The sequence below is a fragment of the Lygodium microphyllum genome, chromosome 19 (genome assembly GCF_053477565.2).
Source record: "Lygodium microphyllum isolate KBCC chromosome 19, Lygodium_microphyllum_v1.1.10, whole genome shotgun sequence".
NCBI classification, from domain to species: Eukaryota; Viridiplantae; Streptophyta; class Polypodiopsida; order Schizaeales; family Lygodiaceae; genus Lygodium; species Lygodium microphyllum.
The window spans coordinates 12,310,585-12,454,763 of NC_141153.1; the positions used below are offsets into that span (position 1 = coordinate 12,310,585).

General features: G+C 39.5%; 1 protein-coding gene and 1 pseudogene across 7 annotated transcripts; one reads left to right on the top strand and one right to left on the bottom strand.

Annotated features, from left to right (window-relative positions):
- Positions 1–44,014: 44,014 nt before the first annotated feature.
- LOC148019575 (uncharacterized) lies at positions 44,015–104,534 on the bottom strand. Of its 7 annotated transcripts, none has more exons than XM_087699579.1 (12): positions 104,338–104,534; positions 104,131–104,244; positions 68,334–68,444; positions 68,176–68,228; positions 67,983–68,030; positions 67,673–67,853; positions 67,519–67,596; positions 67,136–67,357; positions 66,972–67,058; positions 56,114–56,233; positions 55,921–56,013; positions 44,015–44,531 (listed from the first exon to the last, which is right to left on the bottom strand). In XM_087699579.1, exons 1-12 carry the CDS (start codon positions 104,497–104,499, stop codon positions 44,463–44,465), a joined length of 1,338 nt encoding a protein of 445 aa, XP_087555705.1. In that variant the 5' UTR covers positions 104,500–104,534; the 3' UTR covers positions 44,015–44,462. The 7 variants fall into 7 exon arrangements, 5 of the variants coding, with proteins under 5 accessions (XP_087555705.1, XP_087555706.1, XP_087555707.1 ...); XM_087699580.1 differs by having other exon boundaries at positions 67,673–67,744; positions 67,927–68,040; positions 68,176–68,238; XM_087699581.1 differs by having other exon boundaries at positions 55,921–56,000; positions 67,673–67,822; positions 67,927–68,040; positions 68,176–68,238.
- On the top strand, positions 50,910–51,402 carry LOC148019576 (uncharacterized; annotated as a pseudogene).
- Positions 104,535–144,179: the final 39,645 nt, after the last annotated feature.

Here is a 144,179-nt window from a genome sequence, read left to right on the forward strand (position 1 = left end):
ACCTAGTGTGTAAGTTGAAGAAAAGTCTTTATGGCTTGAAGCAGGCACCTAGGGAATGGTATCATAAGTTTGATGCCTTTATGCAGTCACAGGGCTACAGCAGGAGTGCTATGGATCTGTGTCTTTACACGAAGAAAGCCCGTGATGGTTCATTGCTTATTTTGGTACTCTATGTGGATGATATGCTGATAGCAGGGAAAGCTCATGATGAGCTAGATGCTCTTAAATCTCAGCTGAAGAAGAGCTTTGAGATGAAGGATTTGGGACAGGCCTCTCACATACTTGGTATGCGCATTAGACGCGACAGGCATCAGGGACTCCTCTACTTGTCACAAAGGGAGTATATTCATAAAGTCCTTGAGCGCTTCCGCATGCAAGACGTAAAGGCTATTGGCTGTCCATTGCCTTCTTATGTGAAGGTATCACAGGTCGATTGTCCGCAGACAGATGAGCAGAGGGCCGAGATGGCCCAGATCCCTTATGCTTCAGCCGTGGGCAGTTTGATGTATGCCATGATAGCCACTCGTCCAGATATTGCCTTTGCAGTTGGTGTTGTGGCACGCTATATGGCTACACCTGGTAGGAAACATTGGGATGCCGTGAAGGGTATCATGAGGTACCTGAAGGGCACAATAGATATGTGTATTTGCTATGGCAGCCAGGATACAGGGGTCGTGGGGTACACTGACTCCGATTATGCAGGACATGCAGATAGTAGGAAGTCCACTTCTGGCTATGTATTCACCTATGTTGGAGGTGCTGTCTCTTGGATGTCCAGGGTTCAGAAGTGTACGGCTTTGTCTACCACTGAGGCCGAGTATGTTGCAGCCACTGAGGCTTGCAAGGAGGCCATATGGCTAGGCCATCTAGTTGATGACCTTGGGATTGATGCTATACCTACACTGCATTCGGATTCTATGAGTGCCATTCAGTTGGCTAAGAATCCGGTCTTCCATGCGAAGACAAAACACATTGAGGTGAGGTATCACTTCATACGTGGTGTCGTGGAGGACAAGTCTGTTGACCTTGTCAAGATCTCCACTGACGAGAATCCTGCAGATCTGCTCACGAAAAGCCTCACTACTGAGCACTTTGCCTTTCTCAGGAGATTGATGGGCATTGGATGAGATGTTGCCTTTCCTCATCCCTTGTATCTATGTACAGTTGTACTGTCTTTTTCTTTTCTTTCTCTCTCACTGGGGCAGATTCGCCTTTAAGTGGGAGGTTGCTGGGGTAAAGGTGCCTCCGCCGTGTCGCCCCGTGTATTACTACACTGACAGTACCCGCCACTGCACACTGCAGGTGGCGGACGCCCGTCACGTCACTTTATTCTTTACATTCATTTTTTAGTGACTAGTAAATAAAGGAAGGCCCGGTCACACATTGTGACTGTTGGAGTTCCCATTTCTTGTCTCTCTCTTTCTTGCTCTTGCTCTCCCGCCATAGCTCGTGTGCAAGCTTCGATCCTTCTCACCTTTCATTTTCATCTACATAGGCAACTTTTGCATGAAGCTCAATCAATTGCAATGGCTGACAACAATAGTGACGTATGTTGACAACTTTGATGGAACCAACTATCCACGTTGGGTTTATATGATGCATCATGTATTATTGCAAAAGGGCTCTAGAACATTATTCAAGGCAAGAGAGAGAGAGAGAGGTTCTCACACCTACAAGCAAATGTATGAAAGTAGAAGAAGAAGAAAAAACATGCTTCTAATCCACAAGTTAAGAGATGTGAGAAGGAGGAAGAAGAAGAGAGGAGGTCACTATATGGAATTACAGGAGATGCATGTACCATTGCTTTGCATCAATATTAGGGTACTTCGCATTCTAGCTATTACAAGTGGTATACATTGAAGGCCCCTCCACCTTCTCTATTTTTCTCTATCTTCACAATCTCTCACTCGTTATCTCTCTTATTGGTTTGTGAGCTCTCTCTCTCTCTCTCTCTCTCTCTCTCTCTCTCTCTCTCTCTCTCTCTCTCTCTCTCTCTCTCTCTCTCTCTCTCTCATGGATTCGTGGGACTTCTATAGGTATTCAAGCTTCGATTGGCATTTGCTTTTTTTGACATCTTCTCTCTTCTTCACATCATGGATTTGTGGAACTTCGATAAGCATTTAGGGTTCCATTGGTCTTCATGCTCCATGTCTTCTTATTCACACACACACACACACACACACACACACATGTTATATGTATATTATACACTAATATATAATACATATCAATATTAAATACTTTATAATTTAAAAGTATTTAAATTTAATAGATTTTAAAGTAATTTATGATTTAATAATTAAAAATGATTTACTTTAGCAATTAAAATATTTTAAGTTTCATTTAAATAATTTATAATTTAATTGATTTTTTGCATTTTAAATAATATTAAATAATTTATGTTTTAATTGTAATTTATGTACTAATTAATGACTAAATATCATTATATAATATTAATATATTATCTATTTTCATTATATATATTGTATTAATATTCTCTCTCTCTCTCTCTCTCTCTCTCTCTCTCTCTCTCTCTCTTTCACAAAAGCATGTAGGCATGGGGATTGACGACTGTGGGTGTGGGCAATCATCGCAAGTCCATGGGTAGGTTGTTGGGGTCATCGTGCAGGCAGGTTGGGGAGGGGTCTCACTAGGCTCCGTAGTTAGTATATAATTGGTTTTGTCACAAATTGTATTTAAAAGGTTTCAAATCCTTCTCTAGGCTTTTCCAAAGCTTTACCACAAGTTTTTAGAATCTTTGGACACTTTATAGAATTGCTATCACTCATGCAGTATTCCATTTACTGGTCACAAATTTAGAGAATTTTTAGTGTGCTTCTTTACCTCTCAATGTTTTTCAATAAATTTTTTCACTTATAATTTTATGTGTGGACTAAGATATGCTCAATGTTATTCTAGAATATAACACATAGAATCATGTGTACTAAGATATTATATGATGCAACTTGATTATGACAATCAAATTTTCATGTGTTAGACTTTATCCAAGTTAATATTCATGAGGAAAAAAATAAACTCACAAATGGGCATTTTAGCCCCCCTCTCTCTCCTCCTTAAAACAAGGAAAAGAGGAGAGAAGAATAGCAAAATAATCCTCTTCGCTCTCCACTTTTGCAATGTCATTTTGCATTTTTTATATTATCTACAAAGATATACTCATATTTTTTCTCTCTCCTCATTTAAGAAGTCTTCTTCAACCAAATGTTATATTAAAAAAGGAGCTAGTTATGAGAGTATGGTGCTTTGTTTTCAATGCAAAATTATTAGTAGATACGAGGTAATTGATTTTTAAATCAAGAACAAGGAAAATGAAAATTTGAAAGTTCCTTTTAAGATATTTTGGGGATTTTTTATATTCTAGCTTTTGGTCAAAAAACGAACCAACTGGTGAAATATCGTGTTTTTTGGAAATGTTTTTGGAGGTAAAATAGAAATGTCTAAAATACAAAAAGTCTTGGATATCCCTACCCTCTGAGCTATTTTTTCCCATATCTATACTCTCTCATGGCTCTATTGTGACCTCTTCTCTGTGTTTATGTAACCTTCATTAACAAAGTGAATTATTTACACCCTCCTTTCCCTTGGCACATTTGTGTGCCTCTCTGTACATCTCCACTCTACCTCCTGTGACAACCAAGTAGGCTCCCTATTTTTATTAATAGTAAAATGAATACAAGAAAGAAAGAGTTGCATATTGAGGTAGAGATTGAATACGCCCCATTATTCAAAAGAACCCAACGTACCAGTGTCAATCCTTAGGTTTTGTAGAGTTACAGGCAAATGGGATTGAAACATGTGGACTTATGGGTTGATGGGGGAATCTACTCAATTGACCCCTTAGACAATAGACCTCCAACTTTCTTAGGAATCACACTAGGTGGCTCAATGACCAAGCGTTTAAAGTATTTAAAACTTGCCAGGCAACCATAAAAAATTGTCATGATATGATAACTACACATCAACTTCATGTACAACAGCTCATAGAACAAGTGGTACAGTTGAACAACACTATAATTCAATAAAATAATTAAATTATTTCAATGCAAGACACTATCCATGACATTGGTATCTCATATGAGGAGGCAAAGGCACAATTGGACGACTTGAGAAATATCAACATCAAGCTAAGATAGGACCGCAAAAAGAAGAAGAAGCCAATCAATGAGTTAATTGTGAATAACGGCTAGTGAAAGTGACGTATCAAAGCATGTAAGATAGCTCAAAATGAGAACCTAGGTGAGGGTGAGGTTGGATCATGTATTAGTAGATTGCTAAAGGCAAGTACATTGGAAAATGCTTTGAGCAATTCTAGAAGGAAAAGGGGATTGAGTGCACATTAAAAGATGTATCAAATGAGTTCTCAGCTGTGGATGTACAATCCATTTGTGACACGGCCAGTATTAGCACAATGACTTACTCAAGGATATTCAAAGGTGTGAAGGCTGGGTTTGGTCGTGTGCTGAAGAGAAATAGAATCGTGCCTCTACCTTAACCTTCAAAGTTAATAGAGGCCTGACGGAAACTTAATACAAAGGTTTTGGAGCTAATACGAGATCCCATGCATGTTCAATGCATGGAAACACTAAAGGTTGGGACCAAAAATGCATATGAGGTGAAGTTCAGCGAACTCAACAATTACTATTTAGATTTGTACAAGGTGCAGTCAGCAATGGTAAGTCAACAATGGTAATGTACTACAATGTGTCTGTTGAGGAATGTAATGGTAAATTGCAGTTTGTTATAAAACTAGATGAAAGTGAGGTCATCAAAGGAGTAAAGCTTGAAAGAGTTAGTGTAACTCTGATAAATAGAGCTTTACAATTCGATAAGAACAACCTAGGAAACTTTAGTATTCATTTTGAGAGCCATATGTGGTGGCTCACTACATTTGAAGTTTCTAAGGAAACGTTTGAGGTGATGTAGCTGTTTTTTATGCACACAAGCATTCCAAGCATCATTGATAATCATGAACATGGTGAGATGCTCTCGGGTGAAGGGTATGGTCAATACTTGGTTGAATGGTATCTTGCAGGAGACTTGAAAACTTTATAATGCATGTGTGGAATCTCCAATGGTGCAAATACAAAGAATCCATGCCTATATTGCTTAACAGAGAGGGTGGAAGGAAAGGATGGAAAGATAAACTGGCAAAGGGTGACAAGTGCTGTACCAATGCACAATAGAGAAGATCCCACTTGGAAGCCCGTCTTCAACATTCCATTGGATTGTATTCACATTTGTTCATTGCATGATTTTGTCAGAATCATAGAGAAACTTGTATATGAATATATTTTCTTTGCTTATAGGATGCAAGCAGAAAAAGAAGCCATTGCAACACTTGTAGGAATGTGGAGCGAGTGCTATCAGAAATTGGGCTACACAAGCATCAAGGGACAATTGAAAAATATGAGAAGAGATCAAGAAAATCTAGTAACTTACCAAAAAAGCCTTGCTTTGGAGGAGCAAAGGCTAGGAAGTTTCTCTCAACACCCATCAATGAGGAAGGGAATGTCATGGTTTGTAGACTGTAGGACTACAATGTGTGGAAAAAGTTACATTTTGCAATTCCTGATCGAAGTAATGGAGGAAAAACAAGGTTGGCCAAAGCTAAGGTTTGGATAAGTCTTAACAAATTGGCTCCCTTACTTCACAAGATGGTGTTTAACAATGAAAATATGCAAGAATTTATCGATGATGTGCATAGCTTCTACAAAAACATGGTGCAAGTGTGGGGTAAAAGCTCTATCACACATTACATGGTGCACACTAAGTTAATATTTTAAAATTGTATGAATTGTATAAACTATTGAGCATAGTTTTACTCATGTGTGATATGTGTCTTTGTAGCATATCCTTGAGGCACATGGGCCATACTTTGCAGAAAAGGGAAGCATCGAAGTTTGATCCACACAAGGGATATAAAATTCACATTGGATAGTGCGTGGTGCATACCAAAGAAAAACTGATCATGGTGGAAGGGCGAATGGTAGCAATTCAATGATCCAATTGCTATCTTGGTGGTATAGGATTATAATAGTGGATGAAGCTAAACTCTCACAAAAGAGAGCAAATGAAGGTGCTGATGAATCGGCTGCAGACAAGATGGAATCACATCATTTCACTAAAAGAGTGTGTTATGAAGCCTCAAGTGCCAAAGAAAACCATGCCAAGTGGCTAGAAACAAGGCTTCAACAAGGCAACAAATGGGTTTGAAGAGAGCTAAGATAGTAAGATGAACAATATGTCCAGTGTGAATGCAATTCATAGTTTAAGAGAGAAAGAGAGAGTGTACATCTATGTGAATGAGTCTTACAATTTAGGGTTATATAAAAGAGGGTTTCACTTTCTATCTTATTTATTGAGTTCTCATATCTCTTATGCAAAAAAAATGGCTAGGCCTATGGTAGTTGCAAATAAGCTTTCGCTTAGAGCCCCATATCATGTTTAGCACCTTGGAGCATCTACTAGCTCATATGCACCCCCTTCTCAACCTAACCTAGCTTCCTCAAGCCGCCCCACAAGGGTCCTCCTCAACATCCCCACAAGAAATGCAAGTGGAACCTACGTATAATGGCCTTGAGAGAAATTAGGAGGTATCAACCCTCTTTTGATCTCATCATTCCGAAGGCGAGCTTCTCGAGACTTATTTGTGAGATTGTGCAAGACCTCTACGCACAGAAAGTAGGAGGTGGTTTTTGGCACAAGGTCAGGATAGACTTGATTGCTTCACAAAAGAGTGTCTTCATGCTCTACAGTGTGCTGCAAAGGCCTTTTTAGTTGACTTGATGACTAATGCTCAACGTTGTGCAATACATGCAAAGCGCATCATTGTAACTCCCAAGGACTTTCAACTTGTAAGAAATCTTCAAGTAGTGAAGGATGCATTCGTTCCAATGGAATGAACACAGTTGGTAATGTTATCTTTTTTGGCATAGTGTTCTCGTCATGCATTGGATATATAATTATATCCTAGTGCAAAACTATTGTACGCGCCCTTAAAATACGAATTGCATTTTTACTCTTGTCATTCACTCTCAACTTTGACTATGTATCTTTGCTGTATTTTCAACTCTTACTTATAGTTTTTGCTAGTATTGTTAATTTCAATAGGAAAAACATGCAAAAATTGCAATTTCTTGTTGCAAACTTTACTCCTAATGCCTCTGTATAGTCTATGTGGTGCGAAGTTTCTAAGGGCCAGTAGTCACAATGTTGATTTCTCAATTATCAATCCATCCATAATTTTGGTGTGGGAGCCACTTTTCAGGGGATTGCAAGCATTTTTTTCCAAAAAAAAAGGCTCTTGGCCACCTAATGAGTTGCCATGTGAAGTTTCATCGCATTCTGATACAAGGTTATGGATTTACAATCACACGATGGACAGTGTGTATGAAGCTGCGTTAACCTAGTTTTGGGGTTTAAATGGATTAAAAGTTCATTCTTCTTCTCATTTTCACATCTTGCTTTCTTTGCTTCCTCCATTATCACACCTCCAACCTCTGTCTCTTCTCCATCTTGGCCTCCTCAAGCTTGCATGCATGGACCAAGCAATCATGTCACCGTTTTGGCCACGGGAAGGCCTCACACCAAGACCCACCACCTAGAGCACAAGGTGGAGCCTCCTCTAGTACAGTAGCAGGTGCTCCCCATAGAGCACAACGACCACCACAGAAGAAGAGGAGATGGAAACCGGGCACTGTCCTCCTTCGGGAGATAAGGAGCATCCAGCGTGGATACAAGCTTCTCATCCCGAAAAGATCTTTTCATAAGGTTGTTCGGGAAGTCATGCAAGGCTTGGAGCTGAAAGGGATGGGAGGATTTTGGGCGTGAGTGCGAGATGGCCCACCAACAGGAAGGTGGACTGTTGCAACTATGGAGGCCCTGCAAACGGCTACAAAGGGGTTTCTCATCGACTTGTTTGATGATATACAGCTAGCGGTGATCCATGCAAAGCGTGTCACAATCACAGATAAAGACATGAACTTTATCGTTCAACTTCGACACGGCAAGGTGACTTCTCTATAGCTTATGAGATAAATGATGCAAGGTTTTGTAATGAGTGTTATAGCACCATAGCATCTTGGAAAGCCAAAAAAATTTGTATGCTCTGTCACATTGATACACACACACACACACACACACACACACACACACACACACACACACACACACACACACACACATAATATCTCATGCGATGTGTACTGAATTTAAATAATTGAGTAAAGTTGTTTTGTTTTGTTTCTTGAAATGCACGACTCTTAATTTTTGTTTAACGTATATACGATTGCTTATGCACAATCGCAAGTGCAGTACTACGGGTTGACATAATTACGTTGGATTATGTTAATGTATACGAATGCATCATTCACGTACCACACATTATCGTCACACTTACACGAACCACACATTTATTCAATAAATATTTATTTATAAGAACAAAGTAAAATATCTTATATTCATCAATAAAAATACATGTGATGGCTAATAGTGTGGAAGATACAAAAAACCGATAGCCAACAAGAACCCTTATTCGTTCCTTGGCTTTTTTATCGGTGGAGAGGAGAGGCCAACTTTTGATGAAAATAGAAGTTCCTTCTTTGCTTCAAAAATGACACGCTCCCTCTTCAGCTCTTTCTTGAGGAGAAGCGGATCTGACACTTTAGCAAGGTCGCCTAATGTAGCAAGCACACACATTGCTCCACCACATGTTTGGTCAAACAAGTAAACAAGCTTTGATCGCTTAATTAGCACCGCCTTCTCCAAGCTAGATGTCATAGGTATCGCTTGAAAAGATCCAAACTTGGTCAAAGCTTAGATTTTCATGATTATTTCTTGCCCTCGTGGTGAGCACTTCTTATGGAAGACCACCAAATCTGCAACAAGGTTGCCAATGTACTTCTTCAAAGCTGAATCCTTTTGTCGTCTGCATGCCGAGCTCCTCTTTGCCTTGATGCAAACTCATTTATATACAGTATGTCCTGAATGACAAAGTATCAAACAATATATTTAGCAACTAACCTAGAGTTATTAGAAAGTGACGAAACTTGACGGTAGGGTGCATTGGGTCCCGTAGAGTCCACTGGCAAAATCTTGGCAAAAAATGATGCTTGGAGTTGCATCTAAGGTCACTTTCTGGGCCTGAAATGGCCCCAGACGTAAGACTTCGAACAGGGTAGCTACAGAGGCATCATTTTTTGCCAAGATTTCGACGGTGGACTTTTGGGACCCGAGATACCCTATCATCAAGTTTCGTCGCATAAAAATATAGGATAGTTAGAAATCTCACCTTCTCTAGATCATCTTGTATCTTCATTTCCTCGTGTGTTAGCGAGGCACCTCTTTGGGCAAAGGGATCTACAAACTCCTTGGTAGGAAGCTAGGGCCTTGGTCCGAATAGATCATGTTGTAGTGCTTTAAATTCAACATTCGACACAAGGTAAACTTCTTCAACCGAGGTAATATGCTCATGTGCTGCTATGATGGCACTCACTATATCTAAGCCTGTACTATCATATCTCCCAATCTCCGCCATTGTCGGATGCACATCCATGTAGTCATAATCGATCAGGTCTTCCATCGAATCCCTGACTACGATGGAAAACAACTCTTCTTTCTTCATTTCCAAGTATTGTAGTATATCTGATAGAAACAAGTATTGTACACCATCTATTTTAATGGGCGCTAAGGAGGCAAGGTTGGGTTTTTTGACTTGTGGCCATTCTGAAGAAGATGGCACCATGAGAGCCAACCCTTGCTCTGCCACCACTCAATATTCCTCTTTAACATTTATGAGCTCTTCAATCGGTTCTTCTCCTGTGTATGTGATAGCAATAACCTGTGGAGTTGTATCTTCATTGCTCTCCTCCTCTAGGGGTGTATCAAATGCAAGGAGGTAAATTGCCAATGCACAATCACAATCCATGAGATCCAAAGGTGTTGTACCTAGTGCACTACCCAGGGGAACAATGCATACTCTGTGCAAAGGATCCACATGGGCCAGACACCTATTTACCACTTTTTGGTGATTCTTCCCTGCCTAAAATACCATGAGCTATTCTAGATGCACCCAAGTCATGTCGGATCCCTCGATGGAGTACATGTAGGTAGCAATGGTGCTCACAAAGTCTTCCAAAACCTAAAGGGGGGGGGGGGGGATCCAGCAATGAGAGCATGCTTTCAAGGTTGAAGTTCTTAGAGAAAACTTGGAGTAGATAGTCTCATGGATCCACTCGTCAAAGTGTGCGCGAGCATCCATTGTAGCAGGTAGGAGGGATGTGGTGGATATAAAGAGATGAAGAGAGAAAGTATGAAATAAAACAATGAAACAAGAACTAAACTAGTTCTACCTTAAAAACCTTACATTTTAAACCATTAAGGGCTGTTCGCATACGATATTTAGTTATGGCTTTACTTACGTCTTTGTGAAGTTTACATGCATATGTAAATGTGTTGATGTAGAAAGTGTATAGTAAGTGTATGATTTTGCATAAATGCCATAATTTTTAAATATTACAAGTTTGCAAGCGACAATATTCTATTGGCCAAAAAAATCCAAAAATTTACAAGTGTTGGATATTATAACTTGTGGTTTTGGGATTTTTAGGGAGACTCTACAATTTCTAAAATATGTGGAGCCACATACTTTCCACTGGTAACAGTATCCTCAGCTTAGCTTCAAATTTTACTATCATCTAGTTTAAAATAGAAGCTAATAGGTGGATTCTCCATTAACATTGTAATTTCCTGGTGCATTATACTCAAGGGCCAATCATCCTCCATTTGCAACACTTGGAGCTTGCGACCCTCACAAATGACAGTAACATCCACAGCTGCACTTTCATGCGTGTCTTAATCAAGGCACAACCATTTACCCTTGAGCATCCTCCATCTATGATACTTGAACACTACACATAAAGTCTGTCGAATGACAAAGTACCTGTAATTGGAAAGGAAAGTTAGCCTATTCATTCCAAAGTAAGATAATAGTCAACTAAGAGAAAAAAAAATTACCTGAAAGCCATGTCCCTTGCTGTGACTCGGCACTCCACTGTGTCGGGAATGTGAATCATTTTTTATGTCTAAGTTTTCCTAGAATCCTTGTTACATGATCCTCTGAAAAAAGTGTCTTAGAGGATGAAATAACAAGAATACTAGGCAAGGATATTAAAAATCACTCATAGTGCTAACACTGTAGAATGTTGAGTCACAACAAGAGACATGGATTTCGAGTAAAATTTTACAATCTAAGCTATATATTTTTAGTTTGGGATTGCTTAGCTAACTTTTCTTTTCAATTATAGGCACTTTGTCGTGTGAGCCAGCAAAGCACATTTTTGGGCAGAGGGATCCACAAACTCCTTGGTAGGAAGTTGGTGCCTTAGTCCAAATAGATTGTGATGTAGACTTCAAACTCACCACATCCGATACAAGGTAATCTTCATTAGCCAAGGAAATATGCTTCTGTGCTGCTATGATGGTAGTCACTGTATCTAAGCTTGTGCCATTATACCTTTCAGCCTCTGCCATTGTTGGATATATATCCACATAAACATAATTTATGAGGCCTTCTATTGAATCCCTGACTAGGATGGAGAACAACTCTTTTTCCTTCATTTCCAAGTATTATAGCACATTTGAGAGAAGCTAGTACTACATGCCATCTACTTCAATGGGTGTGAAGGAGGTGAGGTTGGGTTTGTCGACTTGTGGCTCTTTTAAAGGGGATGGCACTGTGAGAGCCAACTCTTGCTTTGTTAGGACACCTAACATTCCTCTTGAACATTTATTGGCTCTTCAATTGGCTATTCTTCCCTATATGTGATAGCAATAACATGTGGAGTTCTATCTTTATCGCTCTCCTCCTCTAAGGGTGTGGGTGTATCCGGTGAAAGGAGATAAATTGCCAATGCGCAATCACACTCCATGAGTTCTAAAGGTGTAGTTGGTGCATTACCCATGGGAATAATGTATATTCTGTACGAAGGATCGCACGACTGGGCCAAAGACCTATTCACCACTTTTTGGTGGTTCTTCCTTGCTTGAAATACTATGAGCTGTTTTAGAGGCACCCAAGTCATGTCAAATCCCTTGATGGAGTATGCCTAGGTAGCAACTATGATCACAAAGTCTTCCAAGACCTAAAGAAGGAGATCCGACAATGAGAGCACGCGTTCAAGGTTGAAGTTCTTTGAGAATACCTCAAAGATCTTGTCACCTTGGCTAGCAAAGAGAGTCTTATGCATCCATGTGTCAAAGTGTTTGCAAGCATCCATTGTAGTAGCAAGGAGGAGGGATGTGGTGGTGGATGTAGAGAGATGAAGAGAGAATGTGTGAGTTAAAACAAAGAGACAAGAATAAAAGTAGTTCCACTTTAAAAACCCTAAGTTTTAAATCATTAAAGGATTGTTCACATCTGATGTTTAGTTATGGCTTTACTTAATGTATTTGTAAAGTTTACATGTATGTGTACATGTGTTGATGTGGCAATTGCATGTTGTATCAACTATGATCTATGAGGAGCCCCTCCCCCCCTTGTTACATAGGTGTGTGCATATATATCAAATGTCAATAAAAAGATGTTATATATGTTCAAAACTTTTATTATAAATTGCAAGAATATACATGCACTCTATAAAGTGGAAAGGAAGGCTCTTTCTCCCCATCGTCAGGTGGATGCTTGGATATATGCATCTTATCTTAATTTTATATGTATGTATGTATGTATGTATGTATGTATGTATGTATGTATGTATGTATGTATGTATGTATGTATGTATGTATGTATGTATGTATGTATGTATGTATGGCTACTTTTGACAGATCCAAGCAACTCGTAGAGGACCTTTTTTTCACAATTCCAAGCACTTGCTTGAATAATGCATACCTAAGTTAGTGTATACCAATTCCAATTTTTGCACACATGGTGAATAAATGTGAGGGTTTGAGATGTACTAAAAACACATACATTGTAAAAAGTGTATTAGAGGATTATATAACAAGAATATTAGGCAAAGACATTAAAAATCACTCATAGTGCTAACACTATAGAATGTTGAGTCACAACAAGGGACATGGCTTTCGGGAAAAATTTTACAATCTAAGCTATATATTTTTAGTTTGGGATTGCTTGGCTAACTTTTCTTTTCAATTATAGGCAGTTTTCCCTATGAGTCAGCCAAGCACCTTTTTGGGAAGAGGGATCCACAAACTCCTTGGTAGAAAGTTGGTGCCTTAGTCCAAATAGATTGTGTTGTAGACTTCAAACTCAGCACATCTGACACAAGGTAATCTTCATTAGCCCAGGAAATATGCTTTTGTGCTGCTATGATGGCACTCATTGTATCTAAGCTTGTGCCATCATACCTCTCAGCCTCTGCCATTGTTGGATATATATCCACATAAACATAATTTATGAGGTCTTCTATTGAATCCCTGACTAGGATGGAGAACAACTCTTTTTCCTTCATTTCCAAGTATTATAACACATCTGAGAGAATCTAGTACTACATGCCAACTACTACAATGGGCGTGAAGGAGGTGAGGTTGGGTTTGTCGACTTGTGGCTCTTTTAAAGGGGATGGCACCATGAGAGCCATCTTTTGCTTTGTCAGCACACCTGACATTCCTCTTGAACATTTATTGGCTCTTCAATCGGCTATTCTTCCCTACAATAACATGTGGAGTTCTATCTTTATCGCTCTCCTCCTCTATGGGTGTGGACGTATCCAATGAAAGGAGATAAATTGCCAATGCACAATCACACTCCATGAGTTTTAAAGGTGTACTTGGTGCATTACCAATAGGAATAATGTATATTCTGTACGAAGGATCGCACAATTGGGCGAAAGACCTATTCACCACTTTTTGGTGGTTCTTCCCTGCTTGAAATACTATGAGTTGTTCTCGAGGCACCCAAGTCATGTTAGATCCCTCGATGGAGTACGTATAGGTAGCAACCGTGGTCAGAATGTCTTCCAAGACCTGAAGAAGGAGATTCGACAGTGAGAGCACATGTTCAAGTTTGAAAATCTTTGAGAATACCTCAAAGATCTTGTCACCTTGGCTAGCAAAGAGAGTCTTATGCATCCATGTGTCAAAGTGTTTGTGAGCATCCATTGTAGTAGCAAGGATGAGGGATGTGGTGGTGGATTTAGTGAGATGAAGAAAGAATGTGTGAATTAAAAGGAAGACACAATAATAAAAGCAGTTCCACTTTAAAAACCCTAAGTTTTAAAACATTAAAGGATTGCTCACATCTTATGTTTAGTTATGGCTTTACTTAATGTATTTGTAAAGTTTACATGCATATGTAAATGTGTTGATGTGGCAACTGCATGTTGTATCAACTATTATCTATAAGGAGCCCCTCCCCCCCTTGTTACATAGGTGTGTGCATATATATCAAATGCCAATAAAAAGATGTTATATATGCTCAAAATTTTTATTATAAATTGTAAGAATATACATGCACTCTATAAAGTAGAAAGGAAGGCTCCCTCTCCCCATCATCAAGTGGATGCTTGGATATGTACATCTTATCTTGATTTTATATGTATGGATGTATGTATGTATGTATGTGCGTATGGCTACTTTTTGACAGATCCAAGCAACTCGTAGAGGACCTTTTTTTTACAATTCCAAGCACTTGCTTGAATAATGCATACCTAAGTTAGTGTATACTAATTGCAATTTTTACACACAGTGAAGAAATGTGAGGGTTTTAGATGATGTACTAAAAACACATACATTGTAAAAAGTGTATTAGAGGATTATATAACAAGAATACTAGGCAAGGACATTAAAAATCACTCATAGTGCTAACACTATGGAATGTTGAGTCACAACAAGGGACATGGCTTTCGGGAAAAATTTTACAATCTAAGCTATATATTTTTAGTTTGGGAATGCTTGGCTAACTTTTCTTTTCAATTATAGGCACTTTGCCCTGTGAGTCAGCCAAGCACCTTTTTGGGCAGAGAGATCCACAATCTCCTTGGTAGGAAGTTGGTGCCTTAGTCCAAATAGATTGTCATGTAGACTTCAAATTCAACACATCCGACACAAGGTAATCTTCATTAGCCAAGGAAATATGCGTCTGTGCTGCTATGATGGCACTCACTGTATCTAAGCTTGTGCCATCATACCTTTCAGCCTTTTGCCATTGTTGGATATATATCCACATAGACATAATTGATGAGGTCTTCTATTGAATCCCTAACTAGGATGGAGAACAACTCTTTTTCCTTCATTTCCAAGTATTATAGCACATCTGAGAGAATCTAGTACTACATGCCATCTACTTCAATGGGCGTGAAGGAGCTAAGGTTGGGTTTGTCGACTTATGGCTCTTTTAAAGGGGATGGCACCGTGAAAGCCAAATCTTGCTTTGTCAGCACACCTGACGTTCCTCTTGAGCATTTATTAACTCTTCAATCAGCTATTCTTCCCTATATGTGATAGCAATAACATGTGGAGTGCTGTCTTTATCGCTCTCCTCCTCTATGGGTGTGGGTGTATCCAATGCAAGGAGATAAATTGCCAATGCACAATCAGACTCCATGAGTTCTAAAGGTGTACTTGGTGCATTACCCATGGGAATAATGTATATTCTGTACGAAGGATCGCACGACTGGGCCAAAGACCTATTCACCACTTTTTGGTGATTCTTCCCTGCTTGAAATACTATGAGTTGTTCTAGAGGCACCCAAGTCATGTCAGATCCCTTGATGGATTATGTGTAGGTAGCAACCGTGGTCACAAAGTCTTCCAAGACTTAAAGAAGGAGATCCGACAGTGAGAGTGCACGTTCAAGGTTGAATTTCTTTGATAATATCTAAAATGTATTGTCACCTTGGCTAGCAAAGAGAGTCTTATGCATCCACGTGTCAAAGTGTTTGTGAGCATCCATTGTAGTAGCAAGGAGGAGGGATGTGGTGGTGGATGTAGAGAGATGAAGAGAGAATGTGTGAGTTAAAACAAAGAGACAAGAATAAAAGTAGTTCCACTTTAAAAACCCTAAGTTTTAAATCATTAAAGTATTGTTCACATCTGATGTTTAGTTATGGATTTACTTAATATTTTTGTAAAGTTTACATGCATAGTTGTAACATCCATAGTTGTACTTTCAAGTGTGCCTTGATCGAGGCATAACCATTTATCCTTGAGCATCCTCCATCTATGATACTTAAACAATAGGCATAAAGTTTATTGTGCAACAAAGTACCTGCGATTGGGAAGGAAAGTTAGTAGATCCATCCCAAAGTAAGAAAATAGTCAAGCAAGAGAGTAAAATTTTACTTGAAAGCCATGTCCTTTATTGTGACTCGACACTCTACCGTATCAAGACTATGAGTAATTTTTTACATCTCAGTTTTGCCTAGAATTCTTGTTATGTAATCCTATGATGCACTTTTCATGATGTATATGCTTTTGGTACATCGCATACCTTCACATTCCTTAGATATATGCATAAAAATTGCAATTGGTAGGAACTAACTTAGGTTTACATCCTTTGAGCTAGTGCTTGGCTTCATAGATCTCATTATGTCTGTCGAATTTTTTGTGCTACACATGTACAATATGACTGCTGAAATTTTTGTGCTACACATGTACAAAATAATGCTACTACACAATGACTATTCTATGCTATTGACATTTGGTAAGTGTATAGAATCAATGGTTCCATATTCTTGACTCCACTTGGAAAATATGTCCTTGGAGTTATAGAAAAATACAAGGTTCTTTATGAGTTGCTTGGCTATATGCCCCTCAAGAAGCAGTCTACTAATTTCAAGGTGGTAACACTTAAAAGAACCTATGAAACTCTCAACATTTTGCCACTTATAGCAATCCAAAGGGTATACTTTTGTAAATACAAGACAATTAGTTACATAAATATAATAAAATTGCTCATTCTCAATGTGTTGCAAAGACTAAATGTTTGCAATTGTTTTTTTAAACGGTTACGGTGGGTGCAATATGTATTTTCATTTGCATGAATAGATGTTGTACCAATGCCTTCATTACAAGGTGAGAATTAACCTTCCTTTGTTTGAGAGCTAAAAATTTTACCCTTCCACTACTTTGATATATTTGCAATTATAGATGTTTTTGTTGGGGGTAAAGGCGCCTCTGCCTAGCCGCCCGTGTATTACTACACTGACAGTCACCACCACTGCACATTGCAGGTGGTGGGTGCCCGTCATTGTCACTTTATTCTTTATTCTTTTAGTGATAGTTTGAAGAAAGGAAGGCCCGATCACACATTGTGACTGTTGGAGTTCCCATTTCTAGTCTCTCTCTTTCTTGCTCTTGCTCTCTCGCCATAGCTCTCGAGTCCAACCTTCGATCCATCGCTCCCTTTTAACTGGTATCAGAGCTTTGCTTTCTGACTCTTGAGCTTGGTTTGTGGCATTCTCAGCATCCCATTGACTCCCTACTTGCATTGGGTCTCCTTCCCGGTAGCCATAGCTCATTCTCTTGAGCTCCCGTCACTCCCCGGCTTCTCAAACTTCTTCCCGGCCTATTGAGGCACCATCAGGGCATTGACATTGAGGTATTGCTTCATTATTTCAGAGTTTTACTTCAGTTCTTAGGTCTCACAGGTTGTAAACAAGTTGTGGGCAACCATAGCTCACACCTCTTGGAGCTTCCTTCACCTGGATCTTGCTTCCAGCCTATCAAGGCTTGCTGAGGCTTGGTGTAGGCCTTCTTTGGCCCTCATTTGTGCCCCCTTTGGGCCCCATTGTTGACAGGTGGGACAACAGACCCCCCCCAGCCAGCTCACATTTTTTTTGTGCCCATTTCAAAATTTGGCCCAAAAATCACTCTTTTTGTCATATCTCGGACATTTGGAACTCGATTCAGGCAAGGTAAGAGTCTAAGTTGGGATTTTGGCATGCTCTAGACACGATGGTGATGTTGGATTTGCCAAATTTTGATTACAAAATCTTTTGCAATAGATTTTAGGTCTGAGACAGCATGTATTTGTATGCCTATACTTGTTTGGACATGACTACATAACCAATTTGATGCCTATTGCATCCCGATTGATTGGGGGATTGAAGCTACATGTAATGCTATGATTTTGGCTTGATTTTGGGACTGGAAATACACAGTTTAGAACATAAATGCATGTTGAATACTCTTGGGCTGAAGCTATCTTTCATGCTTTGACATATGCCTATTGGTTTTGGATGTATGTCTGGGGTTATGCTATGATGTATTGATCATCGAGGGACGACTTTGAGCTTGTCATTGAATCGGGATGTTTTTTGGAAGCTTAAGCTTATTTCAGCCCACACTTATTGACATTGGTATATGCTTTGATAGTGATGCTTCTTGGGTTTATGCATACCCGTTGCCTACGGCTTGATGCTCATGTCACGATTGATTACCCTATGCATACGTTGAGCTTGAGTGCTCATTGAAGCTCCACCTTGGATGCATTTTGGATTATTTGGAGTAGTCTTGGATGTTACTTGGCTTGTCAGATTTTGGATTGGATGTATTTGATATCTTACATGCTTATGGATGCTACATACGGATGCTCTACTGCCTACATGTTCGGGATGTACTATTGATGTATTGTCTTGGACTTATGTCATTGGCATTGTGTCTTGCCTTGGCTTGATCTCTTGAGCTCATACATACGGCTTTTGTACTAGTGGGAGCATTCTTGAATGCTTATTAGACATTGAGTAGGTGGTACCTTTATGCATTGAGTCGTTACATGCTATTGAGCAGTTAGAGACACTTGAGACTTTGGGACTTCTTACCTTTTGGGATGATACATCATATGTCTTGGTTCACTGTATGCTTATGAGCTAAGTCTCAGTTTTGGATCCGTATCTTTGTAAACTGACACCTACTTGTGTCAAGTTCTGGTAGTGGGCAGGAACACTTTGTCCTGTTGCCTGGGGGTGTGCCTACTCACTGGTAGATGTTTGTATGACATACTTGGGTGTTGGATTCATGTTTATCGACCGTCATATGCTTATGCTATGCCCACATGATGCCAGCTTTGGTCTTGGCAGTATCTGATTGCCTTGGGATCCAATTTTGGCACTGTTAGCTCTCTTTTACTCAAATTTGAAATTTATTACAGTAAGCATATATGTATGGACTGACATGGATTATTCATGCTGAAATACTCTAAAATGATGTACTTTCACTAGTACTTGGTGGGCAACAGCTTTGATTCCACTTTCCTTGCCATTTTCCCTCGATTTTGGTGATTTTTGTTAGAAATCAAGCTCACCGTCAGTGTGTCTTTATCTATGACCGACATCTATGACAGCTAGAGTGTGCAACTGTCTACATGTGACTACATTAAATAAGTCGAGCTAGTAGTCAGTTAGTGACCTGACTAGAGTTAGTCTGTCTAGTCTACACTTATACTAGGTCACTTTATCTTTGTTGAGTGTGTTTTTCAGTGTGGTGAGTGGAACATGAAGAAATGACTTTGAGAGTCTGAAGGCTCATGGATATGGTGTTTCCCTGTCTCTCTCTCCTCTTTGAACATGGTATCAGAGCTTTGCCTGGTTGAGCTCTCTAGAGCAGGAGGGAGTCAAGAAGACTTGAAGAAGCTAAAGAACAAGGGTTTTTTGAAAACAAAACAGGCTGCCATTACTCTGTCAAGGTATGCATTTGCTCATTTTGAACTCTATGCTTTATCACAGTGGTTGAGGCCTCTCTGGGAGCCTTGGTGGGCATCTTTGAGCACATGTAAGTGATCATTGAGCCTCATGATGAGGAGGACCAACTGTCAACCAGATTTGGAAATCAGTGTGAACTGCGCCTGTTGAGCTGGGTGGACTGCAACCTGTCAAACTTCAATGGGGCACTTGGACAAGATTCATAGGGCATGTATGCTCACTCTTGAAGGTATCTGAAGTGTAAAAGAGGTAAATGCTTGTGTAGGAGCTCTGTTATGAGCTAGAGTAACAGACACAGATCTGTAATCAGTTCTAAACTACTGTAAACATGAATGGACAGCATGCATTCAGTCATTATTGACATACAGGAGCCTTGTACTACACTCAGAAGGCATCTTTTAAGCACAAGAATGTGTCAAAGCATGTATACATTGGATCAAATGTCTTAGAGCTGAGATTTCTTGCTCAGAATACTCCGATTTGAAAATCATTGACAAGCTGAAAACTATCATACATAGTCAATGACGAGCATTGTGTATTACTGAAGCAATACAGGTCATCTTGGGGGTTCCATCATCTATATGAACTGACCGATACATGCTGAATGTATGGAGGATTGAAGCAAGCAATGAGCATCATTGAAAGCTAAATTCTGAAGCTGAAGCAAATGCAGTCACACTGTCTTGGTTAATTACAAACAGTTCATGAAGTTTATGCCATTGGTCAACGAAGACAGGTTGTCTATGCCTACTCAAATGCTCATGTATTGAACTTGCCACTACAAAGTAAATGTATGACATGATTGGAAGACATTTTTGAGCTGCTTGGAGCTTGTTATGCTGAATTTTTGTTGACTACAACCTGCAAACAAAACTGTTGACACTTGTACTTGCTGATTATGCACTGGTTCGTGCTTCTATGCTCATGTTTGGAGTGACATATGTACTTGCAGTCATCTGAGAAGACTTGGGACATATATGACGTGTGTGCATGTTGTTTTTGGCATTGAAAGTGCTGCTGTTAGTCACAGTTTACAGGTCTAGACTGCATGTTTTTGAACCCTGGCAGTGGATTTGCAGGAGTTCAATCTGAAGCAAGTACACTGCATATGTATTGACAGTTATTTCTACGAGCTGGACCACTTGATTGTGGACTATTTTGGGCTGAAATTTACTGGTTTTTTACTGCAATTAATTGCAGAAAATTGTCATAAACTGTTGCGGACTAAACTTGGTCAGTGATACTTATCGACTTGCAAGGAGTCAGGCACTTGATAGACAGTCTATTGCATCATGGCTAATGCACATGGGACTGACAATATCACTCAGATAGTTGGAGAAAAGTTAGACAACAAGAACTTTGCATTATGGAAATTTAGGATGAAAAACTTTCTGGTTGGCAGAGGTTATTGGGATCTATGTACAGGAGATGAAGCTGCTCCTGAGTTGCCTGCACACAATCCAACAAATGAATAGAAAAGAGCTTATAGGCTATGGAATGAAAGAGCATGCAAGGTGCTGCATTGGTTTTCTTTATGTATATCTGATGCTATGGTAATTCAAATCACTGGATGTGAGACTCCGAAGGATGCTTGGGACATACTGATGAAAAATTATGGAACCATGACACATGCAAGGAAGATCCAGTTGAAACAGCAGTTCAACAACATGTCTAGGAATGGCAAGAGCATCCAGGTGTGTATACCACGGAGATTAAGACCATAGCTGATCAACTTGCTACCATTGGCTCAAGTGTATCAGAAGATGATATGATTGCTGTTGCCTTGAATGGCTTAGGCAAAGAGTACAAATCTTTTGACACTTCCATTTCTGTCAAAGAAGAGCCCCCTAGCTGGGAAGAGCTAGTTGTCTTGTTGCTGCATGAGGAAGTTAAACTTGGTTTGAATACAGGTTCCCGTGCATCTCAGAGTAGAGACATTGTGTTATACTCTAGCCAGCGTGGCAAAGGATCTAGAGGTCGTGGTTCATTTCGAGGTCGTGGTGACACTCGTAATGCTTATGGACAGCAGCAGCAGCAGAGTAATTGGCATGGTGCAAATACACAGGGCCAGCGAGGATCGGAGGTTTTAGAGTCAGGGGGAGATCACCTCGAGGAAGAGGAGGTGGATCTGGATCATGGCAATCATCTGATCAGTCCAACAGGGACAAGGATTGCCATTATTGTGGCCGGTATGGGCATATTGCAAAGGATTGTTACAAGAAGCAGGGAGATATGAAGGCAAAGGGCAGACAGCATGGACACTATGCATCTTCCAATGGTGCTCATGATGAGCTAGTCGATAGACTCTTTGCCATGCAGCATGTATCCAGAAATGCATCGAGACATGATAGAGATGACAGATGGTACATTGACTCTAGAGCGTCAAACCACATGACACCGCATGGAGAGTGGTTTGATGAGATGGTTGCAGGTACACATGGTCATGTATGTAATGGGGATGACACCCAACATGACATAAAGCATAAAGGGATTGTTCCTCTTATGATGCCTGATGGCAAGAAGAAAGGCCTGCATGATGTATTACATGTACCGATCATAACAAAGAATCTGTTGTATATGGGTCAAATGGCAGAAAGAATTTGCAAGTGAGGTTTAACAAAGATGGGTGTTTCATTGAAGAGTATGGAAATGGCTGCAAGTTAATTGCCAAGGGCAGAAGGGATGGCAGGATGTTTACATTGGATGCGACCATTCCGGGACTTAAGGCATCCATGTTTGCTCATGATGAGAGTGCCATTCGGGATGTAGAGATTTGGCACAAGCGGATTGGACATGTCAATGTACAAAAGCTGAAATCTATGCAGCAGAAGGAAGTAGTGCTTGGATTACCTAAATTCAAGTATAATGATTTTGGTCATGTATGCCCTGCATGTCAGTTTGGGAAGCAGGCACAGTTTCCTTTCATGAGACATGTAAAAAACAGCACTAGGCCTTTACAGTTGGTGCACTCTAATGTCTGGGGTCCTTCACATAATGCTTCTTTTGGCGGTGCATGGTATTATGTCTCATTCATTGATGATTTCAGCAAGTACACTTGGCTTTATATTTTAAAGCATAAGGATGATGTGTTTGATGCATTCAAAGACTTCAAGAAGCATGCCGAAAATGAATTGGGATGTTACATATCATGCTTGAGATCAGATGGAGGAGGTGAATATGTCTCAAATTACTTTGACAGGTATCTTGCTAAATATGGGATCAGGAGACAGCTCACATGTAGTTATATACCGCAGCAAAACGGTGTTGCAGAGAGGAAAAATAGGGTTTTGATGGAGTCAGCTAGAGCTATGCTGAATGAAAAATGTATGCCAAATGGTTATTGGGCTGAAGCAATGATGACTGCTGTCTATGTGCTAAATCGAACCCCTATAGTAGGGATTCATGATGTCACTCCGTATGAACGGCTGTATGGTCATAAACCTGATATTTCACACTTGAAGGTATTTGGCAGCATTGCATATGTGCATATACCAGATGAGAAGAGGAAGAAATTGGATCCTAAGGCAGTGAAAAGTGTGTTTATAGGATATGCATAGGAATAGAAAGCTTATAAGTGTTATGCACCTTCTTCGCATGAGACACTCATAAGCAGAGATGTGGTATTTGATGAGTTAGCATCCTGGTATGGGAATCCTGTTGCAGTGCCTACTGATGGCTCACCCATATGAGTCATGTTGAAAACACTCCTGCAGAGAGTACTTCCATGAGTGGTCAGACAAGTGATGTATCATCTACAGTGAGTCCTTGGACAGGACGATTGCGAAGTCACACTACTGCATCCACTGACACGGATATGTCAGTGAGGGGGAGAACAGATAAGGGAAAGGAAAAGGTTTTTGAAGATGTAACAGGTTCACTCACTGCAGATTATGATTCATCTAGCAGTAATAGCTTAGACAGTGAATTGGGGATTCCGTCTGTTATGACGCCAGGTGCTAGGCAGAGCCGATATGTACCGCCTCATGAGAGGCAAGCTCACAGTGAGCCACAACTCAGGAGATCAAAGAGGGTCAGACTATCTATTGATAGATACACTTACACTGGATATTCAACCCGTCATTATGCTTATATGACAAAAGTAATAGGTTTTAGAGAACTAAGTAAGTTTGATGAGGCATTGCAAATGAGAATTGGCGTGCTGCTATGGATGAGGAATATTCAGCTTTGGCTGAAAATGGTACATGGGATTTGGTACAGTTGCCTGAGGGCAAAACACCTATTGGATGCAAGTGGGTGTATAAGGTAAAATGTAAATCAAATGGATCATTGGAAAGATATAAGGCCAGGCTGGTTGCAAAAGGATATGTGCAGCAGTATGGTCTTGATTATGAGGAGACTTTCAGCCCTGTAGCAAAGATGGCTACAGTTAGAACTGTGATTGCTTTGGCAGCAACTAGAGGCTGGAAACTATGGCAGATGGATGTAAAGAATGCATTTCTCAATGGAGAATTACAGGAAGAGGTTTACATGGAACAACTTGAAGGCTATGTACATCCAGAATTTCCAGCACATGTATGTCGACTGAAAAATGCATTATATGGGTTGAAATAGGCACCCAGAGCATGGAATGCTCGCATCAGCAGTTATTTGCAGCAACATGGTTTCCGATTGGGTGATGCTGATCATAGTCTGTTTTTGTGAAGAAGCCAGATAGTGGCTATGTTTTCCTAGTTGTCTATGTTGATGACTTAATCATTACAGGAGATGATGAAAATGGGATTGCTGAAATAAAGACATGGTTACAGGCTGAGTTTAAGGTCAACGACCTTGGAGAGCTGAAATATTTTTTGGGGATTGAGGTTGTCTCTACACCTCAAGGCATATGGCTGCTACAGAAGAAGTATGTTCATGACATGTTACAGAAATATGGTATGGTTGATTGCAAGCCTATGGATACACCTTCAGAGCAGAATGTCAAGCTACAGATTGATGTTGGGACAGAGATTGAGAATGTTACGATGTACAGACAGATGGTAGATAGCTTGATCTATCTCACGATCACTAGACCTGACTTGAGTTATAATGTGGGGCTGATCAGTCAGTTCATGCAGAAGCCTCGCAAACCACACTTGGATGCAGTTAGGAGAATTCTAAGATATGTAAAGAGTACCACAGATCATGGGCTGTTTTATGCATATGGGAAACCCCTTGATTTGATGGGGTACACTGATGCTGACTGGGCTGGTTGCACGTATGACAGGAGGTCAACCAGCGGCTATGCATTTGGATTGGGTAGTAGCATGATTAATTGGCAGAGTAAGAAACATCCTACAGTTGCATTGTCCAGTACGGAAGCAGAGTATCATGGTGCTGCCTTAGCGGCATGTGAAGCTAAGTGGTTATAGAAGTTGCTGAATGACTTGGGAGTACAGTTGGATAGCAAAGTCAAGCTGTACTATGACAATTTGAGCAGTGTCATGTTAGCAAGAAATCTTGTTTATCATGCAAGATCGAAACACATTGAGGTTCACTACCATTTCATCAGGGAAATGGTTTTAGCATATTAGATTGACTTGGAGCATGTGAAGACTGAAGACCAGGTAGCAGACATCTTTACCAAATCACTTGGTAAAGATAAGTTCATTCACTTTAGACAGCTACTTGGAGTGATACAGATGATTTGAGTTTTGTTTTGAGCTTGAGGGGGAGTGTTAGAAATCAAGCTCACCGTCAGTGTGCCTTTATCTATGACCGACATCTATGAGACAACTAGAGTGTGCAGTTGTCTACATGTGACTACATTAAATAAGTCGGGCTAGTAGTCAGTTAGTGACCTGACTAGAGTTAGTCTGTCTAGTCTACACTTACACTAGGTCACTTTATCTTTGTTGAGTGTGCTTTTCAGTGTGGTGAGTGGAACATGAAGAAATGACTTTGAGAGTCTGAAGGCTCATGGATATGGTGTTTCCCTGTCTCTCTCTCCTCTTTGAACAATTTTTTGGTCATTTTCTGTAGTAAACAACAAGCAGTTTTGAACTGTCTATGGTCTTCCAACCTACATTATGGCGAGTTCGTCCACTGATCATGCTATTTTCAACATCACTAAGCTTGATGGTACGAATTACTCTTATTGGAACAGCCAGATTTGGCAAGTGTTGGTGCAGAAATCGCAGATCAAACCTTTGAGGTTAAGCAGGCATCTGCTTGCAACTATGCCAGATGAGGAATGGCTTGAGCTTGATGAGTTATGCAAGTCCACTATTGTATTGTCTCTCATAGAACAGGTTCACTATAATGTCTTTGAGGAATAACAGAGTGCATGGCAGTTGTGGAAAAAGATAAAAAATCTCTATGACAAGAAAAGTCCAGCGAGTCAGATGTATTGGCTGAAGTAGCTTATGGATCTGCGCATGAAGGAGAATGTGACTATGTCTGCTCACTTGAGCCAGTTCCATGCTATACTCAAGAACTTGACTTCACAGGACATCACTTTTACAGAGGATGTCACTCCTTCTTTCTTGCTTGGTACTCTTAATGAGTCATGGGATGTATTCCACACTACATTATGTGCCTCTACTGCTACCTTGAAATTATCTGATGTTGAGAGTGCACTTCTGTAGGAAGAGGTTAACTGTAAGAATTTGGATGCCTCTCGTATGTCTCATGCTATGACAGTTAGAGGCAGGAATGATGGATATGGAAAGCATGGCAGTGGTAGTGGCTGTGGACGAGATTCTCAAAAATCTCGGTCCAAGTCTCGTGGGAAGTTACGTAGCAAATCCTGTGGCAGGAATGCAGATGTTACTTGTCATCATTGTGGGAAAAAGGGCCATATTAGGCCACAATGCCATGAATTGCGCAATGAAAGGCGCAAAGATAAGGGGAAAGACAAAGTGCAGGATAAGTCTTCTGATCGCAGCATAGTACTTGCAAAGTCCAGTGTTAAAATTGAAGAGATCAATGTTATGCAGCCTGAGAATGTTGATGATAATGATTATATCCTAGCAGCTTCTTCTAGTGCTTCGCAAATGACAGAGATACACTCTATGTATGCACAATATTGGCCCTTGGATTGAGGTGCATCCTTTCATGTGACACCTTGCTAAGAGTGGTTTTATTCATACCGTACTGTTTCAGGTATTGTGCGCTTAGGTGATGACAGCTCTCTTGATATTGTGGGCATTGGTGATGTTAGGTTGCAGTTTCCTTCTGGCAGTATTTTTATTATGCAGGATGTACGTCATGTACCTGCTTTGACACACAGTCTCATGTCAGCTGGATAGCTTGATGACGTAGGTTATCATGTATCTTTTGGAGACTCTACATGGAAGATCATTCATGGCAGACTTGTGATTGCGAGAGGTGCCAAGGCTGGTAGTCTCTACCCCTTGATTGTATTAGCCTCTTTCCTTGATCATATTTTGTCTGTGGGTTCTATCCCACATGTATCTCTTTGGCATGCCCGTTTGGGCCATATGTCTTTGAAGAGAATGAAAATGCTTTCTGGTTTGCAGTACTTACCACCCCTTGATTATGTATGTTTTGATTCATGTGAGCATTGTCTTTATGGCAGGCAGACCAGGTCTACGCATAAGAAGTCTAGTAGGCCACGCATGAGTGAGCCCTTGGCATTGGTACATTCGGATGTCTGTGGGCCCATGCCTTGTCAATCTATGGGTGGTGCAAAGTATTTTGTTACGTTCATAGATGATTTTTCATGAAAAGTTTGGGCTTGTCCCATTAAGCTGAAATCCGATGTCTTGGCTGTGTTTCACAGATGGCTTGCATTGGTTGAGAACCAATCTGGGTATAGGCTAAAATGCCTAAGGACAGATAATGCAGGTGAGTATGTCTCACGTGCTTTTGAGCAATTATGTGATGAGAGGGGTATTAAGCGTCAGTTGACCGCCCCCTACACCCCCCGAAATGGTTTGGTTGAGTGGATGAATAGAACCATCCAAGATCATGTACTCAGTATGCTTAGTCATGCAAGCCTACCACAGAGCTTTTGGGCTGAGGCAGTTAGTACAGCTATGCATGTCATAAACAGATCACCTTCTAGTGATTTGGATTTCCAAGTTGCAGAGGAGGTATGGAGTGGAAAACCCCCCTCTTATGCGCATCTTCGTGTCTTTGGATGTGAGGCATTTTGCCATGTGCCCAGGGACAAGAGAAGTAAGCTGGATCCCAAGAGTGTCAAATGCATTTTCCTTGGTTATGGGGATGCAGGCAAGATGGGTTACTCTCTCTAGGATCCGCAGGCGCGAAAAGTCATTCGCAGTCATGATGTAGTCTTCCATGAAGACAAGATGCATAGGCAGCTTGAGAGAGTTGAGATCCACAGGGTCATATTTCAGGAGGAGCCGAGAGCTCCTCCACAGCCAGTTGGACAGCCTACAGCTGCAGCAGATGCTCATGGTCAGGGTGTTGGATAGGCAGCAGAGCCTGCCGTGAGACGGTTTACTAGAGATAGATGTCCACCTAATAGATTTCAGCCCTTGATGCATTATTTCTTGGTTACAGATGCAGGAGAGCCTTTCACCTATGATGAGGCTATGTGCAAGGGTGACAGTCACTCCTAGGAGAGGGCTATGCAGTCTGAGATAGACTCCCTATATAAGAATGACACTTGGGATTTGGTTTCCTTGCCTATGGGCAAGAAGGCTTTGCCATGCAAGTGGGTGTACAAGCTGAAAAGTGCCCCTGGACACCCCAATCCGGCATACAAGGCTAGATTGGTAGCAAAGGGTTTTAAGCAAGAGCATGGTGTGGACTTTGATGAGGTCTTTTCTTCTGTGGTTAAGATGACCACATTGTGCTTTGTCTTGGCTTTCATTGCTCAGCTTGACTTGGATTTATACCAGATGGATGTCAAGACAGTTTTCTTACATGGGGACTTGCATGATGAGATTTATATGGAGTAGCCTAAGGGCTTTGCAGAACCTGGCAGGGAGCACCTAGTGTGCAAATTGAGGAAAAGTCTTTATGGCTTGAAATAGGTACCTAGGGAGTGGTATCATAAGCTTGATGCCTTTATGCAGGCACAGGGCTACAGCCGGAGTGCTATGGATAGGTGTCTTTACACGAAGAACCCTATGATGGTTCTTTATTGATTTTGGTACTCTATGTGGATGATATGATGTGCTGATAGTAGCAGAGAAAGCTCATGATGAGCTAGATACTCTTAAGGCTCAGCTCAATAAGAGCTTTGAGATGAAAGATCTAGGACATGCTGCTCACATACTTGGTATGTGCATTAGACGCGACAGGCATCAGGGACTCCTCTACTTGTTACAGAGGGAATACATTCATAAAGTCCTTGAGCGCTTCCACATGCAGGACGTAAAGCCTATTGGTTGTCCATTGCCTTCTTATGTGAAGGTATCACAGGCTGATTGTCCACAGACAGAAGAGCAGAAGGCTAAGATGGCCAAGATTCCTTATGCATTCGTAGTGGGCAGTCTTATGTATGCCATGTAGCCACTCATCCAGATATTGCCTTTGCAGTTGGTGTTGTGGCATGCTATATGGCTACACCTAGCAAGAAGCATTGGGATGCCATGAAGGGTATCATGAGGTACCTAAAGGGCACTATAGATATCTGCATATGCTATGGCAGCCAGGATACAGGAGTCGTGGGGTACACTGATTCTGATTATGTAGGTCATGTAGATAGTAGGAAGTCCACTTCCGGCTATGTATTCACCTATGCTGGAGGTGCTGTTTCTTGGATGTCCAGGGTGCAGAAATGCACGGCCCTTTCTACTATAGAGGCCGAGTATGTTGCAGCCACTGAGGCTTGCAAGGAGGCCATTTGGTTGGGTTGTTTAGTTGTTGACCTTGGTATTGATGCTATCCCTACATTGCATTCGGATTCTATGAGTGCTATTTAGTTAGCCAAGAATCCGGTCTTCCATGCGAAGACGAAACACATTGAGGTGAGGTATCACTTCATACGTGGGGTCGTTAAGGACAAGTCTATTGATCTTGTCAAGATCTCGACTTACCAGAATCGTGCAGATCTACTCACGAAAAGCCTCTCTACAGAGCGCTTTTGCCTTCCTCAGGAGGTTGATGGGCGTGGGATGAGATGACGTCTTTTCTCATCCTGTTGTACATGTGTACATATTGTACTGTCTTTTTTATTTTCTTTTCACTCCTCACTAGGGCAGATTCGTCTTTAAGTGGGAGGTTGTTGGGGGTAAAGGCGCCTCTGCCTAGCCGCCCATGTATTATTACACTGACAGTCACTGCCACTGCACACTGCAGGTGGCGGGTGCCCGTCACCGTCACTTTATTCTTTATTCTATTAGTGACAGTTTGAATAAAGGAAGGCCCGGTCACACATTGTGACTGTTGGAGTTTCCATTTCTAGTCTCTCCCTTTCTTGCTCTTGCTCTCCTGCCATAGCTCTTGAGTCCAACCTTCGATCTGTCGCTCCCTTTCAGTTTTCATCGTGAAAGCTCCCTTCATACTTGGACATATATGTACCCAAGATAAGTCATGATATATATTTGTAATCCAATTCCCTTCTTCATCTTTCATATTATGTATTTCTATTAAGAGAATCCTTGTTTTTCTCTCATGCATTATAACTTAGACAATATATATAAAAAAGTATGTGTTAAGACCTAAAAAGTAAACATCTTAGGTACAGTACAAATCAACATGGCATTAAGGGATGTTTACACTTTTGTAAATATACACAAACATTGGTATCAAAATACATATAGGTATGTACATCAACACAAAGTAAGGATTTAGTTTCAAGGCATTACTTTAATCATACCATTTACATGAAATAGAATGGAAAGAGTAGTACAAGAATACGTTGAGAATTTGTAAAAAAGAAATTACATCATAACGAATAGGAGTGAAATCTAACTCGATATATAGCATAAAGACGTAAGTATTAACGAGTGGTTGATATAGGGATGGCAGTCACATGGCATGCAAATCTGAATAGGCACATTGGATTGACATAAAATATATTTGATGACATAATAAAAGACTTTCATGGATCATAACTAATTGATATGGAGATCTGAGTGGGCATGTAAGATCAACAAATCAAATGATTTTTGAACATTGACTTCTAGCAGATCCATATCATCTAGTACAAAGGAATCACTTACCATAGCAAAATAGTTGATGAAGAATATTGTGCTTCACCTAAACCTTGCATAATAGCTTCATGTCACAAAAACATAGCGCTTCAATAACAACCAAAAGAACTAATTATTCTCATGAATTCTTATAATATAAAGTAGAGAATTTACCTATAAGGTAGAAGATCTACACTACTCTGTTGATTGCAGTAACAATAATAGATTTGAAACTTATGATCATTAAAACCTATTGAAGTCATAGCCATGAGAAAACTGTGACTAGATTGTTTAACTAATGAATTCCTTTTAACAAAAAATATCTAGATAGTTGCATTAATAAAAGTAACACAAAATTAGGCGATTTTACATATAAGCAGATCTACTAAAGATAAGATTGAATTGTTGTTGATCAAAACCTAGAGCTACAGAATCTTTGCTCTACGTTGTGTAAAGTGTTGCAACAACAACTAATTTGAAGGTTAGAACTAGCATCAAATCCTACTCTAAAGATAACAGAAAAGGAAAAACACAGAGAGGAAGAAAGAGAATATGTATGAGTGAATGGGAGAGAGAAAGCAATGAGCACCTATCCAATCTTTCCCAAATTGATCTCTATAAAAAGACAATAGCAAGAGTTAGCATTTACATAAATGTATACTTTAAAAAAATAAAAAAGTGAAATTAAAAAAAAAAACACACACACACACATAGAGATGAGAACTTATGCAAGCTCACCTAAAATTATCTTTGTAATAAAACAATAAGGTTTAGAACAAACATCATGTTGTATTGAAAATATAGCAACAAAGAAAATTCACAGAGAGGGATCAATACCTTTACCTTTTGCTCCAAATGAACTTTGTAAGAAAACAACAACAATTAGAACCAATATCAAGGTCTATTGAAAACACAACAAAAAAAGAAACAACACACACACACACACACACACACACACACACACACACACAAAAATGAGTATTTGTGTTTCTTGCCTAAAACAAGAATAATAGTAAAAAATGACATCAAACCTTACTGAAAAAAGAGCAAACAAGAGAAAATGCAAAGAGAGATGGGTACCTGTGTTTTGCCCAAATTTTGGAGCTTCAAGGAGAAGAAAGTAGAGAGGTAAGCAAAATAATCAAAATCCTAATTACTCTCACCAAAGAGCTTTAATGGAGACAAAAATTTACTGAAATGGAGAAGAGAGGAGAAGTAGTTTGCTGTTAAACTTTTGGGTTAATTTGATTTCGTAAAAGAAAAAGAATCGAAATTGAAAATTTTCCAAAAAAGGGAGAAAAATACGAGGTGAAAGAAAGTTAACTTTTATGTACTATTCATTCAGCCCTTTTTAAAATCTCCCACTACCCCTTTTTAAAATTAAAAACCCAAGATTTAGAGAGAGAAGATTCACCCCTCATGGATATCAACATTTAGCCTTCCTATTAGACAATCCAAAAGGCACACATCTTAAAATATTTTATCTTTAAGGGCCCATTCTTTAGTCCGAATTTTTCTTAATGGACCTTTTAACTTGTTAAAGTCCTAAACTAGCTAAGTATTGTGTCACATGCATGGTTCATTGTGTAATTGTTAAGCCATAATCTTTTATCGGAATGTGATGAAACTTGAAACATACACTCAATGGCCAAGAACACACTAAAATTTTGGGCATTCTTGACTTTTTTTGGCTTTAAAAAATTTGTTGTGCTCTCCTTGTCACAAGAGGAGTGCATGTATATGCATTGTATTTTGATATGGCTAGATATTCACAAAATTATCCTATTCAATATCATGAATGGAACGATAATCAAGAAATTAATGTTGCAATTATTGGTCCTTGAAATTTCACACCATGTAGCACCTCTTACTTTCTATTCCATAGAGATCTTGCAAAATCTTGCAAACAAGTCTCAAGAAACTTGCCTTTGGAAGAATGAGTTCAAAATAGTATTGGTACTTCTTGATTTCTCTCACGGCCATTTTTTCTAGCCTCCACCTATATTTCTTGTAGGGATACTGAGAAGGACCCTTTTGAGGCAACTTGGGAAAGCTAGATTAAGTTGAGAAAAGGCGTTGTCAAATATTACATTTGAGCTAGTAGATGCTTCATTGAGATGAACATGATATAGGGCTTTATGTGAAAGTTTCTTTATAGCCACCTTAGGCCTAGCCATCTCTTCTACATATCAAGAGATTTGAAAGCTCATTAAATAAGATAGAGAGTGAAATCCTAATCTACAATACTTAAACTTTAATACTCATTCACATACATGCACTCATTCTCTTTATTAAATACTAAATTTTTGTTTACAGTGAATGCATTCTTCATCATACTATCTTAGCTCTTTTTGAATCCATGTACTATATTCTCAAATGCTTATTTCTAGCCACATAGTATGGTTCTCTTTAGCACTTATTGATACTTCATAATATACTCTTTTAGTAGCATGATGTGATTCAACTATGTCTATAGCCAATTAATGCCATTCTTGTATGCTTTCCTATGTGGTACTTGAGTTTTGTCTGCCATTATGATCCTATGCCAAGAAGATAGTAATCGGATTATTGGATTTGTGCCATTGACCCCTCCATCACCATTGGTTTTTCTTTGGAATGCATGGTACACTATCTAATGTGAAATTTCAATCCTTTTTTTGGACCAAGCTCCAATGGTTCCTTTTCTACCAAGTATGGTCCATGTGTCTCAAGGATATACTGTAAAGAAACAAAAATATCCAAAATAAGCTTATACATCTTTTATACTTCTTTGTACCATGTAATGTGTGATAGAACTTTTACCTCACACTTGCACCATGTTTTCATAGAAACTATGCACAAGATCAGTAAACTCTTTCTTATCTTCATCATTGAGAACACCATCTTTTGAAGTAAGGGAACCAATTTATTGAGACTAAACTAGAATTTGACTTTTTTTCTCTATTACTTGAATTAAGAACCACAACATGCAAATTTTCCCACCCATCATAGTATTACAACCTGTGAACTGTGACATTCTCTTTCTCATTGATAAGTGCTAAAAGAAACTTCTTAGCTCTAGCTCTATCGAAGTAAGGTTTCTTTGGAAAGTTACTAGCTTTTCCCAATCTCTTCTCATTTTCAATCGTTACTTGATGTTTGTGTAGCTTGATCTCTAATAGCAATGCACTTCACATTCTTACAAGTTGTGAAACTTCTTTCTCCAATTGCACTATATATGCAGAGAAAATATATTCATATTTTTTTTCAATAATTATAATAAAATCATGCAATGAACAAATATGAATACAAGTCAATGAAATATTAAAGATAGACTTTCATGTGGGATGTTCTTTATTGCATGTTAGTGCAACACTTTTCACTCTTTGTCAATTCTTTTTACCATCCTTTCTTTCCACCCTCTCTTCAAGTAATATAAACATGCAAATTTTGCCTTCACAAGATTTGAGATTCCACATATTAGGAAAAATATGGAGTTTTAAAAAGCCCTTCATATTGACATTTAATCACATTTTTACTCACGTAGAATTTGAGGTGGACCAATGAGAGGAGGATTTATGTGCATATTTTATCCGACTCGTCAAGGGTTGGGTGGTTTTATTAACAAGAAAAGTGGTGTTTTCAATATAAAAATGGTTTTTCTCATGCAAGTGGCCTAAAAAATCTACAAATTCCTCTATTAAAAACATTTTTTTTCAACTGTGATTGAATGGTAAGACAACAAGCCAGGAAATGCCAATGCACTCATGTTTCAAATTTCACATAGATTCAAAAATGTTTTTAACACTAAGTAGTAGTATTAGTAGAATGATAGGCCCAAGAGGGCAATTGAGCTAAGTGATCAACATGTGGCAATGTACCCGACAACTGTTTTCAAATGGCCAACCTATGCATATAGGGATTGTCCCCATGACTAGAACTTTTAAATTCAACACCTTACCAATGGCTCTTACCTTACCTCCACTAAGGTAAGATCTAATGGTGTTAGACCACATGGAAAATATTTGGTATATCTAAAAATCATGACCTCTTTTATGAATATTTATTTCTTTTGTGCAAATCCACAATTGGCTAGCATCATGACATTTTAGACCCACCACCCTCCTTGCATTACAAAAAGTAAGCACAAGCTAATCAATTCTTATGATGCCATTTTTGAGTTCAGTCTTCCCCTAATTATACATTTTAAAGTCTTCAAGTCTTCTACAAGGTGCCATTCAACCATGTATCACTCTATTGAGTATCTTGCCATGTTTTTGGTGATCAATGATGATTAGAATACTTGTACATATAAAGAAGATTTGTAGCACCTCAAATGTTTTCTTGGGAACTTCAAATGTAGTAAGGCATTATACATGGTGCTCTAGTTGATGACTTTAGTTCCATATGCTATTTTTGTCAAAATGCAAGGCTTTGTTCATCAAGGTGATACTAACTCTTTAGAGCTTTATTTCTTTAATGACCTCACTTTCATTCAATTTTATGACAAACTACAATTTACCACCACATTCTTCTATAGCCATGTTGTAGTATAGCATCATTGCACACTACATTTTATATACATCCAAGTAGTAATTATTGAGCTATGTGAACATGATATCATAGGCATCTTTTTATCTCCCCACCTTCAAAGTTTCCATGTCTAAAACATGCACATGATCTCCTATGAGCTTTAAAACCTTCATGTTGAGTAGCTTTTGGGTCTCTATTAACTTTGTAGATCTAGCAAGAGGCATAATTATGCTTCTCTCTTGCACATGACAAAACCCCCCTTAATAATATCCTTAAGTAACTTCAAGTAAGTGTATGTGCCATTGTCAAGCTTATTACAAATAGCTTGTGCATCTATAGAGTAGAAAACTCATTTGAGACATCTTTTAATTTGGACTCGATCAAATTGAAAATTCTTACTAAAGCACATGAAAAATTGAAAAAGTGATCAGTTAGGGGTTTGCAAATCTTACAATTCCTTGTTGGGACAACTCATCATATGGATTATTTTTCCCCTCTTCCAATTGATTCACCATTTATACTAATCCGAGATCTCATATCCATGGTTGTAGATAGACTTTAAAGGGCCTCTATAATATCAACTAATGTCATTTCTTGTCTACCAATAGGTTCTTTGGATCATTATCCTCCAAATAGATAGTCAAAGTGAGGTTATCATCACTTTCCTCAAAATCTAAAAATGTCCATGCATCCTTAGTTCTCTTCCATATCTTGTACTAGAAAGCTAGATGTAGTATTTGACTTGGAATGTTGTATGGCAGGGTGAGAGAACTATCTATTGTGTTGTAATAGTTTGATGCATTAATCACATGCACAAAAAGCCTACTTGAGTACCGATACGCATTGCTTGACAATCCAAAAAGGAAAAAATAATTGATTACACACATGAGTACTTACACCAATGTGCATTAATTAGCACACAAAAGTAAAAAGATTGTTTATGTATGGTTGTTTAAGGACTGATTAAAGCCAACAAGGTTCAAGAAACGAGTCACTCAAAAAGAGCTGACAAGGGGAGTTTGTAAAGCTACAAAAAGGACATACAAATAGTATATGTGAGGACTCAAAACTCTAAGGTTAGTATAGATCACAAAACTCAAATATTGAAAAGAGACTCTAGACTAGTCAATAGAAGGAGGAATAATAACCAGAAGACGAAGTAACTACAAGCTCTCAAGAACCATCAAACCACTGGCAAGGGTTGAACTAAAATAGTAGAACACACAAAAGACTTGACATTGCAGGGAAACTGAAGTGATTAGTTTGGCTAATTAGAGTCCAGCACATTAGTTGACGCACTAATGGAATGGGCTAGAGATTCTATTGTTGAGATCTCTTAGTCCCAAATGTTGAGAAGATCAACGAAGAATTGAGAACATCCCCATTCCTCACCTCATCGATGAAGGCTAGCTAAGAAGATCTTGATTGAAAGATTCAAGGAGGACATCCCATAAGACCTCAAGGAGTCCATCCAAAATTTCAAAAATGCCACAAATTTTAACATTAGCCAACTAATGGATGAGCCCATACTTAAGAAATTGTAAAATCTCCAAACCAAGGCAAGGATACTCTCAATAGATTGCTTGAAATGAACATGGCCACCAAAAAAGCATGAGCTAAAATGCAAATAGAAATTGGTGGTATCAAGAGATTGATCCTAAATCAACACCAACTTCTTGATAATTCAAGCATGCTTCAAGTAGGAACACACATTGAAAATAGCTTGCTAGTTGACTAGGTAACACACCTAGGAATTTGAGAGCAAACCCAAATTCCCCTTAGAGATTGATCATAAATCAATGCTGACTTCTTGATAATTCAAGCATGCTCTATGGGAATGCACATTGCAAATACCTTGCTAATAGGACTAGGTAAAACACATAGGACCGAATAGCAAATACAAAATCCCCCTTATCACCAAATAAGTGAAGTATATATTGGGAGATGATCCTTATAGCTTCATGGCAATTTGAGCAGGTATGTGAGAACAACAACCTCACATCATCAGGCTTGAAAAAAGTGCAAGCCTTTGCATTATACTTATAACAGAATGGGTGAATGTGCTTTATGAGCTTGGATATTGTGGAAAAATCTCAATTCTCAACGTTAAAAAACCTCTTACTAATATGCTTTGTTGAGATGGATATAGGGACAACCTCATCATAGAGCTAATGAATGTAGTGCAAGTTTATGTCGCTAATGTTGAAGTCTATTTAAGTGAATTCCACTTATGGAAAGACCAAGTGCAAAGTCCAAAGGTATCTATCATGAGAGGATCTATGAAGCCATGGTTAGCAACTCAACCCTAGACCAATCCAACCTTAATAATGTGTTGAACAAGGCAATTAGAATGCATAATCTCTTCAAAGAGAGGATTAGAGAAAAAAAAGGAAATAGAAACTCAAGAATCCCAATCAAGCTAAAGCTGTGGCAAGATTAATGCAACACAAGAAATTTTTGTCGCCTTCAAACAATAAGAACTTGAGCTCACCAAGCTCATGGAAGCTAATTGTGCCACTTTGAACATGATCTAACCCATTGTCAAGCTCTAAGAAAGCTTTTATACCTTACTTTATATGTACATATTGAATCCTAGTAATTCAATAGAGACTCTTTCTACCCAAGAAAGCCACAATTAGTCTTATCAAGCCTATTTAACCGATCTATAACCCCAAGGTTTGGTGTAAATCCTTCTAGGATATCAAGACCCCCAATGTCTATCATAATGTACCCTCCTAGTAATGCCCATATATGCCTTGTTGAAGACCCATATGAACAGGAATATACAAATCCTTACATTACATACGATAAAGAGGGTAATGTAGTCCTCATGGGCTATTGCGCAATTCCAATTATGATGCTAGGACATGGCAAAGAAAGATCCATGAACCAACCACACAAAATGATTTAGTATTAGAATTTTGGACATTTAGGTCTATAGGGCCTAAAATTGCAATATAAAAGGTTAGAGCCATACATAATGTTTTATGTGCTCCCAAATCAAGAAGATGTAGGAAGAACGGAAGTCCTTCTTAGAAGATATTTCAAGTATGTGACTAAATGTAATATCGATTATGATAGCTTTTAGTAAAGGAAATCTTGCCCATTCTCAAGGGAAGCCCTCCTTAGAAGATATTTCAAGTATGTGACTAAATGTAATATTGATTGTGATAGCTTTTAGTAAAGGAAATCTTGCCCATTCTCGAGGGAAGGGCAGGAGGGACAATCATGAACTTTAGTGACAATGGCGTGAAGATATTAAACTATCACGAACTCTAGTAAGGATGGCGAAGATTCGTAAAAATTTCTCAAAGATAAAAAAGAGGGAAAAAAGCCACTCAACAATATCCCTCCTAACGTAAACCAAGAAAGAGCCAAGGCTGCAATGGTCTCCAAAGCTCAAAAGGTTGCATATGTTAGGAAATTCCATAAAAAAGAGATAGGAGACCAAGGCCTAGGCATTGATGAAAAGTCAATATAATATGAAGTTGTGATGGGTCCCAAAGCTCTACTACATGCTCAAGGTTGCTATGTGGGAAATCAATGGATTTGGTTGGCTAAACCACTACACAAATGCCTCCATTGACCATAACTAAAGCCGCATCTAAAGTGAGGAACAAGATAAGCAAGCATAAATGCACATCAAGGGCATGAGCCAAAATGAATGAAGCATCAAAATGAGCCAAATGAGTGATAGAAAAGCCAACACTTGTCCATGATAGTTACAAGTTTTGCAAGAGGAACCAAGGATGTCTAGAAAACAATTCACTTAAAAGGGAGAACCAAAACAATTGTAGCCTAGTATTGTTGCTCAATTTGAAATGGTAGATATCAAGGGAAAATGACAAAACCATCCAACATAGTCAAGTAACAAAGATAGTTGCAAGTTCATCTCAATGCCGAGAGCATTTGAATATAAACAATCCATATCACTGAAACAAAAATGAGAAATTTAACAGCAACAGGCTTGCAACGTTGCTCAAAACAAGAAACAAAATCCTAAGGGGAAAGCAAAGGACATGATTTTTTGCTTGCACTATTAATCTTTTACTGAAAGAAATAGAACAATGGATTTCAAGAAGATTTGAGCATAAGCACCCACATGCATGATAGAAGTGTACATGAAAATCCATATGGTGATTAAAGCTCAAAAGCACATCGACGTGTGAAGCATGGACCACAAAATTTTTTGTAAGTAGGTCCTTCTGCATCTATCGTTTTGACTAAGATACCATGGAGTTTATCAAGGTGATTTACCATGTGGTCGATACATTTGTAAAGAGAATACAATCTCTCTCTCTCTCTCTCTCTCTCTCTCTCTCTCTCTCTCTCTCTCTCTCTCTCTCTCTCTCTCTCTCTCTCTCTCTCTCTCTCTCTCTCTCTCTCTCTCTCTCTCTCTCTCTCTCTCTCTCTCTCTCTCTCTCTCTCTCTCTCTCTCTCTCTCTCTCTCTCTCTCTCTCTCTCTCTCTCTAGGTAATTGTATTAATTGCCAAAACACAAAACTTAGGAGTACAACATGACTAAAAGTATAACATATTCTATATTGCCAACAAGGGGATCAAAGAAACAAACATCAATCTCATTTTTGTAATGAGTAATTTCATTATATATCGAATGAGAAAAAAGGTACAAAAGTCACACAACAAAGAAGCAACAATCTTTATCACATTTCTCTTCTCCCTCTCATGGCACCTTGAATATGCATATGGAAATTTCAAGGATAAAGGGAATAATTTGAAGAGGATCCTATAGATCCTAATGGTATTTTTAAAGATCTACAATAGATCTATTGTCCATCTCTTGCTTCTATGTTGAATGATGCAGGTCCAATACTACTCAAACACCAAACTTATTTCAACCCTGTCTAAAACCACGTGACTCTACGCTTGAATTGTCTGAATATTTGGAATTGATGTTTCCAAAGTGGTCTGAAAATGACTATCATATTGCTTTTGATTATGTGGATGAATGTATGCTAGACAAAATTCGGCACCAAATGGAAGCTAATAAGATTTTAGATCAAATGCCTCTGTGTATAGATCTGGCAAACATATTTAAGGATGATAGACAACGCAATGTGGAAAATCGTGTGAATTCCAGAGTAATGGGTGAAATATTGAGCAAACACCAACAAATGGTCCTTCTAATAGTCTACCTACTTGGTACTATAGGGATCAAGCTACCTTTCAACATTATACCTCTTACACTTTGTCCTCTTCTGATGAAGATGGAGATAGTGTAATAGATTATGATTTTGTTCCCATCAATCCACATAGATTACCTACTAATACAGGAACAATTCCTCGGGAGACACTCAATGCGCATACTACTATTATAGATATTACTCCTCTCCATTCTGCTACAAAACCACACTTCGGTATCGTAAATGTTATGGCTACTTCTTCATCTTAGACTACTCCCTCATATACCAATTTCTACAAAAAAGATTGGAGTGCTAGAAAAGGTTGGTTCATTTCCCATTTTGTCTATTGATGGCAAGTCTCCAAAAGAAATTAAATTGTTGACATATATGATGTATGCATACGTTGGAAAAAAGATGGTAGACAAACCCCAGACTGACATAAGTACCATCGACAGTGATCGACACCTAGTAGCAGGGTCATGATTCGACATGGTGTCACTTTTCCCTTACTTCTCACTCGCCAATATGGTGGGGGAATCGACCCCCCCAGTTGTGGCAGTCATCATGCAATCTTCTCCCCATTACCTAATTTGATTTTCTTTCTTACTATTCTCTAGAATCGAAGTCTAGTTAATACTCAAGTCATTCGATTCACATGGATGCTAAAATCATGATCCCTTCATCATGCAAGATGAACTCGTAATGTATGTTTCCTCCTTCATGGATTTTGATTATCATGCACTCTAATTTGATCAATGAGCATCTTAAATCTACCTGACATGTATGATGTCCTAATTAGCATGCACAACAAATAGTGCAAGCATGCATTGCAGACTGCATGATGAACTTTGAATATTATTGTACACTCTGATCCAATGAATGTTAAATTTGTAAATTTATCTCCACATATATTGTGCCAAAATCATGACCCCCTCATCATGCATAATGAACTCGTAATATGTCTTTCATTCTTCATGGATTTTGATTATCATGCAATTTGATCAAATCAGCAAGCATGTTAAATCTACCCAACATGCATGGTGTCCTGATTAGCATGCATTGCAAATCATACATACATGCATTGCAAATTACATGGACTCTAAATGTTGTCATGCACTATGATTTGATGAATGTTAAATTTTTTAATTTAGCACCATGCATCTTGTGTCAATCAACATGCATCATACATTGCTAATCTTTTCACCATGCATTCTGTTCTTACGAATATGTTTTTGCCATGCATGATGTGATTCGATTAACATGCATTCTATTTATGGTCATCATGAATTTTAGTTTGCATATTTTCTAACCCATATGCATTGGATTGTGGTTTTCAATACACATCTCATGTCGCAATTATGGAGTACTTGTTGCTACAAGAGTTGGTTGTACTCATCATTTCAATATTTGAAGCACTTCTAGTCATTCGAGGTAGCATACTATTGTGTGCTATGTAGGTATGTATCCAATATTGTGTTAACCCAATTATGTTGGTATTGTGTTAATATAACACCAATGACATTAGCATGCTAATGTCATTGGTGTTTCCATTAAAGTGATGAGATTAAAGTTTTGTGATTAACATAATGCAATTAAAGTGATTGCAAAGTGGGTACTCATAATGTGGTGGTTAACATTGTTGCCAATGTACTAGTATGATCATAATAGCTACAGAAAATGTGATGGCACTAATCTTAAATGCAATGTGTAATGGTTTTTGATGTGATATCTAATGTGGCTCCTAATGTGCTACCTTATGCTATGTGAATCAAATGTGATATGGCCAATTTGATGATAATGTGAACTAATATGGCTACCTAATGTGCTATGGCCAATTCTATGAGAATGTGATGTCTAATGTGAACTAACGTGGCTCCCAATATGCTACCTTAATTTATTGTTGCTTAATGATTGCTAGTGTGCTACCTAATGTGATTGCTAATTTGAATGGTGATGTCTAGTGTGATGATACTATCTACAAAAAATGTGATGGTACTAATCTTAAATGTGATGTGTAATGGGTTTTGATGTGATGTCTAATGTGGCTCCCAATGTGCTACCTTATGTGATTGCTAGTTAATGTGAACTAATGTGATATGTCCAATTCAATGGTAATTCCATGATAATGTGAACTAAGACGGCTACCTAATGTGCTATGGCCAATTCATGAGAATGTGATGTTTAATGTGAACTAGTGTGGCTCCCAATGTGCTACTATAATTGATTGTTGCTTAATGATTGCTAATGTGATTGCTATTGTGAAATAATGTAATGCCTAATGCTAATGTGAGTTAGTGTGCTACCTTATGTGATTGCTACTTAATGTGAACTACTAATATGCTACCTAATGTGATTGCTAATGTGCTACCTTGTGATATCTGATGCAAATGTGAACTAATGCATATCCCAACGCCCATAGCAAGATGACAAAAGACCCTATGTTTGCGAATGAACTTGATGAGTTTGTTTGGGTGATATGTTTAGTGTACCATTGGGCATGATTGTTTGCTTTAGTGGAGGATGTGGTCATCAAGTATTCCCCATGCTTGTGGTAATGCTTTCCAAGGCAAGTCGCCTTTCGGAATATCATACTTTGAAATATTATCGAATATAAGGCTGGATAACCAACAACAATACTTTACATAATATCTAATGTTGCATGGAGCATTTCACGAGCTAAAATATTGGATCAAGCGACACTTGCCATGCTCAAATGAGAAGGCTCTTGTTAGAGACCCCATACAAGCGCATTTAACTTTAGCTTCTAATTTATGGCATCTGGGCATCAAATTTGCTAGGATTATGGCCGAGCTATTTGGCGTAGGGGACTAAACAATCACAAAATATGTTGAGCTAGTTGTGAGCATAGTCTACACTCCAAGAATGTTTGCAACAAACCTAATTACTATTCCAACAAATGAGCATCCCCACAACACTGTGGCCGAGTTCAAGGAGCTAACTTATCTCCCCCTACATAAGTGTGGAGTAATTGGTGGCACACATACGACTGCAAAAAAAGCCAAAGCATAAATGCTTCGCAACACAACACTTTCAAAAAAAAAGTTATTTTGGAACATGGTTTGTGAAACACTTCATGAAAACACGACTCCGCAAACTTCAAGAGCTCATAAACCTTTCAAAACATAAAGTCATGTCAAGTACTCAACAAGCCAATCATGGTTCCGTTCAAAAAGTCACTGATAGAACCATGGTCTTTGGTATGTGGATTCGATAAGTGAGAATGAAAGGTTGTATTTTTTTAAATCTCACATGTAATTAAATTTCACAAAACCTATTTTCTTTGGCTACAAGAAGACTAATGAGGATCATCTCTAGTTTTTGGGATTTGTGATGGGATGGCATGGAGAGGGTGAGGGGGTGAAAGGTGAGAGCATATGTGCACCCTCATAGCATGATGCATTAGCATGTTTAGCTATTTGAAAACTAGCATGAGAGAGGAGGGGAGGAGGGCTTCTTGGATAACAATAGTAAACACATGCTATTGTGCAAGGTTTAATTCCTTGCAAGCTTGTTTATTTGTATTTTTTGTTTGAAAATATACTTCATTCAAAAATGTGTATACCCACCCAATAGTTTCTCACTAGGACTAAAGGTATAGAAATTGATAATTTTTGAACTATTTATAATTGTAGTCGTTTGAATAAAATTGAGCGCCTTAGTTGTTGAAGGTGCCCAAATCGAAGAATTAATTGTAAGGTGTAGACATTGATAGCTTATTTTTGGTTTGTAATTGTTGTGCATGTGCGAAAGGTGCATAAACCGATAAAACAATTGCTTTTACAAGGCCTCTATTGCCTTTGCTCGCAGAGGACACGTGCTCCAAAGGGCCGGCCGGTGGGGCTCGTATCTGCAGCCATTGCGACCATCAAACAACCTGCTTTACTCTTCACACACCTTGTACTTGGGGCCCCCAAAACACAGACCTTTTGGTCTCCTTGACTTCCTCCAAAACACGTGCATGGCATAAGCCTCCAAATTTTGCAGTTATACAACACTAAACTTCTGCCTGCGAAGTCTTGTTATAGAGTGCTAACATTATTTTCAAAAGCTCTTCACAACTTTCATGACTTCACTCAAGACCAAAGCCCAATGAGTCCAATGGCTTCCACCCTGGACATCAGTCATTAACAATACTATTAGTCTCTTAAATGTAGAAACACATGTGAAGTCTGAATACAAATTAACATCTGAACTGCATTGCTTTCAAGAATAGATTCTTCATTAGATCTACAAAGCTGAGAGAAGCCAGAATCCGGAGTATCAGGCTTAATCACCAAAGCATTACTTTTTTGACTAGACAAGTTGTTGTGTGTGTGCAATTACATAAACAGATTCAAATTACTCCATAAGATGCCTGAGTTTTACTCACCTTGGCTTACTTTTTTAACTAGACAAGTTGTTGTGTGTGTTCAATTACATAAACAGATTCAAATTGCTCCATAAGATGCCCGAGTTTTACTCAACTTGGTTGCTACTCTAAACTATGCTACATGCATATGTCAAATGTCGATAAGGCAGCAGCACACTGCATTCCGATACAACACAAATCCTGAGGGTAGAGTTGAATGGGGCCCTCTGCTTGTCAGAATAAGAGCGTTCCGATACAACACAAATCCTGAGGGTAGAGTTGAATGGGGCCCTCTGCTTGTCAGAATAATGCAAACATGCTAAATTTACTACTAGTAGGTTAAAAAGTTATACTTGATTTGGGCTAGAGTTTCTTTGCCAACAAGTCCACTCGAAAACCATGGGGACTCGGGAATACATCATTTCATGTAGTGCTTTCAATTGGAGTACTTGTGTGTTGATGAGTTAGCTGCTATATTTTTCTGTTATAAGTATTCTGGCTGAAGATCACCAAGAGGTTCTGAAAGCAGATACACCAGATATGGTAGCATCCATCAGCTTAGTTGTCTTCAGTTCAACTTAGTTATATGAACTAAAAAAGAGACATTGAAGCTATGCACCTTGCTATTTCAGAAGATTTTGATCCCTCAGTGAGCAAGGATAGGCATTTATCCTAGTGAAATAAACTCAGATCAATGGTTGCACCAAGCACTTCTTAGCAAGACCCACCCATTGTGCATCAGGTCAAATACCCCAGTGCCATTTGCTAAATTTTACCATAGCATCAAAGCTTTGGTAGGGAGTCGAAGTATGATGAATTCCAAATTTGTAATTTCTTCTACTTCACAGCTATAGTACAAGGGTTCCTCCTTCGCTGTGGTAGCTTCCTATGAAGAGTTAGTGATGGGGCTCAGGCAGATCCACATGCAGTTGGCTGATTACTAGATGCCATATGGAAGATTGGATGGGCTGGAGCACTTGGTGCTTCCAAAATCAGCAGAAGACCCTTGCTTTGCCAATGACGGTGTTTTGAGTTTCAGGGCAGCCATTGTGATGCAGGTATCCAATTCAGCACTGAGTTTGGTCCAGACTTCAAAGAGCTGGTCCTCACCCAGCCATCACTAAGCATGGGGGGCCTTATGGAGAGCAAGGGTGCTCTTCCAACACTTCCTATGGTTCACCTCTATTCTCTGACCACTAATATTCCTTCTTTGCCTCCTTTGCCATGAGTAGGCTTAGTTTCTGCTGGGAGAGAGATGGTGAGCTTCACTCCAAGTGGAAGAATTCCAATGGCTTCCAATAACTCCTAGTCGAAGAACTGCAGCAACAAGTTTCCAAGGAGGGCTTTGGCAGGCAACCTCTTGAATTACAAAGCATGTAAGGTTTCCATCTCATGGTTTCTGCTGGGGGAGTGATGGCTAGCTTGATCCCAAGTGGAAGAATTCCAATGGCTTCTAATGACTCCTGGTGGAAAATTTGCAGCAGCAAGTTTCCAAGGGGGGCTTTGGTAGGCAACCTCTAGAATTACAAAGCATGCAAGTGCTTGCTAGAAGTACAAAGCATGCAAGGTTCCATCTGAAAGTTTCTGCTGGGAGACTGATGGCTAGCTTGACTCCAAATGGAAGAATTCCAATGGCTTGCAATGACTCCTAGTGGAAGAATTGCAGCAACAAGTTTCCAAGGGGGGCTTTGGCAGGCGACTCTAGAATTACAAAGCATGTAATGTTTCCATCTCATGGTTGTCGTACATTTTCAAGAGCATTTGATGCCTCACATTCAATGCAATTGGAGGTGCAACCTACGAGTTTAGTGGTCTCCAAACTTCTCCCTAGGAAGGAATGAGCAGCGACGGCTAAGGAACTCACCATGTGCAAGCATCATGGTTGTCACATCCGATGGCGTCCGATAAGTACAGTCCGATGGTAGTACGGTATTAATTGGACTAATAAATCTTGGACCTACGTCCAATGTTACGTCCGATGAAATAAAAAATACATATAAGTCTATGCTTAATGTTTGGACTTACAAGTTTAAACATGAACTTAGAGATTCAAGCCAAAAGTGCACAAGAGAGTTGAAACAAGACTTGAGATTGTATTATGTAAAATGAATAATGAAACCAACAACTTTATTATGAGCCAGATGTGCAATCTCATACAAAAAGTGTACAAAAATGGATCGAGATAAAAGCCATTATCCATGGCTCAATCGGAATTAAGATACATGATTACTCTAGGTGCTCATATCACTCTCAACATCGAAGGTGGAAGCATCCTCGCCATTGCTTGAGGAGCCATCACCCTCCTCAACAAAATCACCCTCACTAATGACATTGCCCTCATGATCATACTCGGGCTCTCTAAGCTCTAGATGAGAGGTAGTGATAGGTATGTCCTCCTGGGCCGAACTAGGAGTACTTCTCGAGACACTCCCATGCCTCGTGTAGCATCTAAGGGCCCCACAAGCATCACGGGCAACCAATGTGGATGCCGAAGTAGAAGTTCCATTGCTACCGGCGCGAGGGTGGATAACAACACGGGCACGCCATGCACGAGTGCAAGAGACCCGCCGGTCTATCTCCTCGAGCTCCAAGTAAAGCTCCCTAAAGATTTGCTCCTCCTCCAAGTCTCTCTCACGAGTCAGACTTTTAAGTGTACTAGCGGAGAGCTTGAGTGAATCCACATTTATCTATACATTTAAAGAATAAGAACTTAGATTAAACAAGTGAAATTTCTTTAAATATATTTCATAATTTCTCATATAGTGGATGTGACCTTCCAGTTCTTCCTTCTCTTGTTGTTCAATTCTTCACTGTGAGTGTGTGAGCGTATGCACATCACCGAACCCTAACCTAATAAAAGTCGAAATGAAGTAGATGCATCATCATTTCAATTTCCTAAAAACGAATTTCCATTCACTCATATATTTTCACCACAATTTCAAATCCCACCCTTTTCACCCACTACATCCGCATCTACATTTATACCATTTTCCACATCATCATTTATCATCCCACCTGTTCAACCGCACACCACACTAAGGGGACCTTCAAACATAGGCACATCCTATCCCTTTAGATCCTCTGCTTTTGCACATCTAGGTGGTGGAGGTGCACCTATCTCTCTCAAGTGGCCACATAGTTTGCCAATATGACAATACTCAACAAGCCATCCTACATCTTTTTAACATGTAGACCATCCACAAGTCAATCTCCTCCTCTGGGGAACACATCTAGAATTTTTGATGCCTCATATTGCATCTAGTTACCCTCTCTATCCTATACCAGCCATCTATCCTAATCCTCATCAAGCTATCCATCCATCTACATTAGCCAAGCATGTGTTTATGGATAAGACTCATTTTAATAGATCTAACTTTACCACTTGGTCAAATTTGATGCGAAAGGTCTTGGATTACCAAGGCTTGTGGAAACTTGTTAAGGGGTAGAAAACCCAGCTGGACCCTTGATGGTTCTCCTACGAGGTAGTTTCTCTTGAAAGAGCAAAAATGCCATAGCGATAGTTGAGTTGATGCAAGGTCTAACACTAGAATTTCATTGCAAACTACAACACTTTGACCTTGTATCTAAGCATTGGGCACATCTAGTGGACCTTGACCAAATGCTCCAAGAGTTTAGAATCACCAAGAGGGATGATTCAATTATCAAGTTGGCTTAGTATTGGCGATTACTCACTGAATTCGCCACCATCAGCTTACCCAAGTTAGTTGATGATCAAGTCACCTTATTCATGGATAAATTGCCATAGAGATATTTTAATTTCATTCAATAAGTTATCTCATGTCCCCAATTATTGCTCTTCTATGCGTTTGGACTTTGAGTGTCACCTACTACATTATGCTCAAATGTTCAATCAATTTCATAAGAAACCCTAATATTTAGAGGGGGCTTTGACTTCCCAAAAGATGAAGCAAGGTGGTGGAAAGAACAATATCGAGTCTAAGTCGAGTAGTGAGGAACAAAGTAACTCCTCTCCAAGATTGAAACCAAGTTGGCAAAATGTCTGCAAAAAGGATAGGTATTGTCAACATCATCAAAATGTTGTGGCCAATTTAACGACAAATGTCACTCAAATGCAAAGGATAGTCCACCCAAGACTATACCCTCGTCCCCTAGAAACTCAAGCACATTAGGTGAGGGAAATTCAGCCTCATCTCCACAGCCGAGACAGGGTCATCCTTCACCTCAGCAAGGTACATCCACTACTCACATGGCAACTAGATCATCTACCCCTACTTCACTAAAGGGGTTATCTGGTTGATCTACAAATGCCACTATTTTGAACTTTGATCCTCAAGCACTCCTTGTCTCCCTCTAGGTAGTCAAGTACGATCTATCCGATCCGTTTAGTCTGTGGACTTAGTACAGCACCAAACGTACACCAAAAAATATCAAATAAAATCTAGTGTCTTAGGCAGTCTTCCACAAGATTTTAATTACTTTAGAGACATTATTATTTGTACAGTGTATCATTATTTGTATGATTAGGATGATCATGATTGTAAAAGGACACTTGGACAAGTGAACAATTCCCCTACAAGGGAATTATCCGAGTAGCACCATTGCATAGTATTTTGCATGAACATGACAGCTTGCATTGTCCTTTGCATTACCCCATGTGTTGACATTTTATTCCTATAAACATGTATCTGTGCACATTTATTCCTTTGGAGTTAGAGAGTGGTTGACTTTGGATCTACCATATTTATAACAACTCATATGGTAGTCTCCTAGTGGACAGTATAATGTATTTCTTATCTGCTTCTACACAAACCCCCCATACTTTATCTTCTTCGCCGACACCCACACGCGGAGGGAATAGCTTGATTGTTTTCTAATATGTTGGATCTCACCATCCCTTTCATTTCCCCCAAGGACACAGCTGCTTGATAGGGTGTAAACAATTGCTCCAAAAAAAAAAAGATCAAAAGGAAAAAAGTTTAAAGTGGTCCCATCCATCTTTGTAGGTCCTAGAAGGCTACTAAGGAATTGACAAACATCCTTTGCCCAATTCCTTCACCTCTCTGGAGTGACCCTTTGGGCTCCCTTGGTAAGCTAACCGTCGCCTTTGAAGTCTTGGTAGGTCACTAGGTAGCCGACAAGCACCCTCAGCCCGGTGCCCTAGCTGCTTTGGGATGGGAGTCCTAACACCTTGGGGTAAAAATGGGCTTGAGCTATCTTGATAGTCTCGTCCTAGTTCTAGTTTTGGGCTTGAGAGGGGGTGTTGAGCTAGAAAATGCATTATAAACTAACTAGCTCTTTATTACTTCCCCAAAACTTAATTATTACCAAAACCTTCATTAAATGGTGTGCATTCCTAGGGAGTGTTGTGTCCCATATGCCAAACACCAATTTGGGGACATCCACTCGTCTATAAATAGAGAAGCTGCCCACCACTCAGCCCATCTTTGTTTTGCAAATTGTTAGTGCCTATTCTCTCATGTCACTCTTGTCTCAAACTAATCCAAACTCACCAGATCTGCATTTGCTGCTGCCGTACACTTTTGGAGGCTATCTACGGTGTTTCACAATATGTACGATACAAACTCCAACTCGTACTCTCTGCCCCAATCCTAGAGACACGCGAGCTCAGGGGTTAGTATTCACTTTGCATAGTGTGTTTGCTGCATTAAGCATCATATATATTCAATATTCATTCATTCAACTCAATGTTCATTGTCTCTAAGTTACCCTAACCCTACTAAGTTCTTTTATCAATCTGTGCTTTGTCCAACAGTTGTGTTTATTATCTATAGACAAGTATTTCTTTATACACAAGATTTGCTTATTCAAAGTAATTGAACATTTTTCCAAGAGATCTTTTCATGGTGGCTGCTTATGGTGATGAAAACTGAATTTTGAAAATGAGGTTAAGGTGATTTTTCTATTGTATTCCTCGCTTGCATCATGGGATACCTTTAGGACAGCCATTAGTGATTCAGCTCTAGATAGTGAGTTGAGCTTTAATTATGTTCTAGGTGGTTTATTGGATTAAGACATACACAGAAAATCCACGGACCAAGCTAGAAATGATCAAGTATTGAAATCTCAAGAAGAAAGAGGGAGAAAATAGTGTAAAGGCAAGAACTAGGACTGTCTGAATTTTGAGAGAGTTCAGGAGGAGGATGAGGGCAGTCATACAAAGAGTGATGTCTGCCAAAGTAGTGGTCGATGGCGAGACCGTCTCATACATCGGGCCAGGTCTGTTAGTGTTCATCAGTCTACTAGATGCAGACACAGAGAGCAATGCAGACCACATCTGCGTGCTGAGCATGCGGCTTTTTCCAAACTAACAAACTCGGAAAGGCTGGGACTTAAGTGTGGTCACCCATTTACTTGAATTACCTTGCAGGTGATGCAAAACAACTATGAGGTGCTGTTAGTTACTCGGTTCACACTATGGAATCATGAAAGGCAACAGAGATGATTTCCACATTGCAATGGCACCTCAGCCTGCAAAGCCTTTCTATGACTCTTTAGTTGAAAGATCAAAAAGACATACAAACCAAACTGATAAAAGACGGAATTTTCGGAACCACGATGCAGGTTCACTTAGTGAATGGTGGACTTGTGACAATGCAGCCAGACTCTGCAAAAATGAATGGCAAAGAGTAATCAAGGCCCTCCAACATCTTCAGATGAGTTAATTCTTCTCAACTGGTTATATGGATAATTTGATATGGCCACTCTGAAAGAAGGGTGTATATTAGGCAAAACAGTGTATTTTATCCGAGTCCAAAACAGAGGACTATTTTATCACTTCCAAAGTGCATTGATTCATTACTAGAAGAGCTAGGACCGTGGGTGGTCAATAGCAAATCCAGCAAGAAAGAAATTAAATGTTTCACTATGGTAACCTAGGAATGAGGATAATTCTAAAGAGAAGTCAGCAAAAAGCAATATAAGGACTGTTTATCATGGCTAGAATGTTGTGGCGATCTTCAAGATACTGTTTTCAGGCAGATGCAAGAGCTGTAATTCTAATGGGAGAGAATGTGATAAATGGAAAGCCACCTAGGCCGATTTGGGCATAGGTGGACATGCATGCATAGTGGGCACAAAGGGAGGCAGGCCAGATCATATAACTGCAATGTGGACGGATCTTCCGTCCTTTTAGGTTGGGTCTTCAAAGAAATGTAGATGGGAAAACATGCGCACATAGATAAAATGGGTAAGGTGATAAAATCAGATGTCAAAAGTCAAAGAAAAACATGTACAAGTAAATGAAATGTTACTTCTTTATCTCTGCAAGTGTAGGCAACACCTCCTCTTGTGAGTGCTAAAAGGTAACTCACAACGCACCTGAATATGTCAAGTTAGGGAGTCAGCATAAACTGTGGGCCAATCAACAACCCTCTGGTTCAAGCCAGCCAGTTTTGTAGTCTATGTAGAGCAACCCTCTGTCAAAAGATAACATACCAACAAGATAGTAAGGTTTGCGGGGAGAAACATAGAGTGAACTCGGCAAACATGGAGAAGAGAAGGGAAGAGAGAAGAAACTCTGATGAATGGAATGATAAAGATCTGAATCATGGAGTGAATGTGATACAAGGGAACAAGGGTGCCGTAGCACAAGGAAGATGATGAAGATAGCCATGAACCATGAACCACAATGTCCTCCTAAAGGGGTGTGAGGGTAGTGGAGAGGCTGGAGAGGAGATGACGGATTGAATGAATCAGCCGTAAAGAATGAATGAGAGAGTGGCCTATGAATAGGCACAATCAGTCTAGGGTGGCATCCCTTTTTGGGGCTGCAGACCCTAAACGCAAAACATAGAAATGCAAAAACGCAAACTATGAGTGAAGGATTTCTCAACACCCCCTCTCAAGCCCAAAAAGGGAAAGAAGAGAAGAGTGAGGTAGAGATGCAATGCTACATGCTAAAGAATGCTCATGCAGAAAATGCCACTTGGACAATGTCTCTCGTGGGAAAATTGTTCACTTGCCCAAGTGCCCTAGTACAAAGATGATGAAAACATGCAATACAGAGGAGGAATGTCGGACTTTGTGTGATGCCAAGAACGATAAGGATATGCCTGTACTCGATCCTCGAGAGTTGGCTCCATGCTGACCAAGTGACTAAGGCTTCTTGAGGAGGAAGATGTAGTGGATCCCTAAGATCCAAGATTTCCACCTGAAAGGTAACCTGCAGTAAAGAACAGTAGACAGAGTGAACTAGGGAACCCGAAACTCAACCTCCGGAGAGAAGTCACTAGCTCCATGCATCCATGCAAGCAAGAATACAAAGGCCTCGTCAGCAAGTCGCAGCTGAACCTCCAAGGCTCCGATCTAGGTAGATCCTCAAGATCCTGGGTATCAATAGGTGAGATGACTCTTGGAAGGAAGCCACCCCATCCAAGGGTAAAAAAAGAAGGTAAAAGGCCTCCGCCAATGTATGAGAAGGATGGAGCGGGGGGTGGGAACCCCCTTTGAAACTGGAGGAATAGGAGCCCCCTCTGAAGTCGCGGTAGATGTAGATGTCCCCTTAGAAGACAAAGAAAGATCATCCCCCTCTGAGATAGATAGGGAATCCAAAAACTCATGGATCACGGACTCCGAAATGTCTGAGGATGAAGGAACTACTGCCAATCATATCGAAGAAGGTATCCGCGGTGGTGAAGAACTCCCAGAGGTGGCCTCTCGAACCTGAGTAGGTGATGGTGAAGGGTGAGACTCAGACTGAGCAATGAGTGGGCAACAGTCGCTACTTCTCAATGGAGCAGACCGGGAAGCCGAAGAAGAGAAAGGATTCGGGCAGCCACTGTCTCTCGAAGGAGCGGACTAACAAGGAAACGGTATCAAACAATCACTGTCTCTCGATGGAGCGGACTGCAGAACCATGGGCTGTGGTAGCCACTGTACTCGAAAATAGGTGGGAGAAGACTGCCACTGGCATTACGACGATCTCCAAGAGGTCGTAGCGCCAATCGATCCTCCATGTGCTCGAAAGGACTTAGTGCGCATCAGATGTGTCTTATTGCCTTGAGCATAGTACTCTGATAGCCGATGCAGAACAATCTCTGTGGCCAAGAAAGGAGAGGTGGCACAAGAAGTGCTTGGTAAAATATGCATATACTCCGAGGGCATGGGGAGCAAAGATCGAAGTCGGCAAGCATCGGTCATGTGTTCGATGATGCCATTGTAGGAGCACCCAATAGTCTGGTCATCTGTTGGTAAAGAAGCCATGGGTACCAATGTGCCTTGCTAAAGAAGGAAGAGGTCAACCACAAACCATGAACTGCAATATCCGCCTCAAGGGCTAGGAGGGTAATGGAAGGGCTGGAAGTAAGCTGCCAGTAGGAGGAGGATGCTACCAGGAGTAAGAGGTTGCAACTAGTAGAAAAATGCAGATGAGGAGAGAGAAAGACTAAAAACGCAGGAAAAACCAGCAGCAGCAGTTAATATGCTAAAATCAGCTCCGAACAGTGTGTGGTAGGCTGGAAACAAGCGCTAGACTATTGTAGACAGCAATGACCAGCTTGGACTGCAATGTCTTCCGCATCTGGGGAGAGGGCAGCAAGCTGAAATACCTGAAATCTGCAAAAACGAGATTGTTTTCTGAATGGAGAGTGATCAGCAACAGTCCCTTTGTTGTAAACAACTGCAAACTGCAGATGGAAGGCTGGAAACACGCGCCAGACTATAGATGACAACAAGGGACAATTGAGACTATGATGTCCTCTGCGAAAGGGGTATGGGCAACAAGCTAAAAACACTTGTAACCTGCAAAAACGAGATTTTGATGCAATGGAAGAAGAAGAGAAGTGGATGCTGAACCTAGCACCATTCTTTGCCATCACTGGAGTGGAGGATCTTTGCCATTGTTTGAGCAGATCCAACTCTGATACCATGTCAAAAGATGAAGTACCAACGAGTCGGTATGGTTTATGAGGAGGAACATGGAGTGAACTCCGCAAACATGGAGAAAAGAAGACAAGAGAGAAGAAACTCTGATGAATGGAATGATAAAGATCTAAATCATGGAGTGAATGTGATACAAGGGAACAAGGGTGCCGTAGCACAAGGAAGATTATGAAAACAGCCACGAACCACGAACCGCAATGTCCTCCTAAAGGGGTGTGAGGGTAGTAGAGAGGCTAAAGAGAAGAGGTGAAGGACTGAATGAATCAGCCGTAAAGAATGAATGAGAGTGGCCTACAAATAGGCACAATCAGTCTAGGGTGGCGTCCCTTTTTGGGGCTGCAAACCCTGAATGCAAAACCCAAAAACGCAAACTGCTGGTGATGGGTGAAGGGTTTCTCAACACCCTCTTCTCCTGTTCTAGAACATCAATCTCTATCATCCTCTCACATGCCACAATGTTAGTTCATGCATCAAGGTATTGCAAGCAGGAATGCTCATGGCTGATTGGAGATCTTTGGCACCATGCATGCTCCATGGATTCAGAGTGCAGGAGTATGCAGAATTGTATACATGCCAGAGTGCAGCATGGATCTGCTATTGACAGCTGCCCGTGTGGTATACAAAATTGTACCGCTGTAATATATTAGGAGCACCATTTCCACCTTTGGATTGTCTTCTCTCTTTTGAGTTGTGTTTTCAAAGGCTAGTACTAGTCTTATACTTGCCATGTTCTCTCTCTTTGCAAGGTGTACAAGCAAATGCAGCTCCACAATGTTGGCAACTTTGGCTCACAAGTGTTGACCAAAAACCAGTGGAGCCCACCATTTGATTTTTGCGCTTACAATTCAACACACACAGCAAAAGTCAAACAGGACAGCAAATTCAACTGTGTCAAAGCTTGATGCTACAATAATGGTATTATATATCTTTGACATAATTAAAACCCATTGCAATCTTTGTCTAATCCCTTTGGAATGCAACTATGCAATTACCAAGCAAAATTAAGAAAGTCCTAGCAATAGCATCTCTAGACATAAAAAGAAGCTGCAGAAGATTTGGGAAACATAGGTCCGTGAAGTTTGTATTTTACAGTACATCACTCTTGAAGTCTCTTTCTCTCTCCCATGAAGGAGAAAGGATGTAATCTAGTTGTGGGTTTTGTGCCACTTAGTCCTACCTCCACCCCTCAGATATGCACATACACAGGAGAAAAAAAGGAAAAAACTTGTACAGGTCCACGTCTTAACATTAAGGAGGCGCAATACTAACCTGGCAAAACACAACGTGAGGTTCCCTTAATGGTCCATCACAAGATAATTCACTGGTACTCCCATCAATGAAAGTGCCATCTGCAAAAATCACCTGTCCAAGCACATCTCTCAAGTGTATAATTTTGTCAATCTCATTTGATAACCAACATCATGGATGAAAAACTTGCACCCGAGCAAAATTTTCATAAAACCTGTGAATCATAGCCTGCGGTTGCACCAGCTGTGGGTCTTACATAGGAGCTCACAGGACAAACTCTTTGTACAGCTCTGCAAAAAGCTGTTAAGCACTCTGCACTGCCCAGCTCCACTGCCTAACAAAAAACTAAATGATGACAATCCTTCGTGTTGGGCAGCCAAAATGACACAAGCAATCAAGACAAAGTCTAGCTATTCACATCTCTGCCTGCTGCTATAAAGATTTGAGTTACAAAAGGTCATAATAACAACAAAGTTGCAAGAATATACAAGCTTGTGGCCAGCGCCCCTTCATGGCATGAAAAGATGATAAGAAGCAAGCTTTTGTGTCTACTTACAGCATGCAAATTTTACCGCGCATAAAACTCCCAATTCAAATGAAGATTGTAACTGCTGAGACTGAGTCTGAACTTACAAAAGAATCTCATTGACAATAAAGTTACAAGAGTATGCAAGCTTGTTGCCAGCACCTCTTAATGGCATGAAAAGATTATAAGAAGCAAAGAGTTCTGTATCTACATAAAGCATGCCAAATTTTACTGGGCATAAAACTCCCAATTCAAATGAAGATTGTGACTGCAGAAACTGTGGCTCAAATTTGAAGATATTCCAACATCTAATCATTACATTATTCATGATTTATTTCCTGATCAAGCAATGCCACCACTTGTGTACCAACCAACCGAAAGCAGGAAAAAACTCTTGGTCATGGGTAAAATATGGAAATGATATTCCATCTCTAATAATTTGATGGCCATGTTGTTGTCAAACTTCTCAAACCTTCACTACTGCTCACATTACAAATGATCAAGAAACAACCTTAATTGATCCACAACCTCAATTGATCTACTACTGCTACCCATTGCTTAGGTCGCCCAAGTTGAATGAGCCACCCTTCATCAATCAAGTACATATACAGCTCAACTCGGTCACTTCAGTAAATGAAATGTCTCAAGACCCACATACTCACCTATAGAACACTGCTGCCCCTCAGAACATGCTCAGCTCATCCAATCCTTGGAAGAACCCTTGCACATAAGAACCTACAGGATATTGTTGCCCCAAGATGCAAATCCTTAGAGAAACCTTACACATAGATAGAGCCTATTGATATGCTTCCTTTCTCATGCCTTATTGGTCAATGCATTCCCTTCTTGGATTGATATTGGGGATATTTTGCTTGTATATGCAACTGCATTTACTAAAATGGTTTTGTCTTTGCACATTATTACTTGTGTGCCTTCTCCTACCAGGGAATTCTAATGAATCCTTATGTTGTCAGATACATCCAAAGGCAAATTGAAGTCTATTGCCTTGAAGTTGAGACATGCTAGGGTTGGAATGCAATTTTCTGAGGTAAAAATGGGAAATTTGCAAGTTCATATTTTGAGTGTGGCTGTTTAAGACATATTTCTACAAGTCACCCAAATAAACCATCCTTTCTCCATTTCCTTTTGCACCTCAGGTAGGGCCGGTGGAGTCTTGGTCCTTTAGGGTTATAGTTCGCAATTTGGGATGCAATTGGAGCTAGGATTAAGATTTTGATATTTTACAGCCTAAAGCACCTCAAAAGTTTGTTTCTCAGTAGGAAAGAGAGAAAGTGGATGACAATGCATGACATTCATGATACGGGGTCTACTCAATGCAAGCTTCATTAGCTAGTATGTCCCAATTAAACGGATCCTACTGCATCAAAATCTGGTGAGCACAGTGATAATGCGAATCACATGTCTCGGGCCAATAACATTTGGAATGGTTTTCAGAAGCATGAGGTGGGAACAAACTTATCCTGATGTGTATGAATATCTGTTGTGCATATCTAGTTGATGCTGATAGTCCCTTGACAATGATATCTTTAAAAGAAGATCGATGTTTGTGGTGGAGTTAATGTATTAGAAAAACCAGTATATGTATGCTGGGAAGCCACATAAGTCTAGTCTGGGTAGCCATATATGTATTAGAAAAAAGCTCTAGAAATCTCCAGCCATAGTAGCAATGGGAATTGCAATACCACACACCCCAACAAAGGATATAAATTAGGCTTCTCTAAGGTTGTAAACCTTATGAAATGGCCTGTGGTTGTGTGAGAAATGTTGGACATGATGCCAAGAAGCACCAAAAGATCAAGACTCAAATGTCTTCCAATAAACTTTTAACTTAGAAGAAGATATGGTATATAAAACTCTTTCCATCCTCAGCCTGAATCTATTCATTATGCAATACATGTAGCTAAAAAGACCTGCAAAGCAAAGACTGCCCATTGTAGAGAGGCTACAACAAGAATGGTTGAGCCACAAAAATAGAAGGAAAACTAAATGCACATAACATGCACCAAACTGGAGAAATGGTGTCCAAACACCTTCCAAACACACATTGCTAAGTCTGTAGCAATCTCCTTGAATTAGATAAAAGGCACAAGTTTCAAGCTCAATCAAGTGTTGAGTCGCCACATGCCACCCTAAATTGGAATCACAATACACTTGATCACACTAGAAGAACAGCAGAATGACATTTAAAAATCCAAAGGCAACATCTTAACATTCTCTTTTGCAACCGGACCACGAGCATGTTGAAGAAGCAAGTTGAAGATAAAAGGAGATGCCACACTAGTACACCAAATATTAAAAAGACTGAGAAATGGATTTGGCCAGCCTCACCCACAAGCCCAAATTGGAGTCTTGAAGAAACCAATTAACCAAAGCAACTCAATGGCATAGGTGTAACAAAAACTCTGCAATCTAGCCTGTAGATATTTAAAGCCAAAAATTACTACGAGACTCGTAATTCAAAAATGTCAAGCAACATAGAATAGAATGACCACAGCCCAAAATGAGTCAAAATGCTGGATTTTAGAGGCTTATATTGACTGTGGGTAGAAGCACGAACTGTCACAAAAATTTGGTTGGTGAGCATTCCCATAGGCATGCAATCAAGTCATCAAGCAGAGAGTCTAAAATCACAATGCGATGTTTCCCAAATATACACCATATCACATAAAATGAGAATTGTGAAAGAACTCCTGATGATTTAGTTAAGCTTCACCTAAGCTTTTTTTAAACTTAAAATAAGCTCTAATTCCAGCACCCCTAGATTTGAGCATCGTGACCAATGCACTGGTAGTGAATAATTTGACACTCGGCATGCAAGCAACAAGCATAGGGGCTATGTGGCATAAGGGTTGGGCAAAAGAAACAAGGTTAAATGCAAAACTTTCATTAACTAAAAGCTTTGAGTTCAAGATAAGTTAAATGGGAAGTTTCTCCATGTGAGCGACTTTTAAATGCCAGGTAGCACCCTTGTGATCTAGCCAGATTCAAGAGAGAGATACTCATTTAGGAAGGCATGTATTGCCATTTGCAACTCTCTCTTCCCTCTTTGCAGCCCACACTAAAACCAACCTTCCTCCTCACATGAGTGGTAAATAACCTCATTAAGAACTAATCAAAGCAACTAAAAATTTCACAAAACTGGAATGCACACTTTACCATACAATCTTGGACATTGGACTGCTTGTTGACCCCAAAACTTATACCCTTATAGTATTTCTTTAACTTTTATTGCAAATGGATAGAATACGACTGATATCCTCTGACCTCTCCCCCCCTAATCCAACTCCTCTTGCTATCAAAATTAACTAGCAAGCCTCCAAACCAATTTTGCCCCTTGGTTTGCTTGGTGATTGGCCTTCACCCTACTCCTTGAAAGAAAAATTCAGCCCCAAATCTAATATTAGCTGATTGACCTCTTTTAGCTACTGGAATTCAAGTCCTAGGCTCTCAATTCTGAGCACGCATCCGGAGTCGTTTGACAAAACCTTAGTTTTTACTATAAATTAAGGTTTACAACAAAGATTGACTGGAATCTCTTTCTCAGATGGCTCAAACTATTGGAAATGCTAAGATAACTTAAGAAATGAATAGGGGATGAGAGAGAATGCTGTGGAGAGAGAATTTTCAGAGTTTCATCACAAGAAACACTGAAATTTTGCTACTACCTTGCTCAAACAGCCATGGAAGCTGCCAGCTATAGCTTAGGAATACCAAAAAGACTACTGACCCCTCATGTATGCTATCATCTGCACCAAAAGTATCTTAGATTGCTTTCACCTACTCTTGGAGAGCTCCAAATTGCTCACTTTTTGCTGTAGAATTGGTCCATGGTGGCTATAAATCATATCAGCAGCATCTTTTTGCTTTCTAAATTCTAACAACCTCCTTCTCTCTTACAATGGCTAGTTTTCCACTTGCATGGGCAAGGTTTGCCAAGTGGCTGCCTTCTAATCCCATTTTGCAACATTATCCAGCTTATTAAATTAATTTTTAGTTAATTTTAAAATTTAATTTAATAATTATTCTAGCGCTCAGAAAATTAATTCCACCGACCAATAATTAAATTGGCTAGGTCAGTTTGTGTTCTAAGTATCCCTTAGCAGTTATTAGCCCTTAGACCGGTATTAATTAATTAATTAATGCCTAGTATCTAATGTCACCGCTGACATTAATCTGACACCAAGTACCACCTAGTACATGTGAGGCATAACTTATCACAACTTTTTCCTTTGGCACCCATTGCATCCTCGAGGTCCTAGGCCTATTACCCCATGAAATAACTGCCATGTGCATCACATGTGCACAACCTTGCACATTCGATAAATAACTTAATCAAATGTTATCGGCAAGATTAAAGTATCTCAAAATTTCACATCCCCATGATACACACCCAATTTCTTGGTTGTGTGAAACCCAAACCCTAGTGTCGCGATACCTAGGACACTTTAACAATTGCATTTAATGACAACTGGATCACGAATCAAAGGGCGTCAACGTATAGGCCATGAGATGGTCTAGAAACCTCCTCCTATGAAATGGATAAACTGATCTAGGAACAATGACAAAATCCTAGAAAATAAAAGAAAATAAAGTACATGGTTGCATGAGTTCATCCTAGTGGATATAGCAACCTATAACAATACACAGTACGACAGATTATGGAATAAATGGAATCAAGTTTAAGACTTGCCGAAAATCCTCGAACTTTGATTAAGAAAGAATTTTTGTAAAAGATCAACCAAGTTGTCTTCACTGGATGCGTAAGATAACTCTATATCTCCACCTAACATCCACTCATAAACATAATGGTAATAAAATTCTATATGCTTTGTGCGAGCATGAAACACTCGGTTCCACATAATAGCCAAAGCACTCTAGCTATCAATATAGATAAGTGTCAAAGCCGTTTGGTGCACATAAAGATCTGCAAGTAACTTGCGAAGCCAAACACACACCATAGTGGCTGTGAACACTACTCTATTCTCAACTTCACAACTAGAAGTAGCGACTAAAGTTTGCTTCTTGATAAACCAAGAAACAAGAGATGTACCTAAGAAGAAGCAATTGCCACTATGAGAGACATGAGAATCTGAACATCCAACCTAATCACTATTTGAATATCCATGCAAAGAGAGTGAAGAATCAATCTTGTAGAAAAGGCTAAGGCCTTGCGCACCTTTAAGATACCGAAAGACATAGTTCATTGCCTACCAATGAAGCACTAAAGGGCTGTGCATAAATCTGCTCAACTAGGAGACAGCAAACTATAGATCAAGCCTCATGTGACATAGATAACTCAAGCATCAATAGCCTACTAATATAAACTAGTATCAAAGAATCCACTACCATCATCACGATTCACAATTGAATATGAAACCACGCTCCAAGGGAGCAAACACCAATTTGCAATTCTCAAACTAAAAGCACTGAAATTGTCCAATATACTTGGACTGTGTCATGACGATGACCCTCTCAGTGGTGGCAAATTGGATACCCAAGTAATAGTGGAGTAGATGAGGATCTCTCATGGCAAAGGTCTGCTGTAAATCAGCCTTAAATGCTGCAATTTGACCAGCATTGATCCCTTTGACAAGCATGTCATCAACATAAAGTACAAGAATAATAAAATCAAATCCTTGATACCGAATGTAAAGAGTAGTCTTAGTAGGGCTATTTTGAAATCCAAGATGCAATGGATGAGAATGTATGCAGGCATACCATGCCCGTGGAACTTGCTTTCAAACATACAAAGCCTTCTTGAGACAACAGACTTTGTGCTCTGAACCTTTGAGTTCAAATCTTGGAGGCTGAAAAACACATACCTCTTTGGTAAGATATCCATGGAGAAACGGCATCTTGATGTCTAGTTGATGCACCTACCAATGAAAGTGGACAGCAAGGGCAATAATACTCTTGATCGTAGTGATGCAAGAGATAGAGGCAAAGGTCTCCTCAAAGCCGATTCCTTGTTGTTGGCATAGCCTAAGCTTAGCAACAAGGCAAGCTTTGTACCTGTCAATAGAGTTATCAGACTTTCTTTTAATTTTATAAACCCATTTGGTATCTATTATACGCTTGCCGTGAGGCAAGTCACATAGCTTCCAAGTGTCATTCTAACAGATGGAATTGATCTCTGCCTTCATTGCTTTCACCCAACGATCATCTCATCTTTATAGCATAGAGGTTCTTTATCGCATGCTATAGCCACCAATGCACATGCAAGAAGATTACCTTGTTCCTTGTGAGCGGAGGCTCGTGTGCAGGTAGCCAAAAGAAGAGGTTGCTTGCTGTCCCAAACAATATCTAGTAGCCAACAAGAGAGACTTAGGGTGCTGAATTTCAGCCCGCTCCAAGTGATCACGAATAGAGGGCAGCTCATCGAACAAGGTATGATGATGTTGTTGTGGCCATAAATCAGGCTGAATAGGCTGTTGTAATGCACCTATGGGTGGTGGAAATGAAGGTTGGGAAGAAGGATCAAGCATGGAACCATTATGGAAAAGTGATAGTAGGCTATCAAAGATCTCTAAAGCATTACTAATAAGCTCTTTTTAACAATCCAAGGGGTAAGAAGCATTTTCAACGAAGATAACATCATGGCTGACAATAATCTTTCTTGTAGACGGTTGACAAAGATGGGACCCTTTGCTTTCAGCACTATATCCAATAAATATGCAATGAACAACCTTATCCTCCAACTTGTGCCTTTTCTCAGAAGACACATGAGCATACACCAATGAACTTAAAAGTCCTCATATACACGAGAGAACTTGTAGCCACTCCATGCCTCATCAAGAGTGATGGTGCATAAAGCTCTTCTTGGACACCTATTCAAAAGATAAGCAACACATAACATAGCATCAAACCAAAAAGATTTAGGTAAATTCTTGCTCTTCAGCATACATCTTGCCATTTCCATGAGTGACATGTTCTTCTATTCCACTACATTTTGCTGTGGAGAGCAAGGAACAGTGCACTAATGATAAATACCTCGAGATGATGCAAGATATTCTAAAAATTGTTTGGAAAGATATTCACCCTTGTTGTCAGTTTGAAGGGTCCGAATATGAAAGCCACTATAATTCTCCACCATGGCAATAAAAGTCTTGAAGCAAGAGAAGACTTCAAACTTAAGACTTTAGCCCATATACCCAAGTGAATCAGGATTTTTCATCAATAAAGGTGACAAAATATAGGAATCCATCAAGAGATTTGGTCCACATAGGACCACAAATATCACTGTGAAGAAGATGCAAAATGGATGGAGAATGAATATGAGAATCCCTAGAAAAGGAAATTCGATGCATCTTACTCGGTAAACAGCCTTCACAAATGTGGTTTGATGGCAAGTGAATTTGTGGAAGATCTCTGACCGTGTCCTCCGGCTAGAGCTTCATCAATGCTCGATAGTTAATGTGGTCAAGCGTATTATGCCATAAATATGTATCTTGGAAAGATTCACTTGTTAACAAGGCACTATCAATAGGATTTTCAGCAAGCTGGTGATCATATGTATCAAGACGACAGAGACCTTTAGTGAGGGTTCCTATCAAGACAATGGAAGAAGAAACTTAATCATCATATATCGCACATTGGGAATCATAAAAAATGATGCAAAACCCTAAAGTTACAATGGCTGAAATGGAAATAAGATCCTTCTTGATACCAGCCACATAGAGAACATCAAACAATGTCAAAGGAGTGCATAAAATAGAGACAACCTGCACATGACTGTGCTAACAATACCTCTAGCTACATAAGAGGTATTGTTAGCACATGATTGTGCCCCCCTTAGATACATGAGAGAGAGAGAGAGAGAGAGAGAGAGAGAGAGAGAGAATGCTTGGCAAGAGGTGATGTGCTTAGATGTGCCACTATCGAAATACCAAGTAGAAGCCATATTAGCAATAGAAAAGCAAGTATCGTGAATAGAAGGATTATACTCACACTAAATGAAAAAAGTATAATCCTTAAACTGAGTATAGTTCGCGGTCTCATGTGTGAGAGCAAGACCGGACTCCTTCTCCAATGCAATGCACTTATGACATTTAATGGCATTGTGCCTTGTCTTTTGACAATACTTGCACCTCTTGGGTTTATTAACTATGCCCTTTGAAGGTTCAAAGAGGATGTACCAGCATGGAAGGATGTCTTTGATGGAAAAGGAGTAAAAGTAGAAGGATGACCGGCATGAAAGTTTGCTGATTTTTTACTAACAAACTTGTTTTTTTATTTTTGGTTTGCCCTTTCAAGTTTCCACAATGATGAGTGGAAAAGCCTTATTCAGTTGCCATGATGGCATTGCGGTTGAAATGGCTTTGTTTCTCCTGAAATAAGAGAGATACAAGTAGGTCAAAACTATACTTGGTTGCCCATAGTTACCAACCGCAAAGTGGTAGCAAAATTTTGATATGACTCCGGTAGGCCATTAAGAGTGATGGAAACAAGCTGATAATCTGGGACCTTTTCATCAATATTAAATAATTGTTCAATAAGATCTTTGATACCAGTGAGATAGACATCAATGTTACCTCCTTCCATGTGAACATCTTCCAATTGCTTACGTAGATAAGCAACGCATGCTTCATTGCACACTTGATACAATGATGCAAGCTTATCCCATGCATCTTTGGTTTTCTTGCATGATCGGATGTGTGGAATGATACCTCTCTTCACCCGCAACATAAGGCACTATTGCGAGCAAGTCTAGATAAGTTTGCACACTGGATGAGGCAACGTTGTTATTCTAAAGGCAATGACTAGGATATTAGGGAATTCTAGAAACTCGAGAGGTTTGTTCCAAGACATACAATTGTAGAGGCTGTAGAGATAGCAGTTATGGCAAGGGGTGAAAATTAAGGCGTGGGGCAAAGTGACTTGTGGCGATTAGAAGCGAGCAAGTGAATATGGCGGCACGAGGTGCAATCGCCAAGAAGACTTGAGCCCACATGGTGGCAATGGCTCATAAGGTAGCTGGCCGAGCGGGAGGAGCTCAATGGCAATGGTTGGTGGCAAATGGTCACGAGCAATGGCGATGGAGGCAAGTAGCTCTAATACCATTGTTAGTCCAAGTGTGAAGTAATTGTATGATTAGTTGATAGGATGAAAGATAATGAATGACTTAATTGATGCACAATAACTCAATCACAAAAATGTGAGCTGATGTATTAATAAATGAGAGAGAGAGAGAGACAATACAACGCTCAAGGCAATCACAATAAATAATTCCACACTTATGTGCTAATAATGCACAAAGTGTCTTCTTATAATAAAATGAAACCCTAACGAACTAACCTTCGTAGGAAACCCCAAGTGAAACCGTAAGCCTAGTATCACTTAGTGCCTAGGACACAATGGACAATAGCTGCATTTAATGACAATTTAAATGCCTAGGGACCCCGGATCATGAATCAAAGGGCATCAACGTGTAGCCTGTGAGATGGCCTACAACAAGGTCTACAGAAGATGGAAAGCAACACATAAATACAATTGATCCTACTGAAAAGGTAAAGTTTCCCATCGTCAATTGGTGAAGTTCAGGAGCTATGCACCATCGGATGCAAAGTGGGAGGAAGGGGGAGACTTAGCAAATTCACCTTAGTCCTTGAGGCTTTTTAGTTAGAGCTCACCTTGGTCATGGCTCAAAGAAATTGATAGAGCATAGATTTGAATCTTTGCCTAATATTGAAAGATGGGGGTAGCACTTCCGCTCCTTCAATAGTAGAGATAGGTTCGAATATTTTAGTGGTCACTTCATGCACTTTACGTTCATCCAAGGTACTTACTGTTTGCTAACAGTATGCTGCTTTGCGACTTCCTACAATCAATGTAATGTAATAGTCCCTATGTTTTCATACATTTGAAGCACTAAGGATCTTACTTTTGGACAACTGTGTACTCGGATATATGCTGTAAGGACATGTTTATAGCAACAACAGGTTCACGTGTTGCTTTAGGTCATTTTTATTACATGTCAATATATTTTGTTTAGTTAATAGTATGCAAAGTGCAATGTATTAAATGCATATTTGTTTACTATGTATACTTTTTTGTGCTTAAGACTTGTCACTAGTGTGAATCTCTCAAAATGGCCATGAGTGTAAGTCTTGTGAAACAATGTGGATCTCTAAGGATGGCTATGGGCGTAATTCTTGTGAAGCAGCCATTATGGGTGATTAAGCCATCTAATGGCATAGTATTTGTGAAATCATTATGGTGTGGCAAGATGATTCATGCATGGTTTTCTCCTTGGTTCTTTAAGAACAAGAAAGAGATGTGAGTCACTTTGATGTGACACTTTTGTCACATGCATTATTTTCCAAGAGAACAACGTGTGACCTTCACAAGCCCAGAGATACTACCCATACACATTTAGTCCACAAATGAGATTCCACAGAGTATCCATATACTAGTTTTTTGCTTCTCAGCATCCTTCACTCCCTAGCATATACAGTTAGGCCTAGCACATGATGAAATACAAAAACATTAAACCGGCCTTTCACCAAATACAAAAATGAAAGCAGACCTGTATGATATCACGGCGCTTCTCTCGGGGGAGTGGCTGAACTTTGAAACCTTCACCTGCCATGACCTCTGCTACTAGAAGACCCCCCTGCCATAGCCAAGTCATTGCTCAAGTGAGAGTATCTTATTTGAGCAAGAAATAGAGCTGTGGAGCTCACACAATACCTTGACTGCCTCTCCAACCATTTGTGGGGACAAAAAAAGTCCTTGAAAGAGTAAACGCATTATATCACCGCTTGTTGCTCCAGCTTCAACACCTAAACCAGGTGCAGAAAGTCGAGCAGCGGCTGCCTGCACATATCGATCCTTCCCAGCCACATAACCACCACCGGGAGCAATTGTGCCACCTGGGTTCTTAATCAAACTTCCAGCCATAAGATCAGCTCCCTATAAGAGACCAATTAACAAACTGTCCATGACAACTCTAGTGATGGTAGAAAGGAGTAAGTACTTCAGCACATCAGTCCTTGAAAGGTTACCACAATCTACACAAGCAAGCCATAAAATGTAAGTGGATGCCCCTCTCAAAGGCATCCTTTTTAACTTACTACAGCAGTTGGCTCAACCAATTCTACAAACTCTCCATAGCAATTATCCACAAAAATCACACACTCCGGATTCTGTGCCTGCATAGGGAAGCGTATGTGAGCAACATGTATACAAGAGTGATGCAGACTGGCAGCTGAAATCAGTATACCTTGCCTTAATTATTTGAACTGCTCGTTCAATCTCTGCAATACTGAGCGTTTTCCGCCAGGAGTAACCACATGAGCGCTGCAAAAAGACACACTGCGTTTCTGGCTTCACAGAGGAAGAAAGAGCATCCCAATCAAGACTGCCACCTTGAGCCAGCTGCAATCCAGGTACGTCAACTTGACTACACCTAAGAATTATCCCAATAGCTTACAATAAACAAAAATGCAAACTTACAGTATAAGTTTTTAAGGTATCCTTACTGGCAATTCTTGATACTTGACACCAAACTCCCTTAAAGAACCATGGCCACTAGTACCTCGTAACCCAATAACTTCCTCTAGTGTGTCGTATGGTCTTCCCATAACTGCCAGAAGCTGAAACAGAGTCAGCAAACATCAGGAAGGCCCCTCAATAACATAGTGTATGTAAATTCATGCAGGTGAAAATGTTCTGTGAAATACCAACAGTTACAACCTACATAAATCATCCTAGAGTTGGGTAATTGTTACCTCTCCTCCTGGCCGCAGCACAGCAAACAAAGCACATGCAATAGCATGGGTTCCTGAGAAAAACTGAAAGTGGTTGAAGTCAAGCAATTGACAGCTCTGAATTTCTTATGTTGAATTCCATTAGCCTGCTCTAAAAGAGCACGATGCAATCCACCTACCTGGGAGCGAACAATTGCACTTTCAGCACCAACAATCTCTGCAAAAGCTTTATCAAGGGCTTCACGTCCACCAGCATCGTTATGACCATATCCAGTGGAGCCACTAAAATGCTGTTAAAACTCGTAAAGGTTAGCTAGAAGACAGACCATGCTGCCTTCCACAAACTTAACATGTCTCCTTGACATTGTGTTTGCCAGGAGAAACCATCTTGACAATACTAAAGAAGACAAGTCGAGAAAAACCTCCAAAAACTTTTTCGAGTTGATCATCAGGAAAAAAGTTAAAACAAATGAACATAAAGAAGGTAAACAAATCCACATCTTTCAGAATCATTCAATAGGTAATTGCATAATGGCAATGACTTGATAAAGCAAATTAAGTTCTACAAGCAGAAGTTTTGTCTTCATTTGGAGCACTCTACACTTACGCTCCCACATCACTTGGTTTATTTCATCTGGTATTGCATATCAATGCTACATACTAAACTGGTGCACACTTGTACCCAACATATGCCATCATGCATATTTGTCCATTGCTCAGCATGGAGTCATTTGTCCCCCATTGTTTTCTTGTGAGTTAAAAATAGAGTGTTATTTTTGTCCACGTCTCACTTTTGTCTATGCCATCAAAGCTTATGCAACTGCATTCCTTTGCAGTTTCAGTATCATCAATTTGTTCATGAGGAGATGAGCTTATCAGAACTAGGAAGACACGTCTCCAACCCCACTGGCTCCACCCCAAGCTGTAATGCTTTCAATCAAAAGACTTAGCTATTCTCTTTTGTTTTGTTATGATGGAATCATTAAACAGCTGATTGAACTGCGATCTCCTCATATTCTTTGATTTTCTGTCTCATTCTTTAGAGCTTTAAGAATATTAGAGCTTTAAGAATGGGTTTTGGGGCTACTTCTTCATGTATTGAGGGGCTCCCTCAAATTTTTTCTTCTTAGAACAAAAGGTTCTCTTGGAGGTTGTCTCCTAGTTCCAGTAATAATCAAGGATTCTCCTTCTCTTTGTATAAAAGTGTAAACATAATCTTTGAAACAATCAGGCATGGTTTGAAAGCTAAAATATCTATCCTGTAAATCACCTTCCTTCTTATAAGAAGAAAGAACCTAAGTTGTAGCAATGAAGCCTAGCAAGTGTTTGAATTACAGTTTAATACTTTTTTTTCAAGAAAAAAATTATATTAATAACACCTTGACGAGAAGCCTTAGGTAAAATACAAAGTACAAGGAGCTCTGTGAAGTGTAACCAAGTACATCACAAATACAATGGTTGTGTGACCAACAAATCCAGTGGGCTGTAATGCCAAACCATATGAGGAGCAGTATGGAAGAAAGTGCCTGAATTCCAAGTCCACAAAAAAGCCTCTCTTCTCTTCCTCATCCTCTTAGAAGGGCCCTACACCCTCTCCCATCTCTAACAAAAAGTGTGAGTGATCTCTATCCAGATCTTTAATAGAATCTCCATTGTGGATACATCCAGAGGGTCAATATTGCGGTTGCATCTCACAAGCCGAATATACTAGGCTATGATACCAGCAGTCCTCCCATCTATGGCAGTGTCCCTAGGCCCACTACATCTGCGAGTAATCTGGAGTCGGGATCCTGCTCGGATGCTATCCAATGATGAGAAAAGAATAGCTCCCCTAAACATCATCATAGCCACACGCTGGGCCTCTATCTATGAACCATGGAACCGCACTACAACCCCACCAAGTTGCCATTGTTGAGCTAAATTACCATTAGCTTTCATTAAACATCCCCAAAACTTAAGTTAATTAATGAATTTTAACACTCTTTCAAACTAGGAGCAATTCAAGACAATTTCAATGTCCCACATATAAATTCTAATTTAGGAGGCACTGAACTTTCTATAAATAGACAGCCTATCCTCCCACTCAGCCCAATCTCATTTTGGCAGTTTGTAGGTGCTAGAGCTTTGCTGTCCACACCCTATTCGTGGAGGACATCTCAATCGAAGCTGCCACAACCTGTCTACCATCCACTGGCTCTTGTTTCTCAGCCTTTCCATGCAGATTTGGACTGTTTCAGCCATCAACTGCGGCTGTCCAGCCTTGATAACTGCTGCTGCACACTCTCCCTGATTTCGTCAACAGCCACATGGCAGCATCTGCATTTGGACCTGCTGGCTGCCACCCTATCCACTGCGACTGCAGCGACTGCTGTGTTTTCGTCTGCTGGCTATCGTACAGCCTGCCATGTTATCATCAACTGCTGCGTTTGCAGCTTTCTCTCTCCTCACTGCTCTGTCTGGACATCTTCTGTTGTGTTTGTTGCTGCCAAACATCTTCGGAGGCTTCCTTGCCTCTTTAGTTCATTACCTCATTTAGGGCATTTCTTCAAATGGTATCAGAGCTAGGATCTCTCTCAAGAAACCTGGCCTTTGACCGAAAGCCCTCTGCAAGAAGTAAGAACAATGGGAGACCAAGCGGACTTCGAGCACTACATCACCGCAACATGCTCCCAAGCCAAATCCATTGAGAAACGATTAGGAGCGGGACTCACAACTTGCTCCGCCAACTTCCAACATGACCATAGAGACAACGGACTACCATGGAATCCAAAGACCCTACAAGATCTCAAGAGCCAAGTACCACCTCTATCCTTACGTATCAAGCTCAACAACAACTTGAAGGTAAATCTGAGTTTTTCCCTTTAGATTCAGTGCACTAGTCTATGATTTTGCAGAAAGAATGAAAGCTCCAAAAAGAACTAGCCATCTTGATGAGGAAACTAGCATGGAGTACAAACCTTTCATCTCTTTATCTCTCTTACAAGTGTATCCAATGCTTGGATGCTAAGTCGAAACGTTAAAGTTGAGAGTGAAACTCAAGTAATAAACCCTGCGTAAGCTCAACAATAGTGAAGGCTTTATGAGCCTTCCATGAGCGGATGACCTTGTATGGAACAAATGCGAGATGAGATTGCGGTTCCGACCCTTGCACTGAATTGACCAGGTAGTGTAGTTTGACCTGTTGAAACGAGTCTTGTCATTAAAAGCATACTTGGCAGATGAGGAACTAGAACCATGAGGTATCTGTGAAGATGAATAGAGGGAATAAGATGGAGAATAAGATTGTGGTGATGGCGGTGGATAAGAAGGAGGAGGAGGTAAAGATAGATAAGTAGAAATAGGTTGTTGATGTCTAATGAGTGCCGATTACTGTGGAGATACCAAAATAGACATAGATTCATATGCTATCGTAGGTGTAGATGGAGGTACTAGGACATGATAGCCTTGTCCAAATGTTGGTTGGGGCACAACTTAATGATCGGATGGTCCACTAGGTAATGCCATAGAGGCGAACTACGATATCAAATGATCCATACTTGAGTATGTTTAGGATGCGCGTCCAGAGGGATAACTCAAAAGTGTGTGTGTGGAAGATCGAGCCTCCATCACAGGTGCACCACCAGGAAACTAAAAGTCCTAAAGGCTGTGTCTAAATGTGAGGAACCCCCCAGTGTGGTGTGTGGTGGATAATGTGGTATACTAAATGAAAGCGGAAAGGAAGATATGGCGCAAGATGAGAGCGGGATGGGTGGAAACCCAAATGGATTTGTGACGAATGTTGTTATGGGAAACATGATTGGTTCCTTTTGTCCATTAAATACAATAGATGAAGATGCACGTACTCATATTGACTATGAGAAATAAAATCATTTGAAGAAAAAGAAAGGGATGAAATACTTACAAGTTTTTCTTTTAACTTCTTATCTAGTTTTGAGTTCATAAAGAAATACGTGTCTTCCTCACTACTTACAAACCAAAGCTTATTTTAAAGAGCCACTTCTTAACCGATCCAACAAAAAATGCAGTTTAAGTTGACATAGAATCTGAAATAATAGGGCTCGTACCTAACATTGGCGAAAAAAAAAATTGTGGAAGTGATGTGTAATTCGAGCCAGGTTCCACTTGTGGATGGCTCGTCCATGGTGGAGATTCCAAAGGTCCTGTAAGATCATTAGTTCTGTGCACCGAATCTAAAGGAGAAAACTCAAGCTTACCTTCAACCTCCTGTTGATCCCTATGGATAAGGATAAAATCATACTCAGAGGCAAAAATTTGATATGGTTTGTGGACTCCGTGATAGTCCAATGGTTCTCCACCCATGTCAGATCAAGCAATAGCAAGCTAAGAGGCCAACTCCTAATAATTTTTGTCCATGTTTAGGTGTGAAGACTAAACCGGTGTTGTGAATATCTTTGAAGTCATCTCATCCTTTTGTTGTTGCTACTTTTACAAATGAGCTTTCCGACCAAAGGCCAAGGTTTCTCAGAGAGTACCCAGCTCTAATACCATGTGAAGAAATGCTCTAAAACACAAAAACACAAAACTAATTGCACAACAATGCACAAACTAATAAACACAAAACACGGTTAGAGTTAGGGTAAGGGTAACTCAAAGACATTGAACACAATGAATAATTAAGTAAATGAATGATGAATGTACAATGTTCATGCAGCAAACACACTATATAGTGAATACTAAACCTCGAACTCTCGTGTCTTTGGGATCAAGGCAAAGGTTATGAGTTGTAGAGTATATCATACTACAAACAAATCTCGAATCGCAACAAAAGGCAGTCTCCAAGTGTCGAACACCAACAAATGTAGCCAAGGAATGCTAGATTTGATGCAGACAACACTATAGGAGAAAGAAAGAAAGAAAGATCTATTAGCGTCTCTAAAAGGCCAGAGTGGCTTATGAGACCATAACCAATACAACTGGTATCATCATCTCTCATCAGATAAAAAGAGATAAAATTTATGTGTAAGTTTACATGGTATATTGAAATGAGATGTATGGAAACTGAAAATTTTGAAAAAGTTGGAAAAAGACCTAAGTTTAAAAAGATCAAGAGTGTAGGGTATCTCCCCCTCAGTCTATGGAATCCACCAAGACTTTGCAAGCTACCTCCGACTGAGTCATCACGCCAATCTGCCTCTGTACCAAGCAATCATGATGTGAATGTGGCGCATATGGGCACGCCTATGTTCCCGTGTAGGTACTCTAGGGCGTTGCGCTCTGCGTAGCGTTGTAGCTCTGTCAACTATGATACCTCCTGATGTTGTATCTCGGCAACACCTATCAGTAGGAGATGTAGTGCCTGGGGTGGTCACAGCTGGGGGTTTAGCTACACTAAAGTAGTTTGTAACTGCTCTCTAGAGGGGTGGATGATGCTCGGGTCGCCTCCTATCCTGTAACAATAATGCTCTGCATCATTGGCGCTCCAGCAAGAAAAGGCCCAAACATTTTTGGTCCTCATAGTCCATCACCTGTCTTAGTGGTCCAAATCCTTCCTTAAAGAGGCAATGATAGCGGCCTCGGATATCATAGTATACAATACATCTACAAATGTAGTGCTCCTCCGTCTCTAACTCCCATCCACAAAGCTTGCACATCCTCTCATCAGCTGCAATATGGCTCCATCGACCTGTCTCAATCGTCAGCTGATGCAATGAGGTGCGGATCTGACCAATAGCAACTCGGAGTCCATGGGACAGTTGAGCATCCATGTATCTAGGCCTCACTATGCAACCGTCGTGAGAAAGCTGCAAGAAATGACTTTGGTATTGTGCCATTTTCGTGCCTAATGGGAAAGGGGGCTTGGACCAAGTCCTTTCTATCTCCACTTTAGTGATGTCTGCCCTAATCACACTATTCAGCTCTGCACAACTAGGTCTCAAAGTAGGGCAGACGAGGCTATAATCAAACGGTGGTAGTCTATCTGTACTTGTGCCATGCAAATTCAGCCATGTGCTCATGTGTGCATACCAACAATGTCTATCTCCCTCTGCTGCAAGCTGTCTTGAAGACTCCAACGCTAGTCTAGGATATCAGTGTTTAGGGAGCTGCCATATCTTCTGAAGGAAAGTAATCGCTTGGAATAATGCCTGAACTACCATGGGTGCAGCGCCTAATTCTGCCCGGATGATCTCCCGTGGTACTGAGGCTTTTGCCCTTATCATACGTGCTATCATCATGACTAACGGTCTTTCCATGTGTTCCCAGACATCATAATGTTGTGCTTCCAATCCATCACAGCCCATAAGTGGCATCCGTCTAGTATGATAAAGGCTTGGGCCCCAAATGGCTGCCCCATAGAGCAGTGTGGGCTTAACTAAAGTGTCAAAAAGCCACAATTTGGTACGAGGCTCTTGAAATTGTACGTGTGCACATTGCCGCTCTAGAGTACCCAAAGCTGCATATGCCCACGCAAGCCTAGCCTCTGAAGTCTCCTTCCATGAAAACTGTGGCTCCTTGAAAGTGACCCCGCGATATACATATTGTCTAACCATTTCCACAGGCTAGCCGTCATACATAAAGTAATGCTCTGAGCGTGTCACGCAAGCTGCTGAGGTGTTAAAGACCATGATTTTAGTCTTTTCAAGATTAACCTTGAGACCTTTCTCTTCACAGAATACATGCAATGCATCCAGATGCCGTTGTAGTCCCTCTGGTGAATTGGAGATAATTACCATATCATCAGCATATAACAAAATTGGTATCAGTACCCCAGCCAAGTTGGCTCCTGTGCCACCCCACCTTTGCATATAATCGGAGATCTTGTCAATGTACAATCCAAACAACAAAGGAGAGAGGGGATAGCATTGCTTTACGCCCACTGTCACAGTTTCATACAATGCATAAATACACCATTGCATATCCTCTAGGACCCTAATGGCCCACAACCTTTGCATGAGTTTTGCACATGGGACAATATCAAGGGCTTTGCAAAGGTCCACAAAACAACACTAGATTCTTTGCCTCCGTGATCGTCCCTCCTCAATCAAGGCCCTTAGCGTGAATATATGGTCTAGCGTATTATATCCCTGGTGGAAACCGGCTTGTCCTATAGACCGTATTTTTTGTTTCAGCCCACCAACTCAACTCATGCTCCACAATAGAGGCGTATATCTTTGCTAGCATATGGCCAATCATAATAGTGCGGTAGTTGTTAGCGACCAATGGATCTCCACTCTTAAAAATCGGCACTATTGTGTGGTCACACCAACTTACTGGAAACCCCTCACGTACGGCTCTACTGAAGAGATTTGCCAAGATAGGGACCAGTGCATAACATGCATGTGCAAAATGCTCTGCCACAGGGCCATCTTGATCATATGCTCTCCCATTCTTCAACCTCCAAAAGGCATATCTCACCATCTTTTCGGTAAAGAAACCGCACTGCGTTGGCCTAGAGTTTGATGGACAAGGTATTTGCTCTTGTGATGGAACATCGTATAGTGCCTTAGCATATTCATGCCAAACCATAGGTGATGTCAACTAGATTGGGGGTTGTCTCCCGTGAAATTTCCTCCATGCCCTCTTGCTGTCCTTGATCAGAAAGAGCTGATACATCTCTGACTCTAGTTTGGCTAAATAATCTCTCTTCTTTTTTCGCACAAGACGACGCAAGACATTCTGTGTCTACTTATGTGTGCATGTCCCTAGAGTAATATCTCTCTATAGGCGGGTCCTAGTCAGTCTGCACTCATCATCATACCAAGCATTTTGAGGGGCAGTACCATTGCGTATTGCAGTAGGGCCCATCTTATATGGGAATGTCTTTGAAGCTCCAGCATGTAAAACCTTCGCTAGAGATCTAGAGGCATCTTCCAATGGTTCATGTTGGTCTAGCTGACTTAAGCCATCTAGTACTGCATCACTATAGATGTGCAACGTTTACTCTAGAAATTCATAATGCGAAAATGTGTGTGACTGTGTACATGTTTCTTGTCTCTAACTACATGCTAGAGTAAATTTTAAGATCGCATGGTCAGCCGCTATACTGATCATCTTATCAGATATCTTGAAATCCTTAATTTCTAGAATTAACGATGGCGAGCCCATTACATAGTCCACCACACTAGCCCCTTTTTTGTTGTTCCAACAAGTGAAAGTATGCACTCCCGGCCATCTTAATAGGCCATTGAATATAGCCAATCCATGAGCACTTCCTAAAGCTAGCAAATGGGATCCATATGCTGTCAACGTCTTATCTTGAGATGTCCTAGCAAGCCCTAGTTCATCAAAAGCCAATTCCTTAAACATTTCATGTTTAAAATCATAAAAGACAGACTGCTCATTTCCTGCTTGAGCATTAAAGTTTCCCACCAATAGTATATCCCCAATACTTGCATATATCATAATATCTTCATGTAGTACTTCAAATGGTGATCCCTCCCCAATAGTAAATGTTGAAGAGGCAGGTGGTAAGTAGCATACTGCAACATATAGATCCCTTGGGTGCCCTATCCTTAGCCTTACCCACAGAGAGAGAGAGAGAGATTAAAAGAGTAGGTACTTAAGGAGAGAGAAAAACTTGCGACTATGGAAAATAAGTAAACGCAAGCTAATTGTAATCTTGCCGACAACATTTGATTAAGTTAATAATCAAATGTGCAAGGTTGTCTAGCACGTGACACACATGGTAGTTATTTCACAATAACAAGCCAAAGACCTCAAGGATGTAGCAGGTGTTAAAGATAAAAGTTGTAATAAGTTATGTCTGACAAGTACTAGGTGATAACCAATGTAAGATTTAGGCCTAGACCAATTTATCGGCCACTAAAGTCAATGGTGACATCAGAGACTAGGCAATAATTAAATTAATTAATACTAGCCTAAGGGTTAATAATTGCTCACGGATACTTGGAAGATAAATTAGCCTAGCCAATTTAGTTATTGACTGGTGAAATTAATGTTTTGAGCACTAGAATAATTATTAACTAATATTCTGAAAAAGCTGGAAAATGGAATTACAAGGTTGTCACTTGGCAAAACTTGCCCATGCAAGTGGAAAAAACGTTTTTTAGAATTGATGGAGTCTATTCTAGCCAATCTGAGAGAGAAGGAGACTGTTAGACAACAAGCAGATGCTGTGATGTGATTTGCAACCACCAAGGATCAGTCTTACATCATGTGGCAGCAGTTTGGAGCCCTCAAGGAGTAGGTGCCAACAACCTAAGGTCCTTTTGGTGTAGATGACAGTATACAAGAAGGGGCAGCAATCTTTCTGGTAGTCTTAAGCTGTAGGTGATAACTTCCATGGCTGTTTTAGCATGGCAACAACAGTTTTTCAATATTTCTTACCATAAAACTCTGAAATTTCTCTCTCCACAATATTCTCTCTCAAACCCAATCCATCTCTCAAGTTATCTCAACATTTTCCAACAAATTGAGCCATTAGAGGAAGAGATTTCAATCAATCTCTCCTATAAATCCTAATTTATAGCAAAAATTATGGTTTTGACAGTTACCTTGGGATACGTGCTCAAAATTGAGGGCCTAGGAATAAAATTCCAATATCTGAAATTGAGGAATTTTAAGGAGATTCAAGAGGCTAGCCAACCACTATCAAATTTGGGGCTGAATTTGTCTTTCAAAGAGCAGGGTAAATGCCAATCCCCAAGCAAACAAAGGGGCAAATTGGTTTGGAGGCATGCTGGTCAATTTTGACAACAAGAGGCACTTGGATTAGTGGAGGAGATCAAAGGATTTCAGTTGTACTCCTTACATTTGCAATATAAGATTAAAAAATATTGCAAGGGGCACCAATTTGGAGCCAACCGGATGTCCAATGTCCAAGATTAAAGCGGTAAAGTGTACATTTTCAGTTTATGTCAATTTTATGCTTGCTATAATTAGTGCTTAATCAGTTATTTACCACCATATCTGAGAAGGAATACTAGTTTCAGTAGTTATATTACCGAAATACCATCAATTCCCTTGACTTGGTGGACCCAAGTCAAGGACCCAAGGCACCTGATTGAAGGTCAACAGGTTTGCTCTAGTGCTAAAATTGCATTCAGCTGAGCATTACAGCAAGAATATCCTCAGATAGTGAGATGGAATCAAGCATGAATGATGCCTCTCAATTTGAAAATTTACAAAGTTTTGGAAAAAATGCAATGCTTGATCTTGGACAAGGCGAGCAATACAGACAGCAAGCTAATAATGGTTGTTTAGACCAAAATGTGGATCCTTCTAGGCCTTTAGAAATTGATGACCAATAAAAGGAAGAGGAATTTGATAACCAATGTAAAGATCCCCTGAGGATAACATCTGAAATGTTAATGCAATTGCAAAATGATCCTTAGTTCATACGGATTTTTAAACCCCTTAGAGGAGGGTAGCAAAGGCAAGAAGTGAATATCATCTTCGAGAGCTTCGAGACAACAAGATGCACCGAAGGAAGAGCCAATACAATAGCATGATGTTTCAATAAGCATAAGCAAGTTATGCCAGTGGGGCAATTGACACATATGCAAGGCCAACTTGAAAGTGCCAATCCAATGCTTTTTGCACAGCAACGCATGCACATAATGATGGGGCAACCATGATACTTTCATAGTGGCCCTAGTTTACATGCTATAGTGGGCCAAGGACCACCTATGGGGGTGTATGAAACAACATCTTATCATATGCAGCAACCAATGCATGGTGTACAAGACCCAATGTATCCGGGTAGGATTGGCAATATGCATAACCTCATGCATAGCAATGTTAGCATGATGATGGGGCACAAAGTAGCAAGTTTGGCAATACACATATGCAACCCACTGTATTTGGGACTCCTGGTATTAATATCGGTCATGCAAATACTCCGTATAGTGCTAGTCATGAGAGAAAATGCACCTAGTAATGCTTGTGTGAGGAAAAATGCAACTAGTCATGCATGCAATATATGGGAAAATGTATCTTGGTATGGCTAGTAGCATACAGATTCCCATGCATAGTCACAAGTATCCAAACAAGGATGTTTCCTTATGCATCTGGTGCTCCTAGCATGTCTGGTACACAAAGGACTAGTCAGTTGGATGCAATAATGCATATTAGTTAAGTTGGAATTGCAGCAATGTAAAAGTATGAAGCATCGCAATGCTTAAGGGGAGAAAAGGCCTACAACCTAGTGGAGGTTTCAAGGCAAGTAAAGTTAGAGGTAAAGTTTCCATATGCTTCTTGGTGAACCTTCAGCATTGTTTTATCAATATATACAAAGTGGATGGAACAGAATGACTTGGCAGACCATCCTCTCTTGTTGCAAGTTTACCTAAATGCCTTTCAATTAGAGCCACTTCAATTCAAGCTCAATCAAGCTTCAACAAAGCAGGGATCTAAAGTATTGCCTAATGCTCAAGGGGGAGGTAGCACTTCCACTCCACTAGTTGTGGATAGCTCTCCTATGTAGTGGATTTCGAATGTATTGTTTATGGTCACTTTGGGATCAATTTTTGCATCAATTACTGATCACTTTTTGCAATGAGTTTGTGATCACTTTGGGGTCACATTTGCAGCAGTTTGTGATCAGTTCTCAGATCAGCAAATGATCAATTTATAATTATTTTATGCTCAGTTTTCAATGGTTTATAGCTGGTTCATGGACAACAGCATGTTAATAAATGTAATTGATAGTTTCAACCATGGTTTACGCTGAGAATAGGCTTTACTATGGTTGTGAAGTCAAAACAATTGAGAAACATGAGTTATGGATGCATCCAATGGGTTCTAGCAACAGTTCTCAACTAATTTTCAGTTTTATGCTATGTATATGTTGGCTGGAAATTTTCAGCAGCATTGAGGCATATGGCATGGTTGGACAACAGTGGCTAATGTTGTGACTATGATGCCTTAGAAATTCCAATGCAGTATGTTTTTCATTTGGTACAATGCAATGCAGTCAATGACAATTGCAGGGATTTCAAGGGGGAGGTTTAACATCAAGGAGACGTGAAATTTTGAGATGCTTTAACCTTGCTGATAATATTTGATTAAGTTATTAATCAAACCTCTGAAATTTCTCTCATCCCCCAACCATCTCTCAAGTTATCTCAGCATTTTCCAGCAATTTGAGCCATCAAAGAAAAAGATTTCGCCCTAATTTACAGTAGAAATTATGGTTTTGACAGCCGCCTCTGCATGCCTACTCAAAATTGAGGGTCTAGGACTTGAATTCCAACAACTGAAATTGAGGAATTTCACGAAGATTCAAAAGGCTAGCCAGTCAATATCAGATTTGGGGCTGAATTTGTCTTTCAAAGGAGCAGGGTGAAGGCCAATTCCCAAGCAAACCAAGGGACAAATTGGTTTGGAGGCTTGCTGGTCCATTTTGATAGTAAGAGGCACTTGGATTAGTGGAGGAGATCAAAGGATCTCAATTGTACTCCTTTCATTTGCAATATAAGATAAAGAAATACCACAAGAGGCACTAGTTTAAGGCTATCCGAGTGTCCAATGTCCAAGATTAAAGTGATAAAAGTGTGCATTTTCAGTTTATGCGAATTTTATGCTTGCTGTAATTAGTGCTTAATCAGGTTATTTACCACTCCATCCAAGGAGGAAGGCTAGTTTCACTGCGAGACATGGATGACAAACACAGAGATCTATTATGATTCTTCTCTATTTTAAAAGTTCTAGTATGACTAACATCAATACTCAGGTTCTCTCTACGGCATCTTAGTGATGGCTTGATCACCTACTAGTTGAATATGATGTATTCATGGTCCTATTCTAGTGGTCTTTTTTGTATGGATTATGATGAGTCCTTATCATTATATCCATTGTATTGTATCAGATCACCCCTAACCTAAGAGAGGATGTTAGCAGTCTAGTAAGCTCACGTGTGAGATTAAGTCATGTCAGATATTACTAAGGTATCTAGGCATTTTATTGTTGCCTTTATGATTCTTATTAGGGCATCTATTGTTGGCCGATCAGCACTAACTGTTGGCTGACCAACTGCTATTTATGGCATATTTTTGTCCTTTATATTCTAGGCTGAGGTTCGGCTGGAGAGAGAAAGCCAGTGCCAGTGCCCACATAGCCAATGTCTCACTATTGTACACAACTCTCTCGTGTTTGGCACATGGATTCTATTTCCCGAGCACATCTTTCAATTCTCTTCTTTTGCAATGTTCTTTTATTTTCTCTTTTATTTCTTTTCTATTTTGTGTTCAGTAGTTTATTTCAGCATCTGTTTATGCTTCCGTAGTTGCATCCACTTTTAACAAAGTCAACCACACAGATGGTTTTTCTACATGTCTTGTCAGGCTCTTTTGGTTGTCGACAACATTCATTGGCTGGTCAACAGCCAAGTAGAGGGCCTGCTAAAAGTTGGGGGGACTGCTTCCGAAAGCAAGGGAATTGCTTGACTTTACCTATATAGTAATTTAATACTTTTAATCATAGTTCATGAACAACATGTAGAAATGAAAAAAAATTATGGATAGTAGAGACACAAGAACAAGGCACTAAGGATGAAGGGTGTTGTCACCTTCATCCATCATCATCAAAAATCAATGGACTATTACTCATGTGTTTCGAGATCCATCTGAAGTACACCATACTCCAACATCATCCTTGATGCCTCTATCCCAGTTCTAGAGGCATGGAGGTTCAAGGACCCCTTAATTGTATCATCTTCATTCTTATTCATTCGTTATCATTCAAAATTCTATAGATTTTGTTCTCCATGTTGTCATACACTTTGAATGTTCTATATTTGCCGAAACATTTCTTTACATAAGAGTACAATAGGACCCAAGATAAAGGCTGCTAACTAGGCCCCTACTACTACATTTTGCTTCAAGCCTTCACCCTTTTTTACTTTTACATCAATCCCACCTACCCTACTACTCCTTGTGCTATATTTTATTTCATTCTACACCTCAATAGAGTGTTCATTGTACTTATCCACTCATTTCATCTTTATTGCAAAGAAACAACCAAATTAACACAATTTGCCATGAGACCAACTTCCTTTCTTGAAGAAAATCGTGTCCATTTTGTTAGGATAACCATATGTAGGCCAATCCAAGGCTGTTAAAACATAAGGACCTTCTAAAATGGAACCCCCATAATGTCAAGAATCGCATGGTAGGGGGACTTGCTTAAGCTGTTGTACCAAACACACACCATACACACAAGACGAAGTTGACTCAAGAACACAATAAGAGAGATGAAGACTAAAACGTTTTCTTGCCGGTTTATTCTTTTTCCTTCACACCAATACAATATACACAAAGTATAGATAAGATACAACATAAAGAAAAGTGGCCTACTTAAGTCCAACAATGCATACCTGACTATACTAATGGACTGGCGCTATAACTATGCTAATTGTAGGTAGGTGCAAAATTAAATATAATAAGAGCGAATCTTAATAACCACCAACGTGCTAAGGATAGACATGCGGACCCATCTAACAAGACAATCCATCAACAATGTCCGCACATTTTGAGCTTGTCATCTCAACACTCCTCGAGCTCAACTATATCTCTGCAACTCCAAGTAAGCTTCGAAAGCTTCAAGCTTCTCTGCACCCAATGCATTTGTGAAAATGTCAACTATTTGATCCTATGCACTAATATATACCAAGTCAATCCCACTTGCAAGTACCTTCTCTCTCACAAAGTGATAATGCACCTCAATGTGTTTTATCCAAGCATGGAACACCGGGTTCCTACCCAATTGTATGTTGCTCGTATTGTCACAATGATGACAACTGGACTATCTCCCTGAACATCCAAATTACCCAATAACTTTTGTAGCCATACCACCTCAAATGTTGCCATAGCAGCACTACTATACTTAGCCTTTCTACTCAATAAAGCAACTATAGGTTGCTTTTTGCTACTCTAGATGATTGCTGCACTGCCAAGGAAAAGCATGAATCCACTAATAGATCTTCTATCAAACATGCTACCAACCCAATCTACAAATGTATATCCAAACACATATATATATCCTTACCTGTCTCATAAAAAAATCCATAATAAAAAGTGGACTTCACATATCTCGATATGTGTCTAACTATATCCAAATGAGACTTTCTAGACATCTACATAAACTGACTGACAAAGCCAACAACATAGCCTAAGTTTAGCCTTGTGATAGTCATATAAATTAAACTTCCTACTATTCTCTTAAGCATAGTAGAGTCTATCTCATCTCCAATATCAACACTTAACTTCACATTTTGCTCCAATGGCACTAAAAAGAGACTTATACATTGTCATACTATACTTAGACAACACATCCAAGCTATACTACCTTTAGAATAGCCATATACCATCATCATATCCGATCACCTCAATATCAAGAACGTATCTCAACTCATCCAAATCCTTCATCTCAAACTTCTTCTTCAAATTCTCCTTGACTTCAGCAATCCCACTGTCACTATCACCTGTAATAATCACACTGTCACTATAATGACCAAACTTGCATCTCCCTTTCTTACATAAAGTGAGTGATCATCCAAATCCTTGATCTCAAACTTCTTCAAAAGCTCCTTGACTTCAGCAATCCCACTGTCACTGTCACCTGTAATAATCAAGTCATCCACATAGATGACTATAATGACCAAATTTGCATCTCGCTTTCTCACATAAAGTGAGTGATCAACATCAAAAACATAAAAGCCAATGTTGACAAGATACTCTCCGATCTTGTCAGACCATGCTCTAGGTGCTTGCTTTAGCTCATATAGTATCTTCTTTAACTTGCACACATATGTGTGTGGGAATGAGTGCGCAATGGAAATGTAAGTCAAAAGGAAATAGCAATAGTATTGAGTGTAAGAGTGAGAGAATCCAAAGATGAGTGTACCAGCTTGATACGATATACAAAGAATAAGATGTATTTATATATTAGGGTACAAATAAGGATATGTTCACACACGTGTAAGTTTGTACACAGAGATTAAGGGACGAAGGGACTTTACACCCAACATCTCCCACTTAAAGGCCCAAAGTGGTACCTTTAAGCTAGCCAACTCCCACTAAACGGATGCAATGCTACTGAGCCTTTGCAAGACTCTTAGTGAGAACATCTACAGGATTATCTTGGATTTTAACCTTAGTCAATGTGGCAAGACCATCATCCAAGACCTATCGAATGAAGTGGTACCGAACATCATGTGTTTGGTACATGCATAAACCATGGCATTCTTAGCCAAACATACTGTACTCTAGCTATCACAACCAAGCACTGGAGTACGTGAAGAGAGACCAAAATCCTTGAACAAATGGTCGAGCCAAATAGCTTCCTTAGAAGCTTTTGTAGCTGAAATATATTCAACCTCTGTGTAGTACTCAGTGCCACAATTTTTTGTAATCTTAAACACCAAGAGATAGCCCTACTAGCCAAAGTAAAGACATACCCAGTGGTAGATTTCCTAGTGTCAAGATCTCCTACTATGTCCAAGTCACAAAATCCCTACAACTCTAGTGTACCCTTTCCATAGTATATACATTTCTCTTGTGTACCTTTTAAGTATCTAAAGATACAGTTCACTGCTTTACAATGTGGTTTGCCAGGGTTAGACATGAATCTACTAACAACTTCCACAACATGAGCAATATCAAGGCGAGTTGCAACCATGGCATACATCAAAGATCCACAAGCTAATGCATAAGCTATGCCTTTCATAGCACTAGTAGTTGCATCATCTTTTGAACAATCAGTTTTGCTAAGCTTGTACGTGACAATAAAGGCACACAAAGAGACTTAGCATAAACCATATTAAACCTGTTAAGTACTTTGTTAATGTACTTATCCTATGAGAGAAACAACAAGTGTTGTGCTCTTATCTCTTTTAATGCGTATACCCAAAATGTGTTTAACTGCCCCCAAATCTTTCATTGAGAAGGCTGAACTCAGCTGCCTTTGAAGAGCATTTAAAGTACTCTTATGCTTTCCTGCAATCAGCATGTCATCCGTATATAAGACCAGCACAATAAGGCTTCTATCATCTGCCTTTTTAGTGTATTAGCAATTATCTACATGATTGCGTTTAAATCCATAGCTGAGCATAAAGGTATCAAACTTTTTATACCATTGTCTGGGGGCTTGTTTCAGCCCATATAAGCTATGTTTCAGCTTACAAACCAAATGCTCTTTCCTTGGAATAGCAAAACCTTCGAGCTCTTTTATATATAGCTCTTCATCCAGGTCACCATGAAAAAAAACAGTCTTCACATCCATCTAATCCAACTCTAAATCCAAAGATGCAGTGAGAGAAAACAAAACATGGAGCATAGTCATCTTCACCACTTGTGAAAAAACTTCCTAGAAGTCTGTCTTTCTTCTATGTATAGCCCTTAGCAACCAAACGTGCCTTGTACTTGGGCTTCCCATCAATACATTTCACCATGTAAACCCATTTGTTAGAGATAGCATTCCTATTCTTGGGCAAAGGTACAAGCGCCCATGTGTTATTTGCATACAAAGACTTCATCTCTCCCTGCATAGCAAGCTCCCACTTTCTCTTGTTTTCACATGATTGTGCCACTTTAAATGTCAGAGGCTCACCTTCATCAGTCAATAGAATGCAATCCAAAGATGGCTGAAACCTCTGTGGCTGCCTTCTAACATGTGTAGACCTTCTTACCCAATGATCTGTATTGTTAGGTAATGGGCCTATATCCTCAGGTATGTGCACACTATCACCTAGTGGCTGATTTTCAACATTTTCTTGCTGTTGTAACCTGTTTTCAGCATGTTCTTCTCACTGTCCTATTCCATCCTGTGCATCTATTTGCTGTCCATTATCTTCTTGCTATGGTACAATTGGTTGCTGCTCATTTTCAATATCAAAAGGAGTAGGAACTTCAGCTAATGGCTGCTGAATGGTACTGAAATTTGATCTTCTTTTTGTCAAGGTCACCCTGTGTAGCATGTTTCAGCAAATCTGCCTCATTAAATACTATCTCGGCCGCATACTATCTTGCTAACCTAAGGAAGCCAAACTCTATAACCCATATCTCCCTCATCTCCATATCCCATGAAGATGCCCTTGATGGATTTCATGTCTAGCTTAGTCCTCTAATCTACAAGAACATACACAAAGGCATCACAACCAAAGACACACAAATGGTCATATGAAGCACATTTGCCAAACCAATGTAAACGCCCCGAACAACGTAGTATGCTTAACAATTATGATATTCGCTTGTTTTCGAGATTTAATATAAAAGAGAATGAACACTTAAAGCTGAAAATGAAAATTACTCACAAAATTACAGCCATGAAAATGTAAAAGTAATGGAGACAAGATTGAGGGTTGAAGATGGGCAACCCTCCCCCCCCCCCCCGAAGGAATGTATTTTTGCTCAACCCAAGTCCCTTAGGGAAGAGCTCAATTACAATCAACCTGAGAGTGAGAAGAAGTAATTCTCACTCTCACAAGATCATGCAAAGATGTACAAACACATACGCATTATCTATTATGCAATGATAAGAACTGATTTCTTTACAGTATGAGAGAAGAAAGAGGGGAAATCAGCCTTTCTCCATCGTTGATCAGCAGTACATGGATAGGGCTTGCTTCTTGTTGCTAAAATGGAAGAAAGAGCTCGAGAAGGAGGTGCTGTAATGAATTTACAGGCTTGCTGTCCTGTAAAACAGCAGTGATAGAAGAGGGAATATGGAGGAATTTGATAATGGAGAAGTGGGGGATGATGATGGGGATGGATAGGGCCAGTTTCTGGCTATCTTTGGGTGCTGTACATGAGTTTACAGCAAAGAAAAATGATGCTGAATGATGAAAAACGAGCTCTTATTTATAGGAGAGGGAAGAGCTAGTACAAGAGGGGAAAGTGGAGTAGCACAAGACAAGTGTCCAGCCACATATCATGAGATGTGACAAGTGGTGGGACACTTGGAAACTTGTGTAACAAGTGTCGTCTCTTCTCTATGGCCTTCCTTTTTGGGTTGAATACTGTCAAGAATAGAAACAACCAAATTTAGTAAGCACAGTCAGAGTATAAAACTTACTATTTTTAGAATGACATCCCTATTTTTTAGGACTAGCATTTTTAGGCTAATTCGAAGCTCCTAAAATTTAGGGATCTCCTAAAATTTAGGGATCCCCCCAATATGGGTATCATATGAAAGCTTTTTCCGTGTACATCGTAAAAATGGTATCCGAATCTTCATATGACTTTCCTATGCAAAGAAATGTGCATTTCAAGCTTTTAGCCCACACATGCACATTATATAAGCATTTCATGATCATGCCATCTTGTTGATTGTAACTGTCTGTTCTGGTGGATCTGGCCCACACTTCAAGGCATCAATCCTTTCTGTGTGCGAGTCTAACCCTGATATGCGTGAGTTCTAGTCACAGGCGCCCAATCGGGCCATATAGGTGGAAGTGTGAACTATCTTTTCTCTAACCCACCGCGTGGGTCCACCATAACCTGTGACCACTCATCAGTGGCCAGCTCCAATGCACTTTTCTTTATATCTAATTAGTGCAAATGAAATAAATTTAATAAATCATTATATAGACAAATTAATGAAAAAGGATACAAATTCTGTTTCTATAGAGTTGTGACACCAAACCTCTTCAAGAATGTCATTTTCCAATACACGATTAGAATAGCAATTGCATACATGAACTGCAATTTTAATAGCCTCTCCCCAGAACTGTTGCCAGAGATTAGCTATGGATAGCATGCATATATGATATGACTCCCTCACAAAGTGTGCAATTATATCTTTCAGCCACACCATTTGATGCAGGATTATAAGGGTATGTCAACTCCCTCTTAATGCCATGCATCTCACAAAACTTTTTAAACTCATTAGAAACATACTCGCCCCCATTATCCATTCTTATAGCTTTTAAATTAAGCCCTTTCTCTGTGTAATAACAAAAGCATAAACCTTTTAAAGTCATCCAACACTTCCTTCTTGCTCTTTAACACATAGACCCATGACTTTTGACTGAAATCATCAATAAAAGTAACAAAGCATCATGCACTCCCATATGAAATAACAAGCACAGTGCCCATATCAAAGTATACTAAATCAAGAGCCAATTGGACTTTTTAACGACACCAAAGTAATAAGGAGACTCCACGTATTTTCCATATATACAATCATTACAAAAGTCAAGACCAAAGCCTTTTACATCAAATCTCCCTAAAAAGGAGAGAACCTAAAGGTCTTTCTAGCTCATATGGCCAAGCCTTTTGTGCCAAAGTTTCATCTGTGAATGAACTTCAACCACAACCAAGAAGGTAATGCTTTACAATGCAAATAGTACAAAGTTCCCTTTTTGCTGCCCTTAACATTTAGCATAGAACCCTTATAGACTTTCCAAGATCCACCACCAAAGGTAGTAAAATATCCTCTTGCATCACGCTGCCCAACTGATGATAGACTTTTCTTAATGCCAGGTACATATCTAACATTCTGTAAAATCAAGTATTGGCTGTTTCCAAGGGCTAAGTGAATGGTACATAAACCCTCTATCTCACATGCATAGTTGTTACCCAAGTAAACCTTGCCTAGGCAACCTGCAGTGTATTTAGAAAATGGCTCCAAAGAGAGAGTAACATGAAAAGAGGCATCGTTGTCCACTATCCATGATTGGGACAGCCCATCATGAACTAAAAGTAAAGCATCAATTACCTCCTTTTTGGTGATGTGCATATCACCTGTTGTTGCCATAATATCTACATCATTGTATGAGGTTGCAACAAGTATCTCTCGAGTATCACAGAGCTCTTCAATGACCACACTAGATGCAACATTTGCCTTTGCAACTTCTTTTGAGGGAGAGCTGTCATCATCTTTCTTGTCATCCTTTTTTTTCTTTTCTTATTGTTTCTTTCTTTCTTTCTTTTTTTTGTAGTACCAACAATCGGACCTTTTATGCCGTTTACGTCCACATTGATAGCAAGTAGCATCCTCCTATTTGCCCTTGTTTTACACCTACTTTTTCCTTTATTTGTTGCAATATCCCTCTTCTTTGACAACCTGCCTTTAAGATGATAGGTTCAATCATTGCTTTCTCCTCTAGCCTTTCTTCTAATCTCCTCATTAAGAATAGAGCCCCTAACACTATCAAAGGTTAAAGCAGGGTTGTTACTAAGTGAAACAACCAGCAACTCCCAACTATCAGGTAAAGTCATCAACAAGAAAATAGCCTTCAATTTATCATTGAAGGGCTACAAACCCCACAGCAACTGACTCTAAATCCCTATGAAAGCGCTCAAATGCTCAAATGCTAGCTTAGATGCATCCAACTCCATGTTCACAAGCTTGCGCATGAGATGCACTTGATTCACTAGAGTTGTATTCTCATAAGTGTCCATTAACTTTTTCCATATGGTATAAGCCGTATCAAGACGCTTAATGTCTATAAGTACATCATCACACACAACCATTTTAATATATGCAATGGCCTTCTTGTTAAGTCTAGCCCAATCCTCATCTGTCATAGCTGCATACTTGGTTTCCATGAGAGCATCATCACAATCTAGCTTAATCCTCATCTGCACAGCTACACGCTTGGTTTCCCCAATAGAGCATCATCACAATCCTTAAGAAACAAAATGCCTTGCATTCTGTCCTTTCACAGATCAAAGCCAATGCTATCAATCCTCTTGATTTCAAGACAGGATTTAGTGTCACTGCTACTAGAAACATCAATGGCCATTGTTTAGCAAAGTGCCAAGTACCAATGATGTATTTTATGACAGTAAATAACAGGCTAAATATTCAGCTAATCTCAGCCCAAATTTTCAAGAAAAAAAAAGCAAGATTTGATCCAAAAACACGTATAGTAGTAGAGAGAATGAATTTCATCAATATAATTCAAATTTCAGCATACATTTCATGCATACATCACTGTAAGGTGACTCCCACTTCAGCAATATCTACATCTGCAACAATCCCATATTTGCAAATGATCACTAAGACTACTGCACCATGAATGTTCAGCAATACATCAACTCAATACGAGCTGCCTAACATGTGTACTGCATACATATGTGCCACAAAGCACTTCTAACACATAAAAAACCACCAAAATTCTCTGCAATTTCTCCAAAATCTCACCAGTGGGAGATAATAAACTCGAATTTCACTACTTACATCACCAAGATTGCTTCAGCAATGTCCCCAAAAGAGCATTTCACACATCAATTTTGCCAAAATTTGAATTTCAGCAAAAGCCCCAAAATTTTGCTGACCAATCTGCCCCAATTGCATTAATACATGTTCCTAAGGGCAATTTTGCAAAAGCCCCAAATTCCTTGGCTCCAAATGTGCACCAATGTCAGTAAATTCAGCTCAGCTAAGCAAAATTTCACTGATACCCAAATATTTCAAAGCCAATATGCACAATTTCTACAATTTTTGGGTCCAATGTCACTGTTGTACATTAACATCACCAAATCTAGAAAAAGCCCCAATTTTTCAAGCACAAATCTGCAACCAATGCTTGCACGCACGAACCCCCCTTAGTGAGTAGAGGGACTGCTTGGAAAAAAAAAATTAAAAATGACAACTCTTGGCTGAAATGTGCCAACGTTACCAACATGACCTGTCAAAGGATGTCAACTGCTGTCCTGCTAGTCAAATCTGACTACTGCCACATCACACTAACTATTGCATGTCTCCGCCTAGTCATGTTGACTGCCGCCTAGTCTGCCTAGTTACATTGACTGCCACCTAGTCTCCTTGGTCACGCTCACTACCACCTGGTCTCCACCTAGTCACATCAACTGTGAATGAGATATCGCTTGCTAAAGATATTGTCACCTGCCTGCATAAGTGACGATTGGCCTTCCTCACGGGCACACCCTGAAACTGACTTACACAGTCCTTGAGAAACATGCACCTTAGCCGCAGCTCTAATGCTAGTTTGTGGGGGTGAGTGCGCAATGGGAATGCGAGTCAAAAGTGGAGCAGTAGCAATGTTGAGTGTGAGAGTGAAAGAATCCCAAGATGAGCGTACCAGCTTGTTATGGTACTCAAAGAATAAAATGTATTTATATATTAGGGTACAAATAAGGGTGTATTGCACACGAAGATTAAGAGACAAATGGAATTTACACCCAACATGTGGGATGCCATAAATCCTCATAACCTACTCGCTGCTCTGTATACACCTCTTCTTGCAATTCATCATAAAAAAAGGCATTCTGGATATCCGTTTGCCGCAAACTCCAACCTTTAGCTACTACCAAAACAATCACAAATCTAATAGTTGCCATCCTAGCAACTGGATTAAATGACTCTTCGTAATCTATTTCATATGTTTAAGCATAGTCTTTTGCAACCAACCTAGCCTTGTACTACTAACAAAATCATCCGCATTATACTTAATTTTATAGATCCACTTACAGCCAATAGCTTTCTTGCCCTTAGGCAATGGTACTAGATTCCAAGTCTTATGGGCCTCTATTGTAGCCATCTCCTTTTGCATTTCCGAATCCCAATGAGCATGACCAACAACATCCTTAAAACAAGTGGACTCAACACCCTCGACCAACCACCTTTACCATATAAGCATAATGGTAAGCTCCATAACTTTCAAAACCAAATCTTTTAATAGGGTATCTAACCCTACTAGACTTGCGTACCACTGGATCACTTAGTAGAGTTTTTATATTACCATGTGCTCTCTATATACCTGGTATCTTGACAGAACAAATACCAAGCTCGTCATCCAAACTCTCTTAACTACTCAAATCTCCATCAAATCCCAAATGACTAGTAGATGCATCATTACCATCCGACACCTTTTTCTTTCCTTTGTCTTTACCTACAACAGTAGTGGATACACTTGAAGATATGGGACTGCTCCTTAGTCTCCGAGACCAAGGGCTAACTACTGTAGATGTAGTACTAGATAATGTTTCTAAGGCTCCGTGAATCTTGCTTTTATTTTTGCACATAACTCTCATGATCATCATTATCATCCAATACATTACTACTAGATGCATATCAACTATTTATCTCATAAAAAATAACATCCCTACTCACTCTGAACTCACCTATGACACAGGATTATAACAGCAATACCCTTTCTGCTCTAAAGAGTATCCATGAAAATACAATTTTCAGACTTTGAATCAAGCTTCTTTCATAGCTCATCGAGCACACGAACATATGCAATACAACCAAACACTTTCACGTGTGTCACATTGGGCTTATTGCTTGTAAAGTATTCTTCATGAATCAGGGGTCATCCCATAAACTACAGTTGTAGGAGTTCTGTTTATAATATAGACAATAGTATGAACAGCTTCAAACCAAAAATAATTTGACAAATTCTTTTCAATCATCAATGCTTGTGCAACTTCTGTAATATATCTATTTTTCCTTTCTACAACCTTTTTCGCTATGGAGTATACCTACAAGTAAACTGTCTCTTTATCCCATGAGACCTAAAAAGTCACTGAGCTCCAGTCCCCGTCCATCTGATCTCAAAGACTTACTTTCAAGCATGTTTCTCTTTCAACAACAATCTTGAAAGTTTTAAAGTCCTCAAATATATTACTCTTTTCTTTCATGAAATATAAAAACAGCTTTCCTAAATAATCATTAAAAAATATAACAAAATATTTATTGCCACCAAGAGATATAATCTATATAGACCCCCAAACATCTATATACAAAACATCCAGTATATTCTTGCTTACATCTCTATCATGTAAAAAAGGTTGTCTTGCTTGCTTACCACACTGACATGCTTCGCACACTTCATGAAATTTTGCAACTCTAAAAACAAGTAACCCTGTAACCAACCCTTTGGATTGCATTAATTTTAACCTTTGTATATTTTGCATATCCAATACGTTTGTGTCATATTTCAATGTCTGCAACCACTCCTTTTACCTTTAGCATACATAGCACCATTCATAGTAAGTATTCCAACATCTAAGGGGAACATACAACCAGCTCTACTTTCTTTTGTAACCAATCTACACGTATCATTTGAGTCTTCCATAAAACAATATTTTGCATTAAATCGAACATTCAACCCTTAATCTACCATTTAGCCAGACACTAAATTTTCTGTGATTGACGGAACATGTAATACATCTAACAAACTCTTTATCCGACCATCATGCAAGGACAAGGAAACTTTTTCAATGTGTGAAATTGGGTAGCATAAATCATCACCCGTCTACACATAACCTAGATTTTGTAAATTTTACATCTCTCCAAACCAGTCAACATAACTGGCCATATGATTAGATACACCTAAATTAACATATGCATATATCATTATGTGTTCCCTTTCCTGTAGCATTCATCATATACTACATAATAAACAAACACTCATTTTTGTCTTAATTCTATCGCGAAGACGATACATAGTTTTCTTATTATAATTTATCACTACATATATTATCCTTCTTAGCATAACATTAGGTTGCAATATAACCTATTTTGCCACAATAATGACAAACAATATCAGAATTACTAGAACCTTTGTTCTGCCATCCACCTCTTCCTCTAGAGCTCCCCTGCCTCTAAAGTTTCTATAGTCTCTTGAAACCTGCATTCCACTAAACTATTGATTTAGCCTATTTTATTAGTTATCACCAACACATCCCATACTGTGGCCTCTTAAAGAGAATCTACCGCGTCCCCTTCTTAAACTTGAGTAAAATGCTTGGACATATTCACTACTTCTTTTAGATAATTCACCTTGCATATTAAGCGCTTTAGTGATCATAAGAAAGATCAACTCATCAAAACTAGAAACGGGTACATATACAGAAGTGATAAATGATTTTCCGGACTTCTCCTTATTGAGCCCACCCAAAGTAAATAAAACCAAATCATCATCATTAAGCATTGCATCAATAGCTACTAAGGCATCTGAAATGCTTCTCACTTTTAAAGCATACGCATTTATAAACATCTTTCGTTTCTTCAAAGTATTCAACTCTTGCTTGAGTTGAATCTTTTGTGCCTTTGTATTTATTGAAAACATATTCTCAAACATTGTTTAAGTTGCATATAAAGTTTTTACATTTCTGATATGCCCCAATATAGTGTTGTCAATTACTACAAATAGCCAATACATTATCTTTTTATCTTTTGCATTCCATTCTTTCCACATCTTTAATTCTTTTACAATCGTAGGAACACTTAGATCTGGCTTCTTTTTTTTACTTGAAACGAACTCGTAAAGGCCTTTTCCAATAAAAAAATTTGTAACTCAAAACTTCCATGATAGATAATTGTTCTTATCCAATTTTTCAATAATAAAGTTTCCACTGTTTTCTATCACTTTTATAAAATTGATACAAAATAGCAAATCTTCTGCAATCTTTTACAGAAAGTGAACAACACACCAAATAATCCTTCATTGATTGCTCAACAATACATATAATGTGTAACCTGTAACATGTTTGCATATAAAACTTGTGTTTGCTCCCTCTAGCAAACACCTCAAAACTTACAGCTTTGAAATCTATAACCTATGAATCTACTTTTACTTAACACAGCCGAAATCGCAGTATACCCTAAAACTATTATCCGCAACCTTGCGGGTTTAAAACGAGGCCCAAAATAGCTTTGGATCTGCAAAATACACAGTGCTCTACTTACACATCAAATCTCACAACAATCTGAGATTTTTGCTCTATTCTTCTTCCGGTGGCTCCACGAGCACTATTCAAGAGAAAGTCTAGAAAAATGGGAGAGCTTCTTACCAATTGCTTGTTTACTCGAATCCTTGCTTCTTCTTGTTCACTTTAGCCTTCAAAACTAGCCTCTCTTAATGGCACTGCTCTAATACCTCATCAAAAATCGCATAGTGGAGAGAGTTGCTTGAGCTGATGTACCAAACACACACCATATATATAAGAGCAAGCTCACTCAAGAACACAAAAAGAGAGATGGAGACCCGAACGTTTTCTTGTTGGTTTCTTTTTTTTCCTTCACACCGATACAATGTACACAAAGTATAGATAAGATACAACATAAAGAAAAGTAACCGCTCTGATACCATGTCAAAAATCGTGTAGTGGGGGGACTTGCTTAAGCTACTGTGCCAAACACATACCATACACATAAGAGGAAGCTCACTCAAGAACACAGGAAGAGATATGGAGGCCAAAACATTTTCTTATTGATATTTTCTTCTTTCTTCACACCAATACAATGTACACAAAGTATAGATAAGATACAACATAAAGGAAAGTGACGTACTAAGTCAAACAATGCATAACTGACTATACTAATTGATTAACGCTATAACTATGGCAATTGTAGATAGGTGCAACAAACTAAATATAACAAGTGATAAGTCAATGTCTATATGAGGATCATAATAACCACTAACATGTTAAATGTAGACATGCGGACCCATCTAACCAAGCAGTCCATCATCAATGTCCACATGTGTTGAGCTTGCCATCTCAACACATAATAGGGGATATCAAATGAAAGCTCTTTCCAAAGTACAATAGAAAAGCAATATCACAAGTCAATGTTAAACTTCTATACAAAGATATGTGTATTCTAGACTTTCATCTTGTACATACCATCAAACAAGCACATTCAGGAATGGATACACTAATAGAAACTTGCCTGGAAGGGTCCTACACAAAGGAAGGGAAATGAAGCTTAGATAGCCCCCTCTTCTACCAACTTGTCACAAAAAAGTAGCTCCTATAAAAGAATCCTCAACAAAGACTGCAGGCTCAAAGAGAACAACATGGGTCCCAAAGCTAGTAAGACCATAAACTAAGAGGAGAATAGCCCAAATCAGAAACATGTAGAGTCTCAAAGATGAAGCGCAATGGATGGTTAGACAAAAGCAAGGTGTCAACACTACTAATAGACACCGAAGAGATGTATCATGTCACCAACAATGATGATACCCTCTAATAGATAGAGATCCTACAACAAATCACCTGGAGGGGTCATATGAATCATTTCACCAATGTCAAAGCGCCAAGACTGCTCAAAAGACGAGACAATCGAAGAAGGCTTCTCCATCTAATAAATGTGTAGAAATACTAACAAGCTAATAATAGCAAGTATCGAAGTAGAGGTAGACGGAGGCTTCGATGCACATCCACCCTTCGCTTTGGGAGAGGGTTTATCCTCTAGCACTTCTCCTCGTGGTCGAGCCCTTCTCATGATGAGGACACGTGGGATATCCTCGATACTTTTCCACAAAATCTGTATCAGAGTTGGAAGATGACTCGAACTTTTTCCTCTTACCTTTCTTCTTCTTGGCTTATCCTATACCTTGAGATAAGATTGCATAAGTATGGCCATGTATACAAGCCTCGCAAGAATCTATCTTATTGTGATACACATCCTGCTCAAGCCCCAATGAAACTAGCTCCTCCCCAATGAAAGTCTCCCAACTACAAGAAGTAAGAAGACTAGTGTAGAGCACATCATATGTCGATGATGGAAGATGTGAGAGAAGTGGCACAACCAAATCCTCCAAAAAATGTTTGTATCAAGGGATGGAAGCTCATCCTAAAGCTCCTCCATCCAATGGATGTGATCCCTCAACATAGGGGGATTTGTGACGATAGAAAGCTAACGTAACTTCAACTCAAGAGATAATCGATTCCCAAATGTCAAGATCTAAAAGAGAGATGCTAATATCTACCAAACCTATATAGCAGTAAATATGTTATAATTAGTTCAAAATAGCAACATAACTTGTTGTGTATAGAGTTACAAGGCTACCCAATGAAAACCCAATACCAAGAGGAGAAGATTAGTTGTTGTCCACACTCCATTCATACTGTCAGCTCATATTTCATGGCTAAAACCTACAATTTCTGTATCAAAGAAAAAAAGAATGACTATCTCCAAACTTGGGCTGCTCAAAATGAAAGAGAAGGAGCTCCAAATAGCTAAGACAAGCTTTTTAAATGGAAATCCAACTCCTCAATCTAATCTCATTTTTTATTAAGGGCTAATGAATGACTTAGTCATATTAATTAAAAGTGAGCTCCTCTCTAGACCAAACTTAAGCTTAGTGAGCCAATAGACTTGTCCACTATGTGCCTAGTATCAAATCTAATGCATCGGTCACCATGCCAAGAGCTAGCTAGCAATATCAAACTTAAAGTTCATTTTGATTAAAAATCTTCATGATATTTAAATCATTAAGTCCATTTTGCATTTTGGTGGTATACCCCTACAAAATAAACTTAATGATTTAATTAAACTTCATTTCACATTCTAGTGACGTATGCAAACTGTGATACCAACTAGTCAATACTTAGAGGTGGGTATCTTTGGATAAGTAACCCATTCAAATAATATGCGGTAAAGAATCCCCCACCACCAATGCACCTCCACCACCTTCTTGTGCAAAAGTAGAGAGTCTATAGAACAAAAATATGCAAATGTTTGATGGTTTTCCTAGGGAGGTGTATGGTACTACTAATGGAGATGTGAACGTAAATACAAATGAAGGTGTAAAAGAAGAAGTAGATGCACTAAGAGGAAAGGGTGGAATGGGTGGGATTGGAAATTGTGGTGTAGTTGAAATAAAAGTTGTTGATTGACCTTGAGATGGAAATTGAAATAAAATGATAGAATGCATAGAGATGAAACCTTGGCATCAAACCGACTAGAAGAAGAGTTACCTAATTTGTTCTTACAGCCACCTATTCTTGTATTAACGTACAAGAATCTATAAGGAGTGGACAAACTAAATTTTATATTCTTCATGATTAAATCCAAAATCCTAAATGAGAATAGGAGCAATAGAAGAAGAAACTGAAGTATCAACTTGTGTATCTTGTACTAGTGTAGATGGAGTAGAATGGAAGGATGGTGCATAATCAGTAGTTTCTCTTCAATTAGGGGGCCCAATCCCAATTGGAGGCTCCAATAGTCCTGCAAGATCTTCAAACTTGTGCACATCATCTAAAGGGAAATTATCATTATTACCCTCAAGAAGTTGTTAGGCTCGTTGCATAACAATCATCATATTCGTCCCAAGAGATTTTGTATAGCCATTAATGTCCAAAGTAGTCAGTTGGATCTCCACCTATGGCAGAATCTTTGAGAACTAGCTGTCAATACCACTCCCATTTGGTGACCGCATAGGTTATCTTGGAGATTCAAGTGCTGATAAAGTGTTTGAAGCCCTCTTCCCTTCACCTCCAAAGTTCTTGCTTCTCTCTGATATCACGCTTTCAGATCAAGGCTTAGGTTTCTTCAATCAATGCCTAGCTTTGATACCATGTAAAGAAACATTCAAGCAAAACAAATAAACACAAAGTGTACAACAAAACATAGTGATAGAACAACAAATATCAACAATGAAGAGTAACTTAAGAGTGTGAGAAGAATTAATGCTGAATGCTGAAAACAAGCTATGCAAGCGTGAATACAATACCTCGAACCTCTAAGTCTCAAAATAGACCAGGGCAAAGAAGAATTGGAGAGTGTGTCGTACTTTGAGCAAACCCTGAATCGCAATAGGCAGCCTCCGATGACCAGCTGCTGTAGATGACTGAAAACAGCAGTGCATTCTGCTTTGTTTCAAAAACACAGGGTTGAACCTGATGTGGGCTGATCTGACAAAGTGTGCAGCAGTTTTGAGGCAGGCAGCAGCTCCCGAACACAGTGCAGATGCAGGGCAGAAGGTGCAGGCAGCAAACAGAGGGTGTTGCTGATCAGGTGTCAGCAGCATACAGCAAGGGCTGAGGGATAAACACAGCCTCTGCTGTAGTCACTAGGCTACATAGACAGCTCTCAACAAGCTGGAGTAGGTTGTGATCAGCAAATGCAGTAGTGGAGAGGCTGGGCAGGGCACCTAGCTGATGGACAGCACAATGAACTAAGGTATCCACCGAATGAGGGGTGTAGACACTAGCGGAATAGGGTGCCAAATGGTGGAGCAATCTGCAAAACAAGGATGGAGCAAGTGGCTCGGCAGCTTCCTATTTATAGATGTGGATCCTCCCAAAAGTTTGGGTGTTTGCTTGTGGGACACTAAAACTTTGGCAGTTTTTGGGTTTTGGGGGTGCTTTAAAGAGCTAATTAAGGTCTAACTGATAATTCATCTTGTTTAACTGGTCATTGACTTTTTTTCACTTAGTGATCAGGGTGACTGCTACAAGCTGAAAACACAGCGTCCTGCTGCTGCAAACAGCCATGTGATTGTTAGCTTGTTTTATTTCATGTTGTCTTCTCCTAGTTATGAGCTCTATAAGAGTCGAACAGAAACCAAGGAGCTCTTACTATTTCCAGCCTTGTGTTAGAGTGAATTTTAGTTTCAAACTGTTTAGGAGTGTGTTCACACTTGCTGTTCATCATTTCCAACCAGTGCATCACAGTTTTTTAGGCTACCCCACCTGCATTCACACTGCCAAAGCTGGTAATCAGGTTTTGCACCTTGCAGCCACTCATGACCAGTCGGCCATTTTTTGGGCAGACAACCAGCATTTAATGCTGGTCAGCCAGTATCATTGCATGTGGAGACAGCAGTCAGCCAGTTTAGGGCTGCACTGCCTATTTAAGGCAACCCCCATCTCACTTGGCTTGTCATTCTTCATACCCCCTTTGCAAATGCAGCACCCTCTGTCATCTAGTGAATTCTCCATCATCAGCCTGATCCAGTGCCCTCATTAGCAATTCAGGCTGCATGCAAGGACTGATCAATCCACTTTGTATTCAGCATTCTATTCAGACCAATGCAATTCTTTCCTTCTATTTTCTGTGTTTATATCACTCTATTCCTTCCCTTATCTCTCCATATTCATGTTCTTTCTTTGTTGGCACTCTCACATGGCACTGTTGAGGAGCCAAAGATCCTCCACAAAGGAGACTACACTCTAGTTGCTGTTTTGTGCAGATTTGTCATGAAGATCAGCCATTTTTCACACTGTTTTGGCCTTCTTCAACATGTGTGAAGCATCTACAGCATGTGTTCCAAGAGCGAAGCTGATTTCTCCTCTGTTCGAGCGGCCAAATATCAAAATTCAAGAGTTTTTTTTGAGTGTTTTGCGAATCCTTTGAAGGAAGATAGATTTCCAGCTCATTAGTTTTGATGATACCAACGAGAAAAACAACCAATAATCTGCAGATCAACATTCTCATCAACTAGAACATCGCAAAGTCCTTCCCAATCATCAAGATCGCAAAGATAACCAAAGATCAAAGCCCCAATCATTCAGAGATTGTCACTATGATAGGTCCAAAAGAACAAAGCGACCCCATTCACCACTAGCTTCTCTATATTTTTCTAATAGGGCTCCTATTGAAGGACCTTGCATGACCATTTTGGCACCATCTGTCCAGGTGTCTATTCTTCCTAAGCTGCCCAAGAAGGATCAACTAGACGGCACCAACTACTCCCTTTTAGTCTTGCAAAGTGGGATCCGCATATTGGATACATTTGATCTATGGCCTTCTATTACTATCCTAATACAATGTCCTGTACTGAATCACCATATCGGTTCTCCTATTGACCAGATAGCTCTTTGGGATCAACTTAATTCTCAAGCCCAATCTTTCTTCTTCATGAGCCTCCACAATTCGGTGCTTGTTCATGTTTGTAGAATCTAGACTACAATGCAAGTATGGACAACTTGTTTTCTCTCTATTAGATCAAGACCTTTACTCACTGAATTACCACACAGAAGAAGCTCTAAATGTTATCAGTTGATTCTCTTTCCACAAGAGATCACATCAACAAGATGAAGGAATTATGGCATGAGTTTGCATAGAAGGATATCATCCAAAGATATAGCAATGATTCTTATTATTTATCTCCCATCTCTGAAATATAATGTCTTCTATACCAATTTACTTGACTCCAAAGTTCAAGACACTATTCTTTGGGAGGAGCTTGCCATGCTTGTTTTGGAACAAGAAGAGCAACTCAAGAAGATTGGAACTAGTAGATTTGAATTCATGAAAACTTTTACTCCACATTTGAGAGGGGGCAACAAGAAGGACAAGGACCATCAAGTGATAAGGAGGATGAGAAGAAAGGGAAGCCAAACTGCCCACACTAGGGAAGAGTACTCATCCTAAGGAAAAGTGCCAAAAAAGGTAGCTCCACATGAAACCTAGTACCAAGGAGGGTGCCAAGGATTCGAAGGCTACACCATCCAAGACCATCAAATCCGCCTTCATCCATCTATTCACGATTGGGCCCAAGGACGCCGCATTTGCTCTCTCATCAGAGAAGCCATGGCTTGTGGATAGCAATTCTTCATGCCACATTACCTACCATCAAGATGGACTTCAAGTTCTTCATTCCAACAGGGGCATGCATAACACTCTCCTTCAACTAGATCATCAAATCTCTTATATCAAAGTCCTTTATGTTCCTAATTTGGGTTTTAATCTTTTACCTATTCATGGTTTGACACAACTAGGGACCCATCTGGTTTTCACATAGGATGCAATTACCATTGAAGATGTATCCACAAGTACCATGCTTTCAATAGGTACTTAGGAGGATGGGCTCTACAAGCTCACGGCCCTTACCAAGTAGTTTTCATCAGCACTTGGGCTACTTAGACTTCCACAACCCCCCCCCCCCCCCCACCTAATCACTACCTTGTGCCCTAGCTATATTCAAGGCAAACATCAGTAGCCTCATCCCAAGTCAACCATCACGAGGGCATCCACCCACTTGAGTTTATGCTAGTTATTGGTGATTGAAATGAATTTGTTAAAGAGTAGAATCCTTTCAAAGTTTGAGGGGTTCGAGTAGACAACAACAGCAAATTTTGTTCCAAAGTGTTTGACAAGTTTTGTAGGGAGAAGGGGATTTGGATGGAGTATCCCCATCCAAACATGCCATCCGAGAATCGTGTGGTGGAGCACATGAATCAAACCATGGTGGAGATGGCCCGTTCGATGCTAGAGCATCAAGGACTTCCTCACACCCTATGGGACAAGTGGTCCAAATCCACAACATGTCCACTACAACAACAACTTTTAAGGACATAACTATATACCGAGCTTTCTTTGGCAAGAAATCTTCAATCTCCCACTTTCACAACTTTGGATGTATTGCCTATGTCCATGTGGATGAGAAGCACAAGGGCAAGCTCAATGCTAAAATAGAAGAGGCTCATCTTCATTGGTACACTCAAGTAACCAAAGGATACAAGCTCTACAGCCCCAAGAAACAAAAGGTCATGGTGAGTCAAGATGTTATATTGGATGAGACAATGGTCTCTAGTCCTCCCACCAATGGTGCTTCTACACCATGTGGATATGTGGATATTCTTCAACTCCACCCCCTCCACTATCGCCTCCACCACTTCCTTCCAGGATACCTCTTAGCACCACTACATCGCCAACGGCTCCACCTTCTTCTCTTCCTCCTCCTCCTCCTCCTTTGCCTCCCCCATTCTTGTTGATTCCTTCTTCTTCTTCAAGTATTCTTATTCCATCCCCATCCCCTTAGGTTTCTTCAAGGGGTGTTGAGCCACCGAGGGGGAGCCTTTTTTCTCTAACGACCATCTTTACCCAATGAGAGGGAGTCCCTTTCCCAAACACGTTCTTCACAAGTTCTAGAGACCCCTAGGTCTCCTTTGCAGCAAGATCAGCTCGTTGTTATTCCCTGGTGGTTTTGACAGCTTATGCAAGATTCCGGAGTCACTCATTTTTCCAAGATATCGATGGACCCACAACGATCAGCCAGGGTACAAGCCAAGCAAGGGCATTCACTTTGTGTGAGCTGTGCCCTTATGTCACAAGTCTTAAGAGGATCAAGAGCCTACTACCAATGAGGAGGCTTTGGAACAGGATTTTTGGTGTCATGCTATGCAAGAGGAGCTTGAGACCATCGAGCATAATGGGACTTGGGAGTTGGTTCAACGTCCAAGAAAGTGGGAAGTGACAGGCGTGTGCAGTGGGTCTGTAAGACCAAATACCTTGCTATAACAGGGGAGTTGGCGCAAGGAGTACCTTGGGCAAGATGCATATACTCTAATGGTGTAGGGAGCAATGTTCAATAACAACAATATGAGGTGGAATAACCTGCCTTGCCATAGTAGGTGCACCCAATGGTCCATGCTCCAAGTTAAGGGGAAGCAGCCATAGCAACAGTGTGGCAATCTTGTTATGGGTTTGTGGGAGGGAGTGAAACACGCTATTCCTAAATGTCATAGTGGAATGGAGTGAAGGAATCTGAGTTGACAGTGGTCTTGTTACTCCAACCCATGTCCTTAACGAAGAATGAAGACATTTAGCTCTGAGAATATCTCTATTCTGAAACCATGCAAAAAAAAGGTAGGATTTGTAGTGAAGATATCAGAGCTTATGACAAATACCAACAGTCAAAAAACTCCGGAACACATAGATTTGAAGAATAATGGATGAAATCAAATGATGATACAGTAGTGGTTTCGAGCATCTGTGTCTCTAGGACTAAGGTCGAGGGGTGAGCCAAAGAGTTGGTAGTGACAGAGTGACTCAAGATGACTGCATTGTCCCAGCTGATCAAGGGTGTTAACACCTACAGAAGGAATGTGCACCTATTGGAGGAAGTGAAACATGGTCCTCTGGAAGGGGATGTCAAAGAAAACATTGGATGAATGTGGACAGCAGTGAAGGGAGTGAAACATCGTCCTCCATAGCTGGCGATGAAGGAAAACTTATCTTCAGGGGCAGCAGCAGCAAAATGGAAATGTTCCCTGGCTGGGAAAGCCTCCAGGAAGGTAGATGACTGCTCCAGAAGGTAGGCGACTAGCTGCAACAGGAGCACTAGCAGAAAACGCACGTAGCAGCTCTCTAATGACAGCTCCAAATTAGGGGCGGCAGGCTACAAAGATGGGTAACGGCCTCCAGTTGTACAGCAGCATGACAATGCAGCACATGAAAATGGGCAACTGCTCCGAAAGGACCGGTGGCTACTATTGAGCAGCAGCTGGATTGACTAGTACAGCAGCTGTCCACCACTCCAAACGAGATCTGTTGGGAGAAAACTATAAGGCGTGCTCACATATAAACGAGAGAGAGACAGAAAGAGAGAGAGAGAGAGAGAGCTACATGAGGGCCAACTCTGGCATTGGAGTAGGCTCTTAAGACTTTGCTCATGAGCTTCGCCACCGTCAAGTCGACTGCCATGAATTCGGGTTGCAGAGCTTGCACCGCTTGTTGGACCTGCACGCACATCCTTAATTTCGCCGAAAGGACAGAGGCAAAACAAATATTTCACGAAAGCATGTAACCATGCGAAGAGATGGCAACACGAACCTGAGGGCAGAATAGTGACGACGAAGGAGAAGTCGCAGAGCAGCATGAGCGTGCGGAGGGGAAGGTCTTCTTCTTCTTGTTGCACCTGTAAGAGAACGTGAGGTGCGATGGGAGGCAACTTCCTCGAAGCCATGGATGCGCCACGGTGAGAGCTGCCTCCATATCGTGCCACCCTCCCACCTAATGTAAAGGTTATTAAAACCAGAACCCCCCCTTTTTTCCCACATTTTCCACAACTTGTTACTTTTATCCGTAACTTGTTACCTTTCTTACATTAAACCGGACTATAACCTACTTTGTTTTCTACTTCTAGCATTTTGTCAAATGGGAGCTTTCATGATGTGCTTCTAAAATTCTTTCAATTTTTTGCTTGCTGAGGAAACAAAGGCCTATCTTTGGACATTGATGTTCCACTACTGTGTTGTATTTTTACATCATTGGATTACGTAGCATATTAAAGGCATACCTATTGTTATTATTCAAATTATTATGAGTCTTTTTACTCCAGCTGCCCGCGCAATATGGGTTCGGATTACTCTTGTTATTTTGGACTTTCTTGAAGTGACAAACACGGAAAGAAAGAGTAGACAAAGACAACAACAAGCTAGTTTTGGTAGCAAGTTGGTTTTCTTTCAACTTAGTGTTTTTTGCACCCTTTTTTTTTCCTTTACTTAGTGTTTTATTTAACATTACTTCATGTACTTAGTGTTTTTAATTTTACATAAAGAGTGACATGAATTCAAAGTGAAATAAAGAAAAATATATATCAATTAAAACCTCCCACTAGCTACACATGTAAAAATTATCAAAATTACCGTAGAGTTTCTAGATATTCCCTTGATTTCGAAAAATTCATAGTGTCCTCTTTATCTTTGGATCAAATCGTGTGAGGTGGAGTGCCTTCAAGTTAGTTAGGGTAAAGGACCAATAGTTGAACAATCAAGGAACAAGGATTTGATCTCATGAAGTGTACCAAAACTTAATGCTCTTACATGGCTACAAGAGAGTGAGGATAAAAGAGCTAATGATTGAATAGTCGAGGAACAAGGGTTTGATTCTTTTATGTGCAGCGTGGGTGCTCAAGGGACTTCGAGTAAAAGGCCCAATAGTTGAACAATTAAAGGAACGAGGGTTTGATCTTGTGATGTGCAGTAGAAATTAACATGGTAACAAGCTGGTTTCATTGGTAGCAAGCTGGTTTTCTTTTCAATTTAGTGTTTTCTACACCCCTTTTTTTCTTTTCTTAGTGTTTTGCTTAACATTACTTAGTGCACTGTGTTTTTAAATTTACATAAAAAGTGAAAGAATAGAAAAAAGACAAATTAAAACGTCCCATTAGTAGCACACTAGGTGCTCCTCGCCTAGACTCGCCCCGGCGCTTCACGCCATGGCGAGCGCGATATTTGCAGCGAGGGCGGGTGTTGGACACGTGGCACCCGCCTTCGCATTTCTTTGTGGGGAGGTTGGGGGCTGCCACGTAGCACCCACCCCCAACCTCCCCTCAACTAATAGTAAAGATGTAAAAATTATCAAAACAACCCCAAAGTTTCCAAATTTTCCCTTAATTTCCAAAAATTCATAATGTCCTCTTTATGTTTAGATCTAATCGCGTGAGGTGGAGTGACTCTAAGTGAGTTGGAGTAAGGGGACTAGTAATTGAATAGTTCAGGAACAAAGACTAATCTTGTTATGTGCAACAAAACTTGGTGCTCTTATGTGACTACAAGCGAGTGAGGGTAAAAGGGATAATAATTGAAGAGTCAAGGGACAAGGTTCAATTCTTTTACGTGCAACAAGAATTGGTGCTCTCATGTGATTGCAAGGGACTTGAGGTAAAAGGGCTAGTAGATGAACAATTATGGAACAAGTGTTTGATCTCGTGATGTGCAATAGAATTGGAGCTTTCTCCCTCTATACACAACCATAAGTTGCAAGTCCATTGCCAAAATCGGGCTTAAAATCACATAAGTACCAATAATAAAAGAGGGATTTGATTTTGCATCCATGCATAGGAGAGTCAATTTAGCTTGCCCTACACAACTTCCTCAACACAATGTTGTTGTAATTAGTATGCATCTATTACACTATTAACTCTACTAGTGCTAAGATATTGTTTCAAAGTTGGACCTTGTTCTCCCGTCGGCTCCTCTACCCTAGCGAGGAGCTCCTTGTTTATTCAAGCCATAAGTCTCTTGAAAACACTTTTCCATTTTCAAATATGCCTTAAAATTTAGCCCTTCTTCTTTTTCTTTTTTTCTCGACAAACATCAACTACATCTTGGAACTTTCTCACATTTTGAGAAAATGATAAAAAGGCTCCATCATGTCCTTTTCTAGGTTGCCTACTTTTTGAGCAACATTTTTGAAAGGTGACTACTAATTTTCATCTTCATTTTTGTTAGGCAAAGCCTCATGTGTGATCTAAACCTTTTTTGTCAATATTCCTATGAGAGTCACATGTTTATTTATTCTACACTATATCAAGGATCTATACTTAAATACCTTATGACATCTATTTTTTTATTTTTCACATTAAGGATTGCCTAAAAACAATGTGATTAAATCACAAAGGGCCTACCTAAAAAAGTAATTTTTTTGGGTAAGAAGTGAAAGCAAAAAATTAGGACTCAAAAATCAACAATGTGACTAAAATCAAAAAAGTTTGCCTTAATGAAGGCTTCGTGTTAAATTCTTTGTTTGAACAAGGTAAGAATGTATAAGATTCTTCTTTCATATTTGTGCATGGTCTTATAAGAGCCCTCTTTTATGCACAACTACATTAAATGGTTGTAAAAATATATTTATGTAAAAAGAGCAAACCTATCTTTAGGGACTTACCTTGCTAAGAGATTTGGCGAGAACGCTTAAGACTTGATCATGCTCTCTTACACTTTGAGAGACATCAAATTTACATTGATCAAAAGACTCAAGAAGGCTTGTAAGTGCTAGACCATTCCTAGATACCTTAGAATTCCTTTAAAAACTATATATGATTGATGTCTACCACACATATAACATTCCATGCCATTATTGCTTCTTCATCCATCTCAATAGAATCTCCAAAAAAAGTTAAATTTGGCATGAAGCTAATCTAAGAACCTAGCCCCACCAAACCAATTCCTTATCTTCCTCCAAAGCATTTGATGTTTCCTTCAATCCCAAAAATTATTGTATACTAATTCTTCACCCTAGGAATGCTCCTACTAATCACCCTCCTAAGTGTGAAGTTAAATCTAGTGGAGGAAGTGGCACTCCAAACTTTATTAACTCTTTGTCTCCATGTCTTGACATTTGAGAATAGAATATACTTCTTCACTTTTCTCTCAAATTGAAGAAAAGCTAGACTCTACCAACTTTAAATCCTTACAAACCCCACACATCCAAAGGGTTTTGCCAATCATAAGTTAGAAGAATTTGGCAAAGTGGTCATTGAAGAGGATGGTAGAAGTGCCATCCTACTTTTTTCCCCCACGCATTGCTACAATCAGCCACACTAGAATTCATGTTTAGAGAGATTATACTCATGCCTAAGTTGGGTGGGATAAAAAACCTAGGGAAAGTGTCTATACATCATGCCATTGGTCCAAGCCTTTGTGATAAAGAGCTCTACTTAGCTTAGGCTTTTGAGTAGGTTTAAAAAAAGGGGGTTCAAATGTGTCAACAAAGAGCTACAAACTTCTAAGTGGGAAGGAGTCTCCCCTCGATTCTAATGGGCCTAAGCAACCTCCTTAATCAATCATACCCTTCCACGTTGCTACAATCACATTGTCTAGAGGGCACTGTTTTATGGTGACCTTGCAACCTTTGATGAGTAGAGCATCCTCCCAAAAGTAACTCGACTCTAGCCCATACTATAAAATGGTTGCAGATAATCCCTCAATAACCCATACTTCACAGGATTTGATCCCAAGGTTGGATGTGCTCCATTCTTCTTATTAAAAGAGAATTAGCCTATATATTAAGCCCATCATTAGCTCGATCAACAATGATCAATTCTTGTGAAATAGAATACCACCCTTGCTTCCCATTCTTAGCCTTTAAAAAATTCCTTATAAGCTTTTCTAGAACCTTCCAATATTAAAGTGAGTGTGTAGATAGTTTTTAACCTCAATAATTAGCCCATAGAGCTAAAATTTGGTCTCAAACAACATGTAAGCTTTTTGTCAAACTTTTCTTGCATCCATTGGAATAGTTTTTTAAATGTAATACCTACTCTAAGGGGCATCAAAGATAGTGGAACATCAAATCCGATTGTATTTATGGAAGCCATATTACTATAGGACCAATGCAAAGCATCTCCCCAACCAATAAAGACAAGCTTGGTCTTGGTTAGATATGTGCAAAAACTCATCATAACTCTTTGAAATGAGGTTCAAATTATCTTCCATTAAAACTTTTGAATAGAAGGCATCCCCAGTGGGTTATGGGAGGCCTTTCAAAACCCCTTTTTGGACCTTCTTGTTAAGTGTCCTCAAGAGAGGGTCTATAATGGCTACAAAAAGCAAGGGGAAAAGGGAGCTCTCTTGCCTTATTGACCTTCAAAGGGGAAATGCTAAGGTAGTAATGGCCATTTCCAAAGGCATTTACATTAGCATTTGAAAAGAGAATACCCACACCACTTTAACAAGGTTGTCTCCAAAACCCATATTCTTGAGAGTGGCTAAGATAGAGCTTTGGTTAATATAATCATATGCCTTGTCAAAGTCCATATTGACAAGACAAAGTCCTTATCCAATCCAAGAGCAAAATCCATATATAGAATGAGGTGAGTGTGGTGTTAAAGTTAATCGAAAGAGTAAAATAACCTAGTCAGAGAACAAGAAGTGCAACATTCGAATCAACGATGCTAGAAAATCTAAAAGGAAAATGATACAAACTTTCAAAACTTTCTTACATTTTTTAAAGGCATCCACAAAGGAGGAAATTTATCCACTTACCACACGTGGATATGAAGTCTTATGTATTTTTGTAAAAGAAACTGAGAGGGGGGACTCACTTTCATGCACGTTGTAAAAAGTCTAGGGGTTAGATTGGAAGGCCCATAACCATTGCAAAGTTTGTGGGTGGGGTCTATTCATTCTACAATGATTGTTTCCACAACTCCATCAAGGGTAGCTTGCAATCCCATATGAAATGTAAGGAGTATGGTCACAAGAGAGAAAGGGTTAAGGATGCCTAGCCAAAAGCAAACCCTATGTATATAATGTGGTAAAGTGAAAGGAGTCCTTATTCTTGTGTATGCGAACTTTTGAGAGCATCTTATTCACTCTTTCTAACTTTTTTATTGTTTCACCATAGATTGAGAGCGAGGAGGAGAGAGTAAGAGAGAGAGAGGGAATCAAAGAGGTGAAGTTATTCATCATTCTTCCTCTTCTTCTCGTGCTTCTTCTTCCTATCTTGGTGAGAGCATGAGCATGATAGATTGAGTGAGGGGGAGAGTGAGAGAGATTGTGAGTGAGAGTCTAGGGAGAAGCTCCATTATCATTCTTCTCTTGTCAATGGAGCGATAATAATATACAATTTGAGAGAGGGATGGCAGTGGATGGAGAGGAGCTACATTTGGATTGTGAGACTACCAACACCTTCTCCTCTATTGAACTATAATGATAGAGAGGTTAATCTATGTGATCACATCTACAGCTCACGGATCTTCTTATTTTCTTTCTTTTTATGGGTTTGCAAAGAGAGAGAGCACAGACCGTTTTGGAAAAGAGTACGAGTTGACTATGTGAGAGGTAGCTTGAGTCATAGATTAGGTTAAACTCTTGAAGGAATAAGAGCTTTGTCAATGCCCTATTGTGACAATAATCCATTTTTAATTTGGTTCCATTACTAAGATAGAGATGGAATCAAACCACCTAAAGGTGGTCATATTCTTACTTTAAGGTAGAATAGGAGGCATGAGGTGCTTGAGAGGCATGGAATGGTGAGGAATCACTCTCTTGCCCACACACTTGGGATACTCCAAAACACATATGGCTAGGTAGGAGGCCAAATTGAAAACTAGTTTGTGGGAAAGGATAGCATAAAGTAGAGAGTACACTAGGCTAGATTCAATTATTTGCAAAACAGAAAAAGAAAAATTAAAAAACCTTTACAAAACTCAAACTCAATCTTGTATGGACTTAGGGTTTGTGATTCAAATCAAGGGTATCTTACATGATTGAGTGTATGCATTGGTACATTAACTTGAGAACATTGGTTAGATCTCTAAGATTGTCATCAACATAAACACACCATGATTGGCAAGATGGCCACAACTACTAGCAAACCCATGTAACTAGCAAAATTAGCACTTGCTTTTGAGTGTTTGACTTACCCTTCTTCACGAGTGGAAAAATCATATTGACTGCCATTATCATCACCATAACTACCTAGAGGCTCCACAATTAATCTCATGGGTGGTTGCCATCCTCATCGTCATGACTACAAGATTTTCTTATCACCAAGATTGTCCAATGCAAACTTCCTTTTGAATTTTGGGCATTATTAACATAATCAAAACTATAAGGAGCATTGTATGACTATAAAAGCACCCTGTTGTTGTGATCTAGCATCAATTGCTTCCCACAACTACCTGTAATTGCTACCCTTAAAAGTGAACACTAGGATGGAGGGTGTGGTGGCTACGATTGGTGGGAGAGGCTCTTTTAATTGGATAAAATTCATGCCCCAAAAAGTATACCACAATTTTTTTTTCACGATAGTTTTCAAGGAAGCAAGTACATGATGAATCAAAGCATCAAGGACACCGTGACTGATAACTCTTTATCACAATTGCTTGGGAAAGCATCAACATGAGTGCTACAACTCACCTAGCCATATATACAACTCATAGTCATCTCCACAACTGTTAGTCATTTGGTGCCATGATTGCCAAATGAAGCCTTATTGCATGTAGAAGGCAAGAAATGCTATTTCAATTTTGGAGAGAGAGAGAGAGAGAGAGAGAGAGAGAGAGAGAGAGAGAGAGAGAGAGAGAGAGAGAGAGAGAGAGAGAGAGAGAGAGAGAGAGAGAGAGAGAGGGGGGGAGAGAGAGAGAGAGGAGAAAGGGGGGGGGAGAGAGAGAGAGAGGAGAAAGGATAATGGAATGTGGGGAGTATGTGGGAGAGGCAAAAAAGATAAGGGGAAGTAAGTTAGGCAAGTTAAGCAAGCAAGGGAGACTACCCTTGGAGACTGCCATGTGCAATGTTGTGAATATGGTGGATTAAGAGGCAACTACTCTAAAGACTGAAAAGGGGTAAATGTGCACAAATGCATGTTTACAAGAATAGAATGCCGATTCACTAGAGTTATGTAGAGGCAATGCAGGTGATCATGCTCATGCAAAATGTTATGCAATGGTGCCACTTGGACAGTGTCCTCATAGGGGAATTGTTAACTTACCCCAAGCATCCTTTCACAATCATGGTCATCTTGATTATGTAAATGATGATACAAAGTACAAAGCAAATATATAATGTTTAGATCAATGTATAAGAAACACCCTATCTCACCATTAAGAGAAAAAGCTTCCCCTCTCAAACCGAAAGGGAAAGCTAGAGGGAGTCACCCTCTCCTCCTTAGTTTGAAGTAATTAGGTGAGGGTGTATCCAAGCCAATCTTGGGAAATAGCTACTATAGGACAAACCGATTGATTGGCTTGGTCAATATGTTAGTAAAATTGAAAGTAGGTACTATAGAACCAATCGATTGATTGGCTTGGTCAATATGTTTGCAAAATTTCCACATGAATAACAAAACTCTAGGAAAATAGTGCATAGCTCAACATACTCTTTGGTAAAGTGGAAGTGTACTCCAAAGTGCCTCATCTATGGGGTGATGATGAGGTTACTAGCCACTGCAATCACACTCTAGTTGTCATAATATATAATAGTTGGAGCAATACAAGAGTTTGGCCCTATGGTAGTGAACATGGTTTAGAAGATTTATGCCTTCACACAAAAAATATTTTTCAGGAATAGCATTCAAGAGTAGACCATTACATGATTGACCTCATGCTATTGAGCATTATGTGGAAGACTTATGCCTTCACACACAAGTCTTTTTTAGGAATAACACTGAAGGATAGACCATCTTGACTCAAGTTAAGCTTCTTTCATCTCTCTAGGATAGTCTTTGCTCTCCTGGTTATGTCATAATTGGGATGGTTCTATATTTGATGCCTACTACTTCCTCTATAAGATTTGGGGTATTGTATTGGGCCACTCCTTTCTTGATGTAGACAATATATGCCCAATGTTATGATTTGCATTGTAATGGTAGGCTATGCTTGAATGGGCCTCTCAACACCTTTGCAAAAGAAGTGAGGCCACATTGCTCAATTGTCCTCTTCATTTTGTCATTGCTATGAGCACCACTTCTAGGTTCCTTGTTGGTTGCACTTAGCTTCTAGAAGCAAAAGATCTAGGAGTTGATATCAAACTATGTCTATTGCTCTAGCATGAGAATAATTTTCTCTTCATCTTTGTCCTACTTGATGGCCATCTTTGGCCCATATCCTGCCATCCACATGTGAATAATAGTTATACTTTATGATGTTTTTGTTGCATAGGCAGACAAATTCAAGAGAGATTCATAAGACAAAAAGCTCCAATAAGGGGAAGGAAAAAGTACTGGAAGACACTCTAGTCCCTAAATTTGTCGCACAAGCAAACTTCATGTAACTAATAGCAAAAATGTAGCTGTTGAAGGAGAAAATGGCTCCACTAAGAAGGAAGGCAAAAGAAGACAATATTTGTTTCACAAGAAAAATTCGTGCAACTAATAACAATCGTGGAGGAGTTGAAGGAGAAAATGACTCAACTGAGGAGGAAGGTAGCAAAAGACACTATGGTTTTATCCCTTATCAAGTGGCCTACTGAGTCAACCACTTGGTAACTCACAAGCTCCTTCTACTAAAGCCAGTCATATACTTGGAAGTATCACCACTCTTGCAAGCCTTTGTAAAGAACCAAAGCAAGAAAATTCTAAGGAAATCAAGGAGTGACAAGGGCTTCAAATCCAACTAGATGAAGAAAATAATCTCCACAAAAAATATGTCTAGACTACCACCTAGGAACTATTGGCTACTAACAATGAAATTCAAGTGTGAAGTCCAACGAGGATGAGAGGGAGGCACATAATAGCCATGAAGAAGTAAAGAACAAATTGTTGAGCTCACCATACTTTTAGAACAAGGGAAGGCCGAAGCCAATGTGTTGAGACATCCACCAATCCCATAAGTAGTTGAAGCTGGCCTTCATAGGGCTTCAAACTACTGTTGGCATCTCATTGGAGAATGCCACAATAAATTTGGAAGAGAACGCACACAAGAGATGAGAAGGTAGGATGGAGCTAGCATGCAAGATGGCTATGGATCTAGCAAGTGTACTACTTGAAAAAGAGCCAACTTAGTGAACAAGCTGTGATATATAAGCACATTGTGGCTACGCAATAGGACCTACACTTCAAGGCCATCATTGTTACCACACTTGAAGGCCATCATTGTGAATAGATTGTAATCTGTAAGCACATTGTGGCTACACAATATGGCATACACTTGAAGGCCATCATTATTACCATAAGACCATCAAGTGATGATGTGGAGGACTTAAAATCCAAGCTATCTTTAGGCACATCAAATCTCCTCCATAGCTTTGGCTAGGAAATAAATACGCCAAGTTGTGAGCAGACCAAATAAGATTTGGTGTAGTGCCTCAAATTTTCTATTAAGGACAATTAGGGGATATCTACATCTTAAGATAGCCCTCCACATAGAGCATCCAATCCACACCACAAGAAAAGGTTGCCCAAGATCCCATATAACCCCCAAAGGTAGTGTCTTCTCCCAATAGTTTTTGGTGACCCATGGGGAGTGAAATCACTTGTAGATTGAATAGAAGTCCTATACTAAACATGAGGAATTTGAGACTTGTGCATATGCCCATGTGCAATATGACAAGATGGTCAACATATTGAGAACTCAAATACAAACGGTAGATGAGGTGCCACTACTTTGCAATGAAGAGCCACAAGGAGGACTTTGAAGGAGCCACACAAAATTACGTACAAATTAGATGCTATTGTGGTGCTCGACTTCAATCTCTCATACGAATCAAGCCTCAAAAAGATAAATCCCATTAACACCATTAAATCCCTTATTAAGACAATTACTCACATAGGGAAGAAATGGTGGCTAGACCAACAACACAAGAAGGATTTTGTTGAATCTTACAAGACTTGTAAGGTTTAGAAGGCATGCCTTAGCATGAAGCCTAATGATGCTTGGAAGATTCAACTAGAGTAGTGTCACATAATCTTAGAGGCAAATGAGCAAGCCTAATTTGAATTCTAGTATACTACTCCATATATCAAAGGGATAACATGAACTTATGCCCATATCTTAGATGGTGTGGTTCCAAGTACAATCCACAAAAGCATGGAATATCCAAATTACCAAAGATCCCCAACATCAATGGTAAAGAACTAGGGGAAGATATTTCTATTCCAACATGTAGATATGAAGAAGCCTTTTGCTACCTTCTTAAAAAATTCAACAATTTGTGGGACCCACCTTTATCACAAGCTGTAATTACTTGTGGCTACTCATCAAGTTGTTAAAACAAAAGTATGCGTATAGAGATGAAATTTTATTTGATATCAATCTTTGCCTCTTACTTTTGCATTTCTTAAAGAAGGAGGAGTTTGGAGTATCCTTGTATATCTCGCACTTGCTTCTCGGCTAAATCTTTACAACTTGATCCACTTGCACCCAGTCCACTCAACAAGTACATTGTTTGTCCTTAAGGATAACCAAGACTAGATTCATTATACATGGATGAGAACCTTGCATATCTTATGAAAAGCCCAATCTTTGAGTGGTTCACACATTACCATGAATGGAAGATCCAAATTCCCAAACATCCCCAACATCAATGCTAAAGAACTAAGGAAGATATATCTATCCCAACATGTAGATATGAAGAAGTCTTTTGCTACCTTCTTAGGAAATTCTACAATTCATGGGACCCACCTTTACTAGTTGTAATTACTTGTAGCTACTCACCAATTTGCTAAAACAAAAGTAGATAATTTACAAATATGAGTTTTTATTTATCAATCTTTGCCTCTTACTTTTGAGATTCTTAAAGAAGGAGGAATTTGGAGTATCCTAGTATATCCCCCACTTGCTTCTTAGCTAAATCTTTACAACTTGATCCACTTGCACCTAATCCACTCAACAAGTACATTCCTTGTCCTAAAGGATGACCAATACTAGATTCATTATACATGAATGAGAACCCTATATATCTACTTATGAAGAGCCCAATCTCTGAGTGGTTCACACATTACCATGAATTCATTGAGATTAACCTCATATCTTGCTATCCCTTCCTTTGTAATGCACCTTGCTTTTTGAGAAGTGAAGCACATTCATAAAATTCAATTAATATCTCATTTGGTTGATTATTGGACTCGGGAAATTCTAACTTGTTCTTATTAAATGAGAAAACAAAATTGCAAGTTCCAAGGCCATGGACTAGTTAATTCACGAGCAACACTAACAACCCTTGAGAAGATTTACATAAAAGGAAATTTCAAATATATTAATACTAAAGGACTTTAACAAAAGAAAGTATTAAAAAAAAACTAAAGACTTAAGACTTATTTCAAAAAGTCTTTGTGAATAAAAATGGTAGACATCATAATGCAAAATGGTAGGTCTTTATTCCTCCCTGCTAACCTTGGGATCATATTTGCCTCTTATCACCATTACAATTCTCACCAGTATCTTAGAAGGACTAATTGAGCTACTAATACTACCTAACTCTCGCCCCTTATCCAATTTGAGACACATCATCCTTATAAAGTCCCCCTCTCACCTTTATATCATCACCTCCTGGACATTGCCTTAAAAAAGCTGCCATTAATTATCTTGAGCTTACCAAACTCTCACTTTGGGAGGTGTTCTTATAGATGTGGAGAGATCACACACTTTTATTCACCAACTTAGAGGAAAAGGAAACAACTCCAACTTGCCATACCTTTCTCTCTTCACCCTAACATTTTGAGAGAGAGAGAGAGAGAGAGAGAGAGAGAGAGAGAGAGAGAGAGAGAGAGAGAGAGAGAGAGAGAGAGAGAGAGAGAGAGAGAGAGAGAGAGAGAGAGAGAGAGAGAGAGAGAGAGAGAGAGAGAGAGAGAGAGAGAGAGAGAGAGAGAGAGAGAATAGAAGTGTGGAGGTGTGCCAAAGCTCTGTCCAATTATACTAAGGGCCCACATAAAGAAGGATAGCCAAGGACTAGGATTGTTCGAGGTGCAAGATGTGGGATGCAAGGGAAAAGGTGCGCTTGTAGCATACATTCAATTTGGTTCCCCATTGCCACCTTAGCTCCATATTTCCTTTGACCACCACCACCAATGGAATGCCATCAAACCCTTGGGTAACTAATGTGCAACAAGTGCACATAAGTTCATTGATTTCTAGTTATTTTTTGTTCCTTATCAGCTATCATGAATAGAATAGTGAGATCTACATTCAATTGGGTTGGCGTTTGTTCTTGCGGATAGCTAGACATGGATTCATGGCAAGGGGACATAATATCGATCATGAGTATAATGTACATCCTTAGAATACAATTGAACCATGTGATTTAGTTAGGCTTAGAACTTATGTGTGTAACAAATCATATTAATAATATTATTGTATGTAAATGAAAGGCACATTATTCATAATAGATTTAATAAGGTATCATACTCTAGTTAGCAAAAAGACTTAGATACACTCAAAATTATAGAGCCTATAATATTTGAAAGGGATTATGAAACCTAGGAGGAAAAATAGGGCTTTGCACATTACAGACTAATAGGATTGAGAAAATGCTCATTTTCACTTTTAGGGATATAAGTTATTGATAAGTATTCCATAGTAGACAATTCCAAAGTAAACAAAGTAAGACACAATTATTAGAAAGACTAAACACAAAAGGGAGGGATTCCTAGTATAAAAATTTGAATACTTAATGTTAAAATTAGTTCATAAAACTCCTCAATGCCAATTCAATGTTATAAACTTTAAAGTTTGTCCAATGATAAGCTAGTTATAAACTCTACACCCCTCAAAGACCAAATTAAAATCTAGAAGTGAAAACCCTATTGAACCTTCTTAGTATTTATGAACAAACGTATAAACTAGTGCTTAGGGAAATACCTATTAGAATAAACTCAAACTAGGATAGACTCTTAGCATCTAAAGATGGTCTTAATTGATCAAATGAGAACGCACAACTTAGAATGAAGGAATATTGATATGCTCTCTATATGTTGGTGCATTTGCAAATGAATGTTGCAACTCAATTAGAACCAAAATCCCCCATAAGCTTATGTGCATTAGAACATTCCATAGGCTAGATAGAGTAAACATGTAGAAATTTTAAATTAATGTGTGCAAGACACTAAGGCAATATAATGTGTAAAAGTGAAAAAAGAACTAGTTCTAGTCTATGTAAACTTGAGAGCTAGTGCTTCTATCTTCTTGTCCTTCTTGCTCCCACCATAAGGACGGCTTGAGAGAGTGAGAGAGAGAGAGAGGTTTCTTCATTCTCTTTACTTGTGGAAGTGATGGCTACTAGATTGAAGAGGAGAAGGCTACCACATTCATGAAGTGCACATGACAATCATGAGAACATCCCTTGCTTCCTCTTTGTAGCCATGACCAAAATGAAAGAGGAAAGAATGTCGAGTCTACTACATCATGCTCAGTGAGCTTTCTTCTATGCTTCTATTATTTGTGTGAGTTGCCCCTGATATAACCCTACATGAGTCCTCTAGTAGTTAACCAAAATCCTAATATCCACATGCAACACCATCTAGTCTTCCCTTGGGAAATGGTGGGCTTAGTTGGGTAGGGAGTTTTAGTTCTACTTCATAGAGGAAGCATGGGATGGTCAACCCTAATAACAATCTAATAATCAATTTAGAAGGGTCACTTTATAACTAATTATAAGTGAGATGGGCTGATATTGCACTTGGTTTATAGATACTAAATCTTTCTTTTAAACATTAGGACTACTACTCCATCCAAGGGTCAAGGACCTCAATAGATCCATTTGATAGTAAGCCTCACAACCATCTACAACAATCAAACAAAGACTAAATTTAAATGCATGTACACCAAATATTTAAAACTTCAACCCACAGAACTAAAAAAAGAAAGTCAACCTGTACACTAAGCGGTTGCTAGATTGTGTTAACTCTAGCATCTTTTTAGAATCTTGAATATTATTTATGTATGTTAACAAGCAAATGTGAGAATGCCTTCAATAGATGCATGCACCTTTGTACTTTAAAAAAAGGCTCAAACCCATTTGATAGAATAGTGACTTCCACTTGCAATGATCTAAATGACAAGAAATAATGACTCCCTTAGAAGGTGGTACCAATACACCTCCTAGTGTGTGTATCCCCCTACATGTGGGAAAACATGTGGGAAAGGGATGACAAAAATAATATTTCTTTAATTCTTAGAATGGGGAATTTGTGTTCCCCTCCCCCTCAAGCCAAATTTTTTAAAAAGGGTTTAGTTTTGGGTTTGGGGCCACCATGGCCCCTAATGAATCCTCTAAAAGGGGCTATAAGGAGGGCACCCTCTTAGCCCCCATGGGTGGTTACGAGAGCCTTCTAGGTGGCCATTGGGGTCCCTTTCCTCATAGTACTGCAAGAGGTAGGTGGGTGCCATGCCTCCCCCTAATTTGCAGGTTGCGGGTGGCTATGGGAGCTTGGTAGATTACCACGGGGCCCCTTCGCTTCCACGGGGCCCCTTCGCTTTTAAGATAAATTTTTAAAGGGGGAGGATTTTGACCCCCCACCCCCCCCCCTTTCCCCACATAAACATGTCTATTAATATGTGGGCAAGAGACATTTTGTGCCCGCTCCTAAATTATAAAAAACCCCTTAGAATGGAGGGGCCTTTGCCCCCCCACCCCCCCCCCCCCCCCCCCCCCCACATAGCCAAACAAAATTATTAGGTATGGTGGTAGGTGGTTGCAGGAGTCTTGCTGGTGGTGGATATCACAATTTTTTTTTCAAAGTCATAGAATGGGGGTTCTTTGTGGCCCCCCACACCATAAGTTTTTTTAGAGGGTAGGGAGTCCCTCCCCCCAACCATCCATGGGCACCCCCACCCCCTCCATAAAAATGTTCATTAACATTTGGACGGGAGCCACTTTGTGCCTCCCTCCCAAAATATAAAATTTAGATCTTAGAATGGGCCTTTGTGCCGCACCTTGCCCCCCCCCCTGCGGTGTTATGGTGGGACCAACTTGGGACATGAGTTTAGGGCCAATGTGACAACCTTTCCAAACTCCCCTAGTAGGCAATGAGCCTTTTTGAGGGTAACTTGAACCTTTTTGGTGCTTTCGCAAGGGCTAGGGAAGGAAACCCCGGCCCGTCTCACTAACCCCCTCACCTCTCACTCCAAAAAGAAAACTAATCCACCCTCACTTTTCACTCAATTCACTTACCTTCCCCACTTTATTTTTCTCGGGAGGCCCCAAGCCACTTAACCATGCCCAAGCATGACACACAATAGCCCCATGCCGTGATGCAACCTTGGAGAGCCAAGCCTCAAGTGAGGTACCTCCTAGGGCAATGGGTTTTGGTCCCTTTTATCATGTGTGCATGAGGGGGCACATGCACCCATGCCCCCTAAAAACGTGTGGGTCAAGAGGGCACAAATTTCCCTGCTCCAAAATAATATCTTCATTAAAAGGGGGGTTAGTTTCCCCATCCATAAATTACTTTTAAAAGGGGGCATAGTGTCGTCCCTAAACCATGGATGTATACAAATTCAAAGGGGGGAACAATCCTCACAAACCACAAAATAATAACAATTTGAAGCCCCCCATGTGGGTAGGTTAAATAAAATTTCTAATTCTTAGAATGGGGGGCTCCCCCACATGCCACATTTTTTTCTCAAAGGATGAGGGGTTTTGGGCCCCTTAAAGGGCCTTTCCTTGCCCATAAACCATTAAATTGTTTTGGAGAGGCAAGAAAAAATTAAAGGCCGAGCATCCCACTCCACCATAAACATGTGGATAGTCTTAAAAATCATATTTATAAAAATATTTTTTAGAAATTATATTAAAAACCCTAACTTTTAGGTGGTGGGGGACTTTATAATAAACCAGGTGATGCCTCCCCCCTTTCCATTGTTACCATGTAAGATGCCTACATGGGCTCGCCCCCATGCATGGCTATAGGAGCCCTATGAGTGGCCATCCACCCTTGTTGCCTTTGCGGGGTACTGCCTCCCAAACAATAGCTATTGTGAGGGGGGGGGGGTTTGGGGGGATAAGCGGGCACCATGGGTAGTTGTGGAAGCCCTGTAGGTGGTTGTGGGCCCTTCACTTTGCATATAAATTTTAGAGAGAAGGGGTTCTCCCCCCCATAAGGGCTTTGTAGCTATGCCATGGCATTATTGGTAAAACCACCTATATAGAGAGTAGCAGTGACTCTAAGCCCTACTTGGTTTCCACTCTACCTGTGATTCACTATACCTGGTATGGCAAGTCCTCATATGTGTGGCATCATGAGGGTGTAATCTTGGGATGTGCCAATGTTATACCGCTTCTTTGGTTCAATAATACAAGAGTATACCTTGCTCTCATATATCATGTTACCTTTCTGTGCCATGTTTGGTGAGTGATTGAGTGTAGGTGCATTACACTTGGTATCAGAGCAACCCTTGCTCAAAGTTGAGGAGCACTCGTGGAAGTAGGGGAGAAGATCCAATGCCCCAAAATTGTGTTGTGACACCCCACATCATGTCACCCCCCACGTCGCACTGATCCACATTGTGACACCCTATGGTGTGACACCTCACAATGTGACAACCTCGTTATGAGTTACCATTTGAAGATACAATGTGGCTTTCTCATAGCACAACTACCACCCAAAGGCAAGACATGCCTCCCCTGCAGTGACCTCAGAGCGGAGGCATGGCTCCCCCATAATATAGTAGCCAGAGCCAAGGTGCAACTTCCCAAGGAGAGAATTTATCCATCCCGTAGTTGAAGAGAGGAAGAGGGGCCAAGGTCAAGAATGGAGAGAAGCCCAAGAAGAAAAAGTAGCTATAGTAGAGAGGCAGTTAGAGGGCATGTTAGACTTGTTAGATTCAATTTGGAAGAGCATATACACAAAGGAAGAAGAAAAGGAAAGAGAAGAAAATTTGAAGAGGAGCTCAGGTATAAGGACTAGATAAAACAACAACAAAAGGAGGAGACTAAATGTGAACTAGAAGAGGAGATAGATAGATTGGTAGATAGGTTACCTATGAAGGAAGCATCTAGGAGGTCTTGAGAGATGAAGAAGGACAAAAAGAAGAAATCAAAAGTAGGAACATAAAGAAGGACAATAAGAAAGACAAGAGACAAGACAATAATTTACTCATTTTTAGAATGCTATTTCAAAAGGAGGTGATGAGGCAATTTTTAGAATGCTACTTCAAAAGGAGTTGCATAGTCACATTTTTAGAATGCTATTTGAAAGGAGGTGAAAGGATTGCAACAAATAATTAAAGAAAAGTTTGCACACAGATGCATAGCTTCTTTCATTAGTTTTCATCCTATTTATATATAAAGTTTGGGGTTAGGGTTTTCCCATTGCTCCTTGATCATCTTGCCTTTTTTTGTTGCATTTTCATTAGTTATGGTCCCTATTCCATGCTTTTAGACCTTGTCTTTATAACAAATTTGACTTATACAAGTTATAACCTCAAAGTGCCATATGATCATTACAATTTCACGACTAGTTCTCAACAAAACAGTAGAATAGAAATTAACAAAACCATTTTCTTTTTGAAAATGGTAGTGCTTCTTCTTGTTTTAGAGTTAACATTATCCCCCCTCCTAGATGAGTGCCGATTCCGGCACTTATGCCAAATATATCATGTTGTTGTTGTTAGCGCGAGGCTTTGGAATTATTGATGAAGGATCCTAGTAGAGGAAGGATTGTGTGAGCAAAGGGCTAATAACTGGGCTCAAAATGGTGATGTTGAAGGATGATGCTTAGTTGATTGTCTTGATGAGGGAAGGAGTAATGGTTGGTTGATGCTTGAAGGATCATGATGGTTGCAAGTGAAAGATGATGATGGGCCTTAAGGACTTCATTAGACCTAAAGTCACTTGTGCTCTCCCTACAAGGTGTGTCTACATTACTTGTGCAGTGGTTTATGTGTGTCCATGGGTAACTCAGACTTGGGTTAAATTCCAAGTAATGTTGGAATATAGTCTTGCACTTGAGGACCCAATTTGTAAAAAATTATGGTGCTATGCTATTCTCATGGTTATAAGTCATTTGAGCATACTCAGGATGTCCTACCCTTGATGTGTCTTGAGGCTGTGATATGAGGGAGTGGGCTAGGGTATTGCCCTCGCTGCAACGACGAGGGTGCAATGTGCTTTTCTATTTTTCTTTTTATTTTTTACTCTTAAATATAATAACTGTGCTAAATACAAGTGACTAAATAAAAGAAGATATATCACTCAAGCGATAGCTTGAGTACAAGCTGAGGATATCCCTTACTTAGAAGGTATTCCTTAACTGATGCCTACAATTGAAATGATGACTCCAGGTAGAAGGGTGTATGCACATGGCAAACCTACTATCCATAATGTCTTTCAATAATTGTGTACATAATGTTGGTAGTAGTAGCGCTCAGAGGTGAACCTAGACCATCGCCACGATCGATACTTGTACTTATATCAAAGAATAGTGGTGGTAGCCCACCTTCATATGGTGTCACTAATAGTTACAAAAGCTAGATGAGGAGTCTAAGATAACTATAGGTGGTGATGGAGGGTTCAAGAAAATTGGTAAATTCTTTTACAAATTAGCCAAAGGAGGGCACTAGCTTGGTGTACTAGAAAAAGTAGGTTTTTTTGGCATGCATTGCTTTGATGTTGGGAATATTTGAAGAGTTGTACCTATAGTGCTCATTCTCTTGGTATTCATTGCCATGCCACCATGGGTAGGGGCAATAGAGAAATTATGCATGTTTTTTTTCTTGAGGTAACAAAAGGTTTTTCAAGCCCTCTTGTTATTTTCTAGAATAGGATAACACCATTTTGGTAGACCTAGCCATGCTTCTTTGGGCTTTAATTTTAGTTATATTTCCCTACTTCCTTGTGCTCAACAGGACTTCTGATAGACTATGATGTTCAAGGGATCTATCTGCTTCATTGGAATATTTTCAATAGTTTGTATGAGCATATGCATTGTATGCAATGAAAGCACCCTTTGAACTTCCTCTCTTCATTAACTTTAGAATCAAACATTATTTTAGTGCTAGAGTCCTCCTTCTCTTGGTATCTTTGCACCATCTCTTTTGGATTCTTTTTGTCTTCTTACAGTAGAAGCTTAAGGGGAATGGGATACTTTGTTATTCTCTCTCTATTTTAATTGAGCTCTTAAGGTTTGTATCATAGTTATGTAAGCCTCCTTTTGCTTTGGGTCTTTCTTTTCCTCTATTAATTACTATTCTGACTCCCTTGTATCGAATTTGGATAGCTTTGTCATATGCAACCTTCAAGTCATGCTCCTCATATCCCTTCTTTATTAAATGGCAAAGTAGGTCTTCTTTGCCCACTCTAGAGTGATCTCCTTGATCTTCTCCATGCTCCCCAAGGTATTTGAGATCAACCCTAATTGAGCCTTTAGCTCTTCAAGGTCATCTATATGTGGGGTACGGGCTATCAATGTTGCTTCTCTAAATATCTCTTGTTGCTTGGCCATCACAAATTTATATGCTTCCACTTGCACTTTGTGCTAGATGTCACTGAATAGTTCTACACCTAGGTCATTGGAAACTTCATTAAGACTATTTTATATAATCTTTATGTTTCACTCTCCACACTTGGCCAATAACTCCTATCAAGCTAACCATGATTTCTTCTTGTAATCCTACTTGCATAGCCTTGCATTAGCCTTATGCTTGTTGATGCTCTACTATTTGGTTTTCATATAGCTTCATTTTACCTCTTTCTTGAGTCAACTCAAGAGAAGTCTATGTCCATTTCTAGTTCATGTTAAGTAGTTGCTTGCATAAATTTTCCGCGTCTTCCTCCTTTACCTTGAGTGCTTTAGCTTTTTGTCAGAGCTCAAAGTCATTCTCCTATAGCTCTGAGTCCTTTTCATTAATCTGAGAGTTCCTACACTTGGTTTTTAGATGCAACCAAAAACTTCTTGTAAGCTTCTTGAGTTTCATACAATCTTTTCTACATATCCATCTCATTGCTTTGGATTTAGTCTTTTTCTCCTAAGCTCCTTACATAGCCCCTCCAAGGCTCCCATTCTACTTGTTGCACATTGGCCTCCTGTAGATGGTTCATGGGTGCTTTTGGATTATTATTGTAGACATGACTTATTTACCTAACTTGTCATTGTAGTTTCTCTTTTGTTATGATCTCATCAATTTGTGCCTTTACATCCCTAATTAAGTCATTAGCTCATGAAGAGTGGTTGACTCAAATGATTGTAACTCCTTTAAGACTTTGTTCTTCCCCTTGTATGATTCTCCTTTCTTTGCCAAGATTTGTGCTACTTGTTGTGAGAGTGATTGATCCCTTCTATGTAAAATCTCCCCAAAGGAAGCTCTAATTGCTCATGTTTTTTTTTTGTATTTGTTTCATTCTAGCCTCTTGTTTTTTCCACTCTTTTCTTAATCCCTTTTTGACAACTTTGGTAATCATTTGATGCTCTTCTAATTTTCCTCCATTCAACTCTCTTGATGATGATGATGATGAGCTAAGCTCAATCTCTTTTTTTAATTTATTCTTTGGTTTTCTAGCTCTTCAATAGGGTTTGGGTTTTTAGCTTCCTCCCTCTACCTCTTCTCCTTTTCATAGGTGCTATGTTCTCCTATATGCTTCTTTGACTATTATTATTGTTGGGCTATAAACATTGATGAGATGATGTCTTGCAAAGGTATACCAATACTAATTGCTATGACTCAAGCTCAACTCAATGCGCTGCCATAATTGACAATGCTTTTACATGCCTCTATATGATTTATTGAGACGACAAGCTCAACATGTGTGGACATTGATAATGATGGACAACCTAGCTAGATAGGTCCATACATTTACATTTAGCATATTCATTACATCTACCTAAAGTTAACATAGTTATAGCCATCCGATTAGTATAGTTAGTTATGCACTATTTGACTTAGTGAGCCACTTTCCTTTATATTGTATCTTATGTATACTTTGTATATTGTATTGAGAGAAGAAGAAGGAAGAAAAACTAGTAAGAAATTGTTTTGGCTCCCATATCTCTTTTTGTGTTCTTGAATGAGCTTCCTCTTGTGTGTAGTTTGTGTTTTGGTATAGTCACTCAACCAATTCCTCTCATCACATGTTCTTTGATAGGGCATTGGAGTAGTGCCACTAAGAGAGGCTAGTTGTGAAGGCTGAAGTGAAGAGGAGCTAGGATTCAAGCAAGCAAGTAATTGATAATAAAATATCCAATTCTCTTTCTCTTTCCCTTGGATAGTGCATGTGGATGCACCAGAAGCAAGGCAAAGCTTTGGTGTGCAAGTAGAATGGTGTTATTTGACATTTAAGGCCATCTTGGACCTCATTTTAGATTTGTAAAGTTAGGAACATTAGTATCATGGCATATTGTAATTTTGGCTATGTTAGTAGTTCTCAGTGCATAGGTTAAATACTTTAAATATGTAAGTTTTGAGGTGTTTGTCAAAAGTAAACACAAGATTTATTTACAGACAAGGTACAAATTATGTGTATTATTGAGGAGTTAGTGAAAAATGCTACTCGATTTATTGTTGTGTACATTTTGTAAAAGGTTGTAGAAGACTTGGTTACTATCTAGTACTCAATTTTGTCATAATGACTAAGAATAGTGAAAATCTTATCATTGAGAAGCTAGAAAATAATAATTACCCATCATGGATGTTCCATGTGACAAACTTTCTCATTGAAAAAGGTCTCTATGAGTTCATTTCAAGTGAAGAAAAGGAACCGGAGCTAAGTAATTCTATGACTACACAAGTATTGAAGGCATGGAAAGAATGAATTGCAAAAGACAAAAAGATAATGCATTGGTTGTCTATAGCCATTGATAACACTATGCTGGTGCATAACAAAAATGCAAAAACTTCACATGTGGCTTAGACAACCTTTGAGAATATATTTTCAATAAATACAAAGATATAGAAGGTTCAACTCAAGCAAGAGTTGAATACTTTGAGAATGGGAAGATGTCTGTAAATCAGTATATTTTGAAGGTGAAAAGAATCGCACATGCCTTAGCAACTATTGATGCAATGCTTGCTTGATGATGATAATTTGGTTTCATCTACTTTTGGTGGCCTTAATAATGAGAAGGCATGGAAATCTTTTGTTACTTTTGTGTATGAATGAAAGCCATTTCTAGATTTTGACAAGTTGGTCTGTCTCATGATCATTAAAGGGATCAATATGCAATGTGAAACATTTGAAAGAAGTGATGAATAGGTCCAAGCTTTTTACTCAACTTGAGGAAGGGAACATGGAAGATCCTCTTCAAGAGGTCATGGTATGGGTTGTGTTGGTGGTAACTAGCAAAATAGGTTAAATCAATTTTTGGGTAACATGAAGATTTTGGGATGTCATGGTAATTCTAGAGATAGAGGGAGCTCCAAAGGAAGAGATGGATGGTAGAATAGAGGTTCTAGCAATTTTAATATTGTTTACTATTATTGTAAAAGAACATGTCATATTGTAGCCCATTGTTTTGATAAGAAGGATGATATTCACAATGGAAAGTTGGAGTGATAAAATTATGCATCATCTACAAGTTGGAATGATGATAAAAATGAGTGTTTATTTATCATGCAATATATGATTAATGCCATTACCAAAAAAGGGACATGTGATGATGTATGGTATGCCAATTTAGATGTATCTAATAACATAACTAACATTGCTGAATGGTTTAGAGAGATGCATGATTTACAAAGTCTAAGTTATTAGAGATACAAGTGATGATTCATGTCATCCAATTTCACATATTAAAAAAATTCATTAATCCTTGCGTGATGATTAGACATTGTATTGAGAGAGGAAGAAGGAAGAAAAACCAACAAGAAAACATTTTGGTCTCCATTTATCTTCTTGTGTTCTTGAGTGAGATTCCTCTTGTGTGCAGTGTGTGTTTGGCACATTAGCTTAAGCAAGTCCCCCCACCACATGATTCTTGACAAGATTTAGATTCAAGTTTGGGTCCTTCAAGATAACCTTAAAAGTTTTTGCTAAAGATTTTGTCACACATTCCAACTAGAGGGCATTCAAGTCTTAATCAACGATATTTCCTAGTATGATATCTTTAGCCATTTTGATACTTTGACTAGGATGGTAGTGGCCTTATTGTAAGTGAAGAGATGATGGAACACCTGTGTTATGACTCTAAGCTCTTTATTTATAATGGCCTTCAATAACACACCTTCACTATTTATGATTGTGTTGTTCCAACTTTGTGCAATCTATGGTGTCTTTTGCATGGTGAATACTAGCTTGTCCTTATCGAGGGGGTCTCTAATCAGTATAGGGTGAGGAATGGATAACTTTAGAGGGATGGGGGCTTGCTAGTTAGTATACTATCTCAAAAAAGGACTAACACTCATTAGAATTATTTGCAAAGGAAAAAATTAAATACAATTCACTTACCGTTATTTACATTATTAACCTTTAATATTTTTACCACAAAAGTAAGTATGTGTAGGTTAGGGTCTCCTTGATAGTATGTTTCCTTGTTAAGAGGAGTTGGACATAGGACAATAGCTTGAAGCTCACTCTCATCCCCCTCTAAAAAAGAATACAAGCTTCTGAGCTTGTGGACTTGGTTTTAGTGTGTGTTGGGTGTTTTGAGTTGTTTTTTAGTCAACGGTCTGAATTTTATTAGTATGTATATCAAAAAATATTTTATCTCTTTACAACAAGAGATTTAAGGATCCAGTCATTGTAAAAATCCAAGTTATATATACAATCTCAATGATGGTGTTCAAAATCAATTAAACCATAAGGATGTTCAAGTAGGATGTAAGGTTATTGAGCAATGAGGATACATTAAAGTAGCCGGGAACGTGAAGCTCATCTTTTATTATGGTCTTCTCTAGCAGTGGGTGATGGATAGGCTTCAAGTATAGATCATAAGGATGTTGAATCATAGTAGGTGGGGTTATTACTTAGCAAATTGGTTGCATGACATTGCTTAGCCAAGGTAAAAAGGTGGGTACCTTCAATGGCCATTTTGAGGCACCATTAGTATCAAATCCATGAGAAGATTCAAGAGATTGGAGAAGGTAGTCTACCTTTGAGGGATCCTAAAGCCTTGTGTTTGAGTTATTTCTATCTTGGAGGGATCCTAAAGTCTTGTGTTTGTTGCATAATAAAGTTGGTAGCAAATCAAGGCATAGAGCATCATGTTGCAGGTTGTGGGAGTTATCAAGAATAGCTATATTGAATACCAGGCGCCACGACCCTTCATTAAAAGGTGTCTTGTTGACAAGGGTTTGGGGTAGTAAACTCAACTTGATGATAAATAGAATAATCCTTGGAATATTCCCTTACTGACTAGTGAAGATTAGTAATATGGCACGTTTTTCGATACCCATCATCACGAATTGTAAAAATGAGAACCTCCTAAAACTATGATCATCCATTTTGGACTTAAGGGTTCATTTAGCAAGCCTTAATATCTTCACTTAGAACTAGCTAGATCGCCATCTAAGCTTTACCATAGAAGTGGATAGAGCAATCATTGTATTAGTTCATTTGCAATAAAGAAATCTTAATTATTTTCTGACTTTTTGTGTACTCTTTATTCTTTACTTAGATTTTGTTCATTGCATCATGTAATTCTATACTAGTTTACCTTCTTTGAAGAAATGTGAGAATATGTGCTTTATAAATGAATGCTCCAACCAAGAGAAATTGATTGCCTATCTCAGAATGTGAATGGTGCTAGCAATTGCTGTGGGGGGTAAAGGTGCCTCCGCCTAGCCGCCCATGTATTACTATACTAATAGTATCCGCCACTACACACTGTAGGTGGCGGACGCCCGTCATAGTCACTTATTCTTTATTCTTTTAGTGACAGTTTGAATAAAGGAAGGCCCAACCACACATTGTGGTTGTTGGAGTTCCCACTTTTGAGTCTCTCTCTCTCTCTTGGGTCTTGCTCTCCATCCGCCATAGCTCTCACCGCCAAGCTTCTTCCTCCTAGGTTCCACTTCCCTTTCAACTGGTATCAGAGCAAAGGTATTGGAGCTTGCTCGGCATTCTCTTTAGCCCGGATTTGAAGAGATTCAACCCGAGCTTCAATGGCAACCATGGCATCTTTATTTGTAGGTATGTTTTGATCTCCCGCCTCCTCCTCGAGCTTTCGGACCTTCATCGGCTTCTTCCTGGGCTGCATTGGAGCCCCCTTGACATTGCCAAGTGCCCTCGAGGTTGTTGAAGACTCCCCACCCCCTAGAAATAGTTAGTGACAATTTCAGCGTATTTTTAGGAGGCTAGGCTGACCTGCTCCTGACATTTCCCTGCTCTTCCTCGACTTCCCGACACTCTTGGCAACCTACCCGATCATTGTTGACTCCTGGGCATTAGTGTTTGACTCTCGGTGATCGATTCGAGTGCTTCCCCCTTCAGCCCTTGCTGTATACATAGTCCCAAGACTGTCAAAACAGGGCATCACTTGACATTTATTGTTTGATGCTTCTTGGCATTGCCCGTTTGATGCCTATTGATGCCCCTTGATGCCCAGATGCTATGGGATGCTATGCCTATGCTTTGGGACCGATTTGGAGCATATTTGAGCATCGTTTGAGCTTTATTTAACAGTAAATTGCTTGCTATAATATAGTGGGCTGAAGCTAATTTACTTGGTGTATGCATTGGTTCATGGATACGGGGTGCTTATTGCAGGTTTGAATGATCATATCGATGTATTTGGAGATTGTCAAATGCTTTTTCTTGGTTCCAGAATGCTTTTGAGCTTGGAATAGGCTCCGCCTTGGTCGTCATCACTGGCATTTGGCTTCAGTTGGCATGCTTTGGACCGGTTTATGCCTATTGTCACTGCTTGACATTTAGGCTTCTTGCATTTATGCTTTGGTCAGATATGGATGCCACTTGGTTTGCCCATGCTTAACAGTTACTTGAAGCTTCATCTTCAGATGTATTTGAGCATTTTGGATCTACTAGGCATTACATTTGGTTGTCAATTACATGCTCTTTGAATGCTTTTAGGCTTTTGCTTTACAGGTCTGAGATAGCTTGGGATTTATGCTCTGGATGTACCCTACTGGGATTTGGCATATTTGATGCTATGTATTTGATGTATTAAAGCGTTGCTTGCTCTCTTTGCATCTGACTTTGCTTCTAGTGGGAGTCTCTTGGTCTATTCGGATGTACATAGAGTCTTATTTACACTTGAGCTTGAGCTTGTGGGACAGTTACATGCATTTGCTCTCTCGAGAGCTTTATGTCTGTAGTTAGTCTGTAGTGGGCTGATTTGATACACCTATTGGGGTAGGTACCTATCTCTGTCACATGTTTGTTAGTTTGGTATGCATCTTGGATGGTTATGCATTGCGATTCTTGATCTATCAGTTGTGCTTGTGCTTGGTCTCTTCTCTTACCGCGAGATCCATTACATGCATGAATTCTAGACCTATGAGATGTCTCTTGCCTAACAGGTTATTGGTTTGACAGTTCTTGGTACCTTCTTTCCCCTGGACACTCATTGTTGGATGTATCTTCCTACTTGGCAGTTGCAGTGGCATATATATTAGTGATTGCTTCATTTTGGGACAGTTTTACATATTGTTGTCATTTATTACAGCAAGCTGAAATCTGCAAATTTTGAGCACTCCTATGAGGGTAATGCTTACTATTTGATGTTATCTTGGTCATATTTGTTGGATAGGTGCTTCTCTTGGTGAAATCCACTCTTTCAGCCAATTTTAGCAGTGGTTTTAATGCATTTATTGCTAATTATAACAACCAGCAATTTTACTTTTTTGCATTGATTTGGGACAATATGATTGGTCATCTGAAAGACACAGCTCTCTTTAACATTGCCAAGTTGGATGGTACCAACTATGGGTATTTGGAAGTCCCAAATATGACAGGTTTTGGTGCAGAAGTTGCAGATTAAACCCTTGTGTTTCAAGGGTGTCAAACTTGAGGATATGGATGATGATGTTTGGATGGAAGTTGATGAGCTATGCAAGTCTACCATTATATTGTCACTCTCAGAAGAGGTCCATCATAATGTTGCTGAAGATGAAAATCAGAGTGCATGGGATTTATAGGAGAAGATTCAAGAGCTCTATACACAGTAGAGTCTTGTGTCACAGATGTATTGGCCGAAGCAGTTAATGGACCTTCACATGGAGAGAACCTTCCTTTCATCTCATTTCAGTTAGTTTCATGCTATCATGAAGAGTTTGTTGTCACAGGGTATTGAGTTCAAAGACAACTTGCGCCCGTTGTTTCTGCTTGGCACCTTGCCTGAATCATGGGATGTCTTCCGTACTGCCATATGTATGAACAAGCTTGATGGGCTGAAAATCAAAGATGTTGAGAGTGCTTTATTGATTGAGGAAATCAATAGGAGAAATAATGATGCTTCCCGCTCTTCACATGCATTGACCGTTAGAGGTGGAAGACATGGTAGGCATGATAATGATAATAAGGGTAGGGACTCTCAGAAGTCCAGGTTCAAGTCACGTGGTTGCAGCAAGTCCTGTGGACGGAAGTCTAATCTTACATACCATTATTGTGGGAAAGCATGACATATTAGGCTGCAGTGCCATTAAATGCGCGATGATAAGCGCAAGAAAAAGGGAAAAGAAAAAGTGTAGGAAAAGTCTTCTGAGTGCAGTATTGTACCTGCAAAGTCCAGTGTGAAGATAGAAGAGGTTAATGTCATACAAACCACTGATTTAGATGGTGATTACATACTTGCAGCTTCTTCATGTGATGCCTTACATGTTTCTGAGATACATTCTATGTATGCCAGTGCTGGCTCTTGGATTCGGGTGCATCCTTTCATGTGACACCCTGTCGAGATTGGTTTCATACCTACGTACCATGTTTGGTTCTGTGCGTCTTGGTGATGACAGGTCTCTTGACATTGTAGGCATTGGAGATGTTAGGCTGCAGTTTCCTTTTGGCAGTTTGTTTTGTTTTGCATGATGTATGTCATGTACCTGCGTTGACTCGCAACCTTATGTCAGGTGGATAGCTTGATGATGCATGGTATTTTGTGTATTTTGGAGACTCTGCATGGAAGATTACTCGTGGCAGGCTTGTGCTTGCAAGAGGTGCCAACTTTGGCAGCCTCTATCCCTTACTTGTATTTGGAGCTACATTGGATCATGTTTTGTCTGTGGGTTCTATTCTCCATGTATCCCTTTGGCATGCTCATTTGGGGCATATATCTCTTAAAGTAATGAAAATGCTCCGTGCTTTGCAGTATCTTTTGCCTTTTAACTCTTCACATTTTGATTCTTGTGATCATTGTTTGTATGGCAGGCAGACTAGAAATACGCATAAAAAGTCTGGTAAGAAACACATGGGTGAGCCCTTGGCTCTTGTGCACTCAGATGTATGTGGGCCCATGCCCTGTCAGTCACTTGGTGGGGCAAAGTACTTTGTTACTTTCATAGATGATTACTCACATCAGGTTTGGGCTTATCCCTTAAAGAGAAAATTCGATGTCTTAGACACATTTCAATGTTGGCTTGCATTGGTAGAGGAGCAGTCTGGGAAAAGGCTAAAATGCCTAAGGTTAGATAATGGTCGTGAGTATGTATCACGTGCTTTTGAGCAGTTTTGTGATGAGCGGGGTATTAAGCATCAGTTGACCGCCCCTTACACCCCTTCCCAGAATGGTATGGCTGAATGCATGAATAGGACCATTTAGGAAAGGGTCCATAGCATGCTTAGCTAGATTGGCTTACCACAACACTTTTGGGCTGAGACAGTTACTACTGCAGTGCATCTCATTAACATGTGTTGCCTAGCAGTGGCATTGACTTTCAGGTTGTAGAGGAAGTCTGGGCAGGCAAGCCCCCCTCTTATGATCATTTGCGTGTCTTTGGATGTGAGGCATTCTTCCATGTGCCCAAGGATAAACACAATAAGTTGGATCCTAAAAGTGTCAAATGCATTTTCATTGGCTATGGAGATGTAGGAGAGATGGGTTACCGTCCATGGGATTTGTAGACACAAAAGGCGATTCGCAGCTATGATGTCATCTTTCATGAAGACAAAATGCATATGCAGCCTGAGAAAGTGGTCGAGGTACGCAGAGTTATCTTTTAGGAGGAGCCACCTGCTTCCGTTTAGCTTGCTCCACGGCCAGCTAGACAGTGTGCAGCATCACCTGATGCTCATGGCCCAGATACCAGACATGCTGATGTTAGACAAGATGCCGGTTAGGTAGTAGAACCTAGGTTGAGGCGCTCTACTAGAGATAGACGACCTCCTGACCATTTTGCGTCCTCTATGGATTATGTACTGGTTACATATGCAGGAGAGTCTCTTACTTATGATGAGGCTATACACAGGGGTGATTGTCACTCTTGGGAGAGGGCTATGCAGTCTGAGCTTGACTCATTGCATAAGAATCAGACTTGGGATTTGGTTTCCTTACCTCAAGGTAAGAAGGCTTTGCCATGTAAGTGGGTGTACAAGCTGAAAAGTACCCCTGGACACCCCAAGCCAGCATACAAGGTTCGATTGGTTGCTAAGGGCTTTAAGCAGGAGCATGGTGTTGACTTTGATGAAGTCTTTTCTCGTGTGGTCAAGATGATCACCCTACACCTAGTCTTGGCCTTGGTTGCATAGCTTGACTTGGACTTGTACCAGATGGATGTCAAGATGGCTTTTTTACATGGGGACTTGCATGATGAGATTTACATGGAGCAGCCTAAGGGCTTTGCAGACCCTGGCAGGGAACACCTAGTGTGCAAGCTAAAGAAGAGTTTATATGGCTTGAAGTAGGCACCTAGGGAATGGTACCATAAGTTTGATGCATTCATGCAGTCATAGGGCTACAGCCACAGTGTTATGGATCCGTGCTTGTACACGAAGAAAGCCCGTGACGGTTCTTTACTGATTTTGGTACTCTATGTGGATAACATGCTTTTAGCAGGGACAGCTCATGAGGAGCTAGATGCTCTTAAGGCTCAACTCAAGAAGAGCTTTGAGATAAAAGATCTGGGATATGCCTCTCATATACTTGGTATGTGCATTACATGTGATAGATCTTCGGGACTACTCTATTTGTCACAGAGGGAGTACATTCATAAAGTCCTTGAGCGCTTTCGGATGTAGGATGTTAAGCCTATTGGTTGTCCATTACCTTCTCATGTGAAGGTTGCACAGGCCGATTGTCTGCAGACAGATGAGTAGAGGGCCGAGATGGCCAAGATTCCCTATGCATAAGTCATGGGCAATCTTATGTATGCCATGATAGCCACCCATCCAAATATTGCTTTTGCAGTTGGGGTTCTGGCACGTTATATGGCTACATATGGCAAGAAACATCGGGATGTCGTGAAGGGTATCATGAGGTACCTGAAGGGCACAATAGATATGTGTCTTTGTTATGGCAACTAGGATACATGAGTCATGGGGTACATTGACTCTGATTATGCAGGACATGCAGATACTTGGAAGTCCACTTTTAGCTATGTGTTCACTTATGTTGGAGGGGCTATCTCTTGGATGTCTAGGGCATAGAAGTGTACAAATCTTTCTACTACTACAGAGGCCGAGTATATTGCAACCACAGAGGCTTGCAAGAAGGCTATCTGGTTAGGCCATTTGATTGCAGACCTTGGTATGACAGATGCTATGCCTACATTGCATTCAGATTCTATGAGTGCCATTCAATTGGCCAAGAATCCGGTCTTCCATGTGAAGATGAAACATATTGAGGTGAGGTATCACTTCATTCGCGAGGTCGTTGAGGACAGTTCTGTTGACCTTGTCAAGATTCCGATCGAGCAGAATCCTGCAGACTTTCTCACAAAGAGCCTCCCTATCGAGCGCTTTGCATTCCTCAGGAGGTTGATGGGCATTGGATGAGATGACGTCTTTTTCCTCATCCTATTATACATGTGTACATGTTGTACTGCCTTTTCTTTTTCTCTCTCACTGGGCAGATTCACATTTAAGTGGGAGGTTGTTGGGGGTAAAGGCGCCTCCGCCTAGTCGCCCGTGTATTACTACACTGACAGTACCCGCCACTACACACTGCAGGTGGTGAGCGCTCGTCACAGTCACTTATTCTTTATTCTTTTAGTGACAGTTTGAATAAAGGAAGGCCCAGCCACACATTGTGATTGTTGGAGTTTCCACTTTTGAGTCTCTCTTTCTCTCTCTCTTGGCTCTTGCTCTCCATCTGCCATAGCTCTCACCACCAAGCTTCTTCCTCTTGGGTTCCACTTCCCTTTCAATTGCAACTCATGGCCATTAGAACCATAGTCCTCCCACCACAAAGTTGCCTCATGTCATCTATACTTAGTTTGTCTTCTTTGAAGAAATGTGAGAATATGCACTTTATAAATGCTCCAACCAACAAAAAATAATTGCCTATTTTAGAATGTGAATGGTGCTAGCAATTGCAACTCATGGCCATTAGAACCATAGTCCTCCCACCACAAAGTTGCCTCATTTTTGAAGTGATACTCTTGTGTATCATGACAATCAAAAGAGCTATGAAAGGTCAAGTTGGACAAAAGGTGGACTCTAATATTCCTTCTAATTCCTTGATCAAGCACTAGATGAGACAATATTAACCTTTAAGCATCCATCACCTTTGTGTCATCCTCTTGACCCTTGCTTTGAAACTCAAGCTCCATAAGAAAATTTGCATTGTAGAGTTCCACCTTTGCACAACTAAATGAAAAATATCCTTATATATCTTATCATCAAGTTTCAACTCTTGTAACTTCTCTTGTAACCTATCTATGTTCTCATCTACCTTACTAACAAATAAAAATTTATTGTTGAAAAATATATACAAACCAATAAAAAGAGAGAGAAGAGAGGGTCCTTGATGTTATATTATTGAGTTTTCATTCAAGTTATTATTGGAAATTATATATGTACCAATAAAAAGAGAGATAAGAGAGCATTCTTGATGTTCTATTGTTGAGTTTTTGTTCAAGCTATTGTTCCTTGCTTTGGTTGTTCTTTCTCAGGTTGTTGCATGTGTTTTGGTTCTAAATCAAACTCAATATCTTTAGACTTGTTTTATGAATGATGATTTGCAACATGGATGGGAAGAATGCAGCATCTTTGTAGTTGGTGCTCATGTAATTTAGAAGAGAGTTGCTCTTGGATAGGAGTGCCCTTATGGTATAGGTGCTCATACTCTTTCCATGTGGAGTGCCACTAGGATACTAGTGTAGTCATATCATCATTGGCTAGACCCAGATCCATGATAGAGGAAAGCTTTGCAAAGGTGCCAAATGTAGAGTCTAGCTATAACAAGCATTTGATGGGTATGCATTGGGTTTGTTGGGCCAAATTTTCTACCATTTCATAAATGGAGTAGTAGGACCAGGTCTTCTTTAGATGGCCAAAGGAAAGTGGCTTGTGATCTTTGACTCTAAAGGGAGGTGCATTGAGTTTGTGTATGGTGGGTAGATTAGCTAGAGGTTTCTTAGTCTTGAAGTTTCTTTGTGAGTTGTTCAGTTAGAGTAATAGTTTCTAGAGTCATGGACGTATCAGGGAGGAATAAGGGAGTCTCAAGGGTTTACTTAGGTTGATAAACCATGATGGGTCGAGTATCCTTCTTTGTGTTAATGGTGGTGGATTGTCTATGTAGTATCTGGCATGATGGACTCTATGACTTTGATGAGGTGGATTTGGTAGGGCAAGCCCAAGTTGTAGTAATAGCAAAAGGCTATTGTTACTATGGTTTGCAACAAGGGTAAGTGTGTGTGTAGGTTGGCATAGGGCAAGGTAGTTGCTCCTAATGATATGAGGGCATTGGTGTGGTTTTCTTAGGAAGCCATCGATATGCACAGCCTTGATAATACCCTTGTGAATGAGCTTTGTGCATTAACCTAGTTGTAATTGGTTATGTGCATAGTGAGTGGGAAAGTGTTCTAAATTTAGTGCATTGATTGAATTACGATTGGTTTACTAATTGTATAATTATGGAATGAGAGAAGACTAAGAATAATTGTTAGCATACATGTGTGCATGCGTATCATGCAACATGTGTCCATTATGCACCAGATGAGCCTAGGTGATAGATGTGGTGTGCTATGGGCATACTCTATGTACCGTGCAATGTGCACTATGTGCTAGTTTGTGTGTACATGTGTGATATGCATTGTGGTGATATGTTAGTGTACTAGGGTGTGGCATGTGTGTGGATAGGTGATAGAACTATATATGCATTAGGTGGATTGGATGCGAGGTATATATGCATCCATGTGTACCATGTATTGTGCATCGTGCATTGTGCACTATGTAGCATGCACCATGCATTGGGTTGGTGCAAGTACGGGATATCCTAAGGGTGGTATGTATTAACCTAGATGCAATGTAGATAAATTAATGAGACTACTATATGGATGGATAGTAGTTCGCTATGCACTTGTGCACTCAGCATTGTGCGTTGTATAATGTGCATTGTATGTTGTGTATTGTGCACTAATCCATGCACTAGTGCACTGGTGAGAGACTAAGGAGGTGTAACAATGAGGTGTAGGTAAATAGCGGCAAGTATTCTATGCTAGATGCAAAAAATATTAGTGTTACCAATTTGCTTACACAAACACTACTAGTCCCAACCCATCTTGTTCATGCACAAAAATACTAACAATGAATGTGATCAATTTTGTTAGAAGCATTAGGATGAGGTCCCTATACCTCTCTTTTCTAAATAACACATGAATGATATTTTCAATTAATGCAATGCACAAGATTCTAAGAAAGAACTATAAACAAAGTATTGGTACTACCAATTTTCCGAGACAAAGTTTCAAGTTTTTGAACCTTTCATAGAAGCATGTAACTACAAAAGTCACCAATTTCTCTAAACAAAGTATTAAAATGACTAATGTGCCTACACAAAGTATTAACCCATCTTGTTCATGCGCAGAAAATACTAACAACGAATGTGACCTACTTTGTTAGAAACACTAGGAGGCATACACCAGTGCACTGCAAAGTGCTCATTTCTTCCTTCCTGGCGCCTTATCTTCACCTCTCCTTACAAATAAGGTGGGTATCAATTGAGCGAGAGAGAAAAAAGAGTCAACTTGCAGGTGCATAAGCATGCACCCATTTCCTATACACCAAGGCAATGTGATCTAGTGCTGTGCACAGTGAACTGAGTAGGGGCTGGTGCACAAGGGTATGATGCAAGAAAGTTGATGTCCTAATAGGCTAGAGTCTAGATGTATCATATTGTGAGTGAGCTAGGATGGAGGTAGAAAAGTGCAGTAATGGGTGGATTACTTGTATATGGATGCACTAGCACACATGTACACTAGCACATGTGCATCTACATATGTACATTGTGCTCGTATGCACTATCGTGTGCGCTAGCTACTGTGTAGTGCATCTAGGTGAATGATTAGGTGGGATGCAACATTGGGCTTGTGCATTGAGTTATGCACAGGAAATAGAGTGACTGCTTGCAGTGCCTTACGTGTAGTGTATGAGGGTAGAGTGCAATCAAGGCATACATTAGTGCAGTGCAAAGTGCTCATTTCTTCCTTCTTGGCTCACCTTTGCCTCCCCTTGCAAATAAGGTGGGAATCAATAGAGTGAGAGAGAAAAAGAGTCAATTTGTAGGTGCATAAGCATGCACCCATTTCCTATACACTAGAGCAATTCAATCTAGTGCAAATGCACATGTGCATAGTTAATTGAGCAAGGGCTAGTGCACAAGGGTGTGATGTAAGAAAGTTGATGTCCTAACAAGCTAGAGTTTGGATGTATCATGCTGTGAGTGAGCTAGGATGGAGGTAGAAAAGAGCACTAATGGGTGGATTACTTGTATACGGATGCATTAGCACACATGTATACTAGTACATGTGAATCTATGTATGTACATTGTGCCCATGTGCATTGTTGTGTGTGCTAGTCAATGTGTAGTGCACATTAGGGGAGTTTTGAGGTCTCGAAAATGCCTTTTAAGATGTGGAGAGAGAGTGCTCTAGACCAATAAGAGCAAAGCCTCCGTAACGGAACTTCTATTTAAAAAAATTAAAAAATTATTTTACAAAAATATATAAATATGATAATATTACGAATTTGTATTTTTATTATGTATTTTTAGTCTCTTATATTTGTGATTATGACATCTTTTGCATTAATGGCATAGAATCTCGGCTACTTTTATTTAATGATGTTTCTAGATTAATGATAATGACTGATGTAATCGAAATTCAAATTGGTGAAAAGCATGGCGCTCAGTTTTTTCCCTCGTTTCTTTTATTCCTCTATTGTTTTTCCCTCCATTATGATAGCCTAGTCCTCTCTCTCTCTCTCTCTCTCTCTCTGTGCATGTATCTCTCTCTTCTACCATGGATACAGAAATTCGACCTTCAACAAGGCGTCCAAGCTCCCAAATCACATCCATATCAGTGTTTAACTCATTCCAAACTGATGGAAGATGGATTCCTACTATCATTAGCAAAGGTAGTTGGATCACCATGCAACAAGCAAAACGTGGAAAAAGGCAAAGACATGAGAGCTTGTTTATCTCTGCTTGGAAGGGCAGAATTCGAGATTTTAAGCTTGGAGCAAATAAGAATAGTATCAAAGAGGTACTAGTGCAACATGTGTTCATGCATAGAGAGCTGTGTTTGAAACCTGGATCTTCAAAGTTTCCAATGCATAGACCAAATTGTAAGAATTTGATTCTTAACGTTTTTCCTTTCTTAAACATAGTTTAGGTTTTTCCGTTATAATATTTGTTTGTCTTGTAGATGTCTATCCCTCTAATCTTGAGGAATGGCAACTAGTGGAATCTATTATTGATGTTATACATGGTTCAATTGGAGAAGAAATGTATAGAGGTAGAAAGAAGACAGAGCTTGCAGAGAATAGAATATTCTTTTATGACCATTCTTATGTTATTCCTATGCAGCGTTGCCAATGGGGATCAATAAAACTCCTTCCTTTGCCAGATTTTTCAAGCTTTGAGTGGCCTTTGCCAAGTCCAACTACTAGTGAGGGCTATAGATGTAAGATATTTTCTGAGATCTAGAAAGCACTAAAATCTAATATCTCAAGTAGGCTAAGCAAAGTTACTTTATTTATGCCTATTAATATATTTATTGATTTCTTCTCTAATATGGAGATAAGAATAACAAAAACCATGCTTTCAGTGAAGAGACTAACATATGATTATATCATACAATTTGTTAATGAAGGATGGGATACAAGGACAGAAGGAAAAATTATATGTAAGATAGATTAAGACTCTATAGCTTGTAAATATATGATTGCTACTCAAAATTTTATCCTTAGCTTTTACTATAGTCGATGGCATTTTGTTGGTAGTAGTCTAGTTGCTTTAGACCAGAATCTTAATGATTTCAGCAAGGATCCTATAGTGGATCTTGATATTTGGTTCAACGAGGATATTATTGCAATCTTAAAGATCAGAAAATCATGTACGCTACATCAAGTGAGGATGGATTTACAAAATGAAGACATTGAACTACCATGCTCATTTGTATTCCAACTTGACAAGAAACGAGTAAGTTTTCACATCATATTATATCTACTTAGATGTATATCAAGATCTCACTTTTTAACTAACAAACATTTGTAATTTATTTTTTGCAGATATCGAAAAGGAGAGAAAATAAAATACACTACAATGACATTCAAGAAAAGATATCTTTACTATCAATATAAAATACATGTACAAATTTTGTAGCAGATGTCTATCTGCCATCTCTATGAGATATACAAGGGCTGAAGGGCAAATTTCTATATATGAAGGCCTATAAGGCGATATGGCAAAGCTATTTCTTTTTTGGAGAACTATCCATTCTAGGAGTCCTTTTGCCTTTCTTTGATGTCTTGGGTATAGAAGGTGTTGAAGCTGTGGATTTGCCTTCCGTGGTTATGGGCACCGCATCTCCTTCATGGTGCAAATCCCCATCAATCTCTGTTGTTGGTTGTATACAATTGACCATTATATACTTCAAGAGCTTTGCTCTGATGTACCAAACATGCTCAGATGTATAGCAATCCTTCGAAAACTGTCACACATTTATAGAAAAAAGAGTTTTAGTTCATTATTGTTCTTACAATAGACTATATTTTTATCATCAATGATCAATGGACTATTTGCAATTAATATCTATCTTAAAGTTTAGCATCTTTCATATTACCTTTACATGTTTATCATCATTAAGATAAACAAAGTTAACCATTCTTCTAGCATTTGCAATCACCCTCCAGCCACAAGAATGGCTATCATCCTGATGGGGACACTGCAACCACCAACACAAAGTAAAACTATAAAGAGGACGAATGGTAGTTCATAGAATAAACTCATGTTTCAATTATTTTAATGAATAACTTACCGCAACTTGTCTATATTGCATTGTTGCAAGCAAATCAGATGGCATAGGGGGTCTTTTCTCTAGCTCTTCAATTAATCTTTTGGCACCTCTGTATATAAAATATATTGAAATTTAGAGTACTTACAAAAAAAAAGAATTGAAATATCAAGGAGCCCTTGGATAATATAACTTACAATTTAGCATTTCCATGGCTTCCTTTCATAGAGTTGATTAAAAAGCATTGCTTATCCACAAGGTCTATTGCAATCAAGCTCCAATGAGAACTAAAAGCAATCATATCTCAACAAATTAGTAGGATAAAATCTCAAAAACTCTAATAGAATATTGAATCACTTACTTTTCATTATATGGAATTATAAGCAACTCCAAAGTATCGAAGTCAATCAAATTGAGCCAGTGCTCAATAAAACTTGTATCAAGCTCATTCCTCATAAAGAATGAGATAGATGGATCAAAAACCTCAATTTTTTGTTGTATATCCAAAGGAAACTCATGCATTATACACCTAGAAAAGGCATAGAAATAGTGAGTATAAACAAGAAAAATCTTATTGCTAAAAAAATATCAAAAAGTATAAGTAATTATGGATGGACATACCTTAGGCCAACAAGAATAAGACTATCATTTACTTCTCTTCTTTTATCCTTAAGAAACTGAACACATGCAGCATCAAAGGAGATAACCTCAGTTCTTTTGCCTAAGTCACCACGTAAGAAACAAAACACACTGAATCCTTTTGGATTAGCTGCTTCAAGAAGGGTGGCTAGCTCATTTTCAAAGGACTCTAGTTGCTCTATTTCCCTTTCTTCAACCCTTTGCCTCCTATACTCTCTCCATTGATCTGCTTGTTCCTCTTTAGCCTTCTCCTCTTTTTCATGTTGCCTTGTATCCTTCTCATGGGTGACATCCTCAACCCTGACACCAGAATCATCTTTCTTTCTTCTAGCTGGGGGCACATTAAGGATATTAAATGTCTTCATATCAGTGAGGGGAATTGGCTCAAGGACCTTTGAAAATCTATATCTTAGCCTCCTAAGAATTACCATGTCCTTGTCCATGAGTGTGAGCCTATGAGCATGAGTAGCACAAATGTAGGCATCTTGGAAAAACTCAATTAGAAAATCCTATGTGGCTTCTTGTATACAATTAAGAGCTGTTCTTGTCCATCTGAAACTATCCAAACTATATGTCACAAATTTCCCTGACAAGCCTCTGAAAAGACAACTTTGGAATTGCATTGTCAAGAGCATTTACTGGATTTCTAATCTCCCTTAGACACTTGACATTTGGAGAAAACTTTCTCCTTGGCTTTGACTTTCTAGAGAGCTTCTGAGGCTTTGAAGACTGATGAATCTTTGATGCTAAATCCCTAGGATCAATCTTCTTTTTTCTTGTTGTTGCCTTAGTCCTAGCCATCTGCCAAAAAAACATATGTTACTTCTTCTCCAGTATGTAAAGCGAAACGCGAGTCCCAGACAAGAGTTATCTATGCTGCATGGCGTTTTCGCGTATCAGCTGAATTTTTCTCGAGCTGTCTAGTGAAACGCGAGTGTCAAGCAAGGCGCCTCCTTGCAGCTGCTTCTTTTCGCGTTTCACCGGACTTGTTGTCCATTGTGTCCAGTGAAACGCGAATTTAAGCCAGGAAACCTGCTTGAAGTACCTTATTTTCGCGTTTCACCAAACAGCTCATGAATAGCATAAAAATTGACAAAACCTTGAAAAAAGAGTTTTGATCCAAGGAAAGCTTTTAAGATTACATAAAATATCCATAGAATTAGGGAGTAAATTTGAAGATTTCCTTAAATATCCACAATATTAAGGAATGCTTTCACTGTGGAAAAAATTCTTTTGTAGTGGTCATAAGCTAATAATAACATAAAGGATTAAGGAAAAGTATCAAAACAATGCATTGAATGGAGCTTGTTATTGAAAAGCAAGATGTAGAAACCATACCTTCTTTTTAGCTTGTTCTTCACAATCTCAGCCTAAAGATGACAATATGCTCGAAGGTTTGCTTTGTTGGGGAAGCAGTGAAATGCTTGGAGATTGGAAGGAAATGCTTGGAGACTGGAAGGAACACCAAAAACAAAGATGGAGTAGCGATGAAATGCGATGAAAGGTGAAGGCGGTGAATTTGCATGGACTCAACGTTCTTCGCAAAGTGTTAATAACACACGTGTGACGTACTATCTCTTACCGAAAATTTTTATTTACT

Excerpts from the sequence above, each read along its gene's own strand:
- LOC148019575 (XM_087699578.1), bottom strand. The coding sequence starts at position 104,499 with ATGGAGGCAGCTCTCACCGTGGCGCATCCATGGCTTCGAGGAAGTTGC. Across the intron at positions 68,041-68,175 it reads TGCTGCGGCCAGGAGGAGAG|CTTCTGGCAGTTATGGGAAG; the intron begins GTAACAATTACC and ends ACTCTGTTTCAG. Across the intron at positions 44,532-55,920 it reads CTCACGTTGTGTTTTGCCAG|GGTGGAAGCCATTGGACTCA; the intron begins GTTAGTATTGCG and ends ACTGATGTCCAG.